Genomic DNA, 101,944 nt, shown 5'->3' with positions numbered 1-101,944 from the left:
ACTACATAAGGGTGAAAACAAATGGATAATTCAGTCTAAATGTCAGACAAAAAAACTGTACACATGTACAAGTATCCATGTCTTCCAAAAATTGCACTGCAGTACAGCTAAACTGTATTTTTATCTATGTTTTCTTGTCTAAAGGTAAGACTGTGATATAGTAGGAGAGGACTCTAGTTTGCAGCAGAGGAAGGCATCAACATACGGATGTAGGAGGTGAGTATGGTGGCATGAGTCAACAGCAGGGCCTCACCCACGACACCGAGGTTAGAGTCCCATGTGGGACCATTATTCTGAAACCTAAGCTTCATTTTCACTGGTGTTTTACTTTCGATTTGAACAGTTTGGTTTGGTTTAGGCACCAAAAACTATGTTGTTAATGGCCTGGGTTTAAATATGACCCTTTAACAACATGTTTAAAGCTTCTCCTCCATTTTCTAAGTTACCAGGATAAAGAGTCTCACCCAATCTAACAAAAGATTAGGTGGCTTAAAAGCAGCAAGTATAGAATTACATGGCAAAGTTATGTTAATTAGAAGCAAATTTGTGATACACCTTGTGTTTGGTATGTCTGGTATCCTCATTTATACATTTATACTTGTAAATTGGACTGTCATTAACATGACTGATTGTAATTATCCTATGGGCTATAAATGTTAAAACATACCCATAAAGAATGAAATCAAGTCATTATTTTAATGCATTAATAACACTTCAATCATAATGTGGGAGTTGCTTTAAATGAGCTGAATTGGTTCTTTAAAGCTTTTTTAACCAGTAAAAAGAACTGGATTTTTTTTTTTTTTTTAAATGAAATAAGGATACCATCAATAGAGATCATTTCTTTATGTCTGTTTGATCCCAGTGAAGGAAGCTGAGCAACACAGCTTTAAGAAGCAGTGCAGACAACAGTCAGTTGTTGGAATGACAATAGCAAAAAAGACTAAATTGTCCTCTAAACATGATGGAGATTTATTTGTGTAGTAGTCTCATACGCTTTTCCACCTCATTTTCATTCTGCTTTAGGGGGAGGAACAGTCTTATCTTGTTTGTATTTCTTTAAACTAATAGGAATTGTTTTAGGCGGGGCTCACAGGATGTAGGAATGCTGCTCCTTCAAAATAGTGACGGGAAGATTGCTTTGGTGAAATATTTGCGCCTAAGGAGACAAGCACTGTCATTAAATGGATAACTCGCAGAAAGAAAAACTAGCAGGGCTGCATTACTGCATGATCCAAAACCTTTGCAAGACTTGTAATTTTCACTGTGGTTGTTGTTGTTTCCTGAAGAGAAGGGGTTTTGAAATCGGTAACAGGTAGATAACAGCCAGTGGCAGGCTTATACCCACAATGTACATCCAGTGAGTCAGGCTAGTGGCTCATCTCATTTCATTGATTTCAGCCTCTTTGATTCCTCGATTGTCAGTCCTCCAACTCGTTACCTGGAAATCAATCTTGGTGCATAATGACAAAGGATGTCTCATTTCCTTAAATGCATCCTGAGGACTGAGGATCGAGGAGGCTTGCTGGAGGAGCTCAGAGCCTCACTCTTTCCTCCATAAAGTCTTTTCCTCACAGAAGAGGCAACACACAGCTGGAATTTACAAACCATGTAGACAGCAGGACTGGCAAATGTGTGTATATGATATTCAACATTACTATATGGCACTGTTTTATTGGTATAGTGCTATTCTGTGTAATATATATCTATATAATAAAACAGTGGGTGGGTGATACAGCTGTATTACACATCATATATATTTGATGTGGCTTTAAAGTGACTCTCCAAGGTGACGAGGTCTCATTTTGTTAAAAACTTGTTGCCTTGCCTCATTCACTTCAATCTCTAGTCAAAGGGACTAACACATGGGGGAAGGAGTTGAGGAAAGGAATTGAGGATGTGCAATTAATTAAATAGGATAAGCGGCAGTTGTAAAGAAACATCTTTTTTAGGAGACTGGGGCTGTGTCCGAAATCACTCACTATACCCTGCATCGTGAACTATATAGGGTGGTCACCATTTAGTAGTGCTGTCCGAATGTTAAGTTACAAATGTTACACCCTATTCAATTCATCCATCCATTATCTATACACTGCTTAATTCTCATTAGGGTCACAGGGGGGCTGGAGTCTATCCCAGCTGACTCAGGGTGAAGGCAGGGGACACCTGGACAGGTCGCCAGTCTATCACAAGGCTACATATAGGGACAAACAACCACACTCACATTCACACCAATGGGTAATTTAGAGTTACCAGTTACCCGGGATTTTCTAGCTGCAAGGTGAAAGTCCTAACCACCGAGCCACTGTGCAGCACCTATTCAATTCAATTATATTTATATAACGCAAATGTACAACATATGTCATTGCTCAGCGCTTCAAATAGTAAGGTACAGACCTCACAAATTTTAAAAAGAGAACAGAGAACCCAACAATCAAAAGTTGCTGTTGGATTCCCTATGAGCAAGTAGCCAGCAACGGTAGGAAGGAACCAAAAGCCTCCACTAAAACAGGGAGGGGGGAAAAAACTGACAGAGCCAGGCTCAGGGAAGGCATCCATCTGCCTTGACTGGTTGGGGTGAGGATGACAGGATTGCAGATAGAGAGCAGGCAATACACACAGAACAATGAACATTTTGGAGGTCGGTGAGGCCAGCGGCTGCAGATCAGAGACATCCATCTACGGTGCACTCAAAATATCCCATAATACAGCATGAAAAGTAGTGTACAGATGATCACTAACCAAGCAATATGTACCATCATGCACTGAGTGAAGGAGATGAATGAGTGTGAAAAGTTTTCATTAAAATGTAAGAAATTTCCTGTTTAGGTTGTACTGTTGAATTTGATTTTACCTGTTTCTAAGCCACTTCATGATATTCAGATTTGACATGTTTTCACAAATCACGGCTAAGGAGCAATTAAAAGCTTGAGTGATGTCAGAAATGTTACATTGTGGAGGTGCTCCCTACATAGATGACTATATAGTGGTCCCTAGATAGGGAAGAGGGGATGAGAGGATGATTTGGAACACATCCTGGGTTGCAAACAGACAAAACATAAATGTGAAAGGGGGCCAAGTGCCACCTGCTGCTCCTGGTCCCTCACTGCTCCTATACGCGGCTCTGCCACTACATTTCCCCCCCACATTAAAATGAAATCCTGACAAGAAGCAGACTCTGTTGAGCAGCGGAGATGATGATGTGATTTTGGGCGCAGACGGCAGCCTGACAGCGATCAGTCCGGCGGAGTTTGCAGCGGGCCGGTGATTTGGTGCAATGCGAACACTTGGGCTCAGTCTCCGGCTGACAGCACGGCGGCAGCAGCCTCCACCTCCTCCTCCTGACTGCCGGAACAACAGCAGGGCGCTCGGTGCGACTCGATGGCACAGCGGCTCGGATGCCAAGTGTCGCCCTGCTGCCAGTAGCCCGACCTCAGATCATCGCGTCGCCTCTTGGCGCTGACTGAAACCCGCCCGGGGAGGAGGAGGAGGAGGAGGAGGAGGAGGAGGAGGAGGAGGAGGAAGGAGGAGAGCCTGTGTTTCCCCGTCACACTGATCTGAACAGCGGGGAAGCTCAGGCTCGGGATCCGCTACGTCAAACAGATTAGTCAAATAACCTCTCGGGGTAGGACATACCTCCCTCCCCACCCACCACCACCACCACCACCCTCCACCCGTCGGGCTTGCCTGGCTGCATGCATGGGCTCAGGAAGCGGCAGAGACTGAGCTGACAATCAGCCAGGAAGCCCTTGGCGAAATACAGAAGTGCACTACTTTTCTTTTTCTTTCTTTCTCTCTGTGTGTGTTTTTTTTTTTTTTTTTTTTTGGCTGGCTCAGACGTCTGTTGTGATCCTCCGGCAGCGCTTCTTCTTCTACTCCCCCCCACCCCTCCGTGCGCAATGGCGAAAGAAAACGGCGAGTCCAGCGATGGATCTTGGAAAAAGCATGTCGATGATATCAAGAAAATCTTTGACTTCAAGGAAGTCCTTGGGACGTGAGTAACGAGACACACGCAGCCGCGCAGGCGACCACAAACTTTTGCGCAAAAAAAAAAAAATTAGCGTTCAGACAACAATGGCATATTGTAGCGGTGAAACAGAAAGAAGAGAGAAAGTGGAGACTGACAGCTGTTGAATATTTGTTTAGAGAAATGCTCGATGCTGACAGACAGACAGACAGAGCCTTTTAAACTTGCATTTTGAACCCAGTCAGGAGCAGCATCAGTGAATTGTTGAGGCTCCAGGAGACACTGATGGACTGATGCTCCCCGTTATGTCACAGTTCATTCAACAACTACTGCAGCCTGTTTTTATTCCTCCCGTGGATCAAACCACAGCTCATCCACAGCTTTGTGCAGGCAGGCAGCCATTTATCTGAGGGGTCGTTTTGTACAACTACAGCAGGGCCTGTTTGCACACACACACACACACACACACACACACACACACACACACACACACACACACACACACACACACACACACACACACACACACACACACACACACACACACACACACACACACACACACACACACACGATGAAATCAGCTCCAAAATTAAGGCACCATCTGTGGTGACTTTTAGGTCTTCTTGTGCTCAGCTCACTCCGGCTTTCTTCTGCCAACAGAAGCAGCAGATCTGAGCTGAGAAACATGAATGTCTGGCTTTGTGGATCGCTGACACTTTGTTTTGTCACAGTGTGAGAACTGTGGGTCCACGGGGCTTCTTCAGGGACCGCTTTGGCTGAAGTTGTTCTCTTGCCCTTGGACCACAGAGCGAACAAATTCCTGAGTTTATTTTGGTCTGCCATTTAGTTCTGCTTCACTTCATGTCTTTTCTTCGCTGAATAAGTTGTGTAGCATAAAGAGCCCTGAATAAAGGCATCAGACAGCTAAAGCGGGTCGTGGTTACGTGACAGCAGCCAGTCCAGCAGTGATAGACTGCTGGTGCTGTCACACATCTAATAGAGTAGAGGTCTCGTTTTTGCTTCCTCGACTGAGAGGAATTTAAAGTGATGATGTTTATATTGTCTGGGTGGAGGGTCTGTGCCGAGGAAGGAGTCTCCCTCGGGGAATATGTTTGTGTTCTTTCATTTAGCCCCAGAAACTGGTGTCAAGCTGCACTGGAAAAAAAAACAGCCTGTGGTTATTGTGGACATAGCTGAGCTGGAGAGGAGGTCATTCATAAAACACACAACACACAAGATATGCAGCGTCATCCTTTGTAAACTTTGAATTATCTGAGTCCTCACGGCTTTCCTCTAATTATGTGGAGCTGTTCAGCGTGACTGCAGATCTGCCTTTTTTATTTATTTTTTGTTTTGTGGAGCAGCATCGAGAAATACTCGTACAGATTGGTGATTCATAAAGCGCACTCCGCACTTCAGCTGTTGGACTAAACAGTCAGACGTTCCTACCTGGAGGCCATTCTGATTCCCCCAAGGCTTTCATTTATGTGTGAAGAGCCTCCGAACACCACTAGTGAATCATCATGATTTACTGTCCACACAATGGCCGGGCTTGAGGAACACACATCCTTCACCCACGGGCCGGCACACATCTCCGGGGCCAGTTTGTCACCGCTCGGCCTTTTATGTTACATATACAGCGTGTCCTCGTCCTTAGCAGACTCTTGGCGAGGCCCGTTCACTTGTTGGTGTGTGTGTTAATCAAGGTGTGGCCTGTGGGTCGCACAGCGGGGTGCACAACAGGACACCTGGGGCAGAAAAGCCCAGGAAGCCTGAAGCTTTGGCCGAGGATTAAAAACGGAAGAGGAAGGACTGTTGTCAGGTTTTCCCCATCGGTGTCCAAGAGGGATCATCCCTCTGCAGCGTCTTCCTGCTAAAGAAAACCCCTTCGTCGCTCATTGGAAGTCACTAAGTACATTTACGCAATTACTGTGCTTAAGTGCATTTTAGAGGTGCTTTATATGAGTATTCACGTTTTATATTACTTTATATGGGTCATAAATTTAACTGACATACTAAACCTGTCGCAAGCTTAAAAATCCGATGCATTGAAACAGAAAAAACTTGATTAATGGCCATTCTGCTCATGTATTTAAGTACATTTTACAAATTTTTTATTAATACAGTTCACATTTTATTGATGCTTAAAGTGCAGGAGAGAATCTTCTACATTATGATATCGTCACTTTTCCTATCTCATTTTCTGCCCTTGTTCTGAAACGTTTCATCTAAAAATAAAGTGCACATCAGCAGGTAGGTTTCACAAAGAGGTGTGTTTTGCAGCTGGAGGCCAGTCGCTGTGTGTGTGTGAGCTTCACGACTGATTTGATGTTGTCAGGGGTTGGAGAACAGGGGGCCTGTGGTCATGTCACTAATTCTTTGGTTGCACTTCTTCCACGTGTTTTGCTGCTGTAGAGCTAATGAGATCTTCGCCACTGAAGCCAGACCTCGTACCTCAACGCTGCTTTCCTCTGGGCTAATTTCAGACCCTTAAGCTGCTCATATGCTGTGGAGGCAAATTAAGTAACCTGACTAGTTACCTGACTACAAACACCTGCAGAGATCCCATTGGGAAAATGCTGTACGTGTGAAGGTTGAGGCCACGTTGCCACTCACACTGCAGAATTTAAGATCTTTGAAATAGTTTTCATACTTTCATACTGATGACTGACTGTTCTGACACCAGTTTCAGGTTTAAAATCGGTTAAATTAATTTAACGAGGCTCTTAATAAAACAATTTTGAGTTAGCATTTTACCTGATCAGTGTCGTTCTGCTGATAACTGAATGAGCTGATTGGCTTATCATCAGTAAACTGTTGTCAGTGTTTATCAGCCAGTATATGGAGATAAGTTTGATTATTTAGAGAGCAATGTCTCCATTAAAGTTTACTACCATTCAAGATGACGTACATAATTTTCTATCTACACACCAACAGTTATTCGACCACATTAACACTAACTGGAGTCGTATTTGTGTCACTTTTTGCTCTGTTTTGGCCTCCACCAACTCCTGATGGAAATATCTGACTGTTCAGCTGTTAAAATGCCACAATGTACATCAGCTAATTGTCTATCTGCAGCTGCCCAGCTGTATGGAGAGTTTAGATCTTTTACACTGAAAGCAGCATCCCGTTACATGAGAGGGTTAAGTCTGAACAAGAACAGCAAATCTTTGGGCTAAGAAGCCAAAACAATGATGAGAATGTTCAAACACTCAGGAGAGTTGAGAGGAACTGCAGAGGAGAGCTATGATACTTGTGTACTTATTATATGCTTGTTTCCCTGTGATCCATTGTTTAAAATGTTAACTCTTGCCATTTGAAAACTAAATCAAAGAGGATGTCTTTGTTAAAAAAAAGAGGAATATTGGTTAATTTTGCTTTAAAACACTGAAAAATCTGCCTCAGAAATCCAGTTTAAGTAAGTCTCCCTAATGTGCTTCACTCAGGTGAATTACTCAAAAGATGCGTGTATTATTTATTTAAATGTGTCGCTAAAAAGCAGTTCAAAAGTGATGCTTTCTAGTCGTATCTATCCTAAGCGCTTTGTCGTGTATTTCAGAACCCCATTTTCTGAGATCAAAGTGACAAAGTTGTCCTCTTAGCCTCCGCAGCAGAACCAAACTCAGAGTAGCTGTAGCTGACTCATTCATGCTTTTTGGTTCCCTCTAACGCCTCATCGGAAAAGGAAAATTATCTTTTGTGAGTTTGATATGTCATGAAAAAAACCAGAGATCTAACTTCTGACAAAGCCCTACTTATGTGCGATGCGTTCAAGTGCCTGTTGCTGCTTCTGTGTTCTGAAATGCAGCTAGGATAGTTGAGTCCTTGAAAGCAGCCTGAATGCGGTGGAAATGGCAGCTAGGCAACTAGGATGGTGGAAGTCCTTGGTTGTTCCATCTGAAGAAGACTATCATGTCCCACCGGCACTGTTTCTGCAGCAGCTCTGACAATGGAAGGACGTGGATTGTATGCATGGTAATTACCTGAGTTTCCATTTTGTATTCATGGCCCTCTGACCACAGTGAATGCCTACAGAATCCCCTGCATTCACAGAGTAGAAGTGTACCACACTGCCCTGTACCGGAGCACAGTAGGCGGTAATCACCGTTATTAAAATAATTCAGCTTCTCTCTGACAGGCTGATCTGTGGCTACAGACAAGATTGTCTGGCGCTCCCGGGAAATATTTGGCAGAAACTTTTCTTTTTAGTTGTTTGCGAGCAGCATTAGCTCCAACGGGCCATTGCTCTCCGTTTGATTAACAATCTGATGAATGCAAACTGCACATTCCTGGAAAGTAGCCTCGGGTCTGCTGTGTATAATGGTAATAGCTCACAGCTCCAGCTGTTGGGACTGTAAGAGCTGCTGGATTTCATTGTGGTCTTATCAGCGGAGTTGATTTAACTGCAGCACCTGATCGGAGGTGTTTACTATCGAGGGGGGACAGAAAAACAGTGTAGGCAGCCACAACCATGCTGTTTTTATTAGCATTGTGGTGGTGGAAAGTACCTGAAGTACAGTTCTGATGTGCTTCACTTGAGCATTCTTTAATTTAACTTAGCTTTTTTTTCCCCCCTCCTGTTAGAAAAAGAGACTTTACAAGAGGTTTTTTCATGGTTGATTGTTCTGCAGATTTATCAATATATCAACAATATATCAATCATATAGTATTGCCTAGTATTGTTTTTATATGGAGCATCAGAAGCTTTTCTTGGAAGCTTGTTAGGTTTTACCGCCATGCTCATCTGACTTGAGTGTAATGGATGGTTATTTATATGCAAAAGATTCACACTCTTGCTTTAAATAAGACAAAGAATCTGCAAACATTTGACATTTTTGCTTTAAAAAAAATGTTATTGAAAAGCAGCTAGGGTTGTTTCCATCAGCTGGTTATCATTTATTGTTTTGGTTCTATTCCTTAAAGATTAGCATTAAGCATAGTTAGACTGTACACAGTGATATGTTGCAGCGACAGCTATAAAATACTGAGTAAATGATTCATGGCCCCCTGACAATATCACAGTAATCTATAAAAATAAATACACTGACTGAGGCATCATTAAAACTTTTATTTAGTTACTTTTTTGCTGTACATTTTGCAGATATTACTAATGAGACTTTTCGTGTAATGTTAAGCGTGGATCTATATTTTAGCATTGTAAACTGTTTGACATCAGAGACTGACCGATATTGAATTCAGGGAGTCAGAAGTTATCGGTCAGTATTGTTTATATGTTGAACTTGTATTGAAAAGGGAAAATAATGGGGTCATTGTTTATGTACTTTTCAGCATAGTTTTTCCCAAACCAGTCAGCGGCTTACCATGAAGATGCTGCCTGACTCCGCACCATACTCTGCTACATGTGCTGCACACAGTGCTGAGAGTATTGGAAACAACTGAGTCTTAGCTGCTCTGACGGACAAACTATGTGAAGACACCATTTCTAAATTACCTGATACTGACACTGGCCTAAAAAACAGTATTATCTAGGTTGTAAAGGACTATTGTTCTTTGCTTCTGAATACTTTTTTCACCGCTGCTCAGCAAACACTTAACATGAACTGTTGAGATGAAAGGCCAGCATGTTGGCAGAGTGTTGGTGTATTTCACGATGATCACGATGACTAGGATAATGCCTTCAGCAGAAAGCAGTGCCTTTTAGTTAAAAGCGGTGTCATTTTCACAGTTTGTGCAGTCACTATAGTTTACAGAGCTCAGAGTAGCATAACACGGAGCTGAGCAGATGGTGGTGTGAAGTCTGTGAAAAAGAAGTGTTTTGTGTAACTGCAAAATGATCTGCTGCTGCTGGTAGAACTCCTTGGTTCCCAAATTGAAGCTAAAAAAAAATTAATAAAGATTGCACATTAAGCCATCATCTGTCTGGCTTTAGATTTTAGCATCCAGTATTAAAAAGATGACCCACTTCCTGTTTCTCCACTATAATTCCTGAGCAACAGTTTTATTTGCGTTATCTGAAATCATAAATCACATCATCAGTTGTGTGTCTGGCTGCAGGTGTCACTGCGCCTTTGCAGGTTGACTTTGAGCACAGTAGGTCACACCGGCCGCTACCTGGATTACCGAGTCCCATCTTTTCCATCCCATATGTTGCATAACAGGCCGCTGTAATGCATCTTACACAAGATGATTCAGTGTGATTACTCAGCATCAAAACAATACATGCAGCGCCTGTGAATCTCAATAAGGCAGTCTCCGTCGTCAAGACCCCCACCTCCTCCATCACAAAATAAAAAACCAAAAAACAAAATGTCTCCTGTCAACGGCGGCCTGCGTTGTCATAATCGTCAAGAACAACCAGCTGAGGTCAAGGCCTGAAAAAAGTTTTCTCGATGATTGGTATGAAGCTCACTTTGCATCTGCAGCATCAGCCGCCAGATTCACGCAGAGAGCAGCCCACAGTCACATTTCACATTAGTCAGCCGGTTTGGCTTGGTTATCTGCACATATAGTGTGGTGGTGGTGTGTGAGTGCAGACCGCCGGCTCATACTGTCGTCCAAAGGGCTGTGAACACAGAGCTCTGTGGCACTGAGAAGGAACTTAAAATTCAATTATTATTATTCAGCTAAATGAGTCAGTGTTCTGACTTGATTGTACAGTCTGTGCCACTGGGTCAGAAACATTTTGCAGTCATTCAGTCATTACCATGCGTAACAGATTGAGATGAGCTTCAGTAAAAGGTCCAATTTAGATGGAGCTTTGTCTCATTGTGTAGTGCTGCTCCAGATTGGTTGTTTAGTTATGTTGTACTGCAACTAATGACTATTGTCACTATTCAGTTAATTATACAGTATAGGAAGCATTAAAAAGTAGAGAAAACCTAATTCAGATTGTTTAATTTGTTTGACAAACAGCCCAGAATCCTCACATCTGAAAACTGGAACCAGCAAATGTGCATCATTTTAGTTTGAAAACCAAAAAGTCAATGATCAATTTATTTTCATTCAGCTTTTCAGTGAATTGGCAAGTCATTTTCAGCTCCAGAGTTGCTGTGTATTTGTATGTAGGTGCAGATTCAGCAGCGGCTTCACCATATGCATGTTTCTCACAGGCGTCGCACATTTTCTCTGTTGTGAATTCTGAATTATCAGAATGAACGCCGTGAGAGCTTGCAGCACAGTTTGTCATGCCTCATGCATTGACAGAGCGAGGGAAGTCACAGCCTTGGATTCCTGTCATGTTGTCATTCTCAGGAAGTGATGCTGCTGCCTGTCAATGTGCTGAACCGGGTGGGGGACAGAAATGGAGCTGTACAACCTCTCAGCGAGTTCACGGGTTTCCTGTGGTTTTGTCATTGTTGCGTCTCTCTTGCAGAAAGCAGCAAGCACGCTCTGAGAAAGTCGAGAGTTGCTCGACGAGCTCGGCGTGCTGATGGCGGAGGAATTTTGTGCTTCTAATGTCCACACAGCTGTGGAAAACCGGTGGCGTGTGCTGAATAGAAATGATGCTCATTGTCCTCACAGCAGCAGCTGCAGCGGGAAGATATAGTAACAGGCCAGCAAACGGTGCACCAACTCACTCACTTACACAAGCCCTTGAATTTACACATTGTCCCACATCATGTGTCACAATGGGGTCAGATCAAAAGGGCGTATGCTCTGAGCCCTCGCTGTTCTGCATTTTTTTTTTTTTTTTTTTACAATGAGTGTGCTCCACCTCATCACACCTGGAGCCGGGCTTTGTGACCCGGTGGTGCATCTGTGCAGGGACTCTTGTTTGTGTGCCGTGGCTCTAACCGACCCAACCCCCCCTCTGTGCGGTGGAGGAGTGAGGGATTAGCATGGATTTGATGGCCACAGTGGGATTTAGCGCAGCCAGTGGCGCTGAGTTTAGAGCCTGTAGGGAGGAATTGATTGCACTTCGAGAACATAATGGACCCTCTGATGTTGGTCGTGTGAATCACTTCAGGTGTGTTTCTGTGCGTCATCGCTTGTAAAATCTGATCACAATCAAAGGTCCACCTATTTCAGCAATTAGAAGGATGCCAGAAGCACAAAAAGGACTTAACCTTCTGTACGCTACATGACCTAACCTTTATCTGAACACCATAATGTGAGCAATGTGGAAAATACTGGAAAATGGATGAAATACCCTGTTGCTTCACTGCTGCTTCTGTTAATCCACTCGCTCAGTTTGAAAATATCTTGTGTGCCAAAGAAAAAGCCCTAGTCATCTGAGTTTTAAAAGAACAGGAGCAAAGGAACGCTTAGAACAATGTGAAAGAAAAATGAAAACCACACAGGTGAGTGGAGCAAATAGATGAAATGCTTCCTGTCATCGTAAGCAGAAGAGCTGATCTATAATTTATAGCCTGTGATGGTACTTCAACCCTCCAAAAGCACATGAAAAACATGCTCTCATCTGTTAATCAAAGGTCAGTTTAGTCCTTTGGATCATGTTTGGCCCAGTGAAAATGACCCAGAGAGTTTCAGATCCTCAGCCCTTTTAGAGATCTTGACATCAAGCCATCCTGAGAGCGCATGGAAGGAGAAGGTGTGTAATGAAAACAAGAAGGGGGAAGGAAAAAAAAGCAATCACAGCTGCCTGCTCAGCGAGATTTATTATCTATGTGGTATCATAGCAACAGATACAGATTGCTTGAGTAAATATTCCCTTAATTCTGTATTTGTTTTTAAAGGCTCTCACGTATGGAGGCAGATGGCGGAGGAAGACGGGTCCTAAATGGGTGTTTTTTAGAGGTTTTAAAAGTGTTTGCTGTGCTTTTGGCTGTGCAGAAGCGCCGAGCGTACGCCGGCACAGACGGCTGCTGGCCATAGTCAGGGACTTTGTCAGTTCTCAGTAAATATTCACAGTATGCTGTTTGTGTACTCTGGCCTGTCTGCCTCTGAGTGCCCTCTATCTACTCACTGACCATGTGTCAATATTGTCTGAGCGCGTATAAAGCACGACTAACATGTCTCTCTTTGTGTCTTTCTTGCAGCGGCGCGTTTTCCGAGGTGGTGATGGCTCGGGAGAGGGCCACGGGAAAGATGGTCGCGATCAAGTGCATCCCAAAGAAGGCGCTCAAGGGGAAGGAGACGAGCATCGAAAATGAAATCGCCGTCCTTAGGAAGTAGGTAGCGCCTGACTGAGCCGCGGGGGAGTTTGCAGAAGTAGCACAGCACTTTAGAAAGGGTCGCCACCTTGCGTCATCCTCAGGGGAACCTTATGTTATTTTTCTCTCTGCACTCTGAGCTGGTTTATTTAGTCGCACTTTGTTTAACAGCCATTGTCAGGCTTAAGTGACTGCCTTGTCAAATCCCATCTATCCAGTGTTTTGGGCCTCCAGAGTTAACACACACACTCTCTCTCTCTCTCTCACACACACTCACACACACACACACCTACACAGGCTATGATAGGATTGCACTGACACCAGGTGACACTCCATCCTCCTTCCCCACGGCCTGATGGGTAATTCCCCCGAGAATCTCCGTTATCAGTCACTCTTGAAGTGAGCACACCAGTTGTTGGGTGTAGTTGCCTGGTTACAGTTGCTATCCTTTGACTTCCTCCACTTTTTTTTCTCTCTGTCTTGGTTCCTCATCCATTTTTTTCCTCCCTCTATACCCTTTACTTGCCTCTGTTAGTGCAACGGTCCTCAACTGCAACCTCATTTTCATTCTGGACCTAGAAAGGAAAGAAGTTGTGAAGGTTGTTTAGTCCTTTGAGACTCTCTCCGCCTCTTCATCTTCCACCCCCACCTTCTCCTTTTCAAACACTGGCCCTTCTGAAGACACTCTGTCATCTGCATATCACCTTGCCTTGCAGAGGCTTTTATTTATTTATTTTTTTCTTTTTTCTTGGTGGTTGCCTGGACACAGCATCTTGATCCGTCCTGTGTTATTTCCTTCAGGTGCTCCCACTGACAGGGGTTGCCGCTTCATGACTCATTGATCAGCATTCTCTCTGAATCTCCATCACGTTACAAAAGGTTTTCTCCCCCTTTGTGAACAATACACTTTGCCAGTTTCAAGCATGGACACACAGCACACATGTGCACAAACAAGGTGCAGTAACAGAAAGAAAAAAAAAAAACCGGGACCTGCTTTCAGTCGGCAAGGCATCATTTTAGCAAAAGAAAAGGGTAATTGCACCTCATTTGCGTCCTGTGCTGAAATGAATGAAAGCTGACAGCAGGCAAAGTGAATTTTCTGCTCTCCCTCTGCAGGATAAAGCATGAGAATATAGTGGCTCTGGAGGACATCTACGAGAGCTCCAACCACCTGTACCTCATAATGCAGCTGTAAGTACATCAACACACCACGCTGTTTGTTTAGGTCAGCTCTTTGCTTCCCATTTGGCCTGTCATTTCGATAATGTGTTTTTTGCTTGAGCAAGTGTCTGTAATGTCCTTGAGGCGTGTTTGCTTCAGTGAATGCTGTGATGCTTTAAAGAGGGACACGTCCCTGTTTTAACAGGAGTATTATGTGCACAGCTGGGCTACATAATGCGACAGATGTCGGAAATGACTATTAAAAAACTTAACCAGGTATTTTCTATACTATGCTTTAGTCTGAAATTTACATTTTTGGATAAACACTTATTCTTATCATCTGATCTCATTGTTATGTCATGCAAGTAGTATGAAGCTGAGCTAAGGAGTTATATTAATGTAGCTTGTAGAAAATTACTATCCTGGCTCTTTTTTCAAAAAAAAAAAAAAATGCAATCATAGGGAGCCGATGTGCCACAACATTAAAACCATACCTGAACCTAATATTGTGTAGGTTGTCCTTGTGCCACCAAAGAAAACTCATTGGATAGTTGATACAGGAGTGCTTTGGAGTCCTGCAGTGTCTGGAACAAGGATCCTTTGGGGCTTGTGCATTGCAGGATGGGGTCTTCTTGGATTCTAAAATGTTCAATCAGATAGGGATCTGGGGAGTTTGAAGGCCTGGCTAGCACTTTGAGCTCTTGATTGTGTTCCTCGAGTCATTCCTGAACAGTTTTTAGAGTGTGAAACAGCTGCCCTTGGGGAATGCCGTTGCCACTGGGGCGGTGTGCTTGGTGTGGAGCAACGTCTAGGTGGGTGGTATGTGTCAAAGTAACATCCACATGAATGGTTACCTAGCAGAATACTGCATGTTAAAGAGATGATCACTGTCATTCGCTTTATTAGCTTTATTGTTGTGGCTGATCAGTGTATGTGTCAGACACAAAACATATTAAATTATATTCATGTAAGATTATACAGTGGCATCAAGCAACAACAGTGTAAACAAATATTTCTGATGAGTTTTAGTTCATGTTGTACAAATTGAGAATGCTCAGATGTCATTTCAGGCCACTGTCTTGTTGTCACGGTGACCAGCAGAGACTCCACGCCATCACTGCACCAATCTGAGAAACAGTTCAACACATAAACCATGACTGCTGGTTTCCTCACTTCATTTTTGTGGACTAAACAGAGGAGATTTAATGTGATAAAATCAGCAACACAAAGTAAGGCTAGCTGCTTCCCCAGTTTCACTCATTCATTTGTTAAACTAACAGTCCCTTCACTTCAGCGTTGTGTTTATCAAACACAAGTGTCTGAATTCTCTGCAAGAAAAGACATGAGCCTATTTCCTCTGACCTTCAGCTCATACTGTGGCTGTTTGAGCTGTCAGTTTCACATTGTGGTCATTTTGAAAATGTACGTGTTACTTAGCAGGTATCTTGTGAAATGTGTTGCTGAAGGGATTGCCTGGTTCCTCTCTGCTGGTAGTTTTCCTGTGTGCAGCATGTCGTCATGATTTCCGAGACCTTTCCCCTCCCCACATAATTTCACACTGTTTGTGGCTAATGCACCAGCAATTTAGCCGGCGATTATCTGCCCTCTTTGTATCTCTCAAAGGTGCTTAATGTTGCCTTGAAGTCTCACTTATATAAAGGCTGAATGCCAGCCGGTTGGTAAGACCAGGCACATACTTAGACTGGATTCTCAACTTAATGTGAGTCACTTATGTCTTTGGCTTTTATGATTGCAGCTTAAATTCACTTATGGTGCATCAGTTCCAAGCATTGCACAGCTACATAATGTCATGAGCACAGATGATAGATGTTGGAAAATTACACTTAAAAAGAAGGTATTTTAGAAGCCTGACTGATTGAACAACACAGTACAGCCGCAACTGAATTTAAGTCGAAAGCTCTTATGCGTGAAGCAAACACTAAAGACAAGTGTTTATGTTATTTCCTTGTAAAGCAGCAAAACATTAATTTGCTTTTTGTCGAGACAAAGTTATATTGTGCTTAAAAGAAAAAAATATACATTGAAGAGCAGATTGAGATTGTGAGAATGAAACAGCAGGCATAATATGGACGATATAAGAAGGGACTGATTTGATTTATAACATTTTAGAGATATAAAGTAAGTTTCTGAGGTGAATTTCAACATGGAGGTTGTCTTTTTTTAGAGTTTAGGGATCCTGACATGAAATGCAAAAGTTGAGATCAAGGGACTTTGTTTCACAATCTCAGGTTGAGTGCCACCACAAAAGGGTGCAAAGAGCTACAAATGCATTTGGAGAGCTTTTCTTTTACCAAGGGAATGAAAATGTTGCATTGAGAGCTTCACTTAACCATTATTCGTTGCAAAAATATTGAATTATGAGGTATTTCTGTTATTTTATTAACCTGAAGCAGCTTTAAAGGGAATTTATCCATTTATAGTGTTGAAAATATCTAATATAGTGATATTAAAGAGAGCAACAAGTTGTTGTTCTACTGTTTTTCTTACATATTGCAGTAACATACAAACATTATGGTCAATAAATGTGCAAAGTTGCTAACAATTTCTGACTCATTTACTGATGTCTTTCTCATAGATTTAAATGCAGATGTTACTCTTGTCATTGTTCCTATTGAAACATGAGCCAGTTGAGCATTCTTTGTAACTGAAGCTCCTGCCGTTTGTGCCCCAACAATGAACAACTTTTTCAAAGTCATTTAAATCTTTTCCTCTTGTCATCATGATACACAATCAGAATCAGTTGGGTTTCTACATGCCACAGAGCATGATTGGAAGCTAACTGTTCAGTTGTACCACACAGTGCATCTTTGTAGAAGCACCTGCATTTGTTGTGTTTCTCCATTCGTTTGTTCATATTTTCTGAAATTTGGTCACCAATCTGTATGTACTTCATATGATTTAATATGTGGGAATGTATGTGGACATACTTATGTGTATGAGACGTTTTAATTTGATCATTCTCACTTAATTTTAATGCTCTCGCTACCTGATTGTAACTTTTCACTGCATTCACTTTCAGTTATTTTGTCCTTAGTAAAACAAAAATAACCCTTTTTTCTAAACTCTTCTTCTGTTGTTGGCTGCCTGTGCTGACAGGGTGTCTGGAGGTGAGCTGTTTGACCGTATCGTAGAAAAGGGCTTCTACACGGAGATGGATGCCAGCCGGCTCATTCGACAGGTTTTGGATGCAGTCAACTATCTGCACTCCATGGGCATCGTGCACAGAGACCTGAAGGTACAACAGTGTTTAATATTCATAGTGAAACATGCATCTGTTGTTGAAGAGCTGCAGTGTGAGCTGCTCATGTAGGAGATCTCTTCAGCCTTCCTGAGAGGGGAAATCCCTGCTATTTAACCTGTGTGAGTGATGTTAGGTTCGGTGGTGATCACCCACAGAGGTTAAATGTCAGGAGTTTTCCTTCTCAGTAAAAACGTGTTGAACCCTCTTGGATAAACTGTAAAAACTCTTGAAACAAATCTGGGAGATTTTGTTTTTATATATTTCTGGCATCTTACTGTCCATCTGCTCAAAAAAAAAATACAAAAACTCATATAGAGTAACACACGAAAAAAGCACCGGCACATGTTTTGACCCTTTTTCTTTTATTTTCAGCCAGAGAACCTGCTGTACTTCAGTCCACATGATGAGTCAAAGATCATGATCAGTGACTTTGGCCTGTCAAAGATGGAGGGAACAGGTGGTGTGATGGCCACCGCCTGTGGGACTCCTGGATACGTGGGTGAGGATGCCCTCTGAGCTCTGGCTTTGCGGAAAAGTTACTCTGAGATAATTAGATGCTGTAGCTGGCTAAACACAACCTAATTTAATGTGCCAGTAGCCCAAGGTTAACCTTAGCCATCTGCTACAGGCAGTCAACAAAACATTCACATTCTTCTAAAGTCTCTAGTTGCATCATTTTACTACATGTGGTTTACTAAAATTTTCCGAGTAATAACAAACTGTTTTATTATTTCAGCTCCTGAGGTTTTAGCACAGAAGCCCTACAGTAAAGCTGTGGACTGCTGGTCCATTGGGGTCATCGCTTACATTCTGTGAGTATTTGATTCAATAATATTGTAATGAACTGAAAAGAGCTTTGTATATTTGATGATTGTTCCAGTTTATTGATAAAGCAAACCTTCATTCAGATCAGAAACCAGAAATCAAATCAGAAATCAGAGCCAGAAACTGGAAACAAAGAGAATTTTCAGGTTTTTAACTTTTCGACAGTCCTTGGACTCCTCATCTGTGACGTGGTGCTTGTTTGGAGAACATAAGCAAATCTGAGCTTAAAATTAGGATGCTTGTTCTGTATCTCTCATCCAAAATTCCACCCAAAAAAGTAATTTGCTCTAAACTGATTCTGTATAAAACCAAAAAAAAAAAAAAAATAGCGTGGCCTTCGATGCAACTGTGAAATCATTAGTGACTCCACTTCGACTAACAATGACGTGACAAAATTTCAGGGACTTTTTGGCTGAACGGAGCTAAACTGCAGCTTTGTTCACACAATGCAGATAGTATGAAAAGTATAGTAAAAGTAAGTAAATTAAAAATGTAAATAGCTAAATATCTATAGTATCTGTAGCCACCATTTATCCCAGTACTGGCACTTTAAACAACATTGTACATGTTGATTTATTTATTTTCCATTTTTGTTAAATAAATGTTCCAATAAATTTAATAATCATATTTTTATTGTTAAGATTTAAGACGGTATGAGCTTGTTACACTGCTCAAGAGACATTTCTGAGTTCACTCAACTTTTAGCCATGGTTGTGTTGTTTCAATAGATGTGCAGGGTTTTATATTGCAGTAAAGAATGAGCCCACAGTGAATAAAAATGATGTGATGGGAGCAAAAAAGCAAAAAAAAGAAAAGCAAAGAAACTGCTTGGGGTTCAGACAGAAGAAAACAGAACTCTGTATAAAGTGTCCTGGTAAAGACAGTGCAAAGTCAGATTTACACACAAACATAATAAAAATACAAGAAAATGAAAATGTTAAAATAGACAACAGTCTGCTATAACATACTGTGACAATATAGGAAGCTGATATTTTGCAGATTCACATTGAAATGTTAGCGATTTCAGTAGATGAAAAGTAAGAGAACCATCAGAGTTGTCCAAACCAAATTTTATGACCCAGTAGTTGTTGAGATACTTCAGTGTAGAACATAGTGGTTGCATATTATGACTGATAGTGACGATGCTAATATTTGATCATTTTATGTCTTAAAACAATAAAGTGTAGCACTTGAAGATAACCTAAAATCATTATAGGTTTCTCATCTGAATTGTAATATACCCCATTCAATGCTGAACCATTGTTAGGTCAAGATCTGAGGGATGCTCACAGCTGCTGTTCCTATAATACAGAACCTGTGAGGCTTTCAGTGGAAAGTGTTACGTGAAGCTGCAAACCTAATTAAGTAAAGTGTTGGTGCTCATTAACAAAGAGAAAATCCCTGGTGGTGTTAGCCGTTCGTTAGGTGGAATTTGGAATTTGAAGGTAATCGAGCGATTCTGAGGTCCTCACAAATGAGACTTCCGCCTGATGACTGTTACGGAACAATTTAAGCCATTTCGTGATCAAAAACACAACTTACAGCATGGGTTTATGTTGCACGCCTGCAGTTCGGATGCCTGCTTTTTCCATATCATGAGAAAATGGACCGTCATTGTTCCATTTTCTCCTCTTAGTATTCATGTCGTCTTGATAATCCCTCTCCTGATGCATGCTATATGAAAAATCAAACTGCCAGTAAACGGGATTAGGCTGCAGCAAATCCTTTTAGATCTGGGTTAAAGTTTCTAACATCAGCTGGATGATGGCTTTCACACGGACTGTGGTTGTGTAATCATCCATCTTCATCTCCTCAGACTCTGTGGGTACCCGCCTTTCTACGACGAGAACGATTCAAAGCTCTTTGAGCAGATTCTTAAGGCAGACTATGAGTTCGACGCGCCGTATTGGGATGACATATCAGACTCTGGTGAGCTATGATGAACTCTGTGTTTCAGTCTGTCTGCATTTGTTCCAGTGCTGTTTTGAAATAAAGAATCAAACTTCTATTTTATGGATCCTGCAGTTCCATAATGACTTTATGGAAAAGAACATACTTATGATGGAGAAAATGCTAAAAAGGCTATTAAACAGATACAAAACATAAATACATTACTAGGCAATAAAAGTCTGTTATTTTTCCAGTTCTTCGAGTCCTTGCTGCACATTTTAATCATTTAATATAATCACATTTTTTCAACATTTCCAGTGGAGTCCCAGTGAAGTGAAAGATGCTATTTCAGATGCACCTCATCCTGGAGGTAGAAGACCATTAATTCTTGCTGGAGATAATTGGCTACATGACCCACAGCTGGAGCTCTTCTTTGGCTCATATTACAGTGAATGGCTTAAAGTTGTGCAACTGAGAACACAGAGAACACAATCTACAACTAATTCACTTTTAAAATAGTCAGTTGCGGATGAATTCATCAACTCTGGTGCTGCGTTTTGATCTTAGCTACAGTGACAAAGTCTATTTGAACTTGCTGCTGCTCTGATTGGCTAACTTTACCCACTGCTCATGGATGCTGTAGTATTTAGGCCTGTCTGCTCTGACAAAATGGTTTTTCAGAAACAAAACAAAGATAACTGAGACTGGTGGCAGTAAACTTGTATGATTGTTACAAGATCTGTGAGAGTTTGAGCATCAGGAAAGAGCCTTCAGAACTTTCTGTCATTGTATGTCTGGAAAACAGGGATTGTGTACGTAGGCTTGACATCAGTGGTGAACTTTGGACAGAACAAATGAAGGACAAACTTGCCGATATAACTCACCTGAAAATAGCTTTTAGCTCACAACCTAGATGCAGCTAATTTCATTATGAAACTGTGCCTATTATTGCAGGGCATGTTAATCTGCACGCTGCTGCAGCATCACTGCAGATTAAAGTCCCTCTCAACTTAAAAACTCATGTCTTTTTTCTATGAAAATAATCCCTTAGCTCCACACTAATGCTTCATTTAGAATGTGTAGATCTGTGAAGTCTCCGTCTCTCCACCCAGCTCTCCCCACTCACTGCAGCTTGAGCACACCAGCTCACCTATGACTCTGCTCAAACACTGTAAAACTACTCTCCTCCACAGAATACAGAGCTGTAACACTGGAGTTATTCAGCCACACGTTAAATCTGGAAAACTGATTCTAAAGAAGAATAATGATGCAGAAAGCCCCAATGTGCAACGTCTTCCTACGTATGAAACTGTTAAAATCTCAATCTGTGTTTTTGAGACTGTCATCAGCCCACTACAGTTTCAAGGTAGAAATGCTCGTCCATGTTGTTGACTGCTGATTTCGCTCATGATGTGTCTTTTAGCATATAAAAATCTCATATGTGCATGAACTGGAGGCTGAGATCAGTTAGGTACTTCATGTTGATGAGGATTTTAAACTGGTGGCTCTTCCTGCGTGAGTTTCCAACAACCAACAGGCAGTAAACCATTTCAGAGCAGATATTTTTGCCGTGTACTTGCGAGACGATCACAGGCGCAGTCAGAAATATTAAAAACAGCTGGTTGCTGTGCACACTGACTCACTTTCACAGTTTACTGGGACACTAGATTGTATGAAAATGGTTTTTATCTATGTTTATCCTGCATTAGCAAGTCAAAACATCGCAGTCTAGACTGTGTTATCAGTAGAGCCTCAAGGCAAATAATGAAATTGTTTAGAATTTCCCCCCTTCATTTTTGGCATTTTTGCCTTTAATGGATAGTCTAGGAAGATGAGAAACACGCATAGAGGGAGAGGGCTATGATGTGTCCAGAAATGAACCATAGGACACACAGAATAAGCTCTCTCTATTGCTTTTTTCAGTTTTGATCCTCAATAGACAGATAGCAAAACAATCCTTAGCTTCTGGAAAGGACAGTGCTGTTGTGCTAGAGTTAGTCAATTCATCATTATACTTGGATGATTTATTTATTTCAGGTCAAGTGAACATATAAAACATCAAGTTGGTCTTTTTGTGTGTGTAAATTACATTAAATTCAACAGATAGTGAGTAAAAGTTTACATTTCTTGGGTTTAAATGTATTTTAAAGTTTTTTCAGTCACTAAGAATCTGTTTTCAGGAAATTATTCTGACAATCAGCCCCTATTTATCAGCCTAGCACAAATTATTTAATATGTCCTGGTTTCTCTTTAAAACTAAAATAATGGACCATGTAACACATCATTGTTTGTGTTGTGTCTTTAACTTGTATTAAACTACATGGATCTTCTCAGTAACTGTCACGTGAAAATCTTAATGTGGGACTGCAGGAGCCGTATAATAAAGCGTTACAGCCAAACTGAAGTGTGGCTGAATACAGAATGTGTTCTCAGCTGGATGTGCTCTTGACTTTTTCTAATTCCCTCCGCAGCCAAAGACTTCATCAGCTGCCTAATGGAGAAGGACCCGGAGAAGAGATTCACTTGTGATCAGGCTCTTGAGCACCCCTGGTGAGAAACTAACCGCTGCCACACCGCACCACGACCGGACAATCACGGGAAACACACGTATCGGTGCGATTACGCAGCAGCGTGACGCAGATTGCCAGGCTTACGCATTTGTCGTGGAGAGCTTGTCCTCCCACTGTCATCTGTCACCATGGCGCCGAGCCACGAACCCACCTCTGCTCCACCGCCAGCCCTCAGGGAGAAATCTGCTGAATAAATGGCTGCCAATTAGTGGCTGCTGTCCTGAAGGATCCTTGAAGAATGTGGAAGCTTTAATGAACAAGTGCGATGTCTTTCCAGGCTTGCATCCGAGCTAACGAGAGCGAGCTGCTGTTTCCAGCTGAGGTGGCCAATAAGTCTGTTAGCCAGAAACGGGCGTTTTGGGGTTTGGGCAGGTGGTCCTGCTGATACAGATCTGTGGTTTGGGATGCCAGTAACAGGTGTCATAACGCAGAGAAGTGACTGTCAGTGGTGGGGTTTCATACAGAGATATGATGATGAATGTGACAGACGGCTGCAAAAACACAACCCCATCAATCAAAGGTGTTTTAGCAGAATGAAAACAAATGATAGGAGCAATCAGGGAAACAGCATGAGGACGATTCCCCAGGTGTTGCAGATACAAACACAAATCATCTGGGTAATGCTGTTTTTGGTATGTGTGAATTGTTATTTACATGATCTGAAAGGACTTGACTTTATTTTGCAGGATTGCTGGAGGCACGGCTCTCTGCAAGAACATACACGAATCAGTCAGTCGACAGATGCGGAAAAATTTTGCCAAAAGCAAATGGAGGGTGAGATTGAGCTCTTGGCTATCAAATGTTGCTAGAAACACGCACACACAATATTCTCCTTTCCTCTCTTTACTGAACATCAAAAACGGGTCCTGGCTTGTCTCTCTCCGGGGATCTGTCCTCGGTATTACACTTGTCTGTCTCTGTTCACAGCAAGCCTTTAATGCGACGGCTGTGATCCGCCACATGAGGCGCCTGCAGCTGGGCACCAGCTTTGGCGGCAGCATCCACAGCTCCAACTCCCTGTCCAACCCTCAGAGCCGAGCTCCAGCCAAGAGCCAGTCTGTGGACTGCACCCCGCTCTCCCTGAAGGACCGTGAGTGACTCTTCAGATGCTCACTGTGACCAACACGAATATCCAACTTTTAGCGCTGAACTCCGCAGAGCCTTTTTCACTCCGCTGCCCTCCATCCAAATAATTGGCAACTGTTTAACAAGCTTTTGACGTGTGGTTTTCAATTAAACAGTCCTAAATGAGTTTGACGTGAGCCATGTGGTCACAACTTTTCTGGCTGTGTTTAGCTGCTACAACTCTTACGTCCCATCTTTGATAAATGCTTATTTATGAACCGTTGTATCAGTGTGCTCTATTGAGGATTAATTCTACAGAAATATATTCACATTTTCTAATTCAATCTTTTCAAACATGAGGGTGTTTTAGCAAATTATAATGAAAATAATCAGTACTTGCAGCCTTAATGTGCACAGTTGTGGATCACAGATGGCGTTTTAATAGTGACAGTCAGTCAAACATGCTCTAATAGGCCACTTCTCTACTCATATTTTTTTTTCTTATATTAAGAATGAAACAAAGAAAACTTGAAGAATAAGTCTGGTGATGGCCTATATTTTAATTATAAAGTGACCAAAGCTCACAATAAATGGATCCTAATGAATATTGTCAGTGTAACCAAAGTCTCAAGTAGCTTATTTTTTGGCATATTAGATCTGTTCTTCAATCACTTGTAAAAACGCCTAAGTTGATTGTACTGTTTCTCTGGTGGCGTCCATGCAGAGTCATGTCACGGTGGAAGCAGACTGTTAATGTGTATTATTCTGGAGCTAAATATTACAGTATTTGCTCTTGTTTGAGTTAAAACTGCAGGTCTCATTTGCTTCAGGAAATTATTTAAAAGGAACAGATGAATCTTTGACCTGTAGTTAGCAGCTGTAGCTTGCAGCTGAATGTCACTAGTCTTGCATAGCCAGATCGCTGTGCAGCACAGAATAGTTTGGCTCGTGTCATTATTATTCTGCTGTAGGGAGAAAAACGATCTGCATTTCTTTGAACCAATCACAGTTGTATTGGGCGGCGCTAAGCCCAGGATGCAGTGACATTGTCCGCTCAAAATAGTCATAGTAGGATTGTTTTAGTGGAACACTTGCATGCAGGAAGGTGAGCGCTATCTAGCAGTGCAGCCTTACTGCATGATCCAAATCTTCTGAAAAACTTGACATATTCAGTGTGGTAAGTAGCTGCCTGGAGCTTGTTGTTGTTTCCTGTAGTGAAGGGGATTTTGAGCAAGATTAATATGTAGATAGTGGAAGAGGAGGATAAAGTCATGTGAACTGCACGGTCAGTGGCAGACTGATACCTACAGGCTTAAACATCTGGAGAGTCAAAGTACATTCATAGACAGAGTTAGGAATTGTACCGTGAGATAAACTGAGGACTGAGATGCTCAGTGCAGATCTAGTTGGAACAACGTGTTCAAATGCGGAGTCTAAAGCCAGTTGTCATGGCAGTATTGCGTAAAAATATGAATAACAGTAGACATTTTCAGACATGGGCTGCACAGTAGCTCAGTGGTTAGCACCATCACCTGGCAGCTAGAAGATCCTCGGTTCACGTCCCCGCCTTTCCAGGATCTTTCTGCATGGAGTTTGCATGTTCTCCCTGTGCATGCGTGGGTTTTCTCCAGGTTCTCTGGCTTCCTCCCACAGTCCAAAAATATGCTGAGGTTAATTGTTGATTCTAAATTGTCCATAGGTGTGAGTGTGATTGTTTGTCTCTATATGTAGCCCTGTGATAGACTGCTGATCTGTCCAGGGTGTCCCCTGCCTTCACCCTAAGTCAGCTGGGATAGACTCCAGGCTCCCCATAACCCTAATGAGGATTAAGTGGTGTATGGATGAGGGATGGATGGATGGATGGATGGATTTTCAGACATTCTCTGAGTGTTGTACTTCCTGTTGTGACAGAAGAATGAGAAAAGAGACTTTCAAACCCTGACTTCCTTCTCATGTCTGCACGCCTGACCAGTCACTGTGTGAAGTTGTTGTGAATGTGGCTCGAATACAGAAATGGTTAAACAAAAATGAGTACAACACAGCACAGACACACACCACTTGTTTGGCTTCCTTTGTGATGCATGGAATCAAATCCCCCAGACATCCAGGTTATTGAAAAAAGGTCAATTACTGCACACATGTATCACCTCACTATTGATTTTTTTCTTCAATACGTTGACCAGAGAGACCTATAATCCAACATCAGAAAAGTGATTCTGAAGAAGCAACATTCTTAGTTACAGCCTTTGTTTGTGGACAATAATTAAAACAGAATGTTTTCAGATGCATCCTTTAATTAGTATTCTTCTACTTCAGTTAATGTTAGCAGCTCAATGCTGAAACTATGTTTTCCTCCACAGCTCTTCCTATAGCTCCTTTGCCGTCTGCTGTCAAAGTGTGCAGTCAGGACTCTGATGATGCCCAGGCTCCCGTACGAGAGGAACCTTCAGCGGTGGCTGAACCGTCTCGGCCGCGACCCTCCACTGTTACTGTCATCCACACTGGGACTAAATGACGCCAGGTTCCGCGGGAGGTGAGCTGGGAGACCACGGAGCTTTGAGACGGGAAAAAACCATCCCTGACCTCATGCTTCAATGTCGTTGCCCAGTTTGCCCATCCCGCCACCTCCCATCTGTTTCTGCCAACCTCGGGAGGAATTTGAGGAGCGCAGGCTCAGCTGCATTTACCATGGCTCAGCATGGCTCCCCCTGCTTCCCTTCCCACTGTCATACAGACCTGGAGGTACGGGGGGGGAGAGACTCACCTGAAGTTGTTATTGTGGAGGCCTTGATCAGCCTGGATCATGGCAAGTAAATTTAAAAAAAAAAAAAAAGCAGCTGGTCTGGGAAGTGCCACACTAAAGGAAACTTGTTGAAGCTGCTGTCATTTTTGACTGAACGTAATTTTTGACAGGACGATCCGCTGTATGCCTTGTATAAATATCCTACCTGGAACTGTTGAGTGGAGTCATGTTATGCAAGTGAAATATTAAGCTTCAAGCTGTGGTAAATAATTGTGACATCATCTGCACTCTGAACTTTGCGTTGTTTTGACAGCTCTTGTTAATTTGCTGTGGCATTTGCTGCGATGGCTCACAGCGTCGTAACTCCCAGCAGTATGACAGCGTGTGTTGTGTCTTTGCTTTTAAAGTGTGTGGACATGAAATACAAGGAGGACAATGTGCTTCAGTGGTTCACTGGGATCACTGAGAGGGCCGATGCATTGCACTAATGTATTGGAATATTTATTTTCTTACAGCATATTTTGACTTTTGTAAGAACTCCACTTGCAGAAATGTTTAAATGTATCATTAGACTGGACTGAAAGGTACTTGCATTGAATGATAGAGTATCTAATAGCTGTTGCTTTGTAATTGCTGTTTTCTTCGGTGAATTAATTTTGACGTGACTGTGAAGTCCTCCTCAACCACAGGAGGGCAACCACGGGTTGTCGCTTTGTGACCAGTTCTCAGGGATCTGCGGGGATGTGTACATGAAGCTAACCAAACCCCTCTCAGAGTGACCAGATGCTGCTGTTTCAGACGGAGATGAGGAAACGGTTGCAAAGTAAAACCTCCAAATACCGCATATTATTCTAATGTGCCACTGGGAGAGCATGAGAGATGTTTTCTTTGGTTAAAACCGTTATTATCAGCAGTATGAGTGTCATGTAACTCATAATGAATGGATTGTTTTCCCTTTAAAACCCTTGAAATTCTATGTGGATGTAAAGAAAGTGTTCACCAGTGAAGTGTGCATCCACATCTGTAGTTAAAATGTAAAATGACAAACCAATGCGAATGTATCCCGGTTAATATCGCTCCCATCGCAGAGTCAGATCACTCAAATCAGTAGTGTGCAGTTCAGTAGTTAAATATCGTGCTCTGCTTCCGCTCATGACGTGGCTGGTCTGAAAACAGCTCACTCACTGTGTTTAACCACTGTGCTTTCATACCAGCCTGTTGAATTTAGCAGAAAGACTCTTTCTCCGTCTCTCTCCGGCTCACTCTAGAGACTTTCACACAGAGGAGAGAAGGGACCTGTCTTTGTATTTTCTCTGTGGTACCTCTATTTCATTTGAATTACTCAATATGAATGAGGAAAAAAGAAACACTTCACCAGAACACGCCCAGTATAAAGGGCTTTGCCATCTTGAAATATCTAAAAATGTGGTGAAAATCAAAATGGACTTTGCCTCTACTTGCTGTAAATACAAATCTCAACAACATTTGCTTGGGTCTTGAGTGTTTTTCTTTTTCTGTCTCCCCCTTATTTCCCCCTAAAACTGCCAAAAGAAAGCAAAATATGAAGCATTGGAAGCCCCTCAGTATGCATGTTTTACATATTGTTGCAGAAATAGTGTTTTGGAGTTGTAGAGATTAATGTATTAAAAAAACAGAGGCTTGTTTGCATGTGTTGTTGCTTCTTTGACAGGGAGTAAATGCGAGTTCATACACATTGGTAAATATTTTTATGTGAATATATTCACACTTCTGCTGCTTCTGATAATAAAATAATTGCATATTTATTAAGCCAGGAGACCAATGCACTCCTTAACAGCTTTAGCAAAATTCTGCCATCAGCTTGGTACTCCGTGACTCTTAGTAATTTTTGTGAAAATGGATCAAAAATTACATAACTCTGTAGATGTACAGAACAATAAGCATGATTTCTGTTTGTCTCAGAGACCTCAGCTGTAAATCAGATAAATACAATCAGTTTTCATAAGCTCTATGACTATGATTGATGCTGACAGCACTTTGTAGTGAAACTACTTCTCTATAATGCCAAATAAGTCAATTGGGATTTCTATTATTGGTTTGATTACTGTACAAAAAGGTTACTGACTTTAAGAAATGGACTCTAATGGACCACGGATATAATGTGCTTATGAAAGATCACATTACTGGACATTTTCTTTGTTTTTGACTGGCTCTGTCTCCTCTATGTTTTTCTTTGTCCACTTTTATAGTAAACTGACCAACAATAGCATTTTATAGACCAAAAGGTTAAGCTGAAGATAATTGTTTGTTACAGGCAAACATGCACAAAGGAATGAATAAATGTTCAAATTAAGTCGTCCACTTTGTGGTAAATGGAAGGGTTACTATTTCAATACTTTCCAACATGCTGTGTTTTAAGAAGTTCACAAGAAAAGATGCAAAACTGATTAAAAAAAAAGAAAACATTTTGCAGTTATATATAGTTATTGCCTTTACAAACAGCAGTGGGGTCTGTGGGATCCCAAACACTGAGGAAGTAAAGCCTGTGTCAACAGAACCAGGATTACAAACACTCTGTAGCTGATGTCTTTACTGTGTCAGCAGTCATGTTCTTGTGAAAAGCATCACTTTGTAGTTAAGGATGTTTGTCTCTTAAAGACTCGGCAGCTGTCAGCATCACGTCTCTCCTCTTGATGCCCCAGAGCCTCAGATGGAGTGACGGTTGTACTCGTGGGGAGGATGCATCCCGTCGTAGTGGAACTCCCTCCACTGCTCGGTGCTCTCTCTGGTCCTCTCGCTTTGCTCTGAAAGATTAGGAGCAGTTTTAGGGAATGAATGAGCTTCCACAGTGAATGAGCTCTTCACTGGCAGCTGCATCAGATATGAAGGGTTTACATACCGTCATTCTCCTCTTCAGCGTAGCTCTCAAACTCGTTTCTCTTCTCCTCGTGGAACTCTCTCTTTCGTTCATCTGCGGCCAAAACCTGCCTCTGCTCAGCTGCAAGCACAGAGCCATGAATTAGCCGAGTGAAATGATCTGCATCTTAGATTCAGTAGATTTGTGTGTCATATTGATGTCACTACTTTTTGCTGTGGATGAACTGGACAGGATTTAGACACATAGTGCAAAAGTATTCCCAGCAAAATGTACTTAAAGTATCAATAGTACAAGTACTGACCATTGTCACACTATACATTTAAGAGTTTTGCAATCGGCAGCATTTTAATGTTGTAGTTGGTTAGTTTTAATGACTTCATGAACAATTAATTCAATCGAGTGGTTTCCAACAAATTCTCTCCCCAGGATCACTAGATCAATCTGGAGTTTTACGAGATGAGTGATACAGTACAAAAGAAAAGCTACTATTGACCAAATAGTAAAGTGGTAGAATGTAATTTGTAGAGTACATTTACTCCAATACTGCACTGGAGTACAAATTTGAGGTACTATTACTTTACTTGTGTCTTTCTATTTCTAATCCACTTGATTTCTTTTTACTTCACCACATTTATCTTCAGCTTTAGATGCTTTACAAGTTACAATTTTGCACACAAAACATGTAAAGACCTTAAAATATGATTCCTTGTGATAAATTACTCAACAGTTTACACAAGCACAGCTGGAACAATTAGTCATTTAGTCACCTGGTCAAAATTGGAAACTCTGTTGATAATCATTTAGAACACTTCTAATGGTATTTCTTACTATAATAGGAAGTTTTACAAGCCAAACAATCAGTTGATTAATGGAGAAAATAGTCATCATCTGAACTCATAATGAAACTAATCATGAGCAGCATTTCAAATTGAGCTCCACCTCAAATAACTACAGCAGTAAAAATCCTTCTTTTACATTAATGAATGAATAATACCGCAACCAGACATACAAAGAAAAAGACTTGGACAATGGATTGTATTCTAAAAGCTTACCATGTTTCTTTTTCTTTAAAAAAACTTACTCTGAAAAGCCTAAGGTACAAACTACACCAGCTAAATAAATAATCAATAAAAAGTACAATGCTTAATATTTGTGTCTAAATTGTAGAGGAGTAGAAGTATGAAGGTGCATAAAATACAAACTCACACTGAGTACATAAAGTCTGAAAATAAACTGCAGCAACAAAAAGAAACCACCGGTTCAATTCAAAGCTCAGAGACAAGTACAGACACACACACACTCAACACAATAACTGTTAATCATCACAAAAACTACAACCTCTAAAAAACCCACAGAACTGACTCACTGTGTCCTGGGATGTTTTTAAACACAGTGAGCTCTAGGTGGACGCCTGGGGCAGCACCAGCTGAACAGGTACCACAGAGGAGGCAGAAATCTTTTCTAAAGCGTTTCAGATGCCCAATCTACTTTTAAAAGTCTGCAGCCGACTCTCAACACGCACATTATATTGTTATAAAACCTCACACAGCGCTGCGGAGCTAAAAGAAGAAGAAAAAATAACACAAAGGGAGAATATCACACTGAGATGGTAATTTTTGAATTTACCTATGCTATGATTCCTGCAGTCAGACTGCTGTAGCTTTATATTGGCTTTGACTACACTTCAGAATTTATATTGCACAGAACGGAGACTTTGAAATTTGCTCCTGTGGCATCGCTTTAGGCAGGACCAGTATGGACAGGAGGTAATCAATAATGCTGTCAGTGTTCTTGGAAATGTAGGTTGCAGACTTAAAAGCAGCTGATGCATCCTTTAAGCTTTACCTGATATAAATGGTTTCGTTTGTTTTCGTATTTTAAACTGAGTTCAGGCTCTTCTAATAAAACATTTGAACATTCTGCGTGAGACGTCTGAGCAGCAGGTATGAAGACGACCGGGAAACTCTCAGATGTTTCTGTCATGGCTGAGCGACCGAGTGAAACGTAGGGTTAGGGTAAGACCGCGGTAACACTAGAGAGCTGTGGGACAGCCATGCTAACCTTTTCAAAGTGAGGTCTCAACCTCTGACCTTTCATTAGGACTCCTAGCTCAAGTTTGTGCATGAACTGAGAACTGGAGCTCATGCTGGGAAGTCAAGTCATTCACTTGAACAGGATTTACAGATCAGCTTACAGATGAGTGTTTGGCATTAGCATGGAAAACTTACTCAGTAGAATAAGTATCGAGGTAATCAAACCTCTATTTTTTGTTTGTTAATCATGTATTATTTTATTCACCGGTGACAGAATAGCTTCTTATGGCTCACCAACCCCAATGAAACCCCCAAAGACAAACAGCAGCATTCGTTCAGACTCTGATGGCGATGTTTGGATTTCAAAACTTTGCCTCAGAATTGTATGTCACCTTCTCCACCTACTGCTACAGCTTACATCAAATATTTTCCTTTGCAAATTTCATCTAACTGCAAGAGAGATGAGCTTTCATGTCAGCATGCAGCAGGAGAGCCTCTTCAAAGTGAGCAGCTTATTTGTCTCACTTTTGTACTTGCTTATTTTCTGTGACCCCTCTCTGCCTGTGTGTTGGCACATTCCACATTCAGCTCCCAGCCGCTCACCCACTCACTCGTCCATCTCAGTCTTTTCACTCTGTTCCCTGCTTTGTGTTCATTTCATTCCTCCTTTCGCTGTACAAAGTGTCTTGTTGTTGTTCGACACACGACGTGTTACACAACTCAGAGCCGCAGCATCACTGTGTGCTCTCACCTTCCTGCTGGCAGAGCCGTACGTATGCTCTGCCATTAAATCCCTTGACTCTGTCAAACATTGTACAGTATGTGAACGCTTGTATGGGGAACGGTGACAGATGTGCACTGCTGTGAGAGTGTGTGAGCTCCATGCTGCCCCGTGGTTCCTGCTACAGCTAGCGTGGACACACGGTCTGAGGTGGTCTCTGGTCATGGCAGGTTCAGAATGCAGTGAACAACTGCTGGCTGCCACCAGCATGAAAACACCCAGACTGTCATAAACATGTTGGCCCACTGTACAGTCAGGCAGCAGAGAGTCTGCATCTTAACACATCATTTCATCTGTTACTGAGGCCAGAAATGATTCAGCTATCACTGAGAGTTTCAGTGCTGTACCACACGTCTTGATGCGCAAAATGACGACACGAGTTTGAGTCTGACTTGGCAACTGTATTTTTAGCCATATGTGCATGAGCAGTGCTGTGGCTGTTTGACCTCTAATACATCTTAAGTTATACATATGTTTTTGTGTTGATGTACAAATCCTGATGTTAGGGCTCTTCATCGAACCTTCATGCAATTCTTAGTAAGTAAAATGCATCTTGTTGGTACACGTGAGCAATCTACCCCACACTGTCTTGTTTTAGATTTTAAACAGTCTCCAAAAATATCCTCAAATATGCAAACCTTCAGTAGGAAATTCGGATTTATTTTGTTTGTAAAACTGTTTTACAACTAGAATAAACACTAAATGTGGCAGGCTAACTGTCAACAGTTTTATTCTGACCAGATTTGCTTACTCTTAAACAGGCAGGTGAAATATGAAGATCCATCAAAACATTTTTAAATATTTTCTCTTCTATTTTTTCTGTTTTAAGATGCAAGAAATATGACAAACATCTTGCCCATGACAAAGTTTTATGAGAGTGTGTGTAGAAGGAAAAACTCCTGACTGTGAGAGTCCAAGGATGCAAAAGTTGCATCATTTTTGATGAAAATAAATCTTTAATAATAACTTTAGCACAAGTGATCAACAGTGTGCAGGATTCTTTCCTTATAGTGTCTTTTAAATATTAAAGCCTTAAAATGAGTCTTAAAGATTTATGAGGATAAATGGTTTTGATACAACATACTGAATTCTATTATGGAGCGAGGGGGCCTCAGCTGCCACAAGTCGCCCTGTATAATAACACACTGATGCCAACAATTACCACAACCAAACAACCGCATACACACTCACCTTAGCTGACCAGACCGCAGTCTCAAAGCAACTCAAACTCAAAGTAAACTCACCGTTGATCTCATCCTGAGACTTTGCCCCCCGTCTGCTGCGTTTTCTGAAGAAGTTTGAAGCATCTTCCTCTTTCATGAAGATCCTCTTCAGAGGACCTGTGGTGGAGGCAGGAGTTGGTTCAGCTCACAGCACACAGGGATAAAGAGGAAGGATGCACAGTGGAAGTAAAGCAGCTGATGCAGCTTCTCACCTTGTGGATCTTTAGCACTGCCTGTGCTGCTGGGCACAGCTGCAGAGTCGGCCTCTTGGGACACTGGGTCAGAGGATAAAATGTGAAAGCTTCCAATGAAAACAGACTCTGTGCTTTCCTGCTTACCTCTCCGTGAAACACAAAGAAAAAAAACCAAACAGCTAACATTACATTTTCTAAAGAAGATACTGCTGATATTTGAATGCACAGATGCAAAAGATCATATTTTCCTGCACCGGACTCACAGGAAAGTGCAAGTAGCACAGTGAGGAGAGCCAGGAGGGTCGCATATGTCCAGGACATCTTTAACTGTGAGGTTGAATAGCTGAAAGATAGGAGAAGTGAAGGCGAGCAGAAGGAGAGAGGTGAGTAGGACGTTTGTGAGAGGTGGGGTCATGAGCCTGGAGCAATATTGACTGCTTGTCAGTGGAGGGAGGGAGTGACGGAGCAGCTCTGATAAGAGGCTGAATCCAACAAACAACAGAGAGCTTCCAACTGACAGCAATGTGCTGAGAGTTTAATTTTGACTCAATAAATCTATATCTTTTCTCTTTTTGTGGTTCTTTTGGTTGCAATGAAAATAAGCTTAAGTGTGGGTCTTACTGCGTTTAGTGAGGACGTTTTTTTTTTATCTCAGGAGGGAAAACATAGGTATCACCATAGAAATTACGCTACAGGCTGAATATGTTCCATTTGCCTGGAAAAAAGCTACGGTTGCTACAGAAAGGATTGATGACAGACAAAAATAAGACTAAAAAAGTGACAGAAAACAAATGAAGCCCAGAGAAAAGCAGGGATTTTTTGCCAAAAATCTCCACTGCAGATGCAGCTGAGATGGGCCCCTCAACAAGCCCACCTCTCTCTGCTCTACATAAAGTTATGCAGGAAAGTATGCAGCCTTCTGTTTGCTTGAGTTTCCTCCAACCTGCCTCCTGGCTGCGTCCCAGAAAAGAATGAATGTTTAAATTGTTTTGTGGGGCAATCCAAGGTGGAGGAATTGTTGCTCAGCGAAGTGAGAAGAAATTGGAGAGAGGATTTAGGAAGACATGCAGGGAGTATGCTGAGCTCAGGTATGTGTGAAAAGTATATGTACATATATATATATATATACGGAGGGAAATGATTCTAATTTACACAAACTGAACATCACATTTGAGCAAAATAGGAAATTAAATCCTGCAGCGTCCGTGCGTGTAGAATTCTGAATACATCATTGCATTGTGGGTTTTTTGTTTATTTTTGTCATGTGTTGTCTGTTTTTTTTTAGTGAACGAACTATCTCTGAAACTTTAATGAAATTTGATGGGAATATTAGATTATTTTATTAATATAATGCAATTTGATAAAAGCAAACAATGAATTCTAAAAATGTGACAGTAATAGACTGCATTAATAATGCGAGTCAGGAGATACAAATTAGAAGACCGCTTTTGGACATTAAAGTAATATTATCTGTATTTATATATAATCAAACTAACAGACATAGATATAAACTATACTTAGACTTAGACAGACTTTATTAATCCCTAGAGGGAAATTCTATACCAATGGTAATATACTTTCAGCATATATAAAGTAGCTCTATGAAGAAGCATGAAATGATAAAACTGAATTACCTCGAAGCTGTACTTAATCAGGATAAGTAGGGAGACTTTATGCCCTAACACTGACCACTCTCTGCTTACTGAAATGATATCTTAAAGTCCAGTTGGATTGATTTAAACAGCTTTGGATAACCATGACCTGGATGAATGAGAAACTACACGGACATGTTTCTTAAGAACATTCACAAAAAAAATCAACCAAAATCCAGTGAAATTCGCTGAATGTTCTTAAAGAAAATATTAGAAGTTTTACTGATATATATGGAATCACTTTAGATATTTTTAGGATTTATTTGGGAAGATTTTTACTCATTTTTTGAAAATATTTACAGGAATTTTCTTGCCAAATTTTGGGAATTTAAAAAAAAAACACAACTTTAAAAGAAATGTTTAAGGAATTATTGGAATTTTCTACCTGAAGGTTTTGCAAATTTTCGGAAATTTGGGGTATTTTTTGCTGAATTTTTGGATTTTTTTTCAGACAAGGAAACAATATTTTGTTGGTGCCCATAAATAAGGACAACAGGAGGGTTAAAAAGATCATAATATATTTTTCACTTGCCATTTTAAATACAGTGATGCACAGTATGTAATATTTGTTTTTAGTTACACAGCAGAGATGTGAGTAAATAGGGATACTTGCCCAACATAATTTACATTTTTTTTTAGTTTATAATTCCGAGTTATATATTGTACTCTAAACTAACGAATAGTTTTTAATGTAAAACACCTCAGATGATCACCAAGGTGTTGCTCTATCTTTCTTTCCTTAAAGGTCCTGCATGGTAAAAATCTGTTTTATTGTGTTTTGTAGTAGAAAATGGCAAAAATTTTAGAGTGATTTGGAACCAGAGGGGAGCTACAGTGTGACTGTACTTCCTCTACTGAGTACAACCGCCCGCCTTTAATGCCTCCTGGTCAACAGATTTGTAGGAGTGCAGCATTTCATCCAGCAGGGGCCGCTGTGGAGTCACACCGGCCGCCTCGCTGCGTCTCCTGCAGCGGCCGTTGAGTGGCGCTGTTTCCCCGCTGGGCGCTCGGCTCCTCGGCGGTGTGGTGGCAGCAGGCAGGCAGAGGACACCCTCAGATCAGATCAACTAGTAATCACCGTCGTCTCCTCGCACTGCCATGGTCACATCGAGAGAAAAACCGACCGCGGCGCTTCCTATTTTCCACCGGGAGACAAACTTTGACGCCTGAACCCCCCCGCCATGCCGCTGGACGCCCCGGCCCCGCGGATATAAGCGACACTGCGGAGTCTGTACGACCACAGCGAAGCCACAAAGAAGAAGCTTTTTTTCTTCTTCGTCTTCCACGCTCGGAGAGAAAGACGGCATCCGGCCTGAGAAGAAGCTCCGAGGTCGGGGACTCCGGTCGGAGCAACGCTAACCGTTTCTGGTGAGAGCCTCCCCCACGCACACACTCACACTGTGTCGGCTCGTTTGTGTGTTTTTACCCCCAGTTCGACACAAGTTAGAGCCGCAGCGACACAAGCAACACTTCAGCGTTGTGACACAAAACGGGCTCAACAACGCTGCAATGTTTACTTCACCGCCTCAGTTTGAATGCAGCCGTTTGACCCGTTCACCGGTGAACCGAAACACCCGGCCAGGTTGGCTAGAAACCGCACTAATGGAGGCTGAAGTAAGTTCAGAGGGGCCAATAGTTGATCATTTGTGCCCTGTTGGCTCCACGGTTCAGTGTTAAACACACGAACAGTCGGCTGTCACTGTATTGTGTTGGGCTGGTTGTAACAGGGAGGCTGCCCGGCTGCTCTGCGTGTATCGTCTTGCACACTCACAACCAAAACATTCACTGACCCACATTTCGGAGGTGTCCTGTCTTCCTCGTCCATATTTTTTTCTTTCTTTCTTTCCTTCACAAACAACTTGAAGCAGCGCGCAGACTGTACCAGGCTCTGAGCTCCCTCTAAGCCCTGTCAGCTGCTGTGTGAGGCCGGCTCAGCAGCCTGCAGCCCGGGGAACAGTTGGAGAAAAGACCCCGCAGCCTCCAGGGGTCTCACCGCATGATGCAGCTTTCAGGGAATTCCTGCACTCGTGTCTTCTGCAGAGTTAATCTGAGTGTTTTTGGTGTGAGAGACACGAGTTTGAGTTTAGCAGGATGTCCTTAAAGGAAGCCGTCATTGTTCTGGAGCCTGATTCTCATGGCAAACTGATGGGCACATTCATTTTGCTGGAGCCTGTGTGGTTACAAACGTATTGTTCTAATGTTGTTAACCTTATCTTGGGTCAACTGGCCGAGAGCGGGAAAAAGTAGAGCACAATTGGTACTGGGTTTTTGGGACCAGTACCACTTTCAAAAGAGTGAAAAATTCCTATTTTATATAAGCGGATTGTTATCTTTATTGCCATAATGCAGTTAGTTTTCACTAGTCACAAACAAAATTTTGTTGGTAAACATTAAAAGACAGTGAAACATACAGTGCGTGAAAAATAGTAAAAATTTAAAATAAGAAAATATGATGAATTGTGAGTAAGGTGAATTATGAGGTAATAGTTTAATAACTTTCAAGCAGTTTCACAAACTAGCTTACGGTGAAGACACCACTTGACTCCGCACCGTCGTCTGTGATACATGTGCTGCAGACAGTGCTGAAAGTGTTGTAAAGAGTATAGTTGGTAGCAAAGACAGCATTTAAATTTGCTTTCTCTATATTTTCTGCATTCTGTTATGTCTAAAAAGTTTTCATTTTTCCATTATTATTTGAAAATATCACCAAACTGATACATTGGTTGGGCTCTAGGAAAAACTGTCTGTAGCAGGGGTTGACCGATATGGGTTTTTCAGGGTCGATGTCGATTATTATATTTGTAAACAATGTACATTAAATGTAATGTTTTAACAGCATGTGACAGCAGAGAACCTGACATTCATAACTACGCTTCTTCATTAATAAGGGTGACTGTCGATGAATATATTAAATGAAATAGTGTTTTAATTAGAACGTTCTCTGTTTATGTGGGATCAACTGAGATTGATTAGTTTGTCTCCTGCAGTTACGCCTGCTGGTCTTCTCTATTTTCTTAATCTTTTACTGTTCTATCACTTTTATTGCTCACTAAGGTCCATATCTTGAAGCATTAGTAATTGTCGTTTTCCAGACTCTGTTTCAGGGCAACTTTCTGGTGACAGAGTGACTCAGCACAGAGAGTGGTGACTGCATCAGACCTGAAATAATGCCTTTAATTTATCAATATTAGGGCAATAAAAATACAGATACCAATAACTGGAAAAATGACACATATTAGTGACGATTGGTCTGACCCTAGTTGATGGTGATGACACCACTTCTGAATCTGTACAAAAAAGTTTTCATATCAACGCTTATCGGATGACATATATGCTGAAACCACTATCTGTGACTGATCAGTATTGGTAACCCAACTAATATATATGTTGAGTTCTAGAAGAAATGTATTTGTGGTACTAGGGTTGATGAAATGGCACGTTTTTTTGGTGTGTGTGTGTGTGTGTGTGTGTATATATATATATATAAACCTACAACTAATGTAGTCTAATGCAACAGTACTGCAATCAGTGCTACGTTCACAAAGATTAAAATGTTCAGTTGTCATTTAAACAGATTCAAATGGGTACTGGTTTGGTCATTTTGGAGTGTTTCTACTGTTTCTACATTTTACCAAGAGGTTTTTCCAGTGTATAATTTACCCCAATTCATGTAAACTAAATTGACACATTATTAGAAATATCTCAATATGGTTCAGTACAGTTCAGCACTACAAAGTACAACCTTCAAAGTGACCTCAAAGTTCAGAATCAGCACCTCTACGCTTTAATGTAAAATTGGACTGAACTCAAGCGATTATAGCCTTCATGACGGTGCAGTTTATTGCAAGACTGTTGAATTAGACTGCGGCAGCGTTGGTTGGGTGGATCTAATAAACGGGTAATTGAGTGTCGCAATGTGGTAAGTGTTTGCAACATCACATTAACCAATCAAACTGATGTCCAAATAAATGAATGATGTTTCACGGTTAAGCTTAGCATGAGACCAAACTCTTGCTACTGGTTAAACACACTCTGATAATTTACTGCTGTTTGGTTTTCAGTTACAAAAACCTGAATTGAAGATTAACTTTGGGTAGCAAATATATCTGCTATATTGAAAACTATAAGGGCTGTGACTATTGATTATTTTCATAATTTATTTGCACAAGTCAATACTTTGTCCGAAAAGTCTGAGAAATATTATCATTTTAGGATACATTCATGAAACCTATCCTTTATGCAGTACTTGAGTGATCACCAAAAGCTGTGTTGATGAAATTTTCTTTGCTAATTAATTTATCAATTCATCTTTCCAGTTCAGCTCTAACGTAACAAGATAGGACTATGATTTAATTGTACACCTAATGTAGACCTACAGAATTGCATGTTGTTCCTAGCAATCACAGTTGTTCAGTACTAATTCAATGTAATGCCTGAATTTCAATGGCAAAACAATGCTTGCATCTTACTTTGAGGTCTGTCAGTATTTTTGTCGAACTTTTTTTTTTTTTAAGTCAGAACAAACCAAGCTTGTCCAGAAGTCTGAAACAAAAAATGGTATAATTTAAATCACAATTTAGTCAAGACAGTGACTGCAAGTCTATGCAAATCTTAGGTTAGAAGTGAGTTTTAGACACTGTGCTAAAACAAAACAAACTTGGCTCAGTTATAAAAACAAGTAATGAACTTTAGAACCCTAATCTACACGTTACTGTGTATTTTTTCTTGTTTTCTCAGTGGCTGGGTGGAAGAGCTGTCATAGCACTTTCTCTCATTTCCTGTGAGCACGTTTAAGTTTGACAACCACAAGCTTCTGAGCTTCCTTGCAAGACGTGTGTCACTGAAGACCTTTTGAAAGTGTGTCTGTTTTGGGCTTACAGTGCCTGCTGTTGGGCTCGGTACCTGTAGGTGGGCGAGGAGCCGTTGGAGGACAGTGTGTCTGTGTGAGTGTTGGTTTGACGTGGGGTCGTTCCCTTGGTGAAGGCCTTGGGGATGGTGGTAGCAGGGTAACCTGACCTGCCGTGAAACAGCTGTAGCCACGCGGTGCTGATCCCTGGAGTCCCATTGCAGATCAAATGATGGTCCAGTATGTGAATGGGTGGGTGTGTGTGTGAGCATTCCCATGCCTCTGAAAAACAGTCCAACTTTATTGAAGCCAAACTTCATCAACATTTTGGGAGAACTTATTTCCCGATCTATGCTTTTTACAGATACAGTTGGATGATCTCCTTGTGTCTGTTTTGTGTGTGTTTGTGTGTGAGTGATCTCATGTTAAAGCAGCAGTCCAAGACAGCTGGCTGAAGGTTAATGTGTCACCACTCTCTGGGGAGCAGCTGCCATGTCACAGGCACCACTCCTGTCTATAGATAGCCATGAATACAAACTCTTCCTCTTTTCTCTGCTGCGTTAACACAAGAACTGTGGCACCAGCATGCAGCTCGACCCTCTCACATGCAGTTGCCCCACAAGACAAATGCTGCTGCTTACAAGTTTGGCCGCTTCCACTCCCTGATTCTCTATCTCTGTCTGAATCTGGAACTGTGTGTTGATACTAAAGACCCCCTCCAGCCTCGAGCCAGTTGGCCGAGAACCTGTGTGAGTTATACAGTAATAACTCAGGCTGCATATCTGGCACGTCATTTGTAGTATTAATGTCTGAAAACAGGTGAGGGACAAATATTGCCCTTTTTTCCCGTCACACTTGGCAGGATTTGCAGAAGCTGTCTGAACACTTGTCTGGTCTTTATTTGGAAATAGACATGCACACACACACACACATTCATTCAAACCAATGTTATTCCAGCCAGCAAAGCTTAGCATATTTGAGATGCATAGGGTCATGTGTTCATAATTAAGTTCTCACTGGTTTTAATGGAAATCCATGGTTAATCTCTGTGTTTGGTTTTTTAATTAGCTAAATTTAGAAACCCTCTGACCCGTTCCACCACGGCTCGCTAGGTTTTTCTAATCAAGGATGGAGAAAGTAGATCTCTATGCAATGAATTATTGGTTTTCTTCTTGACAACATTATTACTTCTGCTATTCAATTAACCAGGTTTTACACAGTGATTTATTAGAGCTGTGACACAGAAATACAGACAATAATTAAAATAAATACTTGATTAGTTGACACAACATTAATGCACAACTTTTTTAGTAATTGATTAATTGCTGTGTCATTTATCTACCATATATCCCAAATATTTGCTTGTCTGTCGTCTCTAATGTGCTGCTTTTCTATCTGGCAGTTGGCCAGATAAAACAAGATTTAAAAGATGGCTTTAGACTTGTGATGTGGATTAGGGTCGTGATTAACCTTTAGAATTTCTTAAACCCCAAGGCAACAGCCCACTCCTGCCGAATATATATTTTTTATTGATGTATAAGAAGTGCAAATCCTTAAGCTAGTAATACTTTCTGTGTCTGCGAGTATGCCAGGGTCCGCTATGTAAATCTCATTATCAAAGAAGGTACGTGAGGCTCTGTGAGACCAGTCAATTTTTTGAGGACTACTAATGGTACATACCAATATTCTGCTCGTGTATGAAACACATCTTTAAAGTGGGGAAAAAAGTAGTATAATCAGAATGGCTGCATATCTGTGTTGTACGCAGGACTATAACCAGTTATATTTGAAAAGCTAAAACTACATAATGTGTTCTATTGTGCTTGACATATTACTTAGGTAATTATCAGGTGATTCATTTTTAAGCTAAATATTTTGAGCCTAACAAGGATTTTTCTGTATCGTCTGACATTTTATAAATCAGATAATTATCAAAAAAATAGCTGGTTTTGAAAATATTCTTTTACTTAAGTGCAACCTTAGCGCAAACAAAAAAACAGTCAGTGCTGTTGTGAAACGTTTCAACACACAACTGTGCCTGGCATGCAGGCTTTGTGAAATTACCACAAAGACTTCTAAGAACTGTTGGTGTTTGCACTTTGATATGGAAGCTGATATTCTGATAACCCCATCCTGCCGTCTGCCCCGAGTTAGATAGTAGCCCACCCTGTTGTTCCCTTTAGTAGCCATGAACGACTGTCAGGAACTGCTGCTGTGAGGATGAGCGTAGACGGGCAGGGAGGGGGAGGCTAATTGTCGCTCTCTCTGATGCTAATTGTCTGCTCACAAACGAACGACAGGTGACTGGAGTCAGGCTTAGATCAGATGAGCTCACGCCTTGGCGATTATCTCCATAATGAGCCAAACAGAAGTCTGCAACAATCATGCTGCCTTTTATCTTGAATAAATGAAGAGTATCAGCATATCTAAATATATGTATTTATCTATAGTGACAAAAGCACATCCAATATATCTAGCAGCTGTTAAATTTCCAGCATCCAGTCAGTAAAATGTTGAGGTTTATCCCTTGTATGTAGTATAATGTATTAATAGTTTAAGTGTTTATTTGCCTGTGTTGTCATTCTCTTAATTTATTTATTCTGTAGATGCAGAGTGCAAAACAAAGTTCCCCACTAGAACAAAGTATATCTTGATCTTGTTTTATCTGGCAGTCTTTTCATTATTCAGAAAGGATTCCAACCACAAAACTTGGATGCATTTCCAAAAATTAGATTAGATTAAAAAAATACTCCTTTGGGATGGTACTAGTCTGCTGCCTGCCAGATAACATCAGAGTCTCTTGATCTCAGTGCTCTGCTCTGAACCAGCCCAGCTGGGTCTGCAAGGGTTATCTGTCACAGTTCATGCTGGCCTTTCATCCCATTCGCAAACTGTTATCTGAGAAGTGTAAGTGGTGCTTAAGATGCATCATTTTCATTTAAATGCTGCATTTAAGTCATTCTTCAACTATTGGAATTTGTTATGTGTTGGGATTTTTTTAGAAGTAGTTTTTTCTTCAGTTAATTTCACATGTACTTGCATGGCTGATTCTCTACAGTAGATCACATTATGTGTATATGTGAGCTTACAACTAGAATATTGATAGCAATAATGAATGAAATAACTTTTGTTGAGGGTGAAAAAATGAACTGGTTGTAGCCACAACAATTTTAGAATCACTTATTTGAGTCAAGTCATTGATCAAGCTTAGTTTATACAAGTGTATTCATTTTTTTCTGATATTAGCAGAGGTGGTCTTTGTTTCAGACATCACAGCCTGATTTTGCTACACAATAAACACTGTGTCAAACCTTACACTGTTGATCAGGTAATACAGGCAATCAAAAGATGAGCTAGGAATTCATGATAATGGCCACAATGATAATCACAATTATTTTTTTCCATCAATATTTAGATCATAAAGTTTTTATAGCCCTTTACAACAGCCCAAAGGGTGACCAAAGTGCTTCACAGTAAAAAACAAGAAAATAACTTAAAAAACAATATAGTATTTTAAAGCAGGACAAACAATCACACCTACGGGCAAATTTAGAATAATCTCTTCACTTAACCTCAGCATATTTTTGGACTGTGTGAGGAAAGCCACGCATGCACAGGGAGAACATGCATACTCCATGCAGAAAGACCCAAAGAAGGCTGGGACGCGAACCAGGGATCTTCTAGCTGCAAGGCGAGAACCGCCGCACCACTATACAGCCAGTAAAATAAACAGCACTAAAACAGCACTAAAATATGCATCTGAAAGAAATAGAACTTTGAAACTTTGATAATTGCATAATATGATTAATAATTGCTTTCCAGAGACAGAATATTTTTATTGTGCTTTCGCATTACATAGAGCTTTACTTTCACTTCATGTTGTACTACATTCCTGCGAATGTACAAATCTTTATGTCAAAATAAGACTGGCACCATACAAGGCATCTCCTAGAGGCAAAATCTAATATGTGTACCTAAGTGGTTTAGTCAAAATGAAATCAACGAACTCTGCTTTCATTTTCACATTTTGTTGTATGGTGACGCACTGTATAGGGCCACTGTTATGGATATCTGAGTTAATGCTGGACTAGCACAGTGAGATAACGTTTGCTTAAGCAGTCTTTGTGGCCTTCATGCATTGATCGTGCTGCAGTTTGTGGTGTTTGTGTTCAGGTGGTTGAACAAGTTAGTCGTGTTGCTTTGCAACACAGACAGGAGATCCACCAACATGCTTTGCATATGATTTGTTTTTGTCTAACATCCTTCACCCTAAATTTAAAGTCCTTCCAAACAACAGATGATTATTTGTTTTGAGGAACTAGCTCTATACCTGCTCCAGATATTTGATTCTTTGTTTTGTTCCCCTGCTCTGTCCTGTATAATTCTTTCGCACTGCAGCGACAACATTGAGGAACTTTTTACACAGACTGCTGCTACAGGGGTGGTTGGCATTACGGCCCCCTGAAATTGAAGTCAAAACATTTTTATAGTTTCCTGGTGGCTGTCTGTTAGTTTAGGAAAGACTTGATTTGATATGCTGTGATGTTTTCTATGAGTGGAGTAATATCGCAGTCTGTCTAGTTGTCTGTTTACTGGGGGAAAATCACAATAGGGATGAACTTGTGATTAATTGTACAGCCCTACCTTGAGCTCTAGCTAGCGTGAGCTGTAGGTATTGTCTGTTTTTCCGATAATTGTTGATTAATGGTTTGGGCTGTAAAATCAAACAAACTGTCCCACATCACAAAATATGAATAGTTGTAAAGTAAGTTCAAGAAAAGCTGTAAATTCACACATCAAATAATAGGCATTTTTGTCTGACAAATGACATTGCAGTTAACACGTGAAGGAAAATAGTCCATCCTGAATAAAAGAACATCACCTGCACTGCTAAGATTAAGCATTTGTCAGCTGTTTGAAAGCAGCACCTGTTCCTAATGGGCAAGACTAATGCTTTTGCTCAGTGCAGTATTAGACCAAATGTACTAACCTGCAGCACAGAACTTGGTCATCTGCTGTCTGACTGCAGGCAGTGTAGGGCCACAGAGGGAGCTTAGAGAGGAGCAGGCCTGTCACTCAAGCTGTTGTAACCATAGCAGCAGTGTTAATCAGCCACTGTTGAATCTTATAGCCTGTGAGATCTGTGGCTGTGCGTCACTGGTCTGGCCTCCTTCGGCTGCTCTGACTGAGGTGTCTGTTGTATCCTTGTACCACACACACGCACACACACCTGTTTGTCATCACCTCTCCACGCCAGGTGACATGGATGACAAGTGTGAAAGATGGAAAAAATGGGTCTCAGTGTGAATGGAAAAGAGCAAAGAAAAGAGGCAAATTTGATGACACATTATGTGAGGTTCAAACAGATTTTACTGTTCCAGCTTCACCTGCTGCAGTGTGTGTGTGGGGGGGGTGGGTGGAGGGCATGCCTGCCTGGTTGCCAAGCTCAGCGCTGCTCAGCTCAGCACCACGCAGCACCCCGCTACATCCTGCATCTCTTGAAAAAGCCTACTTTTTACTCTGCACAATGCAGCCTTTATGTACGGTTCCCATAATGGAGCCAGCTCCTTCACTCATGTCCTCATTGTCTTGGCCAGGTTGAGAAAAAGCTGCTCTTTAGAAAATGAAGGCTGAGCTCACTGGTGAATCATGCCAAGAGTCACGCTTGTTCTTTGTCTTTTTCTGTGAGCGAGGCTGCCGGGGAGGAGACGCAGGCAGGCGTTTTCTAGGGCCCCCGAAGGCAGTGACATGAGGAGGTTTACTGAACCCTGTAGGGGTCACATAGAGGTGACGACCCTGCTTTTCCGGTTTCTGTGTGTGGCCCACACATCAGTCATCATGCGGCAAGGATGGTAACTGTGCTATGATTGGTTCATCTTGCAGAAATGGGACAATTACACAGACTTCTGCAGTGATGGTGGCTTATGAAGCACTAGTCTGGGATCGCAGGGCTGCTGTCAGGGGTGGTGGTTCCTCACAGCGGGAACTCTCGCCTTACCCTTTCAGTAGCTCTCTGCTCATCATCAGCACAGTTAGTGTTCATGGGCAGCTGCAGCAAGAAAAGGACAGAATCCATACACAGCATATGGCTATTGTCTCACCACTGCAACATCTATAATGCTCTAACCCCCCTCCTCTCTCCATTTCCTCCTGCATCCCCTTCACCACCTCCTGCTTACTGTACTGCCAGGAAAACGGGGGTGGAAACTGCAGCGTAGCAGACCAGAGGAGTTGTCAGTTTGTTTGTGATGCAAACCTTGTTATGGTGGGTACTGATGGCTGGTTTAGATGATGAAACTACAGGGAGCAGCGGGAGTGGAGGGGGTGCGGGGTTTGCTGTGGGATATAAGATGGAGGGAATCGGAAAATCAGCATGCATGCAGTCTCCTGCAGTGCTCTGCATTTTCAACATGGAAAAAGCAGTGGGGGTTGCCGTGGCAACAAATCCCGAATCAGTACAGCGCTCGGACCCCCTCATTCCACACACTGCCAGCTCCCTTCGTCCTCCTCCTCTTCCTCCCCCTCTTCCCTGGCCGCCTCCCAGCGGATCTGGAGCTCAGACCTCAGACCGGCCTACTTATGGGAGCAGGGATAAGGCTCAGAGCAAGGATCATGTCCAAAGCTCTACACTCGATCCCAGAGCAGGAACACAGGCCAGCGGATACGGGTGCACAGTAGACAGCCCCCCCTCTTCTTCTTCTGCTTCTCCTATTGCTGCCATTAACTTTCTGCTCAGAACTCTCAGGAAATGATTTGTATCCTCAGAGCCTGCTGGATAGTAGGTCATATTCTGGTTATTTATGAGATGTGCTCCTCTGTCATGTACATTCATAAATTGAGAGGGGATTCTTGATATTTCCACAGAAACTGAGGAGGGATCAACTGCAAAATCCAACAGAGAAAGGCCTGTCAGTTTATCTCAAATTGGTGCCGCATAATCCTGATTTGAGCTTATCCCAATGATTGTAAACACAACAACAGATTTTTGCTGTCTAGGGTAATGTCATAAATAGGACTGCAGCTAACGATTGTGATCTATTATGGTCTGTGTGTCAATTTTTATTTTTTGATGTATTCTTTGGTGTCTGAAAAATTCATAGAGCCTACAGTAATTTCTGGATATGTCTTGTTTTGTCACACCAACAGAATATGTAAATTGAAGTGATATAAAACAGGAGAAAAAAACAGAATGCCTCTCATTCAGGAGCCTAAAGCAAGCAAATATTTGACATTTTTTCTCAATTATATGACTGAAACATTCCTATCAAATTTTTTGCCAGTCACTTTTGCTTGTTGATTTGCTAATTAATTAACTGACTCAGTGCTTCAGCTGTAATCAAGATGTTAATTTACACAGGGATCCAAAACATGCGGGGAATTTGCTCAGCGAACAAAAGAAAGAAAAAGAAAACAGAAGGCAGTCGCTTTGATGGACAGACTATTAAATCACCAGTGTTTGTCGCCTCACCACCTTCAGGGCATGCTTCAACAGTGGAGAAGAAAGAGAAGAAATTGCTCTGCATCTGACTTGAGTGCGCTTTTTCAATCCAGCACGCATGTCGCAGCCTGTGTGTGAGACTGCAGCAGGAGAGTGGGGAACGCAGTGAGCTGTTCAGGAGATGACAGACTGCTTGTCCGTGCTGGAGCTGATGTGTCACGAGGCGGAACTGACTGATGTGAAGCTGTTATGACAGTCGAGATGATGTTCTCCCTCATCTTGGCTCCTGGAATAATTAGATTGGTTGTTTCTTAACTAAAAGAACAGATGGGAAGAAAAGATAAATGTAGGAGAAATGCTGTTATTATTCTGTAAAAAAAAATCCACTCTGTGTCTCCTTGATAGGTAACCTTAGCAATCTAAAACAATCCAATGCAACTGTTATGCCATCAGTTTTTTATTTATGATCCTTGTAACCTTTACCTTTTGTTAGCGCGGTCAAAAAGGTGGTAATTATGTTTCAGCAGAGGCCATTGTTTGTGGTGGTGTCACTCTCTGTATGTAAATACCTCAGTATAATTTAGCCCGATGTAACAGTGCCTTTACAGTCACCTCAGTAATATAGATGTTATGACAGGGCTGTTATACTGCACTGAAATGGGTTATACAAGCGCACCTAATAAAAGAAAATTGTAGCTGAGGGCAGCAGGCGCTCTACTTAAGAACCTGTAGATTTGCCGCGTTTTCCTGAATGAAATATTGGATATTTGCACTCAGGAAGTGACAGCTGTCATTCTGATAACCTTTAAGTTGCTTGTCTAGTTATGGTTAACCATTAGCATGCTGGATGCGATTTTTTCTTCCAGCTTTTTTGCATTTGTTTGAACGCACGGTATATTGAGAAACATAGTGAGAGAAGAGGGTTGATGACTTATCAAGGATGCAGTAAATTGATTTCATTTTACATCACCTTTTTATTCAAATAGGATATTTGCGCTGCTTTACTTCTAATTGGAGCTGTGAGTGTCTGAAGTGTTGTTGTGTATTTTCAGCCCTCATGATGTGGAGGTTAATATTTTGTCTTTGCGGTGTCCTCATTTGCTTTGGCCTGAAGCCCAGTTCACACAGGCGGTTGCTGCTGTCCGCTGTGTGGATCGAAAGAGGACAGGCTCACTGCCTTTTTAAACTCTCTGCATGCTTTTATAAAACCAGTTGCTGTAGCTCTTAACTAGGAGATGATTCAGCAGCTGCATGGCCTGTTTCTCATCCCAGGTGCAGTGTCTTCACAGACAGATGTTGGCTGTTTATGAGAAATGAAAGTTTTAAAGTGAGGCATGGCGTTTGACAATCTGTCTTGTTTGCTAATTTGCAACTTCTTGTTGTCATGTTGTTGGACAACATTGTTGTAAATCAAATCTAATTTGCCAGTTTTGGTGAATACTTTTTGCTGGTCTCTAAAATAATGACCAATGGTCAATAAAATTCTAGTCATTCATCAAGCACAGTTGCCAAATAATGTTTGTTTCCAGCTTCTCTGTTACATTTTGTCATAAATTGAATATGTTTGGATTGTGAACTATAGGAACTTTATTATTATTATTAAATTTATGACATTTTAAAGTAATTGTTAATGGAAGGAAAATAGCTGTATGTTGCAGTGCTCTTTTGATGCACAAACTATCTTCTGTTTAGCTGACATTTTTTGTTGTGTCTTGTACAGCCCAGAGACAAAAGAAAAACATCTACTGACATGCTGAAGTCCAACTCATGGCCCCTTAACTGATGATTTATCATCGTTTTAAAGGCGGCCCTAGTTTTCAGCTGTGCCTTCATCCACGAGCATGTTCTCAGAGCCAAGAAAGCCTTCCACTGACCCTGCCTGAGTGATCAAGTTGTGTTTCTGGACAGAAATCAGGTTATTAGTGATATTAAAAAGACAAAAGGCTGGCAGTTGGGAACAGTTGACGGGGAGCCCTGAGGGTTTGTGCTACTCATGTGTTTTCATGTCTGATCTACTCATCAGCATCACAGACAGGCACATGTCCAGATCTGCAGTAGAAGTGGAGTCATGATCTCTACATTGAGGTCACAGGGAGAGGCTGCTTGTAATCCGCTCCTTAAACAGTCCCAAATATTGTCGGTGTTGATTTGAAACCTTTCGCCTTTCTTCACACAAGCTGTCCCACTGATTTTCCTCTTTCTCTCTCACAGACTTGTATTCTGTAGCTCTCTCAATCAGTCACTCTCATGCACACAGTAAATGCAACTGGAATGTGTGATGTGGACTCGATGTGGCCCAGCCTAGTCCTGCACCATTCAGTTGCTAATCCCCCTGGTTTAGAATTTGCTTTTACAGTCCGGTGTGCCAGGGACCGTACTCTAAACTCACCCGTAAGAATCTCTCACCGACTTGTCATGCTTTCCCAGGGGCAGGAATGTAAAGTAATGTGCCTGAATGAGCTGAGTCATAATTAACGTCTGCGTGTAGATAGGTCCGTGTCATCGTTACTAGTGATCTCACAGTTCCTTCACTCTTGATGTGGGATTATTGTGAAATGTAATGGCAACTGAATCAGGTGTTTTCATTTAAGCTCACAGCACAGATTTCAGTCAGTGAGAAGTCAAGGCCTAAAGTTTACAGATAAGGAGTGTACTTCTGTAGCTAAAACAAACTACATCTCTTCTTATCTTTGTCCTGTTTGGGTCACAACAACATATAACATATGTGCAATTTTTTTGTCACCTTCAGGCCTCCCCTTCCTGAGAGCTCCATGGAGAAGATGAAGCGGTTTAAGCGACGTCTGTCCCAGACGCTACGGGGTAGCCACACCATCGACGAGTCGCTGTCTGAGTTGGCCGAGCAGATGACTATTGAAGAAAACGGCTTGAAGGACAGTGGTGAGTTTTGTTTTGGAGTTTGTCAGTGTTGATCAGGGCTTTTTCAGGCTTAGAATGGGCCTTTGGGGGGTGAAGCGTGATGGTTCTGTATACAGTAAAGGCAATGGAATCTATGCATTTTTCTGTTTTTTGACAGTTTGATAAGCAAAATGCCTGTTATGATTGAATAAATGAAACTCCCAATTACCCAAAAGAGTCCCCAACAAAAAAAAAGTTTATTCTCACTTCCTAAAATTTTGCTGCAGGTGATTTTCCTTTAGCATTCACTATTTGGGCCAAAACATTTTTCTCTGCAGAAAAAAACTTGTTGAATTGTATAATTTCTCAATGTGAGAGGTTGCTCCCTGCCTAGAGATATTTTTCATCTCTGTAAATTTACATTTGATTGTTTCTAATGATATCCTCAGCGTTGCTCATCATGGGATATTGGTGATGAAGTAACTTGATTAATGAAGTATTGAAATGGCTAGATTAGTCAAAAAGCATGCATTTCTGTTTATCCACAAGTAGTTTCTTAGTCTGTTCCCCATAAAAATGCAGTATATCAAAGATCTTTTGTTATATGTAATATATGTTATCAGTGATGAAAGATTTCATACACATCCCTCATTACTACATTCATATTAATTGTTATGTAAATGTCCTAGTTTTACTCAAACATGATAGGACTGTTCTAGGTAGAACCACTATGGTTTAACATAATGTATATAGAGCCCTGTAAAAGCCTGTAGCAGATAGGGATTTTAAAATGTATTTTGCTGTTGATTTACTTTTTCTGTCCATCACCAAATGAATGTATGACACTTGAACCACTTCCATTAGCAACTAAGATGGCTGTCATGTTATCTTTTATGAAAAAGTGACTCAGGTGCTAGTTTAGTTTATTTGAGAGCGAGGACCCAGGTCATGCATATCTCCAAAAGGTCAACACAGTAGACAGAGTCTATTTTATTTGATTTATTCAAATGCCGAACTGTCGTGTAAAATTCCCAGAACATTTATGTAATGAAGTGCATGTCTGAAATGGGATTTAGTGTCTGAATTTTAATGGACTTAATTTGTACAGCACTTTTATCTAAATCCAAATCCACGTTTTATCTAACACTGGCCCAGAATCTGAAAGAGGACTCCGTTAAACTGTTGAATGTCTACTAAGTGTAATCTTTAGCTTGAATTGCCACTAGCAACAGGATTTTATACTCTGATGACTGGAGTCCTTGTTGAGTATGTCTTTAAGCTTTTATGTGTACTGTCTTGAGTTTTTAATATATACTTTATAAGAAACTTTACAACAGAGTCAACTTGGTGAATGTTGTGTCCATTCAAGCCTTGGAAATCCTCTAACTGGCAGTCAATTAACTTTAACTATTCAGAAAATAAATGTGAAGGTCTGTGGTCAGCCTGTCGGGCTCGACACTTTCTTCAATTTGCTGTGACACACTGTAGTTGTTTATCCTTCATGTGGATCCTACTGTAGGTTGTGGCCTTCAAGGCGTCAAATAAAAGCAGAGTGGCACAGCAGCTTATCTCTGCTGATATTCACAAAATCTGCAGGGAGCGAGGGAGGGAGCATGCCTCGGTGTGCTACTACATCGTTGCCATGGTGCTCAGGGTCTGGAAACATTCTAGAGTTTCCATGACATTGCCACGGTGACTTGGATGACTTGGTGAAACCAGCCAGGCATCTTGATCCATTTCCCCCACCCCTCCATTTTTTTGTTTTTTTGCATCTTTCTGCTCCTCTTCTTCTCTCTTGGCCACATGGACTGACACCCCCCTCCACCCAACCTTTCCCCTTCTTAAATCAATCAGATCGTCCAAGCCCTCTGTTCGCTCCCACCGCCTTCTGAGAACTAACTGGGCTTTGAAAAGAGCTTTTTGTATAGTGATTAACACCAACTTTGGCCAGAGTGTTCTGTGCTTGGTGAGTGGGGACACACAGTCATGCTGTGTGTGTTTGAGTGTGTGTGTGAGCTTGCGTGTGGGGATTTTAGCAGCCTGTGTAACAGTAAGCAGGGTAGAAAGGAGACAGAATGGAGTAGCCAGATGAGATTTGATCTGAACTCTGTGATTGGGGAAAGCGTTCTGGTCCTGATCTGATTATGTAACAGTTATAACTCAGGCCAGTGGCAGCAGCAGCTGCCCAGAGATAAGAGAGAGGTGGCATAAGGATCTGGATATTACATGGCTGTGTTTGTTTATCCACTGGAAATCTAGGAAATACTTCATATACATCTAAGCATGTTGATGTGTTAGTTTGTGCAGCAACAACAACAACAAAAAAACAAAACAGTGGGTTGTAATATAGGACATACAAAATGTTCCAAACTTTTGACGTCTGTGTTGGCAAAACTGTTGCAGAGTGCAATCTGTTTTTATAGCTCAGCAAGACCTGAACACCCACAGCTCTATGAATCAGCCTCAAAAAGGCTGCCTGAATCGTGTGAACTTAATTTTAGGATGTAAGACAAAAAGTGCACTGAGAGTCAGTTGATCCTGGAAACTGGAAAAAATTCCAATCAGTGAACTATTAGAACAGTGGTGGTATTAATTATGCACAAGTTTACATTGTGCGTTATTAAATCGATTGTTACTTTGTGCCTCCAACATGAATATAATGTTTTTGTAGTTGTCTTTATAAGAAAGTATCGTATCTATTCTGGCACAGCCCACTGCAAACATCCTCATAGCATTCTCAGTCAGCACACAGTGTCCTAAACACTCTGCCTGTGTTCACATGAGAGTGTGGAGGCTTCATTGAGTTAAAGGCTGTCCCAAACCAGATAGTGACAAATAGCAGTGGACTGTAAAATGGTCACACAAAAAATCATAAACACTTAGAAACATCTCTCTCTCTCTCCAAACCTGCCTTCGATATATGTAATCCTTAACCATTATTCTTTTCTATGATGGAGTTATCTACTCTGTAACTGCTGCTTTACGTCCCATTCTAATCCTTGCTGTCCATGTTGCACATGTCCAGCAGTATCCCTCCATATGAGCTCTGACTGCTGCTCAGCAGCTTCTCTGAGGCTCCATTTTCTCCACCACCGTCACAGTTGGGGTTTTACTAGGTGCTACTCTATACGTAATAAATCTTTCACCTCTGTCAGCTCCATTCGTGCTTTCGGACAAATGCTCCCCTGTCAGCTAGTTGTAGACCCCTTTCTCAAGCTCTCAAACTACACCGCTTAGACTGCAAGACATTTGCTCACACATATACTCTCTCTTCTCTGCTTTTGATATAGGCTGTTTACAGTATAGGGGTTACACTGATTGAGAAAACAGACAATATTGTATCTCGTCAGCTCTGTTTATAATTGGATAATCCTAGATTCAGTGTGAGGCTGTGGAAAGAGGACAAAATCAAAGCATATCGTGATTAGATTGTATCACAGTACATCCGTTTTTCCAGATACAGTTTTTTTTATAGGAAACTTGTTAATTTAAAGTGTAGAATCGTTTGTATAGCATTCCATTTGTTTCCCCTCTGTCTTTACTCTGATCATATCTGTTTCTCTCTTCTTGTCTCCTGGATGTTGGCTCTGTTTTTTGTTCCCTCTTCTTTGTTTTCTTGTTGTTTTCTAGCAAAGGAAAGTATTTATTCTGTCTTGTAACCGTTCATGGCACTGTTTGTTCAGCATACATACGACTCTTACAAAGCCAAAGTTGTAAACATATATGACATACAACTCTGTTTACTTCAGTAGATTATGTGTTAAAACCATCCTCTTATGTAACAGTGATTATTTAATGCAGTCAGGTGGTATTCTGTTTACCAGTACAGTATATGTTGGAGCATCAGAGAGCTTATAGTCAGTTACCCAGCAAATGTTTCTCATGTGTTCACCACCCACCAGTTATAAAAAGGTACTGAACTATCATCCAGTTAGAGCTTGTTCTTGGTGAATTGCTGGAAAATTCAATTTTCTTTAGATCTTATTTTTTAAAATATTAACTGTCATACCAAAAAAATGCACAAACATTACATTTTGAACTTGAGAATATGTGTATAAGGTTATATAGCTTCCAACTTGTATTAAAAAATTTTTGTCATATATATACTGTCTTGTTCAATCTACACAGAATTATGCATGTGAGGCTTTCAGAGTACATTTCCCTCATAAGCTGATATATTTCCATATTATGCAGCTTAAAAACTGGTCGCTATGTGACCTTTTCACACTAAATATAGATTCTTCTTCCATGTACCTCAGTCACTATGCTCAGATACTTAGCCAACCACAGTGTGCACCTAAGGTTTATGTTTCCATCGTCATCTTAAAAAAATCTGTTTGTCTTCTCCTGCAGAGCCCATAGTGAGGAATGGCCGTCCTCCATCAGCACACAGTGTCCACTCTTTCCTCCACCAGTACACGGGTTCTTTTAAAAAGCCGCCTCTGCGACGGCCTCAGAGCGTCATCGGAGGAGGCCTGGGCTCTCTAATGGTCATGCCGCGCAATGGCAGTCGCCTCGGTGAGACGCACATACACTGTCCACACTCACATTTAGTGTCTGTCTTTGTTCTGGCTTCAAATACAGATGGTGCCTGAGATTTCTTTTGTGTCAACATGTAGAGTCTGTTTAGAGGTTGCTACAGTGACTCGATATTCTAACTTTTATTTACGCTTAAGTCAGAAAGAGGTAGATTTATCTGTTTAATAAACATTTAGTATATCTACATGTAAAATTACCAACATTAACATTTTTACTAAATTAACTGAGCCTGTAAATGCAAAACAAACCACTGCTGAAGGCATATGGAAGCAAACATACACATTAATATCAGTTGAAAAAAATCTAACACTTTCAGCAAACCAGCAGCTTGGATTCTCTGCCCAGCTACAATATTTACATTCAAACAATTTTCTAATATGAACATAATGCCTGGGGAGCAAAAGGAAATGTACTTTATATGTATGAAACCTGGGTTTGTTCAGCCATCTGAAAATTCCAGTGTGATATATGGGTTGGTCTCATGAGTCCCTGTGGCACTGAAATAAATAAAATCTATCAGTCAGACTTATTAAACCTTACTTACTTCTCAGTACCTTCCTCCTGGTACAGCCAGGAGCTTGATAAGAACAGATGAACTTGTAAATGTGTCCAACAGTGTGTTTTTCTTTCCTGTTGAAGTCATCATCCTGTGTTGAGCCCTGCCCTGTTTCCACAGACCTGCTCCATTCATCAAATGCAACCCCTCATCCTCCTTTTTCCTCTCTCAGTACACTTTTCTTTTTCCCCTCCAGATATCGTCCATGAGAACCTGAAGATGGGATCGGACGGGGAGAGCGACCAGGCATCGGGGACTTCCTCTGATGAGGTGCAGTCTCCCACGGGTGTTTGTCTGAGGAACAGAGGGAACAGACGTATCTCTGCAGAGGTGAGATGTGTTTTTGTGTTTTCAGACCATCCTTACGTAACCTTTCTGATTTATAAACTGAGGATATATTGTTAGGACGTGAGTCACTGCATTCGAGTAACATTTATTCATCAGTGGTCTTACATATTTTGGTGGTTCAACCTCCACTTTACCAGTGAGCAGAGGTTTTGATTAATTCGTAGAAAGGAAAGTAGTCTCAGCATCTAACAACTGACTTTTCTGAAAAAAGTGGATGTGCAGCTTCATGCTGTTGCTCAGTGTGGGCGTTTTCTAGAAGTCTGTCATCAACACGCACAAGTGCTCAGCTGCTCACATAATCTGGACACAGATGCACATATGCACTGTGGCTTGACACATTTTTCTGATGAATATAGTTTGGAAATCTGTTTTGAAAAGGTTTTGCAGTGGTCATCATTTATACACACACACGCACACAGTCATGGGCCGTCTGATTTTCACATTCCTCTGGCGGTTACATAATGTCAACACATTACAGAAAGACTTCTCGCTGTGATTGTTATGTTTTTTTTTTTTGTCTAAAAGGGATTTCAATTCACCACAGGCATTTTATCATCCCAGGGTGTGGGATTTTGCACATATTAAATGCAGTAAATCTGTGTTAACCCAAGTCAATTAAGTGGAAGCATTTGAAAACAACCACAAGCCACTGTTAAGTTAAACTCATCATAGTCTGCAACACACTATGGCTGAGTGATGTGGCCCAGAAATGCACCCTCAATGTTTGATTTTTTTAACCTCCTGCAACCCGACCTAGTCATTTATGTCCTCTGTACTGGACATTTGTTTTTGATCTTTATATTTTAAGTTATTTGAGCTACCCTACTAAATCCTGATGTGCTTAATAGAGAACGTTCTGGCCTTTCCAATGATATCTGAAGTGATTTGATGGGATGAGGGGAACTTTGTTTTCATGCTGAGACAAAATGGAGACAGCAGCAAAATGCGTCTGACAGGAAAAGAGAAAAGTTAAGTCAAAAATTGTTAAGATAGCGTTGTTTTACCTATGCTAATCATATATTTTCTTGTTTATAAACATGTCAGGAATTATAAAATGGGCTCAGAGTTCAGTTAAACTTTTAGTCAGGAAAAATAATAGCCCCTTTATGAATGTCAGCTGTTATGGACATGAGAATGATTTAATGGGGTTAGCTAATAGCTAACTAGTTGGCTAATTCTTTGTTTACATTCAAATTTCTGCCCCAAAACACATTTCTTTGTGGGGTAATAAACACGTTGAATGTAAAGTAATTAATGTAATAAATAAATAGTTGTTTACTACTATGTTTCATTCAACCTCTTAAACACTTACACTATTGTTATTTAATTTAGTTTCTTAAAGTTTCATGTAGAAAATGGATTGACATTCTTGTTTACTGGTCGGCCTGTTTTCAAAGTGTTGCTGTTTTTTTTTTGTTTGTTTTTTTAGAGATTTATAAATCTCTAAAATAACAATATTTTTTAATAAAATTCTAAATTGTGAGTTGTTGTTTTAGCTCCAAAAAGGCAGGAAATCACAAAAATGTTAGATTGAAAGGTACTTTTTTCCCTTGGTTCTCAGGAGGTAAAATAAAAAAAATAAATAAATAAATAAAAAATTACATTTTTTACATATTTTATGGATAATTCACAATTGGTTTTCTCTTTATACTAACTCATTAAAGTACATGATATGTTCAAGACCAGCTATAACAAAATAGTAGCACTTTATAATTTAACAAATAATGTGCACTAACACTAACATTATTTGCTTAATAGTTAAATAGAGCACTGCTGATGGACAAATTATTAACGGGACTAGTTACATTTTGCTTATTTTTGTTTACTAAAGAAGGCTTCCAGTATGCTGTCACACAACAAAACAAAATGTTTAACTACAAAGGGTTCATACAATAGAGAAAAAGTGAAGTTGTCTGATACTTGGAGAGACAACTGCGTGTTGATAACATCAGATATTGTTTTTGAATGTACAGAGCACGAGTGTTACTTGATCTTTGACAGAGTGACACATTTAGAGTGTCTAAAAGTGTTTCACTGACCCAGCATGACCTGCAGAATTTTAGGAGTACGGGTTTTACTTTCATGGAGGAAAATAAATTCAATCACATCGCCCTATCTTCAGGCCAATACACTCTATAGCTGTGCAACATGAGTCAGACTTTGCAAAACTCAACCATTTACATTTCATTTAAGTAAAATAACCATCTGTCTTCAATCTTAACTTGTTGTCATAGACATATTCCAGTGTGTTTGACCCATGGATGTATTAACAGTTTGACCAGCAGAGCTCACATGGCCGTTTCCAGGGAAACAGCAACAGCTTATGTCACTGTTGTCCAGAAAACTATTTCAAACGGCAAGTTCTGGTGTTTCATCAACAGAGGAAGCCCATGTGTAGAATTCTGGTTTTAAGCATTTTTGATGCTGTTCCATGAATTAAAAAAAAATAAAAATGTAATTTTATATACCGCCTAGCTGCACACACCTGGGAAAACAGATGCGCACACAACTTCAAAATTTCACCAAGAGTGAAAGCTTCAATCCGTCTGCCTGGTAGGGTCCCATTGTGAAGCTGCTGTGAAGCAAGAACGGCAGTAACGCTGCTTCAACTTCAGTTACCAAATACAAAGTGCTCAGTGGGGTTTTCTGAAATCTTTACATATTTCTAACTTGATTTACACCATCTGTGGCAATTAAAGAAAATGTTGGACACAATTACATGAGTGGTTTATGCATCTTTAATTTGTTTAGTTAGTCATAAATCTTAAACTACTCTGAAAATACTGCATATGTCAACATGTGCAGTGCTTTAACAACAGGCAAAGCCTCCTAATTATACCAGACGTTTAGACATGATGTGTGGATTGTGAATCAATATCTGAAGCTGTGTATTTATCTCTTTCCTTCACTTTACAACCGAGCCAAGAATTGGAGCCTTAAATCCATCTTAACTGCTGCTAATGGGATTTTTAAGGATGTACGCCTGACAGACGTCAGCACAACTGACTGTGCACTTTCACTGTGAAACGGACAAGAAAATGTCAGCAATCGTGTTCCCTTTCATGTTTACACTAGAAATCAAGTACAAAAACATGATAAATAAATAGAAACACACCCCTCTGTTGTTTCCAAATTAATTTGTTCTTCCTATTTTCAGCATAGAGGACAACCTTCTTGCAGTACTACACAGTGTGTGTGTTTCTTGTGGTTTTATTTCCAGTGTGTTTATATATGTTGTTGATGCTGTCATCTTGCCAGTGAAACATGTGTTGCACACTACCTGCCGTGTGATCAAGCCAGGAAGGGTCTTGTGATTGAAGAACACACACTTCCCTCCTTCTGTTTATTAGTTGCTTGGATTGCAGAAACTCTGGGGATTTACGCGCAGATAACAGCATCTGCACCGACAAACCAAGCATGAAAGAGAAAAAAAAAAACCTTAAAGTGCTGTAAAGCAGCATACTGCATTTGGTACTACCCACACACAGGGACATGACACATCAGCCCTTGCTGTGTACTGAGAGTGTGTGCATGCAGCTCACCTCATACTTCCTGTGACTGTTTCACAAGCAGAAAAAGTTTATGAAGCACATAACACACAGTGGAACTTAAAGTCTTTGTCGCAGCCCAGCAAACACTGTTTATTGTTGTCTGAGCAGCGTGATTGACCGTTGTTGATGAAGTGATCCAACAGTGAAATCACTGTGTGGCCTCATTCTTTGTCCGCTGTAACACTCAGAGAAGGGACAGCAGCATCAGAAAAAGAAGAGAAGTAGGAGGAAGAGTGAGAACCTGCCTCCATCTGGTCAGGTAGTGGATTGTCCTTGTCACACTGCATAGGAAGCAGTGCTGTTTTGGGATTACATCACCAGGATTACTGTAATACGGTCCAGATGGGCCCCTGTTGTAACAGATTAGGACGGGTTGATTGGACAACTAGAGGAGGGTGGGGGGTGAAAAGGTCAGGTGGTAGATGGCATCACTTGCTCTGAGGACAAACCACCAATCCTGGCTCTCCGCACAGAAACAACAGAGCAGCAGGACTGGATGTGACATTTTTTAAAATCATAACAGCCTGTGACTAAACCGAGCATCTGTTATTTATGTGACTCCAGCTAAAGATTTAGTTTTCGCTGTCGACTAATCTGCCATCAGTCATTTGGTACATAAAATTTAGAAAATAGTAAAAACAAATGGTCACATTTTCCCATGTTGATATCCTCCAATTGTTTGTTTTGGCCTGCTGACACAAAAAGAACAAAAAAGTCCAGCAAATATTTACATTTGAGATGCCAGAGTGATCAGTTTTTGCTTTTTTCTTTAAAATTGTTTTGAACAAATGTTGGACTTTGGAGCTGAAACATGATGTTTATTTATTGTTCGGCCTCTCCAATGTGAGAATTAGCTGCTTTCCTTTGATGTATATGAGTATAAATTAATGGTTACTAAAGGTTGGGTAGACATAAGAAGGAATTGGAAAACATTGACTTGGGCTCTGTGATATTAGAATTTCAAATTTATAGACCAAGTGACTAATTGAGTAACCTAGAGGATGTTCAGATAATTAAGTTAATCGTTGGTTGCAGCCCCAAATTGATTTTTCTTTCAACCAACTAATTAAGTAACAAATCATTTTAGCTGTACAACACTATAAACAGAGACATGTAATAAACAGTATATAGATCTGTCCATCACTGTATTTGTTGGAAACGACTGTTGTTGTGTTCGTATGTGGTCCCTCGGAAAATACAAAAGTGCATAACGCTGACCCTTGTTTAGTTACATTCTGCACCAGAGCATCATCTCTTTTAAGTTGTAATTAAACATCACTTTATATAAGCTGACCATATGTCTCAGTGTGTCCGCTCCACTGTACACAACCACAGAGGCAAAATACTGAGTCACTGTCGTGGTTTCAGTGGAGGGCTGAAGGTCAGTTGACCCGTCCAGAAAGCTGCCACCTTCGCTTACAGATTGATCGGCCTGTGAGCGAGCTTGTTTTGAAATGTGAAAAGTTCAAAGTTGCATTTTGCTGCATGTGTGTTGGCTAAAGAGGGAAAGATGGAGCGATGGGGTTTTATCAAGTGTCCAGTATTACCTCAGAGGGAGTGGAAGTAGATTTAAAGCAGCGAGAGAGAGAGAGAGAGAGGGGGGGGATTAACAATAATCTAACAAATAGAGGAAATGCATGATGAGAAGAATCCAGACGCTGTATTGTGAGTGTGTGTTTCATTTTATGTAACAAGTCATTAGGATCATGCTTTAGTACTTTGTTGGTTTGGGGAAAGACTTTCCTCTGAACTCTTAAAGGGCTCCACAGGCCACTTTTGTCATCAACACACGTTTAATACACTAAACTGTATACAAGCATGCTGCCACGTGTGTATTTATGCACACACACACACACATATATACACACACACACACTACCCTCACTGTTGATCAATGAGGCCTAAAGCAGGATTCTGCTTGCTTACTTTGGATTTCTGCCATTTTGTTGTCAATCATTGGTATTTATTCAGAGCTTACGCTGTTTGCCGAGGGTTTATTTATTTATTTTTTCAGGGGTTCGCCCTGTTTTGACACTCTTTTAAATTGTTTCTCTTGTTTTTATCCACTTGTATGTGTGTGTGTGTGCAGGACTTGAACAAACGTCTGTCCCTGCCGGCGGACATCCGGATACCTGACGGCTACCTGGAGAAGCTGCAGCTGAGCAGTCCGCCGTTTGACCAGCCGCTGAGCCGACGCTCCCGCAGAGCATCACTGGTGAGACAGAGGGAGGGACTGGTTAGAGAATTAAGAAATAAGGGAGAAGAAGAAGATGATGAGACAGAAGGGAAATGAAACAAAAGTAAAATGAATACAAAGTAAACAGGGAAATCACCTTTCTGTTTTCTTGCTGCTTTGTTACCAAACATACATCCTCCTAAAGTGTTTCTGAGGAAAACACTGATTTCCAGATGAAATCTGCTCAGCTACTGCGCTTCATTTTCAAAACAAGGAAAACAAAAGTTTATTACCATGGTTAGTTGTAGCTCAGTGTCCCATCATTTTGACAGTCACAAACATTTCATCACTTTATGCTTTTTTTGAGGATTCCTCTTCCTTTAGTGCGTTATTTATCTGCTGTCTTGTGCATGTAAAAGGTCTGCAAAATTAAAAAGGCCAAAGTCAACACTAAAGGGAGTTATTCTTTCCAACAAAAATCACTGCTCCCTACCTGCCTGAAACACCTCGCGTTAATGTCAAGGCTTTTCTTACATTACTTATCCACGTCACCATGTAACACATTATTGACACAGCAGCTGTCCACACTATTTCCTCGCTGGAGCTGCTTCAGTTATTGATATATTTTCCAAGATCTGGGCTTACAGTACGTAGCCAGTGTTTCCTTGCTTTCATCAAGCCAGCTGACCAATCAGAGCAGACCGGGAGAGGGGCCTTGAAGATACAAGAGATCAGACATAGTTTGATCGTTTCAGACAGAAAATGAGAAAGAGGTTCCGCAGCAATGCATAGCATGACAAAAATACATTTTTTGAACAGTAATTCATCTAAACATATTCTAATGGACTCCTGAAATAAAATAAAAAATCCTGTAAATGTGCATAACATCAGCTTGTAGTAGAAGTAAAAAGTAATTTCCCATCCATTCTCTTGTTTCAACCTCTCAATAGTGAGGACTTGCTGCTTGTCCTTGCCTTTTTTGATAGGAAGCTAAATATTTTAGGTCACCTTGGGCTTTAGAAAAGAGCAATAAGCTATTTTCACTATTTAATAGCACTTTAGAGGCTAACAGATCATACTAATATGTTGCCTGATAATCAGACTGAACTGCCGGTTTATTTAATTTCATTGTTAAATTTAAAAAAAACAAACATCTAATGCGACCAGATTTGCAGAAGTTTGTGTTAGCAGTTCGTTTATATCATAAGTAATGAAGTTATTGATGTTAGGTGGATGTAAGCAGTAAAGATAAAATCCTTTATCTCAGTTAAGTGGCAATCACTTATATTAGCAGAACTTATCTCAGTATTTTCTGGAAAATCATTCAGGGGAAAACTATTTTTTGTATAGTCCAGCAAATAAAATATGACACATCAAAGTACTAATTTGTTCTTCTTAAAGATATCTTGCTTGTTTATTTTCTACATTTTTCACAGTTTTTAATATATGGAAATCTCGTTTTTTACCTTGTTAATGTGTCCTATGTTGTTTTTTATGTGCTGGAAGATGTGTTATGAGAAAAATAAACAGTCAACACTATTTCTACTTTGAACAGCTTAGAGCTACATCTGTCATTTTAAGGCAGGAAGGGAATTATTCAATGGGAAAATCTTTATGTACGTAACTTTGATAAACAAAGATAACTTTTTAGGCATTTAGTCAGCGACCAGAAAAGTTTAAAGGGAGAGTCGTGTCTGTGTAAACATAGGTATTGATTTATGGCATAGTATTATCCTACCTCAGTCATATGTAGCATAGAAACAGTGTTTCTCTGGGAAATATTATGCAGATAAATTCTTTTTAAAAAGGGTAAAGTGCTATTCTCGCTAAACTCTGATTATATAAAAGTACAGTACTTCATGCCCACGTCTGACAACGAGGATTATTTGAGAATCAGCGGTGGACCAGAATGAGATGCACAGCAGCGGTCAGCGAGAGGCTACATGATAAAGATAGCTGTGAGAGTTATGTTTTATTTAAACGCAGCAAGAAACAGAAGTGAAAGCTCCGGCCTTGCACTTACACTGTCGAATCTCATCCTTTCAGCCTGTTGTCATGTGTTTATATTGCACTTCAGCATTCACTTTGTCAATAATTGGCTCTCCGTTAAATGTGCAGCTGTTAAAAGCAGAACAGAGGAGTAAGTAACACTCTGCCTCACACAGGCCACTTCATTTGCATACACACTACCCTGCAGAGTTGTTTATAAAGCGCTGAATGGCTTTGCTCAAAATGCGTTTGGCACCCAGACCTCATCTCACCTAGCAGTTTTTAATCTGGTGAAGCTGCCCTCAGTTTTTGTCCTCTCAGTTGCTGCAAAGCTCCCCTGAGAAAATGAAATGACCTCAGACTGCAGATTTCTTTAAAAGCAGCCTCAGTCAATGTTGCATGTTAGTAAATAGTTTGTAGGTGGTCAGGTTAAGACCGGGTGGTTGTGAAATATAACATGCATTTTTCTCTTTTTTTGGCCTCTGAAGCACATAATGCCTGCAAGTTATGATGTTTATCATTTCATCTGAAGATATTTTTTTAAAAATCAAACAATCCTTTACACCCCTAAAATATTAGAATAATAAAATGTGATAGAATTTTCCACAGCCCAAGGTGATGCATTTAGGTAACTTGTTTTATTCAATGACAGTCCAAATCTTTAATTATTGTTTCCTTTGATACACAACAAAGAAAGGCATCAAATCCACACATTAGAGAAGCTGAAATGTGCTTGTTTTTTTGATATTTTGTTTAAAAAAAAAAAAAAAAAAAAAAAAGAATTACAATTCTACACAGATTTTTCTGTAAGCATGCTTAATAACTAAAGTTTCCCTTTGCTTAACTTGTTCATAAACAAACACATTGTAAAAGCCAAAAGCCAACAGTCCTTTGTCATAAGAGATTAGCACTGATGTTGCTCTGGGTGTGTGACCTCCTTACTCCCCCCTCTCTGATGCTGGGAGGCCGTCATAAGGATTTGTCGTGGTGTCTGTAAACTTGTCAGTGCTAATAAAGACGGCACCCTCATTAATGCTGTTTGTCCTTTTCTTTCCTCCAGTCAGAAATTGGATTTGGGAAGCTGGAGACCTACATCAAACTGGACAAACTGGGGGAGGTATGTGAGCCCGTTAACCTTGACTTCCTTTCTCTCTCATGTCACAGGTGCTAACGTTCTCATAGTGACTGATAAAACAAACACAGACATAGTTGCAGAGTTTACTTTTAACCCCTGACGGCCAGACTGAGCCGCCCAGCTTATGAAACATTTTCCTTCTCTTCCGGTTCTCCAGGGCACGTACGCTACAGTCTTCAAGGGGAGAAGTAAGCTGACAGACAACCTGGTGGCGCTGAAGGAGATCAGACTCGAGCACGAGGAGGGGGCACCATGCACAGCCATCCGAGAAGGTACAAAGGCGAATGCCATTCAGTCACCAAGCAGTTATTAAAATGCTGCAACATTTACTGCTGTGAGTTGATTTGCTGTGTGTGACATTTAAACTCTGGTCCACATAACAGTAAATAACTCTCCCAGAGTACCTGCACTTTTCCCCCTGCCTCCCAAGAGAAATTCATTGTGTTTAGTTTGGAATGAGAGCGTAACACAAACTATAGGAAACGACACCAACATGCAAAGTTATATTACTTCCCACGAATATCCACTCCTTACAGTCACAGCTTCTGAAGTCAAATCCAAGCGAGTCTTTTTTAGTTTAATTGCCGTCTGAGGTGGAATCACAATTTAGAGTTCATCTTTGTGCAACACTGACAGCACAGATGTGCACTGTCAGCCAGTAGAAACACTGATGCACTGTGTGGTGATGCAGAATTTAATTATTCAACTCTGCTCCATCACCATGTTTAGCACAGCGTTACACTGCTGAATTAAATTTGTAATTGCTTTGCTCAATATTGATTTACATGCATATAACTGTGACAACACATCCTTTATTTAGGTGAGTAGGGGTCAGTTTTTTCTTGTGATTTGCAAGGTTAATGTGACCTTACAAGAGAGTAATGTTTGCAGCATGTTGTTCTGTTTTGATAGTTTGTCGATTAGTTCAAGATACAGAAGATTTCTTTCTAAGCTTGACACCTTTAGACTTAAAGATAAATAAATTTACTTCCCCTGGCTTGATCGGAGTGAACCTGGATCCCTCAGAGTAAAAAATATAAAAAGATGGAAGAGAATAAGCTGAGTAGAATCACATCCTCGCTGTTAGAACTGTCTTCTTTTTCTTCTTCTTAGTGTCTCTACTGAAGGACCTAAAACACGCCAACATTGTGACGCTGCACGACATCGTCCACACAGACAAGTCGCTCACACTGGTTTTCGAATACCTGGTGAGACCAGCCGAACCTCTGCCCTCACCTCCTGCATGACTCATATGTTTTTCTCTTCAGTGTTGCTAAAATTTATGCATTTCACCTAATTGTTATTCAAGACCCTCTGCAGAGTAGAGCTTGCTTACCAACTGTTGGAGTTTCTGTGCCTGTAGCCCCTCTATTCTAATGCCCTTCCTCTCATCTAGGACAAAGACCTTAAGCAGTACATGGATGACTGCGGGAACATCCTGAGCATGCAGAATGTCAAGGTGAGCCTCTGCAGGAGCCTGCTGACCTGGCCACCTTCATCAACTGTCAAGACTTTGTGGTTGCAGGTGTCGGTGCCAGAAACGCTGCTAGTGTGACCCCTGGTGGTGGAGTGTAGACAATGAACTACTGTGGTTATTTTGACAAGACTTTCTTAAAAACATACACTTTTCATGCATTTGTTGAAACATCACTGTCTTTGGAATAGGAAACGTTGTTGAGAGGCAATTTGTAGATATTATAAATTGCTATAAGCTGCTATCCACAATTCATTCTGTGCATTTTTACTCTCCTGAATGAGATCACGATTCTGTAATTCAGCAACAGCATCTCCAACAAATAATGTCTAATCAAGATAAAAATCTCTTTCCCCAGATTTTTCTGTTCCAGATCTTGCGAGGTTTGGCCTACTGTCACAGACGGAAAGTTCTCCACAGAGACCTGAAACCTCAGAATCTGCTCATCAATGACAGAGGAGAACTCAAACTGGCTGATTTTGGTAAGTTATTCCATATTTTACTAATATTGTGTGATAGAACTCAGCCATTTGTAAAAGCTGGTGAATATTAGGCAATTTAAAATAATAACCCTTAATGTGAATTTCATGAGCTTCTTCTGAATGTGTCTGTTGGATCTTTTTTTCTTTCTCATATTTCCTGCTCCACAGGCCTAGCGAGGGCCAAATCTGTGCCCACTAAAACATACTCTAACGAGGTGGTAACACTTTGGTATCGGCCTCCCGATGTGCTGCTGGGCTCCTCTGAGTACTCCACGCAGATAGACATGTGGTGAGTGGGCCTGGCTCAACAGGGGTCATTACGACTGTTAGGATACTCTAATGAGACTCCTGGCTACTTTATTTCCATATGGCTGCTGTGAAGGTGCAGGCAAATATAAACTCCTTTCATGAATTTGTTAATGTGTTATTTTACATCTCTAGCCACTTCAGTGGTTTGTGGAATAAGCACAGATGTTTGGCGCGTTTTCATTTCGCCGGGACTCTTATGAGCAGGCAGGTGTCCAAATCTGCAGTAAAGAGACTTTGATGTGGCACTTGCTGCTAATGAATACATGCAATCATAAACCATGAATGGTTTCTCCAAACTTCAATGTGTCCTGCTGCTTCCTTCAGTTCATCTCTGCCTCCTCCTCATATTTTATTTGTGGTGCGTAAATATTCGATTCAAAGAGCTTGTTTCAGTAAGTTAGTGGTAGTTTTGATACAGAAGACCTGTTGAGGTATCAAAGCTTCAGTCAGTCATCTCTTTATGACCTTCTGCTTCCTGTGTGTGTCTTCCTGTCAGGGGTGTGGGCTGTATATTCTATGAGATGGCTGCTGGGAGGCCCCTGTTCCCAGGATCCACAGTGGAGGATGAGCTGCACCTCATCTTCAGGCTGCTAGGTTAGTGCTGCCCCCTGCTGACAGGGACACACTCGACCCTTTAATATGAGCCTTTAATCACATTAACCCTGGCATGTCGCCCCCGTGGCAGCGTAGAAAGCCCCTCCAGCTGGCACGTTAAAGCCTGACTCTGAGCTGTCCCTCCACAGGCACTCCCACAGAAGACAGCTGGCCTGGAATATCCTCCATCGACGAGTTCAAGTCCTACAAGTTCCCCAAGTACAAGGCACAACCCCTCATTAATCATGCACCCAGGTAAGGCCGGGATATTCATGCTCTAGTGTCACGTTTCTGTCTTTTTACATCAGTTATTATACTGTCATTTCTGGTTATTCCTCATATTTATGTTGCAAATCTTTATAATTCTTACCACCCCTCATCTCTCCTGCTAGTCCACTAATCATTGGAGATGGGGATGAGCAGATATTCCTTATGAGACCCAGGTATAAGAGAAGAGCTGATATGTGGAGCTTTTTAGCTTCTAGACTCAGACATTAGTATTGCTGGTTTGTTTAGTTAGGAGTGTGTGCTCTTTGTCTCTTCCTGTAAGGAAATCCTGTGGAATAGTTGACTCTGCTTCCTTCCTTACACTCACCAGCATCTGTGAGTCACCCCACCTTACTGACCCTCCCCTCCCTCCTGTTTTCTCTCCACTTCCCCCCGTCTCCCCCCTTTTCTGCAGGTTGGACACTGATGGAATCGACCTGCTGATGTCATTCCTAAAAGTGAGTCTCACCATATCTTCCAGGAATTATTGCGATGTTAAAAGCAGCATGACACATTTTGCAGCTATGTTAGGGCCGTATTTTTGGAAAGAACTGCGTCCAGGCATGCCAACACAATCACACACTGCTGACCCCATTTTTTTTCCAATGTTCTTTAATGGCGCTAAGTTTCTTTTACTGACCTAAATTTCAGTATGAATCGAAAAAGAGGATCTCTGCCGATGAAGCGATGAGACAGCCATACTTCAGGAGTCTGGGGCCACGTGTGCACACGCTGCCAGAGAGTGAGTAATGAAACAGTGATGCAGTAATGCAGACTTGGCAGGTTCCGCTAGGTACAACTTGAAGGATATTGCAGTGTACAGTGAGGATCAGTTTCAGCCTCATAACAAAGACGCTGTTCATTTGGCAAGATGTGAGCGCTGGTGCACTGACCTGAGTCTGTGTTTGGCAGACATATCCATATTCACACTGAAGGATGTGCAGCTGCAGAGAGATCCTGGCTACCGGAACTCATCGTACCCCGAATCAGGTGAGGAATAAAGAGTCGAGATGAGGGAGGAGGAGGGGAGTGTTGGTGGGAGAGGCAAAGACACAGAGTTGAAAAGGACAAGTGCATGTTTTTGTTGTCATTGATTTGGCTGCTTATCAGCGAGATCAGCAGTTGCAGCAGCAGCGACTGTGACACAGAACTCGTCGAGGCCGTTAAGGCACTTAACACAATTTCGAGTCAAAGGTAACACCAGTGCTTCTTAGAATTGACTCAATTAAATCAAACACACATGCAGTATAATGTATTTTAAGCAGTTCGTCATCTATGACCCATTGTGACCATCTGTGAATCTGCTTAGAAATATTAGAAATCAAGATGCACGAGAAGTTGCCTGTTAATGAACACAAATTTCACGATCAAAAGTAACCCATCGATAGTTCTCTGTACAGTCAGTCATTCATTGCTGTTAGTCTTTGCTTTTAATGGAGCCAATTTGCTGAAATGTGAACAAATATAGGTCAAGAAATAGAACTTATATTTCCTATTTACAACCCCCCAAAGTACTATGGGAGCTGTAGTTCCAAACCTTAGACTCTCTCTATGGTGTCTGAGGTGTTGTCCACAGCTGTTTAATTCCTGCTTTTTTCTTTTCCTCACCAGGAAACGGAAAGAGCAGAAGACAAAGCATGCTGTTTTAAAATCTCTGGACTGAATTTTTTGTATTTGGGAAGGATCTCCGATCTCTGTACAGTCTTGCCAACGGATCAGTAACCTCTTGACGTGGAACATCATGATCATCATCACTCCTCCCCCCAAAACTATTTGGGGGAACTTGTGCACAGTACGACCCCCCCCTCCCAGGTTTGGCTTGAACCTGGCTCAAAAGAGACATTTATATACTGTACATCTATATTTATTGAGAAGAGAATTTGCTGCTAAATCCAACTACTGTCTAGAATTCTAACTGGCTCAGTCACTTTAATGAATACATGCAATGTGTATAGATTTTTAATTACATTTTTTTTGAAGTGGTGGTATTTTTAGTGATACGTTTTTGTCATTGTTTTCATTTTCATACATAAAAGTCCACCTCAAAGCTCCTCGATGTGTGGGAGTGTTAAGGCACACAGACAGAGGGATGTTTCTGTAGCAGCTCGGAGGGGTTTGATGTTCTGTCTCTGTTGCCACGGTGCTGTACTCAGCTGCACAAATCATTTGTGACCATTTGCTCTGAAGGTTTTTGAGGCCAGCTTTGATATAATAACTGATCATTTTATCCTGACTGGAGGCTGATGTGAGAGCAGTGCTGCCAAGCTCTGTGTAAAAAAAAAAAACATTTTTGCCGGATGCTGGCATATCATTCCAGGATACTGTGGTCTCTGTCGTGACCAATGAACAAATGCAGGGAAAAAAGGCAATGTAGAATTATTAACAAGGGCATTACAGGATTAGCTGGGCCTCCTAAATACTTCAGAAATCCTAAATATTTAAGTACAGTTAACAGCATCCTTGTCCTTGTTCTTTTTCCACCTTAATCTGACACGTTTTCTCTTCTAGTCTGTTAGAAACAGGAGGTACAAAGTGAGTTCCCAGTGTTGGAATTGCAATGTTGCCTTTGTGCATTACAAATGGTTCTCCTGTCTGCCATTCCCATCTTCACCAACTGTAAAAATGGATCTATTTTTTTCTGGATTGCCTCCATCGTTGTGTTGCATGCCTGCTCTGTTGTATGAGGAAGCACACGGCCACTGAACTCCTAATTCAGGAAGCACTAGCTGTAGTCCTGCCCCTAGTGAATCTGATCTGAGTCACAGTCTATTTAACAGTGTTACAAGAGATGTTTTGTATGACATTCTTTAACTTTATTGTGGATAATTGTTATTGGTGTGGGATTTCATTGCAGATGCCCTCCCATATTTGAGCTTTTTTCAGAGTAAAGAAAATTAAATCTAAAGTTTAAACAGAAATCACATGAGCTGCTTTTTTTTTTAATGTATGGATGATTTCGATTCAGCTACTGTAAAATGTTCACTCTAGAGAAAACTGTATTCAAGCATTCAATGCTTTGTTTATTGAAAACAAGACATTCTTCACAATACAAAAAATATACAGAATACATACTGTATACCAAGTCCAGTATAAAAAAAAGAACAAGTGTTACAAAGGTTTTCATTGATTTGAAATCTCGTCTTCATTAAAAGATTTAGAAATAAAGCAAAAAATAAGACGACAAGGCACAGCCGGTACTATCTGAGAAGCATAGTGCATACATTACATACAATACCACGCAGGTGAAACAACCCGTTTCACATTGTGATTAACATTTAAGGAAAAAAAAATACATTTTTAGTTTTTTTTTTACAAGATGAAAACAACCAGAATGAGTGGCTGGCTAGCCTTTTACAGCTAGCTACATGTCGCTTCTGTCCGTCGTGGACAGGGTCATGTGGAAATGTGCTGTACTTTATCACAAACAGCCAGACGTCTCACAGACATCGCGGCGTATGGCTTTTACCAAGTGCTTTCAACCACTAGAATCTGAAGCAACTCAAGTGCAAAAAAGTGAGGTCACATACTGTCGCGTAGGACTTCTTCTTTCTGAATCATAATTTGACAACAATACGAACAAGAGATCGCTGCTGATGATGACAAGGGCTCTGAGAAACTATCAGCGAGAGATGCATGATGATGGGACGCCTTTGGCAGACCCTGGATCAGGATTTGTGGGTGGTGGGAGACAGGAGCAGGGAGGAGGGTGTTCCTTCCAGGCTTGGCAGGGGGACAGGCATGTGTCCGTTGATTAGGCTGGGGAACTGTGGAGGAAGAGAAAGGGGCTGAGAGTTAGCGGGGAGGGGACGGAGGCTCTATGAAAGCTGCTTTCCGGTGAGGAACTGCAGCATTGTCACTGCTCTGGTTTCCTGTTTTTTTATTCATTGTGCCTCTTCCTTTTCGTCTCTGTCTCCTGTAACTCCACAACAGAAGGAGAAGTCAACATTATTTGCGCACAAAGAATCCGGTGTGTGTGTGTGTGTGTGTATGTGCGCCTGCGGTGTGTGTGTGTGTGTGTGTGTGTGCGTGCGTGCGTGCGTGCGTGCGTGCGTGCGTGCGTGCGTGCGTGCGTGCGTGCGTGCGTGCGTGCGTGCGTGCGTGCGTGCGTGCGTGTGTGCCTTTCATAAATGAGGAGCAGCTCTCAAACCAGTCCACCCTGTTCAGACTGGCTCCCCTGGGCTCAAACAGGAAGTATTCACAGGATTTCCTCTCCCTCTCACAAGCCCTGAAACAGGACACCTCTGCAGGACCTGCTTACTAAGTCTCAACTAGTTTCACAACCACTGGTGTCTTCTACTTTGCAAATCACAAGAATATTTTGTTTTCAAGTTTTGCATATGCTTCCAGTCGACTAAATACCTGCTGGAAAAACTAATTCTACTGAATCAAGATCAGGCTTGAATTTAAAAGGTCCCATATGGTGAAAATCCATTTTTATTGTATTTTCTGGTTGTTATAAACTTGGAGGTGTAAACTTAAAGCTGCTAAGATATGAAGATGTTTTACCTTTACTCAAACCCCCTCAACATTTAGATAGCCTCCCAGCTTTAAGTAAGAACTTTACCTGAGTGTTACATATCACCACAAACCAGTAGTCATCCATCTAAATATCTGCATAATCCTGCTGCTTCCAGGTGAGTCTGCCTGAATAATTAGCTGCCTCTAAGTCCACCTGGTTTGTTTATTTTGTAAAGCTGCTTCCGCTAATTCTGAATCATCTCAGAGAGGAGCTAAGCCCACCAAATGTTCTGCTGTTGGCTGTGAGAGTGAACGCATGAGTCCTTGTGCACTCCCAGCATTACTGCTAGTTCTGATGGCAATGTCACCACAGCAATGCGAAACGTCGTAGCACATTGTGCAGCTAACGTTACCATTAGCTTTGATCCTATGTCCACAGGTCAGAGCTCTGGAGGTTGGAACGCTGAGAGACACTCAGGGATGCTGGAAACTTTAACACCGATTCGAAACCAGTCAACAAGGACTGATTGCCTGTTGTGCTTCAGTGAAACCTGAACTTGAGATTTTCACAAATTTGCTGTAAAGCGTCACAATGTGGCACCTTTAAAGCACATTATAGACTAGAGGAGCTATGATAATGTATAGATGGGATAAAGATGATTCCATTCAATGGTTAAGAAAATGGTTAACTTGTATATGTAACAACTTTTCCTGTCGCTATCTTTAATTACCTGATTTTAACAATCGGGAAGAGTGAGGATTTCACAGCAGCACTAATTTTGCATGCACAGCTTCCTTACAACCTTACAACTTCCTCCTCTGCTTTAAAGGGCTACCAGTAAATGTCAGCTGTTAGAGTACGCTTTCTGTTCACATCTGCTGCTATTTTTGTCCCTCTGTCTTCAGCCGTGCGTCTACACCTGCATGCGTTTCTTACCTGGAACAGGGAGCTGTGGCCCTGCAGCCGGGCGGGGCTGAGCGGAGCGACTGGGCTCAGGCTGCTCCAGAAGTGGATGCCTGACAGCAGTGGACTGTGAGCCAGCAGCAAACCCGAGGGAGTCTGTGAGGAGGGGAGGAGGAGGAGGAGGAGGAGGAGGAGGACACAGAGGGAGGGAGATTTTCGTATAAATAAGAGAAACCCGTGAAGACAACATTTTTTTGTGAAGAAAAACACCGAGACCCACTGGTCGGAGAACATCGCTCTGAGGGCTTTGGTAATGTGAAACATGCTGAAATGGTAAATGGACGCGTATTGGCGTTTGGAAAAACAAACTGATGGAGCAGGAAGGAAGTCTGTGGTTTCTCCCTCAGAATACAGGGGCGATGGGGGGAGGAGGAGGAGGAGGACGGGGCGGTTGTTGTTGATTGAGGGAGGGGTGGAGAGGTGGGGAGGGGAGCAGGCATTGGTAGGCAGTGATCCTCGAGCACTTTGGAACACCAACAAGAGAGAAAACATATGAAATCAATTTCTCCCTCTCTTTCTCTCCCCTGGTCTTCTCTCCACCTCCCCCCTACTTTCCCCTGTGTCACCTCGGAGAAGTGAGCCAGTGTTGTGGAGGCACCCAGCCCTGCTCCCATTATTAATGGAATTATTGGAGCATATGGCATCACTTAGGGCCTCTTCCCCCCTCTCATAGGTTGGACTTGCAGAAGATTTCTGTAAATCGCTTGTTTTCCTCTGATCTCATGTTTTTTTCTTTTTGCACACTCATAAACAGACAGAGCGAATGTAGCATTAATGCTTTTCCCGACGCATGGATGAACCTCTCCTATGATGCAGCAGTCACTTTCCTTTGTAACAACTCCAACATAAACGCACGATTAACTAAAATAGATAATTAAATTGCACTTGATGCTTGTGGCAGAGCCTTTGGTTCGTTTTGATCTTTGCCATAACCCCAAAACGTTACGGCTCGATGAAATTGGCTCTAAAATTTGGGGCAGAAAACACTCTTAAAACTGTACTGTAAAACCTGAAGGATTTGCCTTACAGTGGGATGTCTCAGGTTTAGTTTGAGTGCAGATGTATTTCCACAAGGTCCGTTATTTGCAGCACATTTTGGCAGTAATGTTGGTTTACACGCTAGAGAATTATATCAGAAATATCAGACAGATTGACTCATTAAAACGAATACGTTTTAGACTATGCATACATTTCTTCATAGCATAAAATCATACCTTCTTTGTTGTTGTTATTTGCTTGGCTCAAGTTACTACTAAACAAATGCAACAGTAGTGTGTCCACAAACACACGCTGGGCTATTTCAGAGGTCTGTGGATGCTCTCTGAGAGCTTTATGGACACATCTCATTACTCAGAGGGGACAGAAATTGATAGCATCACACAATTATTGTCTTGCTGAGGTTTGACTAGTATTGAGGTCTGTATACCTCAGCTGTGGCTGGCAGAGTGTGACACGATCCGGTCTGTGTTGAATTATTGACAGCAGAAATAAGAGAAGTCTGTCAAAGGGGAGCAGTGAGGTGTGTAAACATGTCACGACTAGATAGAGATGAAGCAAGTTTCAGTGCAATCGTAGATGTGTTCAGGGCGTACCATGCTATCGCTGATTCTATCCAAGCATGTGTTGGGCAAAAGTCTGGAAAGCACCTTAAGAGACTAGATGAATGAGTCACTAGTCCCCAAATCACAAACATAAGCACAGTTTAGCGGCTTTAAGCCATCTGACTCATGTCGAAAAACGAGTGAGTAAACAGAGTCATTCTTGTATCCAACATGCCGCCCAGAGGGAACTGTAGTTGTGTATTATTCAGGTAAAGGGTCTCACCTGTGCAGTGAAGAAGGCAGAAGTGAGGGAGCCAGACGGCAGCGCTGGGCTGTTGAGGGCGATGGAGCCGATGTCGCTCCCGGCCAGTAGCAGGGACGGGGCGGAGATCTCCAGAGCTTTGGGCTTTTTGCTTTTTGGTGGGAGTCCATCTCCTTGGTTACCACTACTGTTAGTACAACTACTTCTACCACTGCTGCTGCTGCTCCTCTTTTCAGGAGGCTGCTGGGCTCGCTCCCTGTGCCCAGAGGACAGATTGAGGGGCTGAGCGCCCTGGTCAGAGTCCTCCTCCTCCTCGGCAGCAGGGCTCCAGCTCCGGCCAGGCTGGGTGTGCGGGGAGGACGGGGAGTGGGAGTGAGGGGGGTGTTTGGATGGCCTGGGGGAGACGTAGGACTCTGGCTTGGCAGAGGGAGGGGAGCTCCTCTCACTGCTGTTGGTGCCAAAGCGGATGACTGAGCGCGGCTCATCCTGACGCTCCCGCAGAGCACGAAGAAGCTCAGGTTGGTTCTGCAGGGAGCTGATACTGAAGGACGAGTAGAGACCTGAGCGGAGGTAGTCGTTTCGACACTGCTGCGCCCCCAAGGCTGCCAGGGTCCTCCTCTGGGCCTCCTTCTCACCTTCCTCCTCCTCCTCCTCCTCTACTTCCAGCTCATGGGCCTCTCCGTCCTGGAGGGAAAACCTTCCTGAAGCCAGACCCATCTCCACAGCCTGTGGATCCATCTTGAGGATCTCAGGGAAGGACACAAACTTATAGACAAACTTCTGGCCAATCACCTTCTTGATGATCTTCTGTAAAACAAATCATCGCTTTTGCTTTATGCCCAGCAAACAAATATCAACACACAAAAGCAACGCAACATATGAATTATCACAGGGCAGCGTTTCAGTCTAATAAAGGCCACACTGTCACACTGCAACGGTTTTTTGTTTGAGCGCTGCGTCACAGCCAGAGCTCTGCCGTGAGCCTGATGAGAAAGAGGAAGTGTCTATCAGGGGAGTTTGTGGCTTTAAACAGAAGAACAAAGAATTTGTCACGACACTACATTCCTTTCACATAACCTTCATGTCCGATCAGTTACAGCAGCTGCAGTGTCATGATTGGTTGGACGACTACACACAGTTGAATTCACCTTGTCGTAATAGTAGCGCAGCGCTCTGCTCAGCTTGTCGTAGTTCATGTTGGTCTTGTTCTTGCGCAGCCCCCACAGCTTGGCCACTTCTTCTGACTTCAGGAGCTTGAACTCGCCGTCTGTGGACGTCCAGCATATGAGGTGCTTGTGGCTCTGGTCAAGTAGCAACTGCAGTAGGAACTGCCACAGAGTGATGGCACTGTCCATACCTGCAGCAAGACATACAGATGATTAGACCAGCGGGAGAAGAGTGGATAAAATCTGACACTGGTGGAAAGGAAGCAACATCAAAGCTCTTAGTGGTTATTTTTAAAATCCTCATATGATGATGATGATGATGGAGGTCTTTCTCCTGTGGCCTTTTTTTTTCTCTACAAGACAAAAACGGAACAGCACCACTCCAAGACATCAGCTCACACGGAAAAAGCACCAAAAAACTACCTGCATGTGTAATACCTGCCAGATGCCACAGTGACAGAATAAGCACAAACCTCAGAGGGAAGCAAGCCAAGCAGCGGCTCTTTGTACTCGAGTCTGTTTTACTCATTACAGTCTGTTTTATTTCTGTGTTAACTAACTGCCATTAGAGCCAGAGAGACTGTTTAGAACAAGACAAGCCGACGTTTCATCTCAATTAAATGCCTTTTCCCTCATTTCTGTCTTGCCAGTGTCTTTTACTGCACGCAGACTAAATTAGGTTACCGGCTGAAGAGGGGACGGCCTATTGGAGCTCTAACATGTGGTGTAAGGAAGAGTAGACCAGTGATGAATAGAACAGTGTGTTTTAAAGAGTATAGTGTAATGTAGCAGCAGCAGCAGCAGCAGGAGAGAAAAAAAATATAAGGAGGAACAACAGCTCAAGCCAGAAATATGCTGCGGTTCAACCTGGCCCTCTCTCCACAGGAAGTATGACGGGCCCAGGGTGGGTTATTCCTCTAATAGAGGAATGTGCAGCCTCGAAGCTCCTGTCTGCCTACTAAGAGCACACATATTAATGAGGGGGGGATGTTTCTGTCCTCACCGACAGCAACATCAAACAAGCGCTTGATTAATTAGTCAAATGATCAACCGGGAAAAATGCAGATAATTCAAACTCAAACACACATGGTAAGTCTTGTATACTGTTATATTTAATCTGATATTGACTGTCTATAACCAAAATATAGATGTTTTTAATGACATCAATGTCACATATTGACAGACTCATCTTGTCGTCTTTTCAGTCATATCTTTGAGGGGCGATGAGTGTCTGAGACTAAAAAACAAAGATAGCAGAGCAGCTTTTCAACCACAGCGTATCTCAGAGAGAGGGCTGGACTAATTTCCGACAAGAGCTATCCCCTGAGTTTTCTATCTGCCATGTGAAACTACAAACCTGTCAGAGTCAGGACTTCCTCCTATTCTACTTTCAAGGACAAACGGCAAGGAGAGGGGATCCCACAGCACGGGAGCGTTTCCCCAGTCCTGCCACACTTCCCACAAAAATCCCACAGGGAGGGGGGTCAAAAGATCAAATCATTGTCCCCTTTTCCACAGCTCCACCCTTTAACCTGCCCTGAACCCAGCCTTCGGTGTGGCTTTGAAACACTTTGGAGCTCAAGTGGAGCTTGGGCCACTGAGCTGACGGGTCTGCAATTGGGACAGTGTGAGTTAGAAACATTCACCTTTGCAGGATGCTGCAAATAGCACAGTGGGATACTGCTGGTTAGAAATGCCTCCTACAGACCTCAGTAGATTGAACTTTATAGTCACTGCACATGGTAGAAGTACTAAGACAAGGAAACGCAGTTTAGCACCATAACCAGATGTGCAAAAGAAGCAGTAAAAGTGCAACGTGGAATAGTTTTAAGGGTATGCAGTGCATGGAAGTATGCAAGATATAGAAAAAGCTGTATGTAACAGAAGTGTGCTGGATAAATAATAACATAAAGTTAAGGATAACAGTGGATATGAGACTCTAGATACAATATGATCAGTGTGGTGTGTTGTCAGTTTATATGTACATGTAGATGCATGCATGACTTATTAATTACAGTGTAACAAAGTGATAATCCACAGAGATAAATCCCACATCTTCACCCAACAACGAGGTGACTGGAGTCTCTCTGGGCACCGCAGACATCTCTCTAGGAATATGTTAGCAGTACTGTGGTGGTTTCGTGCAGGGGATGAGGAGCCCTTCTGCGGATGCTCGGCCTGAAGAGTCTCGCCGTGCGCACAAAGCCATCCAGTGTGTTGGCTGAACGGAAACTCCTAATGAGATTAGATGGTGTATGCAGACATTACTTAGCCATGACTAAATCTGCTCTCTTCCTGTTCGCAGGCGGTGGAAAATTCAACAGGGACCCATAAGAAAAGCATCTCCAAGCAGCGGTCACAGTCTCCGGGTGCTGTTCCTCATCGCCCACCCTATTTTTTTTTTAAGTGCCCGCTTCTCTTGTAAACTTAACTATTACGCACGGAGCTCCGGATCCCTATTCGGCCCCACTGACTCATTTTCAAGATGTTGCTCGGACCTGAAGACGTGTCCTAGTCGAAATCTCGCCCCGAACAACTGAAACAAACACCCGATCCGAGGAGTTTAACAAAACTTCCAATGAAACGAGCTCGCCACTAGCACCAAGCGTGCCTCATTTCCCTTCTCTAGCAGCCGCCGACCGGCCAACAAAGCGCCGTTCATAGAAACATGTCAGGATATTCTGCGTTTACCTGCGATCTCGCTGTTTTCCCCTCCGCCGAACGTCTACGGTGCAGCTTGTGTGATTCCTTGTTTTTCCATGCTTACTCCGGCTCTAACACGGTTGTGCTGGACTGAAATAGGATCCTGGGCTTTTTCTTTTTCTGAGCAGGAAGTTGGAGCAGGCAGACACAGAGCCGGCTCACTTCCTCTCCCCTACGATTCCCCAGGCAGTTTGCCGTCTGTGTAAACACACTTTTCCTCCCTCCTCTGCTGCCTGCCTGCCCCGCTGACGGCCAGCAGCAGGCCTACTCTCTGTCGGCACACATGGCGCTGCACAAACTCCTACAGCCCCTAAACTGACATCACCGCCCCGCAAGGCTACGGTGCTGCCTTCACGTACGCCTCGTTACTTCAAACTCCTCCATCACCTCCATCACCACACGTTACAAGAAATCTTGTGGTTTTGATTTCTATTATTCGGGGTGTTTTTACGCATCGACACCATAAAAAAAGCAAGAATGAATGTGCATTTGGGTTAAGGACAGACTTCATGCATTGCCTTGAAACTACATTTCTCAACACACGGTTGTGCACACATGAATTGTATTTTGTGGAAACCCATTATGTTACCATGACATAAGATTAAATAAGTGTGTTGGCGCCATTTCAATGAGTAACCAGCAAGTGGCACTGTGAGTGGGTTACCTGTGTATTTAAAGGCCACACTAATTGCCACAGGTGTAGCGCAAAACAAGAGGTAAATTGTTTTTGACTGTGGCGTGGCGTGGTGTGAAAGACTGTTTATTGGAAAGACTTTGTTCTTTGTTAATTTTGATGAACTCCTGAAGGTAAATAAATTGACGAATCCGTTCATAATTGTTATTTTTGTTATTTTTTTGAACCACGAGAGTACAAGAACACGTCAAAGCAGCCAGAAAGCCACGCGTTCTTAACGGATTCAAGTTTGCGTCATCAATTAGTCAAAAACAATCTTTATTTGATCATATCGAAACTATAAATTGTGCGACGAGGACGGCAACGCTGCGATCCAGCTGTAATCCAGACGCTCACCACGGCTCACGGCAGGGCGCAGGAGAGACCCGTCAGGAGGAGTCGCCGCTGCATTGCGCGCAGCGACGAGCACCGGAGATCGGGGCCGGGCAGTGGACCATCCATTGGCAATGTGTGGACGTCTGGACGCGGTGCGGCGGACGGAGACAGGAGACTCCGGGGCAGCGGCGGCGCAACGGCGGCGGACAGACGAGGAAAGGTTTCTTTTGGATCGAGGTCTAATAAAGGAGGTACATGGTAGCGCTACCACACACATACATATGGCCATTATAGAAAAGTGTGCACACAACTATCTATTTGAAATACCAATGCATTGGGTCAAAACAAAGTAAAATAAACTTTATTTCAAGTCCAAGACACTACTTCAAAGGAACAGACTTTATTTTCATGGACATAATTTACGTTGTGTATTGGTGTGAGCTTTTGAAAAAGCAACTTTTAAACGAAAAACTGTGTGGTTGATGAACAAATGGTTAAAAAATGTCTGAAACTCAAGGTGGTTTGAAGGTTCAAACTGATAATCAAGGTAACGATGCAGATTTGTGTGAAATGATGACTGAGGCAATAGAAGTAACTGCTGAATCTCAGACTGTTAGTGAGGCTGAACTCCCAGTCACAAAAGTACTGCTTTGTAAAATAGGAGATTTAGAAAAAACAAGAAAATCTAAACTGAGTAAAGCTGCTGAATCAAAAAGAACACTTCAGGAGTTATTGTTTGAACCTGGGAATAAACTGAAATAGAAAGCAGCTTTAACAAATATCAAGTGCTGCTTAGTGATGCAAAATATGCACATTATGCTCTGCTCAAGCTGTTATCTGTGGAAGAAACAGAAAAACATGAAATCTGGTTCAAGGCAAAACTTCTGGGTGTGGATGAAGTCTCTCTGAGTGTAGCAAAATATTTGGAGTGTGCACGAGAAGGAGCTGTGAAAAGCATTGAGGATAAAATAATACCAATGGACAGTATATCAAATGTTGGATCAGCAACAACCTGCACAGGATCTGCAAGATCAAACAGATCCAACAAATCCTCAATAGCAACAGCACGGCGCAAGCTGAAGCTAAGAGAGCTGCGCTGCTGGCATGTGCAGATTCACTAAAAAAGAGACATGAACTGGAGACACAAGCAGAATCGCTACGCAAATAAATGGAACAAGTGGACCTTGAGGCTCAGATTGAAGCTGCAGGTGCAGAAGTGTCTGTGTTGCAAGCATTTTCAGCAGAACAGGATGGAATGGAGTCCTACTTTGAGAAGCACCAACTAAAGCGAACAAATGTTCATCCCAATGCAAGGTTCAAGGATTTGACAGAAAATAAAACATTACATGTATCTGTGTCAAAAGTGGAAAGAAGTGGAAAAGAGGATGGAACTGTTGTACATACAGCTGATAACGGCATACTTCAGATTTTACAGAAGCAAAATCAAGTATCTGAACTGCTACTACAACAACAGTGGTCAACTTCCACCAAGAGAGACACCAGTCTTTGAAGGAGACCCTTTAAAATTCAAGATGTTCATGCAAGCCTTTAAACACTGTGTTGAAGATAACTGTGCAGCTAAAGGAGACTGCATGTACTATCTGGAAAGGTACACCAAAGAGCGTCCAACAGAGCTTGTGCAAAGTTGTTTACACGTGAGTGCAGACAGAGGCTTTGAAACAGCTAAAGCCCTCCTACAGGAGCATTTTGGTAATGAAACCAGAATCACTGCAGCTAAAGTCCTCAACTGGCCTGCTGTTAAGGTTGAGAATGTTTCAGCACTTCAAGATTACGATCTATTTCTGCGTGGCTGCAATAATGCAATGTCTGATTTGTTTGATATGAGAGAACTGGACATGTCTGCAAATCTTAAAATCATGATATAAAAAATTCCTTTTAAATTGAGAGAACGTTTTAGAAGTGTTGCATATGAAATTAGAGAAACTCAAAACCGCATACCAAATTTTAGCGATGTTGTGCAGTTTGTGGAACATCAGGTTAGACTCTTGTCTGATCCCATTTTTGGGGATATCCAAGTTGTAATTGTTATGTTCCTGTACGGCCATAAACAATTTGGGGCCGGTTGTGTTGGAGCCATTTCAATGAGTAACCAGCAAGTGGCACTGTGAATGAGTTACCTGTTTATTTAAAGGCCACAATAATTGCGACAGGTGTGGTGCAAAATGAGAGGTAAATTGTTTTTGACCGTGGTGTGAAAGACTGTTTATTGGAAAGACTTTGTTCTTTGTTAATTTTGATGAACTCCTGAAGGTAAATAAATTGATGAATCCGTTCATAATTGTTATTTTTGTTATTTTTTGGACCACGAGAGAGTACAAGAACATGTCAAAGCAGCCAGAAAGCCACGGAATCAAGTTTGCATCAACAATAAGACTTCAGTTATTGTGCCAGATATTTGCACTCACCCAAATCAACATGTCATTAAGTTCTCATTAAGTTTTACACAGATTTACACAGGGAAAAAAAAAAACTACTGAGATGCTGTTAGATCCTGAATCAGTGGGTGATCATAGTACGGTGTCCATACATGATAACAACATTAAACTGGTCACCTCTTTTAAGGAAGTAGGTGTGCACGTTGCTGGACCTCAGCTGGTACGCACAGGTGGCAAGTGTTTGTGCCAGAGTACATCAGCAGCTCCATTTTCTCAGACGATTCAGGTTTTTTGGTGTCCGTTGGGGCTCTCACAGTCGAGTCTAAAACTCAGATTCAGAACCCGGTGAAGATGGCGAGCAAGATCATGGGTACCCCTGTCCCACTCATGCCACAAAACTGATTTATACAGGTCACCATTAGGCAGGCAAACAATATTCTTTCTGATCCATCACAAGCCCTGTTGACAGAGTACGAGGTGTTGAATTCAGGCGGGAGTTTATTACCTTTACCTTTGTCTAAGACTAATTTCTCCCACGGGAGGCAATAAAGTAAACTTGACTTGACTTGATATTGCTCAGAAACAAACAAATGACAAGTAATGCAGTGCCTAAGAGGTAAAAAGCAATATGATATAAGTATGATACATGACTGGAATTATTTAAATAAGTGAGCTAAAATAAGGTTAGAATAGAAAAGTAAAAACTAATGCTGGAAACTGTATGGCAGTCATAAGAAATATCACAAATGACAATGAGAAAATGAAATGAAATAGTGTATTGCGCCTGAAAAATGAAACTAAAATAAAATATTGCACATATTAAAGTTGCTGTACATGAAAGTGAAATACTGCTCATGTAACTAGAAAGTGATTGAAAATGAAATGTTATACCTGAGAAATGAAAAAATTAAATATTGCACATTACATATTGCACATGAAATGAAATGCTACACATGAAGCAGAAACTAATGTTGCACCAACTACTGAGAAGTAATACTACAATGATATTGATAATATTGTTTAGATATAAGTGTCCATTGTTTCAGCTGTCATAAGAGGAGGAGTTATACAGTTTGATGGCCACTGGTAGGAAAGATCTCGTTCTGTGTTGCTCCTTGGTGGTCTCAGTTCAGTATTTTCTGGAAAATTATTTAAGACAGAAATCTATCTCTGCTTAATCCAGCAAATACACGAGTCCTGCTCTCCTGCTATTTCTATATTTTGAACAAAATTTTTGCATTCTCAAATTATTAAAGACTTCTCATATGAAAATTAGCTTGCCTTGCATTTTATAAGCTGGAAGACATACCATGGAGGGAATAAGCAGTCAGCACAATGGGATATGAACATTTCTGCTTTTAAACTGCCTTGATTGTTGTGTTAATTGTTGAATCATCAACAGGTCAAGTTACCATTTGAACAGCTGAAACACTTTATGTGCACAGTTAGCTAAATTGAACTCCTTTCTACTGATAAGATTTTGACATCTTTCATTTGCATTTATGTCTATATTTTTATTCAGTGGTATGCACTGAAGCAGTGAATATGGCCACAAGTGATGACACTGATTACAGTGCAGCCAACAGCATTTGTCTTATCTGACTGTAGCCCATGGTTCTTTGTAATAATGTTCTGCTGACAGCCTGATGACAATCTCACAAACACACTACCCAGGTTTCATAATGTCAACTTGCGGGGTGGAACATTCCTTATCATTAGCCTTCTTCAGAATCAGTTTCATGTTTCAATATATACAGCTGAGTCACTCAAATATTACAGCTCATCATTGTGAAAGTATGCATATGTTTTACAGTGTTTGAGGAGAGTCATAGATGAGCTGGTGTGCTTGAGCTGCAAGGGGAGGGATGACTGCATAGTTGGTGAAGTTGAGAGACACTTTGGGAGACAGGATCACGTTTTGTTGTCCATCTAGAGCTGTCTGAAATGATTTCTTAGAAGACAAATGTTGTAGTGGTGGAAGTGCTTGGCTACCAGTCTGACTAACATGCCAGCCTCCAGCAGGCCAACAGCCTGTCCTCATCTTTATCTTGTCATCTAGAGCATCACGTCATTTGAATAAAGCTGAAGTTTAGGGTGAACTTTTATAGTTGCTGATCAAAGGAGTGTCTGTGTGCTGGTCACACTATCAGATCATCACCTGACCAGAACGTGGGTTAATTCAGTGCCTGAGGTTTTGTTGCCTCAAACACTGTAGGTGCACAGTTAGCTAAATTGAACCCATTTCTAAGATTGATTTTTTTTTTCTCTCTATGTCAGAAAAGAAACCCATTTGCATCTGCATCTATGTTTTTGTTTAGTGCACTGAAGCAGTGAATATAAATGTAAGTGATAAAGCTGATTAGAGTGCAGCCAACAGCGTTGGTAATATTTGACCGTAGCACATTTTTCTTTGTGCTAATGTTCTGCTGAAAGCCTGGACGTTTGTTTTATTTTGTTTTGAAAGAGTGTTTGCTTTATGATTTCTGAGAAATCTGGCTAATCTAATCTGAAGGAGTAATTTGGGATTAGTTGAAGGTCTGGTATGCGGTTGAACCAGGGTAACATTTCTGGTAGGATTAACAACTCTGTTTGAAACTGAAGAGTGATCTTTAAGAAAGGTAGGCAGGTTGTATCAACACATGTAAGCCTTTAATTCTGTCATAAAACTTATTCTAGGAACCGTGGTTTAATGCTATTGGTTTCCTCACTTGAGGTGAAATGCAGCAAACTGCAGTTGCTGAATGTTTTTCTGATCTCCACTTCACAGAGCAAAGTACAGGGAAGGATTGTAACATTGACCAAACTGTCAGAAATATCATGTAACTGTCATTTAATTACACTATGTAAATTAATGCTATTTTGTTCCCTAATTATGAGGATACATGTTTAATATCTGGAACATAAATGTGCTACATTTGCTGGGTACTTAATAAAGAACTGAAATAACTGAGATCCAGTTAAATTGTGCATACAATCTGGGATTAAGGATTCTATTAATCTCTACATAACTCTGTAATGTATAAATACAGATGTAATCGCATCATATAATCAAACTGCTGCATCCCAACAATCTAATATTTTGTTGAATCAAATAATTGAGCTGCCAGTATTCATAATATTGTGCAATGAAGATTTTTTTAAAAAAAGATTAACAGTCTGATTAATTATTATCATTTTTCAAACCTCAATATACATTTTTTTTTTTTCAAATAACAGCAAATACCTGTTAGATAATTTTTGCTGATATAAATGCAGTAAAAAAGAAGAAATTTTACAGTCAAATGTGGTAAAAGAACAAATGACTATTAATAAAAACATTTTTTGGTGTGGACATTATTTACGGGTTTAGCCTGTTTTTTGGAAATCTTTTTTTTTTTTGTTACAGCTAACATGTGAATTGATACTTATCTTTTTACTAGATATTATCTGTGATTAACAGAACAGGGCAAAATCTGTAAAATCACAGCAAATTGTTTGAAAAACTACAGTGAAAGCTGTTTTTTAAAAAGTTTTTTTTTATAGTGTATCCACCAACATTTACTCCCACCTGTAATGTCTGACAGCAAGTAAAGGCATCTGTAGATAACGTGTTCTCCAACTAATTTGTGATTTAACTTAAAATTCACAATAAGTAGCCACATTCCATAAAGCTGCAGAGCCCCCATTGATTCTATTGTTACGCAGAAATATAAGATTGTCCACCTGCCACACAGTAACATGTTGACAGTGAAGTGAGCTTCCCTTCAACACCTGAGCGTTTCCATGTTTGGCTTCGCCGGTGAGTTTTTGTGGCTCCGTCACGTGGTCAATATGTCCAAACATCTGTGTGTCCGCCCTGTGCAGGTCAACGGTCTCCAGAGGTGTGACACCGGCGAGGCGTGGCTCCCCAGCGGCGTCTGATTGGTGGCCGAGCAGCGTGCGGCCGAAGCTGGTACCCCGGAGAGCGGTGCGCAGAGCTCACTGCAGCCGAGTCCCGCTGACGCGCAATGCCTCGTTTTACTGTCCACATCCGAGATGAGTGGCTGGCAGTGCCTTGCCGTGACACCTCCAACACGATCCAGTGGCTGGGACAAGAAGCGCTCAAACGCTACGTGAAGAACAAACCAGACAACGGCGGCATCAAGGCTGTGAAGGACACGCGTTTTGTTGTGCGCAGGTGCCAGGGTTTGGGTTTGTTGGACGCGGATGACACCATCGAGGATGTACTGGAGGATAATGACTTTGTTGAACTTGGTAATGACTTACGTGTGGACAAACATAAGATATATGCATCACATTTAGAGGACAGTGGAGAGTTTTACCTCTAGTTGTAATTAGGCTGTGCGTAATTAGTAGTCATGTATTTTCAATAAAGAGGAATTGTGTGTTATTGTCCTGTACTTTCAGCTATCGAAGGAGATACCATGTCTCCAGACTTTATCCCTTGTGAGCCTGGAGTTTCTCATCTGTATCCTTTAACTTATGTGTTTGTGGCCTATTATTAATATTTGTTATGGGATACTGTAGTCTATACCAAATCTATCTTTCATTTCTTAATGCTATTTTCAGTTGGAGTCAAAACTGAGCTTTGAAAGATTTCAAGAATCTGAGTTATATATTAAACCTAACATTGCAACTTCTTTTTATTTTTTATTTATCTTTAACTAAACTATGTGAAATAGTACAGCAGCATTCAAAGAACCGAGAGAGGTAAGTGCATTTTCTGTTCAAATTAAACACGTATTAATTATGTCTGTGTAACACATGGCTCCCTGTGCAGTTTATTTCTATGGATGGCAACAGCCTGTCATCGACAGATCTGGTTAACTTGGGCAGAGGGCTCTACAAGATAAAGGTAATGATCAACAAATTGTATTTGTTGTCATGTCTGGCCTGTGGTAATCTTTGACTTTAATCTTTCCCTTTACCAACATTTTCAGCTGACTCCTGAGGCAGAAAGGAAAGTTGTGCAATCCAGAGAGCTTTTGGATACCATTGTAAAAGAAAACAAAGGTTAAGTTTCACATAAAAATGTGTTCAATGCATTAAGCTTGATGTAAACCAGTTACTGCAAAGTTACAGGATTTTTGTAATGGATGAGCCCATGCATTAACTTCTCAATTCTCTTGTTTCTGCAGTTGTCTATGGAATCACAACAGGTTTTGGAAAATTTGCCCGAACTGTCATTCCTGTCAGCAAGCTCAAGTAAAGGTCATATTTTCAATCTATTGATGATCTTTGTAATATATAAGTGAATGAGTCCTTCCCATGCTCTTCCTTTTTCTGCAGGGAGCTCCAGGAGAACTTGGTACGATCACATTCAGCAGGTAATTAAACTCTTTGTCAGGCTCACTTTCAGATTTTAACATTTCCAGGCATTCAGTGCTCCCGACTAAGTATTTTAGGTTTTGTTGCACTTCCATCAGCTTCACCAGAGTTAATGCTGTGTTGTGTAGGTGTGGGAAACCCGCTGAGTCCTGAGAGGACCCGCATGCTGCTCGCTCTGAGGATCAATGTCCTGGCCAAAGGGCACAGTGGAATTTCTCTGGAAACCCTCCATGCCATGATCCAGGCCTTCAACGGTGAGCTTCAACTAGATCTGTCATCTTCTGTTTACTTAACTGATGTGAAAAATCAGCCTCATTCAACTGTTGATAACTTTTTTCACTATCACTACTGGGGAAGGTGACTGTCATGTGACTCATCTTTGTGTTTACCTCACTTTGTCCCCTGCAGCTTCCTGCCTCTCTTTTGTGCCTGAGAAGGGAACAGTGGGTGCTAGTGGAGACCTGGCACCCCTGTCTCACCTGGCCCTGGGGCTGATGGGAGAGGGTAAAATGTGGTCTCCCAAGAGCGGCTGGGCAGATGCCAAATACGTAAGATCAGAGTGACTTTTCTGTAGCTGTAAAACAATATGTTGCTTAATATTACAGGAAATGTATCTTTTGTATCTAAGAGCAAAAGGTTGCAAGGTCCAATAGAAAAGCATGTTTGCTTTTTGATGCCCCTTGACTTTTTACATGTTTTTTCTTCTTTCATCCCTGGCCAGGTTCTGGAGGCCCATGGACTAAAGCCAATAACACTAAAGCCTAAAGAGGTAATGTAAAATTAACCTCATTCTGACAAAAATGGAACCAGGGTTCACCGGGAACGCACTGTACAGGCTGTATTTTTTAAGGAAATACAGGATGAGCAGTATTTGCAGTATAAAAATAGAATATAAGTAATATTCTAGCCCAAATTCTCTGCTTTTACCTTCACTTATTAGGGTCAAGTCTAACTAAGCAGTAAAATAAATATTCAGATGCTTTAACAAAGTAAAAGTAGCCAGACTAGTGTGTAAATATACCACTGCATTCAAAAAAGAGCATCAAATTAAAGCATTTAAGCACTCTTTGAAAATTGTACTTAAATTATCAAAAGTAAATGTACTCATTCTGCAGAGATAACTCAGTGGCAACAATTTCTTTAATAGGGATTTGTTGCTATTGATGCAATGAGTACAAGCAGCATTTTGATGTTGTAGCTGGTCTGGGTCAAGAAAATTCTGACTGCTAAATGTACTGTTAGCTAAAATAAGGCATCATATATTATTAAGAGATCAAATATTTTGTACGTAAAATCCTAATTTGCAAACCAGCAACTACAACATTTAAATAAATGTAGCGGAGTAGTAAAAAGTTGCCAAAAAAAATCAAACTCCTTGTAGCTCAAAATTATACTTCACTGCAGTATTTGAGTATTTGATCACATTTGATTCGCTGTCACTAGTCTCCAAATGGCTTCTGGACCTACATTCCTCTCACTCTTTGATTTCCCACACAGGGCCTTGCTTTGATCAACGGCACCCAGATGATAACCTCTCTTGGGGCAGAGGCCGTGGAGCGAGCCCAAGCGATCGCCCGACAGGCAGATATTATAGCTGCTCTCACCCTGGAGGTGCTGAAGGGAACCACCAAGGCCTTTGACAGCGGTGAGCAACAGCAGCAGTTGTGAAAAAACCCAGAAACTAGGTGGAATTACTGTGTACTGTACCTCCAATTGCAAGACTCTGCATCTCATCCATCCTTGCTTATTCTCTGGTCTCCTGCCACAGACATCCACTCGCTACGGCCCCACCCAGGACAGATAGAAGTGGCCCAGCGTTTCCGCTCGCTGCTGGACTCGGATCATCATCCATCACAAATTGCAGGTCAGACGATCGACCCGGATTCTAAAACAGATGAGTAACGAAACATTATTGGGTAATTGAGCATATTGTTAAACACATCAACATCTGGCACATGTGGAGGTTTCATTTTATCTCTCGGTTTGTTAGTGTTCCTCCCAGCCAAAACATATTAGGAGCACATCTATCGTTGCCTTTGATCGAGGCTCTGGTTTCAGAGCTGCAGCACACCAGTGTGGTTGCCCTCAACTCATAAATAGTTTGAATGGGTCACATTCAGAGGGTGTATTTGCCCACAGGGATTAATAAAGTATAGCGTTTGGTAACATTACGCCTGCACTGCGCCCTTAAACAAGTCGTATTTAATGTGTGTCGTCTGGTTTTTCCAGAGAGCCACAGGTTCTGTGACAGAGTCCAGGATGCCTACACCATGCGCTGCTGTCCTCAGGTAACCTCAAGTGAAGTCGAGTTTATTTATGCGTCCCCAAATCACAAGTTCCTCCCGCAGGACTCGACAGTTTGTGCACCCACTATCCCCAGACACTCCATTTGGAAAACTCTGTGGTGGATTCTCATGTGGTGGATCCCATAGTGACTGATAGTCTTGAAGCAGTTAGATGGAGTTTTGTGCAGCTGTTTCTGAGCATGATGTTCTCTCTCTGCATGCAGGTTCACGGAGTTGCCAATGACACGATAAAATTTGTGCTAAACATCATCAATACAGAAATCAACAGCGCCACTGACAACCCCGTATCCTTCCCGGAGTTGGTTTTCCTAACTGAAATTGGTTCAGGCACAAATTGTGTATTGACTCTTGTTGGAATTCAGTGGTGATTTATTATGTCTTAACATCCGTACAAGATGGTGTTTGCAGAAAGAGGCGAGACCATTTCAGGTGGGAATTTCCATGGAGAATACCCTGCTAAGGTTTGTGACTAATGAAGCATCTTGTCGGTGTTGGTAGTCGATTTTACTTTTCCCGTCTTTCACTACCAATTTCTTTCTCATAGGCTCTGGACTTTTTAGCCATCGCAGTCCACGAGTTGGCTTCTATCAGCGAAAGGAGGATCGAGAGGCTGTGCAACCCCTCTCTGAGTGAGCTGCCGGCCTTCCTCGTCAATGAGGGGGGACTCAACTCAGGATTCATGATTGCCCACTGCACTGCGGCTTCCTTAGGTTGGTGTACAGTAAAGTGCATTACATATTACTAATTTAGTCGTGCCGAATAAGGTCCATTTTTGTCAACAGATTTAAATAGGCTTTAATATTGAATAATGAATTTCAGGTAGAATTTTTTTTTTTTTTTTTTAAAGAAAAGATGGTTTTATAAAGTTAAACTACACTACATCATTGTATTTATCTGTATTGCTATATCTGAGTATCAATATTGACTCTAATTTCTTGTCTTTTACTCTGTTCAGTTTCAGAAAATAAAGTTTTGTGCCATCCATCTTCCGTGGACTCCTTGTCCACCAGTGCTGCCACAGAGGATCATGTGTCTATGGGAGGCTGGGCTGCCAGGAAGGCCTTGAGGGTCATAGAGCATGTGGAGCAAGGTAACGTTATTTTATGTAGATAGCAAGTGTGGATTATTTCTACTGCTGATATGAATTTATTATTGTGGAGACTGTCAGGCAAAAATATAGTTCTACTGTTGTCTGATGTAGGTGTTCTGAAATTCCAGTGAAACTCTTAAAAATGATCAATTTCAACTTCAGTTGTACAAAGTGCACTGGTAGAACTAAAAAGCCACCTAAATTTTAGCAAACTTTAAAGGTACAGGAAGCAGTGTTTCAGGTTTACAGAGACTAACTGGTCAAATTTAGGTGTAAAGGTGACATCAACCATGGACAAAACTGCATCAGCAACTATCTGCATGATTGTAAATCTAAGCTCAATGAATGGATACCGTTAAATGTAAAAATACAGGTTAAAAAAAATCAATTAATTCATTCCTCTGTTGCCAAACTTGTTTTTTTTTTTTTTTAAGTGTTGGCAAGAAGATACATAGCAAGATTTATAGAGTTGGAATACACTGTAAGCAACCCGCATTGGCAGTGATAAGTATGTTAAGTCCAGTGGCTGTTCTACATGATACATCCATATACAGTATGTTGCAATAAAATTACAGTTTGTTTGTGTTTTTAACTTCTGTGTGAGAAAAATACTGTTTAGGACTTGTATGACTGGATTGCTTCTGCAGCCCTATATGTTATTTGATCATTTTTTATTCTTCAGTGTCATGTCTACCAAATTCAGGTCCCTTACATCGTATAATCCAGTCTAACGTCTCTCGTACACATTGTCAGCTATTACTTTGAAAACTGTGCTAGGTTAGGTTTCAGTGACATCAGATGTGTAATGTTATAATTTGGTGACTAAATTAATTACTAATAAAAAGAGGACAACCCTAATTAAAACAAGACTATTAATGTTTTCTGTAATCAGTTCTTGCTATCGAGCTGCTGACGGCGTGTCAGGGTATCGAGTTCCTCCGCCCGCTTCGTACCACCACTCCACTGGAGAAGGTCTATGAACTTGTGCGCAGTGTGGTCAAGTAAGTCAAACAGATGTGGCCAAAGTACACAACTTTCCGTCCACTGAAACGATGTACAGGACAGTTAATATTTATCCACTGTTCCATTTCTCCTCCTCTGCTGTTAACAGACCGTGGTTTAAAGACAGATTCATGTCTCCGGATATTGAGGCTGTTCAGCGTCTCCTGCTCGACCAGAAGGCAAGTTCTGAAACTCATGGAGTAACTGTTCAAAATACTTAAATGTAAACTGCACTGCGCTGGAAATTAAAGGATGTTGCATGTTTGTATTTTCAACTCAGGTGTGGAATGTGGCCAAACCTTATATTGACAAGTACCAGACAGAGTACATCCCCGAGTCCCGCCCCATCTCTCCAACCGCCTTCTCCCTGGATCCTCCAGCGTCACCGAGGAAACGTGTTCGACATGAATGAAAACCTGTCCAAAACAAGTTTTTTTGTTTCTTTTCAATAACTAAAACTGAATTTCAATGAATGAAAATCAACCAAGATCTTGATATGAGGTTACAATATTCTTTTGTCCCTTGCAGACGAAATTCATGTTGATTTCTTTCATTCAAGTTTTAATCCTTGAGGATATTTTAGTAACTTATGAATTGTCTATACGATATATACGGTATAGTTCTCTGTAATTACTGCCCTACACTACTGTGCATTAGAGTTGTATTTATCTAAACTTTTGTTGTCCCTAATTTAGTTTTTACTGCCACTTGACTACCTCAACCATTGTAATATTCCATATCAGATGTTTTGTAATGATGTAGCAAAAACAATAGTATGATTTCATATTTTTTCAGGTTTAATTATTTGAAATTTTGAATAATTGTCACATATACATTCCCAACTTAACATAATAAAAGTTTATAAAATGTGTTCTTATTCTCAGATTTCCTGATGATTTAAGTCCTGCTTTCTGGTCACTAGTCCTATAAATATTTCTGCACATTTTGGGCATCTTTGTGGTTGACAGAGGAGAATTTAACTGAGGATATGCAAAATTCATTTCTGTTTTTGTTTATTATGTTCATTATTATGATTGACATGTTCAACTCTAGCAGTGGCAGCAGTACCAATACTAACAGTTATTGTAATATTAGTCGCAATAACAGTAGTGATGACTTTTTACTGTCACTGCTGTAAATTTTTAAAAATATCTTAAAAATCTACAATGCAGAATGTAAAACACTACTCAAATTTTAAAACAAAAATCAGAAAAGCAAAGGTCCTCCTATGATGCAAAGTCGTAAGAATCATTGGAACTAAAAGCACACCATGTAATTCTATTATAAATATATTTTTTCTGTTAATCTTTATCTTGTAAGTGAACTATTGCATGCCAACAGGTTTATCTGTTAGCTAGAGCCAGAGAGTTAACAGTGCATGGTGTCTGGCTGAAGAAAAAACTCTTTGTTTACAGAAGCCGTTCAATAGTTCAACAAAGACAATAAGTTTATGATTACTCTTAATTCTAACAACATTCTTCAAATTCTAACTTAAAACTGCTGATAATGTAATGAACATACTATAAATTGAATATATTTGAATAATATATTACGTGATAGATATCAACTTTACAATTAAATACAACAGAGAAAATAATTACATTGTCTGTTTTTAGAGGCTGGAAACAAATGTTTTATGTTTTGGCTTCTGAAATCTAATTAAAATAGACATCAAAATAGTAAGCTTAAATTATCTGTGTTGGAGGAAAAACCTAAAGATTAACTAAAAACTGTACTAAGCACTGAGTAAACCAGTAAAAGCCTGAGATTTAAAAAAAAACTTTCATATAGTTTAACCAGAAACGCATTCATGATTGAAAGTTAAATAACCGTCTGCCCATGCGCTACCTATGATATGTCAACACGTGGTGTAACCATGTAAAGAGCAACATGTTCTTGGCTTTGAGATCACACGGCTTTCCTCTGTGTGCGTTGAACTTTAAGAAAGTAAGTTTAGCAGAAGCTCCTTTGCCCAGTTAAACGGCACCAACCTGCCCAGACAGAGAAGACACTGCTGATAGAAAACTAAAGCATTATGTCACAGGCCTGCAAAAGCAGCTTTGGTCAACAGATTCAAAGGTTACACAAACAGTTCACAGTGCCACAAGTCTGCTGGCAACAGACACATTTTGAACAATGACTACCACATTTTAGCTTTCTGCAGGACTTTGCTTGGAACTGAAAGAAAGGCAAAGGTGTGTTTCTGTACAAACCACAAACATATACTCTCTGAGTAAAAGATAGGAATCAGAGCAAACGAGCAAAAACAGCTAATGCTAAAATGTGTTCTACTATTAAGGTCCATGTTAGATGTGTTCAAGATCGATTAACTGAATTTAGAAGCTTGCATATTGCATTGCACTGCCTATTCATACATCTAGTACAAACCAATAACTTATGAGGGGTCGATGTTTGAATTAAACGCTATACTGTTGGAGATTATTTTTAAATGAAACGTACATAATCAAATTTAAAACACAATCAAGCATGCAATCTCGTTTATTAAAGAGAAAAAACAACTCGTGGCGAACAATATGCTTAGAAATGCAGCAACAAGCGTACATACTACCCCTTGTTGTAGGAACAATCAATCTGCCTACGTGTTGTCAGATAAAGCGCACTATAGGCGCTGATGTGTAAAGCTCCCGAGGTGTTAAGGGGGTTGCTTTCAGAGAGAAAAAAAAAAAAAAAAACATGTCTCCTTCGAGCCGGATTCGAACCAGCGACCTAAGGATATCAGCTGTTGCCGCTACAGTCCTCCGCTCTACCAACTGAGCTATCGAAGGGACGATAGTACACATTTTTATTCTACTATATTCAAAGGTATACCTATATCAGAGTCTGCTTATTACTGATTTTGTTTTATTATTTCGCTCCTGATGCCGTTAACCCTTTAAAATAACGAGATACGTGCCGGAAGTGCGGCAGCATTTTAGGTAATGTCAGCTTCACAACTTTTGCTAGCTAACTAACTACTGCTATTCATGACTTTTCAGTGACATCTAAGTCAGTTCAACTGCGTCGACTCAAATTCTCTTGGAAGATATAAACTGGCCGTTTATTGCAACATTTTTAGACAAAACCTTTTAATATCGTTCGGTCAATTTAGTCTCAAAACATGTACTCGGCCGGACTTGACTAACATTAATGCTAGCTACCTGTTAGCACGGCACTGTAGCTCCAGTTACGGTAAAAATGCGCACAACGAAACAGAAAAACGCCAAAAAAAAAAAAAAAACTGCTTAATTTTGACACATTTTGCCAAACGGCACACTCGTGGCTCATCCTGTTTTTATATATTTTTAAGAGCAACACATATTCAGCATGGACAAAATAATTACATTCACTAGCAGGTAGCACATACCTGTCTCCTGCGCACCAAACAGGAGTGATGGAGTCCGAAGTGGTAAAAGTGAGGAGAATCCACGTCCCTGAATGTGTTAGGTAAGTAATGCCATTCTCCACTACAAAACAGAAATTAGGGGCCGTAATTGTGATCAGAGATAAGCTACTTTTCTCACTATGTGGAATTTTCCACTGACACCGATGACCCCAGGGTGGGAATCGAACTTGCGACCTTCTATCTGTGAGGTGAGGAGACTGTTAGGTTCAGACTGAAGTAAATTCTACATCCTGGATCACATGCAATATGTGTGCAAGTGTGCTTAAACTGTATAGATGGAGTTTTATGTGACTGAAAAACTTTGAGGACATTCGTACAGAGGTTAATAAGCAGCTTTGGTTATCGTATAGTCACTGTCAAATCTAATATTGCCCTAAGCAGCAGGAAATAGCAGTGTTGTTACAGAGAAATGGTTAGATACTTTGTTCCACATTAAGATCACACAAAAGTGGCTAATTTCCCTACGACAATAGCTTCATTCAATAAAAAGCCATATAATTGATCCGTGGTTTTGTTAAGTAATAAAAGGGGAGTCATTTAGGATAAACAGCTATAATCGATTGAATTGGAAATGGTTTATTTCTGGAGAGAAGAAAGCACTTAGTTGTCTCTGCTGCCGATAGCTGGTCGAGATATTTGATGTTAGATGTGAAGTAAAGGTGTGTGAACATGTGAGTTAAAGTCCTCTATCAGTAAAAGGTGAAGTATCAATACTACTGCATTTTGCTGTAAATATGATTGCTCTTCTACAGTCTACGCTATTGCACATCAAAACAACACCAGTAAATGAAGTTTGCTGTGAACATCCGAGGATACAATAATTCCTTTGATGAAGAGAATTTTAGAATCTGTGTAGGATAGTTCTCCATTGAGATTTCACAGATGGAAGGAAAATCAGAATGATTTGGTTTAAAATACATTTTTACACTGACCTTATTGCTTAACCTGTGAAAATTCAATGGCTTTTCAGTGGGACTTTTTCCTGCCAAGCTGAGCAAAGCAGTTAAAAGAGAGCTTTCCTGAAGATCTCAGTATATCTCACTATACTGGATATGGTGATGATTTTTTTTCAAAATCATTAACTATTTAGTTTATTCCAGAATGTTTCATTTATTTGTAATCTCAGACTTCAGCATCATATGTTTGTATTTTCCACACTGTAGAGGCAATACCACAATCTCAATGCACTTTCTAGTAGGCTATTATATTAAAATCCTATATGAGCGGACAAACAACAAAAAAGGTAGGAAGATCATTGAGGAGGTGGTGGATGCCTTGTTCACTTAGATTTTTTTTTTTACAATTGAGTCATTTTGAGCAGAAGCACTCTTCTTTGAAACTAGGTCCACTTGTCACCACTAGGTGGTGATATTCCCTCATACTAAGAAATGAAAAATAAATCTCGCCTTGAATCCACACACCTGCCACAGTATATGCTGATGGAAATCATTTCTTTCTTGTACAAAATCCAGAGTTTCATCCAGGTAGATCATTTACCTTAGCCATTTTCAGTTTTCTATGCATAAGAAGACCCAGCATGCAAATAAAACCTCAGTATGTGCTTCACTTTAGGACCTTGTCTGGAGTTTGAGTACATTTGAGGACAACTGGATTTTATCAATTGACTGCATGCAGAGAGGATTTTGCAGGTGTTGTATCACAATCCTCTTATGTTTTCATCACCTGTACTCATCTGCCTCCATATCCTGCCAGTAATGTGATCGGTGATGGATTGATTGTGATTCTTTTAATTCTAGAAGTTCCTCATACTGTGACCTGCCAGCACCAAACAGGGGATGTGCCATCTACAGCTTGTCTTACTAAACCCATTGTGTTGTACTTTCAAAAGAGAGGGCATCAACAATCTGAGAAGTTACAAGTATCATGAACAGAAACTTAGATATATTGTTTTTACTGAAAAAACTTCAGTGTCTGACAGTAATACTGGGCAGGGCTGTTGTGTAAACTAACTCTGCATGGCGCTTACAGATTTACAGTTTGCTCTACTTCTACTTTTATTCCACCATATGTCTGACTGAAACATTACACTTTGTACTCTTTTCATTCCTTCCTTGTGTATTTTTGCCTTCTTACACTTCATTATCCTAAGAGTAGTTCTTCTCGAACAGAGAAAAGGTCACTGAGACAAATATCAGTGAGCATCTACACTCTAAAAGAGTCAGTATATAATTGCGAGACTTTTTGTATTATAGTTGACATTTTTGCTGTTTTCAGACTTAAAATCAACACAGCCGCCTATAACCAAACACCACATGGCATTTTTAGAGAAAGATTCTTCTAAAATATTATATATCCAATAGAATAAAAATGAAATTGAAAGTTATTTATAAAGACATTACAGTAAACCTGTTGACATGCGATATATCCACACTTGACTCACACACTACTTTATATTACATAACTAATAAAGCCTTGGAGTCTTGCCAGTCTTTTCTTCAGGAGGAAATGACATCATGTGGAGCAGGTCATGTGATCTGGAATCAAAACACTTCCTTGAGAGGTGTTTTTGTAATAAAAATTGATATATTGCAAAAAAGAAATATCTGTCATGAATATCTCAACTTAATAAAAAGAACACAATCAAAATAATTTTTGAATAAGCTCATTTTATTATTGTTTAGCTAATTAGAAGGTGGTTGTTTTCAAATTTGGACATTTATTTAGTTGACATTTTACTGACATCCAGTCATTTTTTATTAATAAGTGATTGTTTCCATATTAAATAACTATGCAATTTGTAAAGACAAGATCATAATAAACATAAAAAACATTATTTTTTTTTTTTTTACTTGTAATAAAAATGTATCCAAGATATATCCCATGGACTTCGGTCCGTGTATTTATCTGGCAATTGGATTTTCTGTTCTGAAACGGGTATTGAAAAACAAAAAACGAGTGGTTATTTGATTTGCGTTTTAAAATGCAAAAATTAAAATTGAAATACAAGGCGTTTTTCCTTTTCATGATCAAAAGGGGATATACGAAATTTTTAAAATGCTTTGATTTTCATTTTATATTTAGAATAACAAAAAAATAAAATCAGTAAGAGACAGAAACGAAAAAAGGCCATTTTTTTTTCATTTTCTGAGACCGGAAGTGGTCATCAGCAAGTGCAGAGCCAAACGACAACAAGATTCTCAGAGGGCGGAGCCAGAGAGCAGGTGATTGGTCAGACTGACTGAGAGCCAGAGAGCAGTGATTGGTCAGACCATAGATAATATAGAAGACAGCGCGCTAGCGAATCTAGTTTTCTATGTATCTATGGTCGGCACGTCTGGTAGCATCTCTGGCTGCTGTTGACCTTGTTTTTGGAGTAAAACACGGTAAGAAGATAAATACTTCTAACCAGTAGCGTTGTTTTGTTGTACGTTAAGTCAGCGACTTGTGAAGAGTTGTGTTTTGTCGTGTTTGAGCAGTTGGTCCGGACGCGTTAGCTAGCTAAGCGGCTAAGTTAGCTAGCGGGTTAATTAACACAGGTGGCTAACTTACCGCTGAACACCTGTGTTAGTTGCTGCAGCAGCTGTCCTCCTTATTAGAATGACCTTCTCAACCTGTATTTCTCTGCTGTGTATTTTAGCTTTTAAAAAAGTTATTTTACTTTAAGGTTAACTGAAACCCGTTCAGCTGCACTGAAGTTTAACATTCAGCTGGTTTGAATTAAACCGCGCTTAACTTAACATTGCGCAACATTACCTCTCTGAATCTCCATAATTTCATTAAATTTCTTCTCTCTTCCACTGCTCAAGTTCAATCCAGTATATAAAATGACATTAATAGTGAATACACTAACAACCAGTCATTGTATTTATTTATTATTGCATGTATTTGTAGTAAAACATGAGTTGAAACATCCAACTTTTGGATCTAGAACTGCATAAGCCGTTCATTTTCAGTCACCTGGCGAGTTAAACTCCCCTTTTTATGTGAGTTTGAAGCAGAAAGTCTGAGTTAACAAAGAAAGTTGTTTATAATTTGCGATACCTGTTATCTGTGACTGAGGCTTTAGTTTTTGTTGAGCTGATTTACACATAGAAACTTTGTTCAGGAAGATTTCTCAGTAGCTCAGAGGACAGGCTGGTTTTTACACAACCTTGTAAGAGAATGTCTGTCAATGCTTTCAGCAGAATTTAGAAACACAACACTACCTCAACAGATATTTTGACGCTGTGAGGTTGAACATTTGAGAGTATATCAGTGTGTTTGTTTGTGGTCTTTCTGTTTCTAGGTGGAAGCTGAATTAGTGAGGATGACTCCTGCTCCTGTCATCTCTAAGCTCCTCCCACATCTTTACCTGCACATGAGGAAAATCACTCCTGTAGAATGCAGGTATGTTTGTCATTATCATTAAAAGGTGTTGCCTGGTGACCTGTCAGAAACCCATTATACAGAGTCAGCCAAAATAATGTTTACACACATCAGGAAAAGAAAAACTTGCATAAATATTTCAATACCAAATTTATTCAGACATCACCAGATTAATAAAAGTTATATTTGACCTCTACAATTACAAGAGGTGCTCAAAGTGGTGGCCACTGGCTTCCAGACATTTCTGTTGTGTTGTAGACGTCACTTGTTGATGCTCCATTCATGAGGGTAATTCCATCTGTTGGGAAAACATCGTACAACAGGACACAGAGTTATCGTGATTTGATCAAACTTAGAAAGAGGTATGTATATGTATAGAAGTACTTATAAAAATGAAATATCTATAAAAAAAATATATTTTTCTGTGTGTACATTATTTTGGCTGACTCTAAACTTATTGAGAACAAAACTGTCATTTAATTGTTGCTCTGAAAGCTTCTTTAGTGAAAACCGGCTGGTGTTCTGCTTTGAAACAAACTGCTGTTGAGGTCTGTGTTTTTAGGTTTAACCCCACATTTTCTGAATGAACTGGTAGTTTTTGTGTTTTTTTTCCCCTGATCAATGTGGACGTTCTAATTGATGGTAACATTTACTGATCATATAATCAGCATGACAATATAACAGTATAACATTCTGACCATCTGACTAATACTGTGTTGGTCCCTTTATGCTGCTAAAACTCCTCTGACCCAGTGGTTCATCAGAACCTCTGGGGATGTCCTGTGGATTCTGTGGATCCTGTGGGTTGCAGGGTGGGTCCTACCTGGACCAGGCTGATCCTGGACCATCCCACAGATGCTCAATCCGATCTGGATGTGGGGAGTGTGGAACCCAGGTGAACAGCTTAGCTCTGTCGTGTTCCTCGGACCACTCCTGAGCAGTTTTAATTTGTCCTGCTGAGGGAGGCAGCTGGCATCAAGGACTGCTGTTGCCATGGAGACTAGGGGGTTGTTTGTCCTGCAGTGTTTAGGTGGTGGTACATGTCAAACATCCACATGAACGTCAAGGTTTCCCAGCAGAACGTTGCATTAGAACAGTGGTTCTCAAATTTTTTCTGTCGGACCCCCCTTCGGAGGACTATATATATATATATATATATATATATAAAAAAAAAATATATATATATATAAAAACTCTGAAAACATGAAAATGCAGGGCTGTGTTATTTTATCCGATTTCATTTTGTTGTTTTTCACAGTAAAGATCAGGGGTGTCAAACTCATTTTAGTCCAGGGACCACATAAATCCAATCTGATCTCCAGTGGGCCTCACCAGTAAAATCACAGCATAATAACCTATAAATAACCACAACTCCAACTTTTCCCCTTTGATTTAGTTCAAAAAAGTACATTCTGAAAATGTTCACATTTAATGAACTATCTTTTTACAAAATATTATGAACCTGGAAAACAAGTTCAGTTTCAACAGTAGCCTATTATGCCTCAGTTCATCATTTACACATGCATTGTAACTGCCAGCTAACAGTTTATCTACAAAAACACAAAACATTCAGTCATAGGTATCTGGAACTGAACAATCTAGTATTTTACTTCATGATCAGAACAACTTGTGAAGTTCTAGAAATTATTTTAAATTTACAGTTTTACAAATTTACAGTTAATGTTGTAATTTTTATCATTTGTAAAGTCGTCCTGCGGGCGGAAATGGACCGTCTGGTGGGCCGGTTTTGGCCCACAGGCCGTATGTTTGACATTACTGGTAAAAATAATCGGAGGAGATGAGCAGAGTATGTGACGTGATCGAGTACGCTGGTGTTCCGACTGCACATTAACGATGCGTTCTCCCGTTCTCAGGAGTCTGTACTTCGGAGTCTGAACGGCCAGTGCATATACCATAGGTATATACAGAAGATCATTATTATTATTATTATTTATATCTATGGCATATACAGTCTATGGGGCCAGCACAATTTCAGTATTGTTGTACGCCGCGAAAAACAGGCCGACGTTAAAACAATAGTTCAGCTAATTAGTTCCTGTTGAAGGACCTTTTCCTCCCAGTCCCCCGCGCCCCCCTTGACATGCCTCTGTGCCCCTCCAGGGGGGGCGCGCCCCACTATTTGAGAAA

The 101,944-nt window shown here is 41.0% G+C and overlaps 5 protein-coding genes and 1 non-coding gene across 6 annotated transcripts; 3 read left to right on the top strand and 3 right to left on the bottom strand.

Annotated features, from left to right (window-relative positions):
* Positions 1–3,541: 3,541 nt before the first annotated feature.
* camk1db (calcium/calmodulin-dependent protein kinase 1Db) lies at positions 3,542–28,047 on the top strand. Its single transcript, XM_023267537.3, has 11 exons — positions 3,542–3,994; positions 12,934–13,065; positions 14,164–14,238; positions 17,326–17,464; positions 17,843–17,969; positions 18,207–18,282; positions 20,112–20,224; positions 22,657–22,735; positions 23,442–23,529; positions 23,683–23,845; positions 26,181–28,047. Exons 1-11 carry the CDS (start codon positions 3,900–3,902, stop codon positions 26,333–26,335), a joined length of 1,242 nt encoding a protein of 413 aa, XP_023123305.1. The 5' UTR covers positions 3,542–3,899; the 3' UTR covers positions 26,336–28,047.
* A 719-nt stretch (positions 28,048–28,766) lies between these two features.
* Positions 28,767–40,427, bottom strand: ucmab (upper zone of growth plate and cartilage matrix associated b). Its single transcript, XM_035946941.2, has 6 exons — positions 40,206–40,427; positions 33,915–33,994; positions 33,670–33,732; positions 33,479–33,574; positions 29,442–29,540; positions 28,767–29,346 (listed from the first exon to the last, which is right to left on the bottom strand). The coding sequence occupies exons 2-6, from the start codon at positions 33,970–33,972 to the stop codon at positions 29,249–29,251; spliced, it is 414 nt and encodes a 137-aa protein (XP_035802834.2). The 5' UTR covers positions 33,973–33,994; positions 40,206–40,427; the 3' UTR covers positions 28,767–29,248.
* Positions 36,314–70,781, top strand: LOC111566781 (cyclin-dependent kinase 17-like). The gene is made up of 17 exons (XM_023267533.3): positions 36,314–36,671; positions 50,337–50,485; positions 54,797–54,961; positions 55,735–55,868; positions 61,527–61,652; positions 64,663–64,719; positions 64,895–65,009; positions 65,851–65,945; positions 66,134–66,196; positions 66,570–66,693; positions 66,862–66,982; positions 67,499–67,596; positions 67,746–67,851; positions 68,279–68,321; positions 68,515–68,605; positions 68,776–68,853; positions 69,475–70,781. The coding sequence occupies exons 2-17, from the start codon at positions 50,359–50,361 to the stop codon at positions 69,510–69,512; spliced, it is 1,581 nt and encodes a 526-aa protein (XP_023123301.2). The 5' UTR covers positions 36,314–36,671; positions 50,337–50,358; the 3' UTR covers positions 69,513–70,781.
* Positions 70,782–70,862: 81 nt separating this feature from the next.
* LOC111566793 (ETS transcription factor ELK3) lies at positions 70,863–79,249 on the bottom strand. Its single transcript, XM_023267547.3, has 5 exons — positions 78,946–79,249; positions 76,237–76,445; positions 75,110–75,895; positions 73,259–73,381; positions 70,863–71,627 (listed from the first exon to the last, which is right to left on the bottom strand). Exons 2-5 carry the CDS (start codon positions 76,441–76,443, stop codon positions 71,529–71,531), a joined length of 1,215 nt encoding a protein of 404 aa, XP_023123315.2. The 5' UTR covers positions 76,444–76,445; positions 78,946–79,249; the 3' UTR covers positions 70,863–71,528.
* A 6,968-nt stretch (positions 79,250–86,217) lies between these two features.
* On the top strand, positions 86,218–92,938 carry hal (histidine ammonia-lyase). The gene is made up of 20 exons (XM_023267545.3): positions 86,218–86,595; positions 86,749–86,809; positions 87,024–87,051; positions 87,122–87,196; positions 87,282–87,354; positions 87,480–87,546; positions 87,631–87,668; positions 87,798–87,923; positions 88,078–88,217; positions 88,391–88,438; positions 89,167–89,314; positions 89,438–89,533; positions 89,899–89,957; positions 90,179–90,259; positions 90,371–90,436; positions 90,520–90,685; positions 90,931–91,065; positions 91,958–92,066; positions 92,177–92,246; positions 92,348–92,938. The coding sequence occupies exons 1-20, from the start codon at positions 86,349–86,351 to the stop codon at positions 92,477–92,479; spliced, it is 1,965 nt and encodes a 654-aa protein (XP_023123313.1). The 5' UTR covers positions 86,218–86,348; the 3' UTR covers positions 92,480–92,938.
* A 1,828-nt stretch (positions 92,939–94,766) lies between these two features.
* On the bottom strand, positions 94,767–94,853 carry trnay-gua (transfer RNA tyrosine (anticodon GUA)). The gene is given in 2 exon segments: positions 94,767–94,802; positions 94,817–94,853. It is a non-coding gene; the product is annotated as a tRNA-Tyr (tRNA).
* Between the last annotated feature and the right edge of the window lie 7,091 nt (positions 94,854–101,944).

Source organism: Amphiprion ocellaris, chromosome 3 (genome assembly GCF_022539595.1).
Source record: "Amphiprion ocellaris isolate individual 3 ecotype Okinawa chromosome 3, ASM2253959v1, whole genome shotgun sequence".
NCBI classification, from domain to species: domain Eukaryota; kingdom Metazoa; phylum Chordata; class Actinopteri; family Pomacentridae; genus Amphiprion; species Amphiprion ocellaris.
Note: the sequence above shows the minus strand (reverse complement) of the source record. Positions and strands in the feature narration are given on the sequence as shown.

Bases quoted from the DNA above. Each gene is read 5' to 3' on its own strand.
- camk1db (XM_023267537.3), top strand. From the start codon at position 3,900: ATGGCGAAAGAAAACGGCGAGTCCAGCGATGGATCTTGGAAAAAGCAT. The intron at 18,283-20,111 runs GTGAGTATTTGA...TCATCTCCTCAG, and splicing joins GGGGTCATCGCTTACATTCT to ACTCTGTGGGTACCCGCCTT. The intron at 23,530-23,682 runs GTGAGATTGAGC...CTCTGTTCACAG, and splicing joins TTGCCAAAAGCAAATGGAGG to CAAGCCTTTAATGCGACGGC.
- LOC111566793 (XM_023267547.3), bottom strand. From the start codon at position 76,443: ATGGACAGTGCCATCACTCTGTGGCAGTTCCTACTGCAGTTGCTACTT. The intron at 75,896-76,236 runs GTGAATTCAACT...TTTGTTTTACAG, and splicing joins TGCGCTACTATTACGACAAG to AAGATCATCAAGAAGGTGAT. The intron at 71,628-73,258 runs GTAAGAAACGCA...CTTCCTCCACAG, and splicing joins GCCACAGCTCCCTGTTCCAG to TTCCCCAGCCTAATCAACGG.
- hal (XM_023267545.3), top strand. From the start codon at position 86,349: ATGCCTCGTTTTACTGTCCACATCCGAGATGAGTGGCTGGCAGTGCCT. The intron at 87,924-88,077 runs GTGAGCTTCAAC...TGTCCCCTGCAG, and splicing joins CATGATCCAGGCCTTCAACG to CTTCCTGCCTCTCTTTTGTG. The intron at 90,686-90,930 runs GTTGGTGTACAG...TACTCTGTTCAG, and splicing joins CTGCACTGCGGCTTCCTTAG to TTTCAGAAAATAAAGTTTTG.
- ucmab (XM_035946941.2), bottom strand. From the start codon at position 33,972: ATGTCCTGGACATATGCGACCCTCCTGGCTCTCCTCACTGTGCTACTT. The intron at 33,733-33,914 runs GTGAGTCCGGTG...CCTCTGACCCAG, and splicing joins TGTGCTACTTGCACTTTCCT to TGTCCCAAGAGGCCGACTCT. The intron at 29,541-33,478 runs GTGAGTTTACTT...CTGTGCTTGCAG, and splicing joins GTCTCAGGATGAGATCAACG to CTGAGCAGAGGCAGGTTTTG.
- LOC111566781 (XM_023267533.3), top strand. From the start codon at position 50,359: ATGGAGAAGATGAAGCGGTTTAAGCGACGTCTGTCCCAGACGCTACGG. The intron at 50,486-54,796 runs GTGAGTTTTGTT...CTTCTCCTGCAG, and splicing joins AAACGGCTTGAAGGACAGTG to AGCCCATAGTGAGGAATGGC. The intron at 61,653-64,662 runs GTGAGACAGAGG...TCTTTCCTCCAG, and splicing joins GCTCCCGCAGAGCATCACTG to TCAGAAATTGGATTTGGGAA.